Source organism: Mobula birostris, chromosome 2 (genome assembly GCF_030028105.1).
Source record: "Mobula birostris isolate sMobBir1 chromosome 2, sMobBir1.hap1, whole genome shotgun sequence".
NCBI classification, from domain to species: domain Eukaryota; kingdom Metazoa; phylum Chordata; class Chondrichthyes; order Myliobatiformes; family Myliobatidae; genus Mobula; species Mobula birostris.
This window is the reverse complement of record NC_092371.1, coordinates 95,019,465-95,150,046: the sequence shown is the minus strand read 5'-3', so window position 1 is coordinate 95,150,046 and position 130,582 is coordinate 95,019,465. Positions and strand designations below refer to the sequence as shown.

At 42.8% G+C, this 130,582-nt stretch overlaps 1 protein-coding gene across 2 annotated transcripts; it reads right to left on the bottom strand.

Moving 5' to 3' along the window:
* Positions 1-55,086: 55,086 nt before the first annotated feature.
* ppm1f (protein phosphatase, Mg2+/Mn2+ dependent, 1F) lies at positions 55,087-130,119 on the bottom strand. Of its 2 annotated transcripts, XM_072245280.1 has the most exons (7): positions 129,819-130,119; positions 96,689-96,810; positions 80,757-80,956; positions 70,116-70,304; positions 66,715-66,858; positions 63,500-63,593; positions 55,087-61,535 (listed from the first exon to the last, which is right to left on the bottom strand). In XM_072245280.1, the coding sequence occupies exons 1-7, from the start codon at positions 130,100-130,102 to the stop codon at positions 61,123-61,125; spliced, it is 1,446 nt and encodes a 481-aa protein (XP_072101381.1). In that variant the 5' UTR covers positions 130,103-130,119; the 3' UTR covers positions 55,087-61,122. The 2 variants fall into 2 exon arrangements, with proteins under 2 accessions (XP_072101381.1, XP_072101390.1); XM_072245289.1 differs by lacking the exon at positions 70,116-70,304.
* Positions 130,120-130,582: the final 463 nt, after the last annotated feature.

Genomic DNA, 130,582 nt, shown 5'->3' with positions numbered 1-130,582 from the left:
GGTGGAAGCATCATGAACTCTCACGGCCCCTGATGAACCTGTGATTTCAGTCTCTGAGGCTGTTGTGCAAGCAGACCTCAGGGTGAACCCACAAAAAGTATCCAGCCCACCTGGGCAGGTACTAAAGACCTGTGCTGATCAACTGGTTGGACTATTCACTGAGATCCTTATTCTCTCACTTCAGCAAAGGTAGTCATAGCTGAAGGGTGATAGTGGGGATGAGCTCCCACTGCTAAACAAATGCTCTTCATGGCGTGCATGTCAAACAGCGTCCGACAGCCAAGTCCAACTCCTGGCCTTCACGTGTGGCATAGTTCTTGTGCCCGGCGGAGCTGTTCTCACTGACAGGAGAAGGGGCAAAGGTGGGCCACAGGCGCCTTAAAACCAGTTGCTCTGGGCAGATGGAGCTCATTAACCACAGATGGTAGCTCACCTAGGAGAGGGAAAACTCCGATTTCAAATCTCCGCTGCTTTGAGGCTATACCTGCTCACGGGAAAGGCTTTGGGAGTAAACCCTGAAGAAAAATCCGGAGTCGGAGTCCCGAAGGTGGCTGACTGTTGCACCCAGCACCAGCACGGTAACTCCTGCGATGCTGCTGGCACCAAACTGTACCGACTTTCGTCGTTCCTTTGCACCCGTCATCAGCATGGAGAGGGGGGCCCCACTGCATGGGCAACTGACGGATCTCCATATCAACTCTGCCCTGGCTTGCGCTCTGGAGAGGCCACTCCAGCTTCGCTTCAGTGACTACCAGAGGCACAGTACCCATGGTTGACTATGACCGACGGAGGCCATACACACACACACACACACACTTCAGCAGTCTGAGGTACTCAACGTGGTGATCTGCCTCGGTGACGATCGTCCAGTAGCACTTAGGTCCACTGTGATGAAGTGTTTTGAGAGGTTGATGATGAAACGTATCAACTCCTACCTGAGAAGCAACTTGGACCTGCATCAATTTGTCTGCTGGAGCAACAGGTCCACAGCAGATGCCATCTTTTTGGCTCTTCAATCAACCCTGGAAAATATGGACAGCCAAGGTAGCTACATCAGAAGTTGATGAAATCTTTCACTGACTTTATTATGGATATTTTGAGTATACTCACAAGATACTGAATCTCGGGGTTGTATATGGTGACGTATATGTACTCTGATAATAAATTTACTTTGAACTTTGATCTCTACTGATTTAATCGACAACTATGTCTCCACAATCCTCCAAAGATCCGCCAGTGAAAAAACTTTTCCTGTCTTGAATCATCTGATATAAGACTATTGGCCAAGAGAAGTACACTCCACAAATATAATTTGTGGAGCCTCAAACTTTGTACATTTTAATGAGATCATCTGTAAATGTTCTAAACTTAAAACAGTTGAAGTTTAGCCTCTCAATTTCCATAGAAATCCAGCTAATGAATCTGTTGCATGTCCTCCAGAGTATTTTGTTTTAGGTATGGCGATAATAATTGTATGCAAAACTTAAGGTGTGATCCAAATCAGAATTAGGTTTATTATCACTAATATAGAAACATAGAAAACCTACAGCACAGTACAGGCCCTTTGGCCCACAAAGCTGTGCTAAACATGTCCTTACCTTAGAAATTAATTAGGGTTACCCATAGCCCTCTATTTTTCTAAGCTCCATATACCTATCCAGGAGTCTCTTAAAAGACCCTATCGTATCCACCTCCACCACCGTTGCTAGCAGCCCATTCCACACACTCACCACTCTCCGCGTAAAGAGTTACCCTTGACATCTCCTCTGTACCTACTATATAGGTACATTTTCTTGACCTACCATATAGGTCATAAAAATTGTTTTGTGGCAGCAGTACAGTGCAGGACAGAAAAATTATAAATTACAAAAAAATTGCAAAACAGAAATAGTAAGGTAGTGTTCATGGGTTCACAAACAGTCAGAAATATGATGGTGGAGAAGGAGAAGCTGTTTCTAAAATATTGAATGTGCTTCATCAGGCCCTGTCCCTTCTCCCCAATGATAATGAGAAGTGAGCATGGCCCCAATGGTGAGTAAACTTAATGAAAGATGCTTCCTTCTTGTGGCTCCAACTCTTTGAAGATATTCTCAATGGTGACATAATGGAGCTGACTTGAGTCTACAACCCTAGGTAGCTTATTTTCAATCCTGCACATTACAGCCACCAAACCAAGTGGTGATAAAACCAGTCAAGATGTTCTCCACTGTACATCCAGAAATTTGCTAGAGTCACAGTAAATCTCAAATTCCTAATGAAGTATAGCCGCAAGAATGCCTTTTTCATGATTACATTAATGTGTTGGGTGTCTTAAGGATTATTAAGGATAAAGTAGTTATAGTAAGACATCTGACATCTTTGTTGTTGTTGTTGTTGTTGTTTGTTCTTCGTAGTCGAAGATGACCGTGGCTTCAAAGTCAAATGGGAGATTGGTGGCTGTGGGTCCAGAGGTGACTGATGAGGCCAATCCGGGCCCTGAAGGCTCGCCCACATGTGGGACACAAGTGGGTGGGTGCTGTCGTGGCAGTGGATGCTGCTCGGGCCTTGCCCACAGCACGCTTTCGTTGCTCCTCGATGATGTGCCTGACTTCAGCTGCACGGGCTCCTGTGGTGATCTTGCTGCGCCAAGCTGGACGGTCGAGGGCAAGCGTCTCCCACGTGTTGATGTCGACACCCAGACCTTTGAGGGACGCTTTCAGGCAGTCTTTGTAACGTTTCTTCTGCCCCCCGACTGAGCGCTTGCCCTGACACAGTTCCCTGTACAGCAGCTGCTTAGGCAATCGGCTGTCTGGCATTCTGACCACATGTCCAGCCCACCTGGCTTGAGCTTTCAGCAGGAGGGTGTAGACACTGCGGAGCCCAGCTCGTTCCAGGATTTCTGTGTCGGGGACTTTGTCCTGCCACCTGATGTGGAGGAGTCTGCGGAGACAGCTCAGGTGAAAGTGGTTGAGCTGTTTGGCGTGACTGCTGTAGACAGTCCAGGTCTCGCTGGCATAAAGGAGGGTGGTAAGGACCACTGCACAGTAGACCTTCAGCTTGGTGGTAAGGCTGAGTCCTCTCCGCTCCCAGATGTTCTCACGGAGTCTCCCAAAGGCGGCGCTAGCTTTGGCAATCCTGTTGTTGACCTCAGCGTCTACGTTCACTACGCGAGAGAGTATGCTGCCCAGGTAGGTGAAGTTGTCAACTGCCTGGAGGTTCTGACCCTTCACCGTGATGAGCGGCTCCTGGTATGGCTTTTCTGGGGCAGGCCGGTACATAACTTCGGTTTTTTTGGTGCTGATAGTGAGACCGAAGTTGTCGCAGGCTTGTGAGAAGCAGTCCATTTCACGCTGCATCTCCTGCTCTGTGCTGGCGTTGAGTGCGCAGTCATCAGCAAACAAGAAGTCTCTGATGACAGTCTCTTGCACCTTTGTAACTGCCTGCAGGCGCCTAAGGTTGAACAACCTGCCGTCAGTCCTGTACCTGACGTAGATTCCTTCTTCGTAGTTACGGAAGGCATCTGTCAGCATGGCAGAGAATACCATACTAAACAGAGTCAGGGCAAGAACGCAGCCTTGTTTGACGCCATTTGTCACTGGGAAGGCCTCCGACTCGTCGCCGTCATCCAGAACTTTCACCATCATACCGTTGTGGAACTGCCGGACGATTATGATGAACTTGTTGGGGCAGCCAAACTCCTCCATGATCTTCCACAAGCCTTCTCTGCTGACTGTATTGAAAGCCTTGGTTAGATTGACAAAGGTCACGAAGAGGTCGCTGTGTTGCTCCTGGCATTTTTCCTGGAGTTGGTGCGCAGCAAAAATTATGTCCGCGGTCCCACGTTCAGCACGGAAGCCGCACTGGCTTTCTGGGAGCAGACCTTGCTCAAGATGTTGGAGAAGGCGGTTGAGCAGGACGCGGGCCAGAATCTTCCCCGCAATGGACCAGAGGGAGATGCCTCGGTGGTTGTCGCAAGACTGGCGGTTGCCTTTCCTCTTGTAGATGTGGACTATGCTGGCATCTTTCAGCTGTTGCGGGACCTGTCCCTTTTTCCACATGGGCTGGAAGAGTACAGTCAGCTTTTGCATCATGACAGGGCCTCCTGCTTTGTATACCTCAGCAGGGATTGCATTGGGTCCTGGCGCTTTGCCACAGGAGAGTTGCTTCACTGCCTTCCTGACTTCATCTACTGTGGGGAGGGTGTCAAGGTTCTTGTTGATCTCTACCTGGGGCAGGCGGGCAATGGCCTCGTCATTGATGTCGGCAGGGTGGTTAAGGACGTTGTTAAAGTGCTCAGCCCACCAATCCAGAATTTGCTTCTTCTCTGTCAGCAGCTAAGTCTCATCTGCGTTGAGGAGGAGTGAGGAGCTGGAGGACTGGGGTCCGTATACAGCCTTAAGCGCATCGTAGAAGCGCTTTATGTCATGGCTGTCTGCATAGCCCTGGATTTCATCAGCCTTCTTGCTGAACCAGCTGTCCTGCATCTCGCGAAGTTTTTTCTGCACCTTTCTTCTTGCGTTAGTAAAGGCATCTTTCTTGGCTAGCAACGTGGGGTCATTCTGATGTGCTCTGTAATGTTGATGTTTCTCCGTTAGTAGTGCCTGTATTTCTTCATCATTCTCATCGAACCAGTCTTGGTTTCTTCGGGTTGCTGGTCTGAGATGTTCGAGGGCGGTAGTGTAGTCAGCATCTCTGAAGGCCGTCCACTGTTCCTCAACGCTGGTCCCGTCTTCCTGTGGTGTGTCTGGCAGTCTGCCTTCAAGGTCATCGACGAATTCTTCTGCAACCCTGCTGCTTTTCAGCTTGGAGACATTCAGCCTCTTTGCAGTCTTCTGCCCTTGGGGTCTTTTCATGGGCAGAATGCGAAGCCTGAGCTTGGACATAATGAGGCGGTGGTCGGTCCAGCAGTCGGTACCACACATGGCTCTCGTCACTCTGACATCCATCCTGTCCCTCTTCCTGGTGATGATGTAGTCAATCAGATGCCAGTGCTTCGAGCGTGGGTGCATCCATGACGTCTTCTTACAGGTGGGTAAGCGGAACAGGGTGTTGGTGATGACAAGGTCGTGTGTGGCACGTCTTGAGGAGCAGAAGGCTGTTGCTGTTACACTTGCCAGTGCCGTGTCTTCCAATGATCCCCTCTCAGGTTTGGTAGTCTGTCCCTACTCTGGCATTGAAGTCCCCGAGAACGATGAGCTTCTCTGACTGTGGGATTGCTGAGATGAGGGCGTCGAGTTCTTCATAGAACTTGTCTTTAATGTCATCTGGGTTGGTCATGGTGGGAGCGTAGGCACTAATCAGCGTAGCACTCTTCTTGTTTGCATGTGGGAGCTGAAGTGTCATCAGGCGGTCGTTGATGCTCTCTGGGTGCTTGGTGAGTTTACGGGCGAGGTTAGAATTGATGGCAAATCCCACGCCTGCTTCTCGTCGTTCAGCGCTGCTGTGACTGCTCCAGAAGAAAGTGTATCCACCACTACGTTCTGTCAGCTGGCCCTTGTCTGCTAGGCGCGTTTCGCTGAGAGCTGCTATGTCCACGTTGAAGCGAGCTAGCTCTTTTGCAACCAGTTTCTTCTCTCTGGTCTGTCTGCCTTGATGTTATCTCGCAGAGTTCTTACGTTCCATGTGCCAAGGTTGAGCACCATCACTTTCTTCTTCACCGTTGTAGGTCAACCGCTATGAGGGATCCCCACCAGCCGCGGTAAGCTGGCCAGGGTGAAGTGAAGCAGACTATGTTTGAGGCACCTTTTCCAGCCCCTTCCTCCATGGAAGTGAGCAGAGCGATCCTAAAGAGGGCTGCTCAGACACCCAGGGGGCTGCCGAACTCAACTGCTGCTTCGGTCCAGTAGAGAGCAACCCTATGCCCTGGGCCGCCTGTGTGCAGGTTTGTGACTACAGTTTCCAGTGTATCCGTACCTGCTGCTTCGCCACTCCCCCATTGCCACAGGACTTTAGGCTGCGCGTTGGGTTTGAAGTCATGACTTGCGCTTGACTTGGATTAAAGTGAGGGAGAGTTGCGCAGGTCGTCAGCCTCACTCTCTCGTCCCGGCCCATCTGGACCCAGTGGCAAGACATAGTCGCCACGGCTGGAGATAGGTCAGGATGCAGTGGATGGCCAGCAGTGTTCTGGGTGTATCACTGTGCCCTCTTAGCGCTCCACAACGCATTGCTGAGAATCGCCTTTCTGCCCGTTGAACCAGTGATGGTTTCTTCCGCGCAGTCCACCAAATCCGGGCTTCACACGCTAGGTAGACAAGCCCTGAGTGTTGTGGGTCTACGGCAGTTCTTGCGGCGTGCTTGCAAGCCTCCCTACCCATTGTTGGGCATCCTCATCTGCCTTTGCAGCCGTTGGGAGATGTCTCCTCTTCCACCTGCTCCGCCGTTGGGATGATTGGGATGAACTTGCAGGCAGGGGGAGGCCGCGGGGCTCAGGGTGGTGGTGGTGGTGCCGGTGATGGTGCAGTTGGTGCAGCAGGCTGGGCCGGTGCATTTTCCGGCCGCCGCGGTGCAGGGAGGCGCGATGCCGCCTCTTGGTGAGGCCGAGGCCCGGCCCCGGGCCGCCCACCGCCACCGCACCGTCGGCAGCCTGCAGGCGGTGGAAGGCGGCGGCGGGCGGAGGGACGAGGCCCGAGGCCTGGAGCTGGCCTGCCACTCGTCGCGACCGCCACCTGGTACGGTCAGGAGCAGCTGCAGGACCCGGCCAAGGTGGAGCAGCTAGCGGGCGAAAACAAGTGAGGGGGTGGTGTCATTACTACAGCACTAGGTGGTCATCTGACATCTTACTCTTGTGCTCAAGTTCTTTAATAATAAAGACCAATATACTAATTGGTTTCGGTACTTGCATATTAGCTTTCATTGACTTGTGTATAAGGATATCTGGGTCCCTTGAGTTGCAGTATTTCCCTGTCTCTCTCTTATAATGAAAAAAACTCAGCATTTTTTCTCCATTTTTTCGGCTCAAATTTTTCTGTGCTGTTCTCTATCTGCTGTGTTATTACCCACTCAGTTTGTCTATAGTCTCATTAAAACCTTTTACCTCCTCATCAAAGATTCAAAATGCATTTATTATCAAGGCACGTATGCAATATATGTACAACCCTAAGGTTTGTCTTCCTACAGACAGAGACAAAACAACGAAAGAAAACCATGGAACCCATTCAAAGAAAAACATCAACCCCCCCAACACGCAAAAAAAAGTACAAATTGCACAAACAGCAAAAAAAAACAAGGGAAAAACACTGAATATAATACACCAAACCAAAAATTATCAACTCATTTACACAGTTTCCCATTATCAGCAAATTTGGAGATATTACATTTGGTCTCCTCAGCCAAATCATGGAGATTGCGAACTAAGGGACAATAGCATAGGTCTCTGCAATAGCCCAGTAATCGAACTCTGTCAAACTGAGAAGGGCCCATTATTTCTATTCTGTGTTTTATATCTGTTAACTGACTCTCAACCCTCTCAACCTTCACCAGTCCATTACTCCCCTTCCCCTCCCCCCATTCCATCTTGTTCGCCGACCTCTTAAGTCTTTATTGAAAAAGTCTTCTGACAACCCGAATATACCACATCCCTTCTGCTCTACTAGATGCATCCCAAATAACTAATAGATTAGTTAATCATAATTTCTGTTTCATAGATTAGTAGAGACTCTGTTCACTCACATTATTTTCTCAGCACTTGATATCCCATTCGTTATTATAGTATACAGAATTTTTAATAATAGTTTTGTCCTCTTCCTTTTGTTAAATAGTGGAGTCACATTTATCACCATTCTAAATTCTCTAGAATGTTGGAAGGGATTATTCATCATATTTACAGTAATCACTTTCAAAATGCTTGTATGTACCTCACCAGATCCTTGTTTCTTACCAATTTTCAGCTGTATTAACTTATCTTCAATTTTTTTTTTTAAGCAATGCAATTTTTCCTCATGTCCTCTTGATATGATTTTCTCCAGTTTTCCTGAATGGCTTTATTGTGGCTTGTGTGAGAACAGGTGCAAAATATTTATTTAATTCATCTGTCATTTTTAAATTATCTTTTATAAATTCCTTTATTGCTTGATTATATTTTTTAATACACATAGAAGCTATCTCAGTTTTTTTTGTTTCTCACTATTCTATTTCTTTATCAATTTCTGGGTTATCCTTCACTGAATTCTAAAATACTCCTTTATAGGCTGACAGGTGAAATTTATGGTTGAGCAATGTAAGGTATTATATTTGGGTGGGAGAGCGCGGTTCTAAAAGGGGTACATAAATAATGAGCTCTAAGACTGTAACAGTGAAGAGGAATATAAAGTGAGGAGCACGGTTCTAAAAGGGGTGCATAAATAATGAGATCTAAGACTGTAACAGTGAAGAGGAATATAAAGTGAGGAGCACGGTTCTAAAAGGGGAACATAAATAATGAGATCTAAGACTGTAACAGTGAAGAGGAATATAGAGGAGCACAGTTCTAAAAGGTGTGCATAAATAATGAGATCTAAGACTAAGTGAATATAAAGTGAGGAGCGCGGTTCTAAAAGGGGCGCATAAGTAATGAAATCTAAGACTATAACAGTGAAGAGGAATATAAAGTGAGGAGCACGGTTCTAAAAGGGGCGCATAGTTAATGAGATCTAAGACTAACAGTGAAGAGGATACAAAGTGAGGAGCACGGTTCTAAAAGGGGTGCATAAGTAATGAGATCTAAGACGGTAACAGTGAAGAGGAATATAAAGTGAGGAGCACGGTTCTAAAAGGGGTGCTTAAATAATGAGATCTAAGACTGTAACAGTGAAGAGGAATATAAAGTGAGGAGCACGGTTCTAAAAGGGGTGCATAAATTATGAGATCTAAGACTGTAACAGTGAAGAATATAAAGTGAGGAGCACGGTTCTAAAAGGGGTGCATAAATAATGAGATCTAAGACTGTAACAGTGAAGAATATAAAGTGAGGAGCACGGTTCTAAAAGGGGTGCATAAATAATGAGATCTAAGACTGTAAGTGAAGAGGAATATAAAGTGAGGAGCACAGTTCTAAAAGGGGTGCATAAATAATGAGATCTAAGACTGTAACAGTGAAGAGGAATATAAAGTGAGGAGCACGGTTCTAAAAGGGGTGCATAAATAATGAGATCTAAGACTGTAACAGTGAAGAATATAAAGTGAGGAGCACGGTTCTAAAAGGGGTGCATAAATAATGAGATCTAAGACTGTAAGTGAAGAGGAATATAAAGTGAGGAGCACGGTTCTAAAAGGGGTGCATAAATAATGAGATCTAAGTGTAACAGTGAAGAGGAATATAAAGTGAGGAGCACGGTTCTAAAAGGGGTGCATAAGTAATGAGATCTAGGTGTAACAGTGAAGAGGAATATAAAGTGAGGAGCACGGTTCTAAAAGGGGTGCATAAATAATGAGATCTAAGTGTAACAGTGAAGAGGAATATAAAGTGAGGAGCACGGTTCTAAAAGGGGTACATAAATAATGAGATCTAAGTGTAACAGTGAAGAGGAATATAAAGTGAGGAGCACGGTTCTAAAAGGGGTACATAAATAATGAGATCTAAGACTGTAAGTGAAGAGGAATATAAAGTGAGGAGCACGGTTCTAAAAGGGGAACATAAATAATGAGATCTAAGACTAACAGTGAAGAGGATATAAAGTGAGGAGCACGGTTCTAAAAGGGGTGCATAAATAATGAGATCTAAGACTAACAGTGAAGAGGAATATAAAGTGAGGAGCACGGTTCTAAAAGGGGTGCATAAGTAATGAGATCTAAGACTGTAAGTGAAGAGGAATATAAACTGAGGAGCACGGTTCTAAAAGGGGTGCATAAGTAATGAGATCTAAGTGTAACAGTGAAGAGGAATATAAACTGAGGAGCACGGTTCTAAAAGGGGTGCATAAATAATGAGATCTAAGTGTAACAGTGAAGAGGAATATAAAGTGAGGAGCACGTTTCTAAAAGGGGTACATAAATAATGAGATCTAAGTGTAACAGTGAAGAGGAATATAAACTGAGGAGCACGGTTCTAAAAGGGGTACATAAGTAATGAGATCTAAGTGTAACAGTGAAGAGGAATATAAACTGAGGAGCACGGTTCTAAAAGGGGTGCATAAATAATGAGATCTAAGTGTAACAGTGAAGAGGAATATAAAGTGAGGAGCACGTTTCTAAAAGGGGTACATAAATAATGAGATCTAGGTGTAACAGTGAAGAGGATATAAAGTGAGGAGCACGGTTCTAAAAGGGGAACATAAATAATGAGATCTAAGACTGTAAGTGAAGAGGAATATAAAGTGAGGAGCACGTTTCTAAAAGGGGTACATAAGTAATGAGATCTAAGACTAACAGTGAAGAGGATATAAAGTGAGGAGCACGGTTCTAAAAGGGGTACATAAATAATGAGATCTAAGACTGTAAGTGAAGAGGAATATAAAGTGAGGAGCACGGTTCTAAAAGGCGTACATAAGTAATGAGATCTAAGACTGTAACAGTGAAGAGGAATATAAAGTGAGGAGCACGGTTCTAAAAGGGGAACATAAATAATGAGATCTAAGACTGTAACAGTGAAGAGGAATACAAAGTGAGGAGCACGGTTCTAAAAGGGGAACATAAATAATGAGATCTAAGACTGTAACAGTGAAGAGGAATATAAAGTGAGGAGCACGGTTCTAAAAGGGGTGCATAAGTAATGAGATCTAAGACGGTAACAGTGAAGAGGAATATAAAGTGAGGAGCACGGTTCTAAAAGGGGTGCATAAGTAATGAGATCTAAGACTGTAAGTGAAGAGGAATATAAAGTGAGGAGCACGGTTCTAAAAGGGGTGCATAAATAATGAGATCTAAGACTGTAACAGTGAAGAGGAATATAAAGTGAGGAGCACGGTTCTAAAAGGGGTGCATAAATAATGAGATCTAAGACTGTAACAGTGAAGAGGAATATAAAGTGAGGAGCACGGTTCTAAAAGGGGTGCATAAATAATGAGATCTAAGTGTAACAGTGAAGAGGAATATAAAGTGAGGAGCACGGTTCTAAAAGGGGTACATAAATAATGAGATCTAAGTGTAACAGTGAAGAGGAATATAAAGTGAGGAGCACGGTTCTAAAAGGGGTGAAAGTTGTAGGACTGCTTGAGGCAACATTGTTTTATTTATTTATTCAGCGATACGGCGTGGAGAAGGCCCTCTGGCCCTTCGAACCATGCAGCCCCAGTAACCCCACCATCCTAATTAACCCCAATCTAATCACGGGACAATTTACAATGACCAATTAACCTACCCAGTACGTCTTTGGACTGTGTGAGGAAACCAGAACACTGGGTGAAAACTCATGCATTCCACAGGGAGGATGTACAGAGGCTCCTTACAGAACTGCGCTGGAATTGAACTCCAAACTCCGGAACACCCAAAGCTGTAACAGCATTGCACTGACTGCTTGGCTACCCTTGTGTGGTTAAAAGCAAGTAGGATCCTGATCTTTGTAATAGGGACATAGAGTACAAGATAAAAAAATCATAATATAAAATTTTGAGCACAACCTGAAATAAACTACTGTGTTCAATTTTAAGAAAAATATGAAAGCTTTGGAGAAAATTTACTAAAATGATACCAGTGATGAGTGACTTTAAATACTGTAAGTGGATAGTCTATAGAGAATTTTTTTTGTTGGCACAGAGTCGATACCAATCGTTTCTCATAGAACTATTTAAGTTCGTGGCCAGTATAGACAGCGTACACAGAAGGCAATTGTTCCCATTGGCAGAACCAGGGATATGGAATGAAAGTAATTCGCAAAAGAATCCAAATTGACAAGAGGGGAAACATTTTTATGCAGGTGGTGATTAAGATCTGCAAGCACTGCGCTAATGGGGAGTCCGCTTTAAATAATCACAGTACACAGAAAACCTGTGCGGTCAAAATAAATTCGATAAGGACTTAATGTCTCTAGATAGCCAACATTTAACAAATACAGCTACAGGCCCACAGTTGCAGCTCTATAAAACCCTGATTAGACTGTACTTGGAATATTATGTTCATTTCTGGTCACGTCATTATAGGACAGATGTGGACGTTTTAGAAAAGTTGGAGAGGAGATTTACTAGTGTACGGCCTGGATTAGATTTCATGTCTTTTGAGGAAAGATTGCGCAAGATAGGGCTAATTACAGAATGAAGGAAGCAAGTATAGTTTGTTTCCCTCAAGATTCAAGTTTATTTATCACATTTACATTGAAATATACAGTGAAAGGCATCGTTTGTGTTAGCAACCAACATGCCTACTGATTTCACAAAAAAAAGTGAGACGAAGTTTTCCAGGGAGACACGTGTTTAAGCAAGTGGGCAGAGATGGCAAATGGAAAACAAAGGAGGAAAATGTTATATTTTCCACTTTTGGATAGGAAATATAATTTAGAGCCTCAGAGAGAAACAGCAGGGACAAGCTCTTTGGCCCACAATGTGCACACCAGTCATCAAACACCCATTTGCACCAATCCCGTATTAATCTTACTTTCCCTACATTCTCATCAATTCCGCAGATTCTGCCATTCACCAGCACACCAGAGGCAATTCAAAACAGCCAATTAACCAACTAGCCTGTATTTCTACAATGGGTAGGAAACTAAAGCACCGCACCATTCTGGAGAGAATGCGCAAACTATACAGATAGCATTGGAGATCAGGATTGAACCCGCGTCTCTGGTGTCGTGAGATAGTGGCTCTACTTGCTCCATCACAATCCCATTAAAGAGTGTCAAAACTAAATATTGCCGCTATTGATTCTTGTACAAAAACTCAAAATTTAGCATTCATGTAAAAGTAAGTAATTTAGAAAACAAAAAAAAAGTACAGAACTGAAGTAGTTTTACTTCCAGTGTCAGAGTGTTGGTGAGATCTTACCTGGAATACTGTGTGCACTTTTGGTTTCTTTATTTACTTGAGAATATACATGGAAGCATTTCAGAAAAGATTCACTGGATTGCTTCCTGAAATATAGGGGGAATCTTATGAGAAGCGTTTGTCAAAAAAAATGAACCTAACTTTGGAGTTTGAATGAGAAGAGATTTCACTGAAATATAATAATGAGGGGGCTTGATCAAACTTGTTGTAAGGAAGTTTTCCCCAGAGAACATAACCTTAACATTAGGCACAATCTTTTAAGACTGAGCTGAGGTGGAATTCCTTCTCTCAGGTAAATTTCAGTCTTTGTACTTCTCTACTCTCGAATGCTGTGGATTTGGAATCATTAAGTCTATGAAATGGATTTATTTTTCAACTCCAAAGTATTCAAGGATTGTGGGGAGTAAGCCCAAACATCAGGTGTATGGATACAACTCTTATTATTACTCAGTTTCAGTGCCCAGGGTTCAGTGCTTTTTGAGTGGGGTTTACATGTTCCCTCTGTGATTTTGTGGGCTTCTCCAGACGCTTTGGTTTCCTCCCACGTCCACAAGGCATGTACATTGGTAGTTTACTTGGCCACTGCCCGCAGCATGCCTAAATAGCTAAGGGACACGTGAGAAGATAATTTGCAAGGTTAGAGGGAAGGTGCAGGTGAATGGGAAATAACACAGTATGAGGAGAGTGAAAGCATGCCAGATTGGTGTAAATGGACTTCTGATAGACTTAAGCAAAGGCTTAAGGATCAATCTCCATTCTCCTTGGCTGTTCCAGAGGCTTCTGGTTCAGAACAAAGAATACAAAATTAAGTTTAGCATCTAATTCATGTAGTTTGAATTACATACAGCCTGCAGATTCATGCCATATGGGCCAACTGTTGCAGACTGTTTTTATTCATTATGAAACTTCTTTCACGGTAATGGTCTCACCCCACACTGCTCCTATATTAGTCTTAATTTTTTTCCTCTCATATAAACATCAAGTTTCCCCCAAGTGCATTTGATGTGAATTGCTTCACCCAATTTCAGGGTGAGAAAGACTAGATTCTCACCACAGAATCTTCCTGAGTTACTTATTTGTTCTGTTCCTGACAGTCTTATGATGATGCTCCTGCATTTTAAGCTTCCTGACAATAAATATAAGCAGTTTATACTTGTTCATACACGTGCTCATACTTTTGTAGCCCTGCCTAGTTTTAAAGACTGTAGTCAGTGTTGTCTAATTCCTTCCCTTTTGGAGAAAAGCAGAAACCTACTGAATGTTACCTGTAGTTACATCCCTCACAGCTGCTAACATCCTTGTAAGGCTCTTACATTTTTTTCTTGTCTGTGCTTCAATAATGTTTCTTTAGTACAAGATCAGTTCTTTGTATAACACTCCAAGCATGACCTAACTAAAATGTTGTAACTCTAAAATTACCTTCAGGAAAGGATGAAACAAACAACATAAATATTAATGGCTTTTTAATTTTTTTTTGTCTCCATATATTATAGCACAGAAAGCAATTATTTGTCATAGTAACTGTATGCCAATAAAAGAATATGTTGTTGGAGTTAAATGAAGGGCAGGATTTCATTCAACCCAACTGATAAAATTTAAAAACTGCCTGCTATTATTCCTGCCTCCCTTTACATTAAATAACTTTCTATTAGTTGCATCTATGTAATTCATAGATTTACCATCCGCAATATTTTGCTTTTGCTTTATTATTTAATTCAACGTTGCTTTTGTTCCACGATTGCCACAGGATTTCCATTGTTTCTTTGAACTTTTTTTTACTTTTGTGACTTTCTGCTTATTTTCTTGTCTTTGATCCAGCATCATTTCGGGCTCACCCAACATCTGTCTGCAGCTCCAACTTAATCCATGTCGATTCCCTTTAAATTTCTTTCCTTGTCATTTATGGGCATCTTCTAGATATTAACTATGCCTTGAGATATGAGCTTTACCACATTCTAAAGCCTGATTTATACTTCTGTGTCAACGCATTGCCGTAAGTACTGCATTGCCGCAAACCCTACACAAAGCTGACGCGGAACCCTACGCGAGAGCCTGCGTTGCTGCGACGCACACCTCTCCCAAAATGTAACCGCGCGTTGCGGCAATGCAGAACGCAACAACTGTGATTGGTCCGCTTGGTAGCATCGCATGTCATCCTATGCTGCAGTAGCTTCCCATTGGGTGACTGAAGGGCAGGGAAGGAACTCTGGCTGCAATCCTTTCCATAAAGCTTTAAAGACCTCCGAGATTATGGAGGACACATTTCACTTTTACGAAAAAAGACACTCGCTTCTTGTTTACCCTGAGAAAGACTACCATGACCATGAAGCCTTGCGCGGGCAGGTGAGTGCGTATGTGTGACGTGTGCGAATTGCAGAGCGACGCAGACACACCAACACACAAGTATAAATGCTAACAACGCGCGTAGGCCACTTGTGTAGGTTATGGCGTCCAGGTAGCGCAGAAGTATAAACCAGGCTTAAGATTCACCTGTGCATGAGCTTGTCACCTCTTCAGCAGCACCAAAGATCTCCTTGTCTACTGTGGATTTCATCCTAACCTTTTCCAGAGCATTAAACAATGAGTTCTTTTTCTTTCTTGAGTGAGGATTTCAACAGATCTTGGATTAAAACTTGTTCTTCCCCAATATGTTCTTCTGGATCTATATCTATTAAAAATGTAACATCTTGATAAGTTTTTACTATCCTTTATGACCTTGTACTCCCTAAACTTAAATGATCCCTTAAATTTTGAAGAAAACTCATCAAACACCATCCTTGAATTCACTGATGACACCACGGTTGCCGGCAGAATCTCAGTTGGTGACAAAGAAGCACACAGGAGTGAGGTAGATCAGTTGGTTAAGTGGTATCGCAGCAACAACCATGCCCTCAATGTCAGAAAGACCAAGGAATTGATTGTAGACTTCAGGAAGGGTAAGTTGTGAGAACACACACCAATCATTCTTGAGAAGTCAGGAGGGAGGGAGGGAGGGGGGGGAGAGGGAGGGAGAGAGAGAAGCTTCTCGTTCCTGGGTGTCAACATCTCAGGGTATCTATCCTGGGGCATTGTTGCAATCATGAAAAAGATACAGCAGAGGCTGTACTTCAGTAAGAGTTTGAGGAGATTCGATATGTCACCATAGACTCCAGCAAATTTCTACAGACATACAATGGAGAGCATTCTGAATTGTTGCCTCCCCACCTGGTATTGAGGTTCCAATGCACAGGATCAAAAGAGGCTGCAGAGCTCCCTCAAGGCACAACCCTCCCCACCACTGAGGACATCGTTCACGGGTGGTACCTCAAGAAGGCAGCATCCATCATCATTAAGGACTCTTACCATCCGAGACATATTCTCTTCTCATTACTACCATCAGGGAGGAGGTACAGGAGCTGGAAGACCCACACCTGTTGTTTTAAGAACAGCTTCCCCTCTGTCGTCAGATTTCTGAACAGTCCATAACTCATGAACACTACCTCCTTATTCAGCTTTTGTGCTATTTACAGTATTTATTTGGGGCTTATGATACTTTTTGTATTACACTGTACTGACGCCACAAGACAACAAATTTCACAACATATGTCTGTGATAATGAAGCTGACTGTTTTCCACCAAAATATCTTTATCAATGTCTAGTCAATCAGTTGATATCAACTAATGATTTACAGATTATACTATGTGATTTCCTGTGTATTAGCTCATAATAGTTATTGACAGAGGAAGTAATCTAGTGTACACTACCATGCCTAGGCAGGGGTTGCAGTTCTGGTGAGGGGACTTGACGTGTCCATTCCGAGCAGTTCACTCACTTTTGGTCCCCATCTACATCAGCTCTCACCTGTGGCTCCAAGTAGCTGTTTGCATGCAACAGCAGCCACACCCCAGTACACTGCTTCGAAAGGGGGGCTAAACCAGGGGAGGAAAGCTGGTGGCCCCATAACCTGGTGAAATAGGGACATGCCAATCCTAGCATGAGAAGTCAGCTCCAGTGGACTGAGCAGATGAGATCAACAGTGAGAGCTGTGACGGTAACTCATGGCACTGTATCCGGACCCCTGAGGTGAAGAGGCTGGAACTGTCTCAGTGCGACGGTTTTACCACTTTAAAAACTCTCCTGCACAAGTTTCACTGTCATCGCTGGATATGACCGACAACCAACATGCTGCCGTGTCCTTTTGAGTGACTGTGAATGCACAAAATTAGCACAGACACCTTGTGCAGAAAATGGACTGCATCTTCCAAATCTTATAACACTCAAGATGATTTTTGATATCTTCTAATTCTTTGTAGTTTCTAACTTGTTGAAGTAATGAGATTGTTTCATTTTCACTTCTGGATGCTTGAAACTGCAAAACAATTCTAAATTGTCTTACTGCTTATTTCTCGCCAACTATCAGTGAAAAAAATCACTGCTTTTTGAACACAAACACACATAACTGATGCAATTTAAAAACTGTTCACTTTAAGCACAATATAGTGACCAATGGCCACCCAAGTTCACCCAGATGGCACTAGTTAGAAAATAGCATCTGTCTCCTGACCCAATTAAGATGCCAAGTGTCCCAAATAAATGAAGGGAACCATAGCTATTTTTTCAATTAGTTTTTGTTCTTTAAGAGTTCTCCCAAATAAATGGCTGCCCGATTAACCAATGGACCAGTTAAGCAGAATCCACAGTATTTGCTGACATAGATGTACTTTGATAATAAATTTACTTTGAACTTTTTTTCATCCAACATTATTCTTTGAAAATTTTGATGGCATGATTGGATTGTTTCCCGTAAAATGTTCCATTGTGCTTTGTACATCAGTGGTTTAATATAACAAAACTGCAATTAATTCTCACTTGGCCCTCTTTCCATTGTTTAAAAGGTTAAATTAACTTTCTTGTCAACCTTTTTTAAAATGAGCCAATTTGTAATGCACCAAACTACATTTCATCTCTAGACTAAGATGCATTATTTTATCTAAATAATTCAATAGTATTGGTGCTTTTGGGCTACCTAAGAATCCCGCTTTAGTCAACTTAGAATAATGTTAGAATGGAGACACAAAATCTTCTTTAATCTAGACTTCAAGGTGGAAGGTTGATCTATTGAAGTAAACACACGAGAGGGAAGGGAATGGAAGATGTATAATGGGCTAAAATATAGAGAAAGGAGAGATCCAATCACAAATAAGAGAAAATCTGCAGCTGCTGGAAATCTGAGCAACACATACAAACTGCTGGAGGAACTCAGCAAGCCAGACTCAGTCCTGCTGAAGGTTTTCGGCCCGAAACATTGACTATACTCTTTTCCTTGATGCTGCCTGCCCCGCTGAGCTCCTCCAGCATTTTGTGTATGCTATAGAGAAATGAGAATTTTTTTAGGCCAATCCGGATGCTGTGATACTTAATCATTAATGATTTTGATAACCAAAATGGAGATACTGTAATTAGATAACTCCTTATCTTCAGTCCCTTTGCTTTACACTCCATTATCTGCAGTAGATGTTTTTGCTGACGTGTTCTGTTCCATTGTGGGGATGGTACAAGCAATCTTCCTTATAATCTGTTGATCGATCAATGTATGTTGATCAACAAGCTGACTAGATGTATTACTGGTGAAAGAGTTCACCTTTAATAATCTGAACGTTTGAAGTAGTGCATACAGTGAGTGTTAAGGGGTGCAAGGGTGAAGTGAAGTACTTCTGACAGTTGGAGAACAAATAGTGACCTTATTTTGCTGCTGATATTAATATTTGTATTGCAATCCACTCACAACTGTAGGTTGCTGGAGGGTTACTTGTGATGTTTCCTGCATCTTATATAACGCCTGTTCGGTTTTAAAATATTTTTTAGTGAATTGTGTTTGTACTGATGATGTAATTGCTGGGAAGTGAAGTGCTGCTGTCATTTAGTGTTCCAAAGGAGCAATTTTAGTTTGATCTATGCCATCCATCAGTGTGAGGTTGGAATATGTGTAAAATATTTTGCAGCATTTGTACAGGGCTTTGGAGAAAGCAAGTCTGCGACGTGATGATCATATGCAAAAGTGCAGCAAAGATTCAGTAGACTGTGAAATTCTGGTACAAAACAAGATTTAGTCTTTGGCTGAAGCACAGAACAATGAGTATTGATATGCATGATTCTGATAAAGGTTGATATCGTTAGATGAGGGGCTGCTCCCTTTGACTAGTGAGTCTGGAATCCTATTATTTATTACTGAAGTTTCTTTAGCAAGAGGTATTCAAAACTATGCGTTGTCTTTAATACAAGTGGATGTAGGATAGTGGGGATCAAGCAAAAAGACTTGAAATGGAGGCTCCAATGCCCAGGATTGAAAGAGGCTTCAGAGTTTTACAGACTCAGCCAGCTTCATCACGGGCACAACTCTGCCCACCATCAAGGACCTCTTTTAAAGGCTTTACCTTAAGAAGGCCTCATTAAGGACCCTCACCATCTGGGACAATATTAGCATCGGGGAAGAGGAACAGGAGCTTGAGGACCCACACTCAGCATTTTAGGAACAGCTTCTTCCCTCCACCGTCAGATTACTGATCAGTCCATAAACTCTACCTCACCTTTCTTCTTTCTCGCTATTTATACAGTATCTGTATGTGATTTATGGTAAGTTGTATGTCTTGCACAGTACTGCCACCACAAAACAACAAACCTGATTCAGAATATTACATTACATCCAGGCAACATCCTGGTGAGTCTCCTGATTGACCTCTCCATGTGCAGTCACATCATCCCTTAAGTGTGGCTACAGGAATGAATACACAATACTGCAGCTGTGAACCTAGCTCATGTTTTATGAAGTTGTACCATATGTGTATGTGTGGGCACATGGCCAAGTGGTTAAGGCATTGGACTAGTGACCTGAAGGTCATGAGTTCGAGCCCCAGCCCAGGGAACAGTTGTGTCCTTGAGCAAGGCACTTAATCACACATTGCTCTGCAACGACAAGCTGTATGGGTCCTAATGCCCTTCCCTTGGACAACATTGGTGTCGTGGAGAGGGGAGACTTGCAGCATGGGCAACTGCTGGTCTTCCATACAACCTTGCCCAGACCTGTGCCCTGGAGAGTGAAGACTTTCCAGGTGCAGATTCATGGTCTCGCAAGACTAGCGGATGCCTTTACTTTACCATAAACCTCTTTGCTCTTATATTCTGAGACCTGCTGAGTGCATACAGCATTGATTGTTCTTAATTCAAATCTTTGAGGATAGCAGAACAAATTCATGAAGTTGTTTCATGTTTAAAAGGAAAAAGCGGCCAGTATAGGATGCTATATAAATCAATGTGTTTAATTGTGTGTGCTACATATCAAGGTTTTGGGGAAGGTAGAGCAAACATTTACCATTTGTTTGCCATAGATGAGTGAGAGGGTTTCAATTATCTGCAAAAGATGAGATCATCTACTTAGTGAAGCAAAAGGGGGAAATTTAATAGAACGGTTCAAAATTGCAAGTGATTTTGCTAGAGTAAATAGGCTGAGACTGTTTCCATTGGCAACAACCTACACAACCAGAGAAGGGAGACTTAAAATAGTTCGCAAGCGGGTGAGAGTGGATTGTTTCGCAACTATATTGAGCAACCAAGTAAAGCAACTAACAAAAGCTGCAAGCTTGTGGAAAAAGAGCAAGGGAGTCCGGCTCAGACATAACAGGTCATGTGAGTTTTTTGTTTGAAGTGACTATCCTTCAATTTCCTTGACAGTAGGTACTTACTGCATGCCTGCTCTGTCAATGGGGAGAATCATCTCTGAATGAGGAAACATTTGAAAAAATGTGGCCTTACTATTTGATCAGCAACACATATCTGCTGGCAATCTTGTGTACTGACAGTTTTGATCATAGCAATGATAAAGAAATGCATAAGAAATCTCTCATGAAAAGTGGTTACAACACAAACTAACATCAAGATTATCTGGTAATTGGTGACGGGGAGCAAGGCAGACTATCAGTGCTGCCTCTGGGACACAAACTGAACTCAAAGATTCATCAGACAGAAAATGCTGTGGATACTCATGTTGTAAGTGAGGAAACAGATTCGGTAGGTCTCAAAGGTGAGGACTCCAGACACACAGTCTTGGTAGTGAAGTATTTTATTTACAGAAGGCAAACATGGGAAAGTGGCAACAGAAGCAACACACGCACAATTTACAGCAGTCGTGGGAAAAGTTGCATTGGCAATAAAACACACGGACAATTAATAAAATTACATGGGAACAAAGTACACGCACGCACACGTATACAACCAAGGGAAAAGTCAATATGATACCCGCCACCCCTTTACTCTGTGCAGGCATGGCTCTCTGCTGTTAGGAACAATAACCAACGCTCCCAACCCTATTCAATGCATAACTCACCAATAATTTCTCCAGTGCTGTTCCACGGTTCTCATCCTAGAGTAAAGCAGGGTGATCCCTCAGATGGCAAAGAGAGGGAGGGTCCAGCACACGTGGCACCCTTTATAGTGTAGCAGGGCTGGAGGATCCCATCCAGGTAATTCACAGGAAGGCCAATGGCTCGGTGCCAGCAGAGTTAAGCTGATTCAAAAGGCCAATTCCCCTAGGCCAGGTACAAGGCTAATTAAAGGGGCCAACGGTTAGGTGTGCATTGATGGGCGAGGAGGGGTCAAACCTTGATTGGCAGGTGGTGTGTCTTTCAACCAAGTAATAGGCAGTGCTGTCACATGACAGTCACGACCCCTCCAGTACAACTGAGCAGGTCAGACAGCATGTCTGGAAAGAGAAACAGTTAATGTTTCAGGCTGAGAGAGAGCATTTGTCAACAGTCTTCCAGCATTTTCTGTTTTCATTTCTTTTTTCAATTTTTGTTTGATTTCTGAAGTGTCATCAGTTTTACTGACTATTTCCAAACAGCTCTCACTTTCTCCAACTCTTTCCTTCCCTTTCTTGATCTCTTGATCTTCATTTTGGAGGCACCTTTGTTCTGGTGGCACCACTTGTCACATCGGTGTGTCCTCTTTCCTCACACATCACCACATGGTTGACTGAGACTCCTCCATTTCCCATACTTACCTTGCATAATTGATCCCCATTTCCTTTGTCTAACCTATCAGTCTCCACATTTAATAGATCACCCTCCATAATTTCCAACACCTCCAATGTGTGAAGTTACTACCAGGCCCATCTCAACAACCCCCCCCCCCCGACACACACAGACACACTCACTCTATTTCAACATCCTAAAGGAGATCTTCACATGGAGTGCAAAATCTGCCCTTTTAGCTCCCTTCCCCCCCCCCCACACTTTTAGGTACTCAAATAGTTCCACAAATTAATGTAGCAATTACCTTATGCATCTTCCAGTCAACCGCACTAAATGTTCAATGTAGGGATAACTGAATGCAGATTGACTTCATTAGCTTGTACCTTGCATTTCCAGCGTTCACATTTTCTCATCTTATATTGCAGGTTTCATTACTTACCTACAGTATACGAGGGGTGATTGATAAGTTCATGGCCTAAGGTAGAAGGAGTCAATTTTAGAAAACCTAGCACATTTATTTTTCAACATAGTCCCCTCCTACATTTACACACTTAGTCCAGCGGTCGTGGAGCATACAGATCTCTTCTTTGTAGAAGTCGGTGTCTTGGACCTCCAGATAGTGGTCCACAGCAGGGGTAATTGATAAGTTTGTAGCCTAACGTAGGAGGAGATGAGTTATACAGCTCTCATTACATGCACATGCAGTTCAACTCTGAGTGAAAATGCAGAAAGTTTGAAGTTAATAACTCATCTCCTTCTGCCACACCCTCACCTTCTAGTTTGGTTGTCCACCCAGTTTGATTCTTTCTACACCCATTTCTGTTTGTTAATTAGTTTAGTTCATTCAACTCATTATATCATTAGCACCTGTGTGTTTTCACTGGGCTAGATAGCTACAAAAGAATCAAGTTTTTATTTGCAAAGCATTCCCAAACTATGCTGCTTCTTCCACCATACTTCACAGTTAGGATGTAGTTTTGGTGTTGGTGTACAGTGCCCATTTTTCTCCAAACACAGTAGTGTGCATTTCTGCCAAAAAGTTCAGCTTTGGTCTCATCTGTCCGCAGAGCATAGTGGAACACACAGGTGTTTTTTTTGCAAACTTGAGACATGCAGCAATGTTTTTTTGGAGAGTAGCAGTTTCCTCTATGGTGTCCTTCCATGAACACAACTCTTGTTCAGTGTTTTTCTTATAGTGGACACATGAAAAGCGATTTTAGCAAGTTCTAGAGATTTCTGCATGTCTCTTACTGTTACCTTTTTTCACCTCCTTCAGTATCGCACATTGTGCTCTTGGTGTGATGTTTGCAGAATACCCACTCCTAGGGAGAGTAGCAACAATACTCAGTTTCCTCCTTTCATAGCCAATTTCTCTTACTGTGGACTGATGAACACTCAGGTCTTTAGAAATGCTTTTTTAGCCTCTTCCAGCTTCATGCATCTTTACAATTCTTTTTCTAAGGTCCTCTGAAAGTTATTTTGATTGAGACATAGTGCACATAAACATCTTTCTTGAGAAGAGCAGGCTCTACCAGTAACCTGGCTGTGTGTGTCTTTTTTTTAAATGGGTGGGGCACCTCTACAACCAACATCTCCAATCTCATATCATTGATTGGAACATCTGACCCCAAATAGCTTTTTGTAGCAGGCATTACCCCAGAGGTTCACATATTTTTTTGAACCTAGACTGTGATTGGTTAAATGGTGTACTCAGTATTGATGAGAAGTAGTACAATTGTTTGTGTGTTATTAGTTTAGGCGGATTGTGTTTGTCTATTATTATGACTTAGTTGAAAGTTGCTGCAGCAGAAAAGAAGTTAATTTTACTCCTTCCTTCCTCCTTGTGTTAACCATGTCCTCGTTGTGGAAATGCTGCCAAATTGCCTTGGAAATTTGACTCATACTTTGTCAACTTTATCAGAAGGAATGAGTTTACTTTCAATGCCTTAATAGCCTTATCTGCCTTCCCAACTTTTCCACCTATTTTGGACTCCCTCTACAGCAAACCAACAAGAAAAGAGAGGCCAACAGCATTGGCAAACCTTTGGTTTAAAAAGGACAATAGTCAGATGTTTATTCACTCTAAAAGTGCAAGTAGAATTTATTTACAAGTAAATAAATTGTACTGAAACGTGCAAAAAGAAAACAATGCAACACTTGCTCCTGCAGAGTAATCAGTCTTCAGCAGTTAACATTAATAACTATTACACAGAATGTCTGACAAGAAACTAATCCCGTGCATTCTTTCCTCCACCTTTAATGAAAGAGTTGCCCTGAAATTTGCATTGGTTTTCCCCGCCCTATCTTTGGATAGGAATAATTGGTTGATTTTCTATCTGTTTAAGTAGCTCTTATTGGGGGTTTATGCTGTCCTCAGCCAATTAGGTGGAGTAACTGTCCCCCAATCTTACAATAAGTGGGGGCGGGAGGCTATTTGTCTCCCTCCATAATTCCCCCAAGATCATACGCATTGATAATTTTCCGTACCTCTGTCAAATCTCCTCCGATTGTCCTATGCTCTAGGGTATAATGTCCTACACCATTCAACCTTCCCCATAACTCTAGTTCTCAAGTCCCATTAAAATCCTTGTAAATTTTTTTCAGTACTCTTTTCAAACTTATTGATATCTTTCCTGTAGGTAGGTGACCAGAACTGCATGTGATAATCCAAATTAGGCTTTACCAATATCTTAGACAATGAGACCATGAGACAAAGAAGCAGAATTGGGCCATTCGGTGAATTGAGTTTTCTCCGCTATTCAATCATGGGTGACTTATTACTCCTCAACACAATTTTCCTGCCTTCTCCCTGTAACCGTTGGCATCCTTTCTAATTAAGAACTTATCAACCTTCACTTTAAATATACCTAATGGCTTGGCCTCCACGGCTATCTGTGGCAATGAATTCCACAGTGACGGGGCATATCACCAACAATGATGAAGTGGTCTACAGAGAGGAGGTGGAATACCTTGAGGTCTGATGCCAGGCAAATAACCTCTTCCTTAATGTCAACAAAATAAAGGAGATGGTTATTGACTTCAGGAGAACTCACACCACTCATGCCCCTCTATACATTGGTGTAAAGGGGAACTGTAAGCAGTTTCAAACTCCTGGAAGTGCACATCACACACAACCTCTCATGGTCCCAGAACACATCCTACATGGTCAAGAAAGCTCACCAATGCCTCTTCTTTCTGAGGAGGCTGAAGAGGGCTGGACTTCACACTCATGTCATTCTATGCACACTAGAGAGCATTCTAACAAGCTGCATCACTGCTTTGTACAAAAACTGAACTGCAGGGGATGGAAGAAAGGTTCTACAACAGATAGTCAAAATTGCCCAATGTATCACTGGAACCAGCCAACCCACCATCGTGGACAAAAAAGGCCAGTAACATCATGAAGGATCCTGCCCACCCTGCTCATGGACTGTTTGCCCCAGTCCCATCAAGGAGGAGGCTGCATAGCATCTACACCAGGACCACCAGACTCAAATACAGTTACTTTCCCCAAGCAGTAAGACAGTTTCAAGTTCCTGCTGTCAAGATCTCTGAGGATCTAACCTGGTCCCAACCTATTAGTGCAGTTATAAAGAAGGCAAGACAGTGGCTATACTTAATTAGGAGTTTGAAGAGATTTGTCATGTCAACAAATACACTCGAAAACATCTATAGATGTACCATGGAGAGCATTCTGACAGGCTGCATCACTGTCTGATATGGGGGAGGGGGGGGGTCACTTCTGCACAGGACCAAAATAAGCTGCAAAAGGTTTTAAATCTAGTCGGCTCCATCTTGGGTACTAGCCTACAAAGTACCCAAGACATCTTCAAGGAGAGGTGTTTCAAAAAGGCAGCATCCATTATTAAGGACCTCCAGCACCTAGGGCTTGCCCTTTTCTCACTATTACCATCAGGTAGGAGGTACAGAAGCCTGAAGGCATACACTCAGCGACTCAGGAACAGCTTCTTCCCCTCTGCCATCCGATTCCTAAATAGACATTGAACCCTTGGACGCTACCTCACTTTTTAAAAAATATAGTATTTCTGTTTTTTTGCACAATTTTTAATCTATTCAATATACTTATACTGAATAAGATGTATTTACTTCTTCATCTATTTATTCTAGATTATTTATTGCATTGAACTGCTGCTGATAAGTTAACAAATTTCACATCACATGCCGGTGATAATAAACCTAATTCCAAGATCAACGCCTCCGCCCACCAACTCTGCCACTACTTTATTATTTCCTGTCAGTCACCTCATGTATAGCCTAGCATCTAAAGAGGCATCCTTCTAGTCTGAGGTTGTGCCCTCTGGCCCTCCACTATAGGAAACATCTTCTCCATATCCACTCTATGGCCTTTCAATATTCATTAGGTTTCAATGAGTTCTTCCTTCATTCTTCAAAACTTATACAACTTCAGGACCAGAGCCATCAAACAATCCTCATACATTAATTCTGCCATTCCTGGGATCATTCTGGTGAATCTATTCCAGACACTCTCCAATGCAAGCCTATCCTTTTTTAGATAAGGAGCCAAAGCTTCCTAGAATACTTCAAGTGCAGTCCAACTTCTGTACTCAATATCTTGATTTATTAATGCCAACATGCCAAATATTCTCCTTACAACCCCATCCACCTGTGATAAACTTTCAAGGAATTATGGATAAATATATATTTCCTGAACCCTCTGTTCTACTTTCCCTTCTGTTCACTGTGTAAGTCCTAGCCTGGTTTGTCCTCCCAAAGTGCAACACCTCACACTTAGAACCATAGAACATTACAGCACAGAAACAGGCCTTTTGGCCCTTCTTGGCTGTGCCAAACCATTTTTCTGCCTAGTCCCACTGACCTGCACCTGGACCATATCCTTCCATACACCTCTCATCCATGTACCTGTCCAAGTTTTTCTTAAATGTTAAAAATGAGCCCGCATTTACCACTTCATCTGGCAGCTCATTCCACACTCCCACCACTCTCTGTGTGAAGAAGTCCCCCCTAATGTCTCCTATAAACTTTTCCCCCTTCACCCTTAACCCATGTCCTCTGGTTTTTTTCTCCCCTAGCCTCAATGGAAAAAGCCTGCTTGCTTACCCGTCATAATTTTATATACCTCTATCAAATCTCCCCTCATTCTTCTACACTCCAGGGAATAAAGTCCTAACCTATTCAACCTTTCTCTGTAACTCAGTTTCTCAAATCCTGGCAACATCTTTGTAAACCTTCTCTGCTCTCTTTCAACCTTATTAATATCCTTCCTGTAATTTGGTGACCAAACCTGAACACAATACTCCAAATTCGGCCTCACCAATGCTTTATACAACCTCACCATATCATTCCAACTCTTATACTCAATACTTCGATTAAAAAGGCCAATGTACCAAAAGCTCTCTTTACAACCTTATCTACCTGTGACACCACTTTTAGGGAATTTTGTATCTGTATTCTCAGATCCCTCTGTTCTACTGCACTCCTCAGTGCCCTACCATTTACTCTGTATGTTCTACCTTGGTTTGTTCTTCCAAAGTGCTATACCTCACACTTGTCTGTATTAAACTCCATTTGCCATTTTTCAGCCCATTTTTCCAGCTGGTCCAAATCTCTCTGCAAGCTTTGAAAACCTTCCTCACTGTCCACTACACCTCCAATCTTTGTATCATCAGCAGATTTGCTGATCCAACTTCTCACATTATCATCCAGATCATTGATATAGATGACAAATAACAATGGACCCAGCACTGATCCCTGTGGCACACCACTAGTCACAGGCCTCCACTCAGACAAGCAATTCTCTACCACCACTCTCTGGCTTCTTCCATTGAGCCAACATCTAATCCAATTTACCACCTCTCCATGTATACCTAGCAAATGAATCTTCCTAACTAACCTCCCATGCGGGACCTTGTCAAAGCCCGTACTGAAGTCCATGTAGACAACATCCACTGCCTTCCCTTCATCCACTTTCCTGGTAACCTCCTCGAAAAACTCTAAAAACTTGTCTGCATTAAATTCTATCTGCCATTTTTCAGCCCATTTTCAAGCTGGTACACATCCCGCTACAAGCTTTGGTCACTTTTTCTCGCTGTCCACTATGCTCCCAATCTTGGTGTCATCCAGAAATTTAGTCTCCCAAATTGAACTTCTTGGACATCAGACTAAATCTCACAAGTAAATTCAGATGCAAAAAATCTATTTAAGATGTCCCCCATCTCCATGCATAGATCACCACTGTGATCTTCAAAAGGGCCATTTTTGTCCTTTATCTTTCTGCTCTTAATATACAGTGCCTATAACAAGTATTCACCCCCTTTGGAAGTTCTCAAGTTTTATTGTTTTACAACATTGAATCAGAATGGATTTAATTTGGCTTTTTTGACACTCGCCAACAGAAAAAAAAACTCTTTCGTGTCAAAGTGAAAACAAATTTCTACAAGTTGCTCTAAATTTATTAGAATTGTTAACACAAAATAATTGATAGCAGCATTACTCACTCCATTCACGTCAGTATTTAGTAGATGCACCTTTGGTAGCAATTACAGCCTTGAGTCTGTGTGGATAGGTCTCTATCAGCTTTGCACATCTGGACACTGCAATTTTTCCCATTCTTCATTACAAAACTGCTCAAACTCTGTCAGATTGCATGAGGGTCATGAGTGAACAGCCCTTTTCAAGACCAGCCACAAATTCTCAATTGGATTGAGTTCTGGACTCTGACTTGGCCACTCTAGGACATTAACTTCGTTGCTTTTAAGCCATTCCTGTGCAGCTTTGTCTTTATGCTTGGTGTCATTGTCTTGCTGGAAAACAAATCTCCCAAGTCACAGTTCTCTTACAGACTGCATTAGGTTTTCCTCCAGGATATCCCTGTCTTTTGCTGCATTCATTTTACCCCCTACCTTCACAAGCCTTCCAGAGCCTGCTGCAGTGAAGCATCCCCACAGCACGATGCAGCCACCACCATGCTTCGCGGTAGAGTCAGTGTGCTTTTGATGATGTGTGGTGTTTGGCTTATACCAAACATAACATTCAGTCTGATGTCCAAGAAGTTCAATTTGGATTTCATCAGACCTTCTTCCAGCTGACTTCCGTCTCCTACATGCCTTCTGGCAAACTCTAGCCAAGAATTCATGAGAGATTTTTTTTCCCCCAACAGTGGCTTTCTCTTTGCCACTCTCCCATAAAGCTGTGACTGGTGAAGCACCCAGGCAACAGTTGCTGCATGCACAGTCTCTCCCATCTCAGCCGTGAAGCTTGTAACTATTCCAGAGTTGTCATAGGTCTCTTGGTGACCTCTTGTTAGTCCCCTTCTTGCACAGTCACTCAGTTTTTGAGGACTGCCTGCTCTGTGCTGATTTACAGCTATGCCATATTCTTTCCTTTTCTTGATGATTGACATAACTGTACTCCAAAGAATATTCAGTGACTTGGAAATTTTCTTGAATCCATCTCCTGACATCTTATCTTGGAGTTGCTCCGAGTGCTCTCCTGTCTTTGTGGTGTAGCTTATGCCAGGATACTAACTCATCAGCAGTTGGATATTCCAGATACAGGTGTATATTTACTACAATCAATTGAAACACCCTGACTGCACATAGTGATCATAGTGATTATGTGACTTTTAAAGCCAATTGGCTGCACAAGTGATGATTTGGTGTGTCATATTAAAGGGGGTGAATACTTATGCAATCAATTATTTTGTGTTTTATATTTGTAATTAATTTAGATCACTTTGTAGAGATCTGTTTTCACTTTGACACGAAATAGTCTTTTTCTGTTGATCAGTGTCAAAAAAGCCAAATTAAATCCACTGTGATTTAATGTTGTAAAACAACAAAACATGAAAACTTCCAAGGGGAGGGTGAATACTTTTTATAGGCACAGTATCTGTAGAAGCTCCTGGGATTCTCCTTCATTCAGCTTATCTGCTAGAGTAACCTCATGCCATCTTTTAGGGGAGAGGGAGAGATATGTAGTTAAGGGTTAAAGTCTTAAGGTACATATGTCTGGATTTAGGGGTTAAGGTATGCCTTGTAAGGAGTGAGAGGCATGTGTGGTCGGCATGTTCATTTCTATTTGAAGTTACCTTGGGTTAGAGGAAAAAGTAATCCAGTGGATTCTGTTTAATCAGGGCAACCACTCATTTGGGACAACTCTGAAAGAAGAAAATCCAATCAAGAAAATAGCCGGCATTCCCTTTGCCTATTTGGGACATCATGCTGCTTAATTTAGGGCAGGTGACGATTACTGAATAGGTTCTAACTAGTGTCAGTCACGCGCACTTGTGTGGCTGTTAGACACTACAGCATGCTTACTGCAAACAGTTTTAAATAGCATCAGTTGCATGTGTTTGCATTTAAAAAGCATTGATTTTTCTCACTGATAGTTGGATAGAAATAAACAGTAAGGCAATTCAGAACTATTTGGCTCACTGCGGTTTCAAGCAATTGGGCTTGGAGATGCCAGAAATAGCCAGGAGTGAAAATGAAACAATTTCACTGCTTCAGCAAGCAAGGGACTACAAAAAAATTTGAAGATCTCAACAATCATCTCAAACAATGCAATGAAAATGAAGATTTGGAGAATGCAATTATCTATAGCATTGTATGAAGGCAGTCCATTATCAGCACCAGGTGTCTACAATGATTTTGTTCATTGCGTACACTGAATACATTCCTCCAGCGATAACTGTTAGGAACTAACAGAGTTTTGTAGTACTATTAGGAGTGTTCTAATTTGTTCGGTATTTCATTTAAATACATAATTGATTCTCAGTAAGTCTCTTTTGTAACTTTTTAATGATTTCATTGAAACTTTAGCTAATTGGGGCAAGCACTTCATTTGGCCAAAATGTAGTGGTCGCAATGTGTCCCAATTAAGCAGAATGCACTTTAATTACAGTAAGAGGATAGCTAGGAAGGCAACTGCTACAGGGCTGACTGTCTGTATGGAGGGAGAATGAGATTAGAAGCTGCATGCAAGGGTTAATGCATGTCAGGTACAGCACGAAGATCCTCTTGGTGAATCAGAATCATTAACAATGATCTTTCAAGAATCGATAGATTCTGGCATTGTACCAGATGACTGGAAAATTGCAAATGTTACTCTGCTATTTAAGAAGGGTGGGAGGCAGCAGAAAGAAAACTATAGACCTGTTAGCCTGACATCAGTGGTTGGGAAGTTGTTGGAATCAATTGTTAGGGATGAGATTACGGAGTACCTGGAGGCACATGACAAGTTAAGACAAAGTCAGCATGTTTTCCTGAAAGAAAAATCCTGTCTGACAAACATACTGCAATTTTTCGAGGAAATTACAAGCAGGGTAGACAAAGGAGATGCAGTAGATGTGGTGTACTTGGATTTTCAGAAGGCTTTTGACAAGGTGCCGCACGTGAGGCTGCTTAGCAAGATGAGGGCCCATGGAATTGCAGAGAAGTTGCTAGCATGGGTGGAGCATTGGCTGGTCGGCAGAAGACAGCGAGAGGGAACATAGAACATAGTATAGTACAGCACAGTACAGGCCCTTCGGCCCACAATGTTGCACTGACCCTCAGACCCTGCCTCCCATATAACCCCCCACCTTAAATTCCTCCATATACCTGTCTAGTAGTCTCTTCAACTTCACGAGTGTATCTGCCTCCACCGCTGACTCAGGCAGTGCATTCCACGCACCAACCACTCTCTGAGTAAAAAACCTTCCTCTAATATGCCCCTTGAACTTCCCACCCCTTAACTTAAAGCCATGTCCTCTTGTATTGAGCAGTGGTGCTCTGGGGAAGACGCGCTGGCTATCCACTCTATCTATTCCTCTTATTATCTTGTACACCCCTATCATGCCTCCTCTCATCCTCCTTCTCTCCAAAGAGTAAAGCCCGAGCTCCCTTAATCTCTGATCATAATGCATACTCTCTAAACCAGGCAGCATCCTGGTAAATCTCCTCTGTACCCTTTCCAACGCTTCCACATCCTTCCTATAGTGAGGCGACCAGAACTGGACACAATACTCCAAGTGTGGCCTAACCAGAGTTTTATACAGCTGCATCATTACATTGTGACTCTTAAACTCTATCCCTCGACTTATGAAAGCTAACACCCCATAAGCTTTCTTAACTATCCTATCTACCTGTGAGACCACTTTCAGGATCTGTGGACATGTACCCCCAGATCCCTTTGCTCCTCCACTCTACCAAGTATCCTGCCATTTACTTTGTACTCTGCCTTGGAGTTTGTCCTTCCAAAGTGTACCACCTCACACTTCTCCGGGTTGAACTCCATCTGCCACTTCTCAGCCTACTTCTGCATCCTATCAATGTCTCTCTGCAATCTTCGACAATCCTCTACACTATCTACAACACCACCAACCTTTGAGTCGTCTGCAAACTTGCCAACCCACCCTTCTACCCCCACATCCAGGTCGTTAATAAAAATCATGAGAAGTAGAGGTCCCAGAACAGATCCTTGTGGGACACCACTAGTCACAATCCTCCAATCTGAATGTAATCCCTCCACTATGACCCTCTGCCTTCTGCAGGCAAGCCAATTCTGAATCCACCTGGCCAAACTTCCCTGGATCCCATGCCTTCTGACTTTCTGAATAAGCCTACCGTGTGGAACCTTGTCAAATGCCTTAGTAAAATCCATATAGATCACATCCACTGCACTACCCTCATCTATATGCCTGGTCACCTCCTCAAAGAACTCTATCAGGCTTGTTAGACACGATCTGCCCTTCACAAAGCCATGCTGACTGTCCCTGAGCAGACCATGATTCTCTAAATGCCCAGAGATCCTATCTCTAAGAATCTTTTCCAACAGCTTTCCCACCACAGACGTAAGGCTCACTGGTCTATAATTACCCGAACTATCCCTACTACCTTTTTTGAACAAGGGGACAACATTCACCTCCCTCCAATCCTCCGGTACCATTCCCGTGGACAACAAGGACATAAAGATCCTAGCCAGAGGCTCAGCAATCCCTTCCCTTGCCTCATGGAGCAGCCTGGGGAATATTCCGTCAGGCCCCGGGGACTTGTCCATCCTAATGTATTTTAATAACTCCAACACCTCCTCTCCCTTAATATCAACATGCTCCAGAACATCAACCTCACTCATACTGTCCTCACCATCATCAAGTTCCCTCGCATTGGTGAATATCGAAGAGAAGTATTCATTGAGGACCTGGCTCACTTCCACAGCATCCAGGCACATCTTCCAACCTTTATCTCTAATCGGTCCTACCTTCACTCCTGTCATCCTTTTGTTCTTCACATAAGTGAAGAATGCCTTGGGGTTTTCCTTTACCCTACTCTCCAAGGCCTTCTCATGCCCCCTTCTTGCTCTTCTCAGCCCTTTCTTAAGCTCCTTTCTTGCTTCCTTATACTCCTCAATAGACCCATCTGATCCTTGCTTCCTAAACCTCATGTATGCTGCCTTCTTCCACCTGACTAGATTTTCCACCTCACTTGTCACCCATGGTTCCTTCACCCTACCATTCACCGGGACAAATTTATCCCTAACATCCTGCAAGAGATCTCTAAATATCGACCACATGCCCATAGTACATTTCCCTGCAAAAACATCATCCCAATTCACACCTGCAAGTTCTAGCCTTATAGCCTCATAATTTCCTCTTCCCCAACTAAAAATTCTCCTGTCCTCTGATTCTATCCCTTTCCATGATAATTATAAAGGCCAGGGAGCGATGGTCACTGTCCTCCAGATGCTCATCCACTGAGAGATCTGTGACCTGACCCGGTTCATTACCTAGTACTAGATCTAGTATGGCATTCCCCCTACTCAGCCTGTCCACATACTGTGACAGGAATCCATCCTGGACACACTTAACAAACTCTACTCCATCTAAACCCTTGGAATTAATCAGGTGCCAAACAATATTAGGGAAGTTAAAGTCACCCATGATAACAACCCTATTATTTTTGCACCTTTCCAAAATCTGCCTCCCAATCTGCTCCTCTGTATCTCTGCTGCTACCAGGGGGCCTATAGAATACCCCCAATAGAGTAACTGCTCCCTTCCTGTTCCTGACTTCTACCCATACTGACTCAAAAAAGGATCCTGCTACATTACCCACCCTTTCTGTAGCTGTAATAGTATCCCTGACCAGTAATGCCAACCTTCCTCCCCTTTTCCCCCCTCTCTATCCCTTTTAAAGCACTGAAATCCAGGAATATTGAGAATCCATTCCTGCCCTAGTGCCAGCCATGTCTCTGTAATGGCCACTATATCATAATTCCATGTATGTATCCAAGCTCTCAGTTCATCACCTTGGTTCCTGATGCTTCTTGCATTGAGGTAAACACACTTCAGCCCTTCTACCTTACTGTCTTTACACCGTTTATTCTGCTTCTCTTTCCTCAAAGCCTCTCTATATGTTAGATCTGGCTTTACTCCATGCACTTCTTTCACTGCTCTATCGCTCCGGGTCCCATCCCCCTTGCAAATTAGCTTAAACCCTCCTGAACCATGCTAGCAAACCTACCTGCAAGGATATTGCTCCCCCTCCAGTTCAGGTCCCACCTTCCCCAGAAGAGATCCCAATGATCCAAAAATCTAAAACCCTGCTCCTTGTACCAACTCCTCAGCCACGCATTCAACTGCCATCTCCTCCAATTCTTACCATCGCTGTCACGAAGCATCGGCAGCAATCCTGAGAACACCACCCTTGAAGTCCTGTTCTTCAGCCTTCTGCCTAGTTCCCGAAACTCACACTTCAGGACCTCATCCCTCTTCCTGCCTATGTTGTTGGTACCAACATGTATCACAACTTCTGGCTGCGTTCCCTCTCATACCAGGATGTCATGCACCCGGTCAGAGACATCCCGGAATAAAGGGATCCTATTCTGTCTGGCTGCCGATTACCAGTGGAGTTCCACAGGGGTCAGTGTTGGGACCGCTGCCTTTTACGATGTACATCAATGATTTGGACTATGGGATTAATGGATTTGTGGCTAAATTTGCCGATGATACAAAGATAGGTGGAGGAGCAGGTAGTGTTGAGGAAACAGAGAGCCTGCAGAGAGACTTAGATAGTTTAGGGGAATGAGCAAAGAAATGGCAAATGAAATACAATGTTGGAAAGTGTATGGTCATGCACTTTGGTGGAAGAAATAAACGGGCAGAACATTATTTAGTGGGGAGAGAATTTAAAATGCAGAGATGCAAAGGGACTTGGGAGTCCTCGTGCAGGATACCCTAAAGGTTAACATCTGGGTTGAGTCGGTGGTGCTGAAGGCAAATGCCTTCATTTCTAGAGGTATAGAATATAAGAGCAGGGATGTGATGTTGAGGCTCATAAGGCGCTCATGAGACCACATTTGGAGTACTGTGTACAGTTTTGGGCTCATTTTAGAAAGGATATACTGACATTGGAGAGGGTGCAGAAAAGATTCACGAGAATGATTCCAGGAATGAAAGAGTGACTGTATGAGGAATGTCTGGCAGCACAGTACATACATTAAAGTCTACAAATTACCAAAAGATTGTAACAAAAAAGGAACAACAAAGTAATATGCATCAACTGCTCAGAAATCTGATGGTGGAGAATTCCGAAATTGTTGTGTGGGGCTGGTAGTAAGATGAAAAGAGCTTGTCCTGGGCAGAGAGGGCACTGAGTGATGGATGCTGCCTTCTTGTGTGCAATAATTGCAATATTTTCTATAACATTTGATAATCTCAGGTAACAATGGGTGTAATATAATTGGTATGATTACTATTAATTTATTTGTGGCATGTACCTGTTGTCTATAGGCTTTAATAAAGTATTTAAAGGCTGTGTGATCTTTGTCTGATTTTCACCACCCCTTCAGATTCAGACCAAATTCAGAGAGAAAAAAATGGCTGTTGGAGAAATTACGCCCCACTACTGATGTCAGGCTTACTAATCAACAGTTTCCTGTTTTGTCAGCTTCCTTTGTTAAAATAGTAGGATTAGACACCCTCTAATCTTGGGTTTCCCAACCTTTTTTATGCCATGGATCAATACTATTAAGTAGGGGTTCTGTGGACCCCAGGGTGGGAACTCTTTCTCTAATCCTGAGTCTGGAGATGTCAGAAAATGACCAGCTGAGCATCCACTATTCTCAGGGCCACTTCAGGCCCAGGAGCTTCATTGCCCTCCTTGCTAATTAAAATACATTGTGGTTCCTATCTCCTCATTGACCTTGGGTTCATGAGTATTTTGGGGAGTTATTTATATGTTATTTGTTGAGATAGACCCAAAACCTCTTTGCATTTGGACAGTTGGTCATTCTCTCTACCCTGTTATAGGTTTTCATGATTCTATCTGCAATGAGACTACATTAGTCTTTGCTGCTGTTGTAATGTCACATACCTTTGAGATCTTTTACAATAATTTAATGATCCATGCAGGATTACTTTTACACTCTACAGTTGCTGTCTTAATTAATCCCACAGAAACCCTACAGCACAATACAGGCCCTTCAGCCCACAATGCTGTGCCAAACATTTACTTACTTTACAAATTACCTAGGGTTACCCATAGCCCTCTATTTTTCCAAGCTACATATACCTATCCAGGAGTCTCTTAAAAGACTCTATTGTATCTGCTTCTACCACAGTCACCAGCAGCCCATTCCACACACTCACCATTCTCTGTGTAAAAAACTTACCCCTGACATCCCCTCTGTACCTACTTCCAAGCACCTTAAAACTATACCCGCTCGTGTTAGCCATTTCAGCTCTGGGAAAAAGCCTCTGACTATCCACACAATCAATGCCTCTCATTATCTTATACACCTCTACCAGGTCACCTCTCATCCTCCATCACTCCAAGGAGAAACGGCCAAGTTCACTCAACCTATTCTCATAAGATATGCTTCCTAATCCAGGCAACATCATTGTAAATCTCCTCTGCACCCTTTCTGTAGTTTCCATACCCTTCCTGTAGTGAGGTGACCAGAACTGAGCACAGTACTCCAAGTGGGGTCTGACCAGGGTTCTATATAGCTGTAAAATTACCTCTCAGCTCTTGAACTCAATCCCACAGTTGATGAAGGCCAATGTACCGTATGCCTTCTTATCCACACAGTCAACCTGCGCAGCAGCTTTGAGTGTCTGATGGACTTGGACCCCAAGACCCCTCTGATCCTCCACACTGCCAAGAGTCTTACCATTAATGCTATATTCTGTCATCATATTTGACCTACCGAAATGAACCACCTCACACTAATCTGGTTTGAACTTTATCTGCCACTTCTCAGCCCAGTTTTGAATCCAATCAATGTCCTGCTGTAACTGCTCACAGCCCTCCACACTATCCACACACCTCCAACCTTTTGTGTCATCAGCAAATTTTTACTCATTAAGTGTCTACACTTGCAACCAATCCCTCCACTTCCTCATCCAGGTCATTTATTAAAAAAATCACAAAGAGAAGAGGTTCCAGAACAGATCTCTGAGGCACACCACTGGTCACCAACCTCCATGCAAAATATGATCTATCTACAACCACTCTTTGCCTTCTGTGGGCAAGACAATTCTGAATCCACAAGGCAAAGTCCCCTTAGATCCCATGCCTCCTTACTTTCTCAATAAGCCTTGCGTGGGGTATCTTATCAAATCCTTTGCTGAAATCCATATATACTATATCTACTGCTCTACCTTCATCAATGTGTTTAGTCACATCCTCAAAAAATTCAGTCAGGCTCGTAAGGCACGACCTGCCCTTGACAAAGCTATGCTGACTGTTCCTAATCATATTATACCTCTCCAAATGTTCATAAATCCTGCCTCTCAGGATCTTCTCCATCAACTTACTAACCCCTGAAGTAAGACTCATTGGTCTATAATTTCCTGGGCTAGCCTACTCCCTTCCTTGAATAAGGGAACAACATCTGCAACTCTCCAGTCCTCCAGGACCTCTGCTGTCCCCATTGATGATGCAAAGATCATTGCCAGAGGCTTAGCAATCTCCTCCCTCGCCTACCACAGTAGCCTTGGGTATATCTCGTCCGGTCCCGGTGACTTATCCAACTTGATGCTTTCCAAAAGCTCCAGTATAACCTCTCTCAATGTCTGTATGCTCAAGCTTTTCAGTCTGCTATAAGGCATCCCTACAATCACCAAGGTTCTTTTCCATAGTGAATACTGAAACCATGATCCTCCATTCCTGAGTTCTTGGATTTGCTTCTATTTTTTGGACTACTTTATATGTCTCCTTCTTAGCAACAGTTGAACCATCCTTTGTTTTATTCATGTGCCACAATATTTGTCTTAGTTCAACTTTTTACTCATTAAGTGTCTACATTTGCAAATTCACCATCAATGTCATCTCATAGTCATAGTCATACTTTATTGATCCAGGGGGAAATTGGTTTTTGTTACCGTTGCACCATAAATAATAAATAGTAATAAAACCATAAATAGTTAAATAGTAATATGTAAATTATGCCAGGAAATAAGTCCAGGACCAGCCTATTGGCTCAGGGTGTCTGACCCTCCAAGGGAGGAGTTGTAAAGTTTGATGGCCACAGGCAGGAATGACTTCCTATGACGCTCTGTGTTGCATCTCGGTGGAATGAGTCTCTGGCTGAATGTACTCCTGTGTCCAACCAGTAGACAATAGACAATAGGTAATGGGTGCAGGAGTAGGCCATTTGGCCCTTCGAGCCAGCACTGCCATTCACTGTGATCATGGCTGATCATCCACTATCAGTATAGTGGATAGTGGAATCAAAGGTTATCCCCATAACCTTTGATTCCACTATCTTTAAGAGCTCTATCCATCTCTTTTTTGAAAGCATCCAGAGACTTGGCCTCCACAGCCTTCTGGGGCAGAGCATTCCATATATCCACCACTCTCTGGGTGAAAAAGTTTTTCCTCAACTCCGTTCTAAATGGCCTACCCCTAATTCTTAAACTGTGGCCTCTGGTTCTGGACTCACCCATCAGCGGGAACATGCTTCCTGCCTGCAGCGTGTCCAATCCCCTAATAATCTTATATGTTTCAATAAGATCCCCTCTCAGCCTTCTAAATTCCAGAGTATACACTCTAGTACATTATGTAGTGCATTATGTAATCCAGTACATTATGTAGTGGATGGGAGACATTGTCCAAGATGGCATGCAACTTGGACGGCATCCTCTTTTCAGACACCACCGTGAGAGAGTCCAGTTCCATCCCCACAACATCACTGGCCTTACGAACGAGTTTGTTGATTCTGTTGGTGTCTGCTACCCTCAGCCTGCTGCCCCAGCCCACAACAGCAAACATGATAGCACTGGCCACCACCGACTCGTAGAACATCTTCAGCATCGTCCGGCAGATGTTAAAGGACCTCAGTCTCCTCGGAAAATAGATACGGCTCTGACCCTTCTTGTAGACAGCCTCAGTGTTCTTTGACCAGTCCAGTTTATTGTCAATTCGTATCCCCAGGTATTTGTAATCCTCCACTATGTCCACATTGACCCCCTGGATGGAAACAGGGGTCACCGGTACCTTAGCTCTCCTCAGGTCTACCACCAGCTCCTTAGTCTTTTTCACATTAAGCTACAGATAATTCTGCTCACACCATATGACAAAGTTTCCTACCGTAGCCCTGTACTCAGGCTCATCTCCCTTGCTGATGCATCCAACTATGGCAGACTCATCAGAAAACTTATGAAGATGATAAGACTCTGTGCAGTAGTTGAAGTCCAAGGTGTAAATGGTGAAGAGAAAGGGAGACAAGAGCCCCAGTGCTGCTGATCACTCTGTCGGACACACAGTGTTGCAAGCACACGTACTGTGGTCTGCCAGTCAGGTAATCAAGAATCCATGACACCAGGAAAGCATCCACCTGCATCGCTGTCAGCTTCTCCCCCAGCAGAGCAGGGCGGATGGTGTTGAACGCACTGGAGAAGTCAAAAAACATGACCCTCACAGTGCTCGCTGGCTTCAAGCTCCACTCAAGCTTCCTCCTGTACCTGTCTTTAGCCTCTCTGATCCTGGCTTTCAGGTTCCTCTGTATTGCCCTCAGCTCCTCCTTATTTCCATCTCTAAACACCCTCTTTTTAGCGTTCAGGATGTCCTTAATGTCCTTTGTTACCCATGGCTTGTTATTTGAATAACAAAGGACAGTTCTTGTCGGAACATTGCAGTCCACACAGAAGTTGATGTAATCAGTGATGCACTCTGTGAGCCCATCAATATCCTCTCCATGTGACTCATAGAGTGGATCTATGTCCAATGACAATTTTATTAGGTCTTCCTGTTCCTAATAATGTGGCCACTGAGTATATTGTTCATGGTCTTCTGCAGCTGTAGCCCATCCACTTCAAGGTTCAATGTGTTGTCCATCCAGAGATGCTCTTCTGCACACCAGTGTTATAACTGAGGTTATTTGAATTACTGTTGCCTTCCTGTCAGGTTGAACCAGTCTGACTATTCTCCTCTGACCTCCCTCATTAACAAGGCATTTTCACTCACAGATCTGCTGCTCACAGAATGTTGTGTTTTTTTTTAATTGCATGATTGTCTGTAAGCTCTAGAGTGTATTGTATGTGAAAATCCCAAGAGATCAGCAATTTCTGAGATACTCAAACTACCCTGTCTGGCACCAACAATCATGCCATGATTAAAGTCACTTAGATCACATTTCTTCCCCATTCTGATATTTGATCTGTACAGCAACTGAACCTCTTGACTATGTCTGCATGCTTTTATGCATCAAGTTGCTGCTGCTTAATTGGCTGATTATGTATTTGCATTAACAAGTAAGTGTACAGGTGTACCTAAAAAAAAAGTGGCCACTGAGTGTATCTTAGCCGGTCATCACCTCATGCCAACGAGCTTCCTTTATCTAGATTCAGGACTCTAATTTTAGAATCAATTCAGTCACTTTCCATCTTAGGAAGAACTCTATCATGTTGTGATCATATCATATTATGATCACTCTTCCCAAGCAGCCTCATCCCATAATGAATCAGAATCAGATTTAATATCACCAGCGTATGCCATGAAATTTGTTAACTTAATGGCAGTAGTACAATGAATTATATGATAAAGAAATATAGAAAAAAATACTAAGTTACATTAAATATATATGTGTCTATTAAACAGTTAGGTTAACCTATCACTCAACATCAGCAAAACTAAAGAGCTGATTATTGACTGCAAGAGGAAGAAATTGGAGGTCCATGAGCTAGTGGAAATTAGGGGATTGGCAGTGGAGAGGGTCAATATTTTAAATTCCTGGGTGTCACTACATCAGAGATTCTATCCTGGGACCAGCATGTAAGTGCCATTTCAAAAAACACAGCAGCGCCTCTACTTTCTTAGAAGTTTGTGTAGATTCGCCATGACCTCTAAAACTTTGACAAATGTCTATAGATGCACAGTGGAGAGTATTCTGACTGGTTGCATCATGGTCTGGTATGGAAACACCAATGCCCAAGAACATAAAAGCCTGCAAAAAGTAGTGGATATGGCCCAGTCCATCATGGGTAAAGCCCTCCCCACCATTAAGCACATCTGCATGGAACACTGTTGCAAGAAAGCTGTATCCATCATCAAGGACCCCCACCACCCAGGTCATGCTCTCTTCTTGCTACTGCTATCAGGAAGAAGGTACAGGACCCTTAGGTCCCACATCACCAGATTCAGGAACAGTTATTACCCCTCAACCATTAGGCTCCTGAACCAGTGTGGACATTTTCACTCACCTCACCACTGAACTGATCAGTAAACACAATCTTTGGACTTACTTTCAAAGACTCTACAACTTGTGTTCTCAGCTTTATCGATCTATCTATTATTACATGTTTCTTTTTGTATTTGCAATTTATCAATCTTTGTGTGTAGTTTTTCATTGATTCTATTGTACTTCTTTGTTCTACAGTGAATGCCTGCAAGAAAATGAATCTCAGGTTGGTATTTGGTGAAGCACATGTACTTTGATAATAATATTTACTTAAAATTCACTTTAGAGACAATTGAGACTGGGATTAGAGTCAGAATTTCAAGACATTGGGGAGGAAGCCAGAAATATTGGGGAAGTGGAAGTAAACAGATGTTACAACATGAACCAGAGCTTGATGCATTGTCTAACAAGAACAGTCTGGTTCGGGCAAATAGACTTGCCAGTAAGATCTGTGGCAAAGTAAACGCTGGAACGCAGGCAAAAGTATAACAAAAACAGTGTCAATGAGAAGTGAGCATTTGTTTTTCTTTGTATGTTTTGAAGTAGTAGCATGTGTTGTGGATAAAAGGAAACAGATTACTATGCTTAGACTTCCAGATGGCATCTGATAAGATACCATCTCAAAGGTTATTGCAGAAAAATAAATCTCATGGTATAGGCAGCAATGCATTGACGTGCATCTTAGACTTACAGGAAACAGAGCACAGACATAAATGAGCCTTTCTCTGGTTGGCTAGATGCAATGAGCGACGTGCAACAGGGATTGGTGCTGGGGCCTCAGCTATTTATGGTTGCTATAAATGGATTGAACTATCTTGTTAAGGTTGATGGTGACTCATAGAAAAATATTCAAGTAAGTTGTGAAGACAACACTGTAAAGGGCTAGGGATAGGTCAGAAGAGTGGGCAAACATTTGTCAAATGATTTATAATGTGGGAAAATATGAAATTGCCCTTTTAGACAAGAATAATAGGAAAAAAAGAAGCATATTGTGTCAATAATGAAGAGACTGCAGAGCCCGGAGAATGGGAAGGGATCTGGGAGCCCAAGCACATGATTTGCATAAGGGTAAGACATTAATTAATTAGGAAACTCAACAGAATGTTATTGCCCATTGCAGAGGTTAGATTTCATAGTATATTACATCGTACATTATATTACATATCATACGGATGAGACTACATCTGGAGTAGGGCATACAGTATTGCTCAACTTATTTAAAGAAAGATGTGAATACATTCCAAATAAGTCACTATGGGACATCAGACTGGGATCTGGAATGGGCAGCTTGGCTGAAGAAGAAAGATTAAAATTAGCTCACCTTTAATCTACTAAAAGTCAGAAGAATGAGAGGGGGCTTCATTGAAACATATAAGATTTTGAGAGTTTTGACTGGATGGATGTGAGGAGGAAGTTTCCTCTTATGGGAGAATCTGGAACAAAGAGTCACTGTTTAAAAATAAGTAGTTGCCTACTTCCAACACAGAAAAGACTTTTTTTTAAATTTCAGAGTGTGTTGAGTCTTTAGAACTCTTTCCTTGAAAGGGTAGCAGAAACAGAGCTGAAGTTTATCTTTCCTTTTGAGACAGATGGATAGATGATAGATGATGTGCAGGGGGTAGAGTTGTGAAAGTTACATGAGGTGAACAGAACGGCTTTAAAATTTACAATGAGATTAAACACTATCTGATTGAATAGGTCTGAGATGCTCTGTGTCCTACCCCTAATCTGAATTTGTTTGTGTGTATACATACATTTCCCTATTTTTATTATCACAAACAAGTGGAAATCAGACAGGGAGAAGCACATAACTGACCTCCCTAACTGACGTTTGAATAGATGTCACCCACTACATGGTTATTCAAAGTCAAAGTGATTCACACTGATTACAGACTCTCCTGTGTTTAAATGAAGGAAACCCAAGATTAGATGTGTGTCAAATAATCTGGCAGCAGAGAGTGGGGAGAGGAATACATGGAAGAATTGGGAAAAGCGGTGGAGATAAGGGTAGACACTATGTGGAAGTTGTGGGGATGCCACCATGGAGATTCACGGCTGGGTCTATAGCGCTCCCCAGCTATGATCTTCGGAAGAGCAGTTTGGTAATGGGGTGAAGGTCTCTGGTGGCTCAATCCAGATAACAACTATCCTTTGTGTGAAAAGTTTACCCCAACGATCTCCTTTAAACCTAACCCCTCTAGTTTCAGACACCCCTACTGTGGGAAGCAGACAATGACTAGGTGCCCTCTCTTTGCCTCTCATAATTGTATGCCAGGATAAATAGGTACAAGAACAGTTTCTTTCCGTATGCCATCAGTCTTATGAACACTTGAATTTTAGTCCATTATAAACCAAGTCCACCTGTACATACACAGGTATACCTCATTGTATATAGTTCACGATTATTTGCACTATTGTTTTGTTTGCTTTTTGATTCTGTACAGCGAGAGCTCAGGGAAACCAGCATCAAATTCCCTGTATGTGTCCACATACTTGGCGATAATAAAGGATTCGGATTCTGATGTACTTCCATCGCGCCATCTTCCTGCCTTCTTCACTCCAGGAAAAAAGACCTACCTGCTGAAGTTAATTCTGTAATATTAATTTAATGTATAGTAAAACACTGATTTTGTGGCATGCTCACTAATTTAGCTTTGTCAGTCTGGCGGATTTTCTTGTCCCACTAGTGCAATCACTCGAGTTGAGTGCGATGTTTTCCTGAGGGAATGTCTGTTGGTGGGTCCTCATTTGGTTGCTGAGGCCAATTGGGGATCCACAAATTCTGGTGCAGAGTGGATGGTGGCTGTGGTTAGTGGTTGAGTCTTTTGGTTGTTCAGTCTCTCCTTCGCAGCTGCCACTTGCTCTCTGCAGCACAGCAGGGATCGCAGCTCCCTCTCGTTCAGATTTTCTCCAGATGAATCTGCTGAGTACAATGCCTTCCCACCAGGCACGGCTTCTCCTTCCTTCTCCTTTCAGCACTCCCAAGAATTGCTCCCTTTACGACTCGCTGGTCCACTCTTCCATCCTCACGGACCTGATCCTGTCTTATGGCATTTCTCCATGCAGCTGCAGGAGTTGCTGCTTCTGTCCTTTCACTTCTTCCCTTTCCACTCTGAGGGACTGAAACATCCTTCCCAGGTGACACAGTGATTCACTTACATTTCCTCCAATCATTCTATGTTCATCGTGTGGCCTTTTCTACATTGGAGAGAATAAATGCAGATCTGTTGATGACTCTGTGGAAAACCTGTGTTGAGTCTACTGAGGGGGGAGATACTGAACTTCTGATTATCTGCTCCTTAAAATTACCATCCCACCAACACTGCCTGTGGTCTCCTGCAATGCTATAATAACCTAGGATGAAAAACATCACCTTGCCTTCTGCCTTGGCACCTTGCAACTCACTTGACATCTTCAGATAATCCTCACTCTGTCTGTAAGTCCCCCATGTGTTTCTTTTCTTCCCCCCTCTGCCCCCATTTCATAGCTGTGTAAATAAAGAACGGTGTTATCTCACTAAATGCCCCCATCAACCCATCAAACAGACAACCTCATTTGTAGTTTATCACTGTTGGATGTTAATGCATTTTCCATCCAATGGCTCTTTGGAAGTCAAGAATGAGGCACAAAACCTTCTCCTTATGATTGCTGTATTGTTACATGTTCAAAGAACGAACAAGAAAAGGAGGAGGAGCCAAGAGGACACAGGAAAGGCAAAGGGAAAAGCCGTAGTCTTCTCGTACTCAGACCAGGGATAACAAACATTCCACCGATAACAATTAACCTGTAAAGTAGCAGGATTCAGGTACTACTGAAAACTAAGGAGTTTCTAGAACAATATAGAAGCAACTGTACTGTAATTGCCGGAAAGTTCACTGAACAATTACATGATCATAAAATACAAGAAAGCAAAGTTAAATTACAAGGGAAGTAACAATTCTACACCCTAATCCAACAAGCCCTAGCCATACTCCATCACAGAACCATCCCTCCCTTACCATCACTTTAACTTGTTTTCTCTTTCCCAGTTCTGATGAAAGGTCCTCCACCTAACTGAGCTTAATTCTCATTCTCATATATATTCTCTCTCTCCCCCCTTCCCCTTCCCTCTCTCCCCCCTCCCCCACCCACCTGACTGGAGTATTTCTGGCATTTCATTTTCAAGTTTTATTTCAGATTTCCAGCGTGTGCAATATTCTTCTTCTGAATGTTATGAAGCCTTCCAATTACATTAACGTCCATTATAGTCCTCAGTCACATCGCTCTGATACTGCAGACACAAGTATGGGCTCGAAGTGCATTAGTAATATAAAAGCATTCCTACTGAAACCTCATTGCATTTTGTTTCTGCCCAAATCAATACTCTTTTCACTTTTGTACCTATATTGCTGTTTCTTATAGTCCATAGACCCATGTCCTCACATTTTTGTTACAATTACTTCCACTTCACGATACTCTTATATGTTTATACTTTGCTATGAACAGGGCTTAACAAAGCTTTCAAGAGCATGAAATAAATTCTCCCCCGCCATCTATAACAGTGTACAGTATTTTAATCTGCTCTTTCCTTTTGTGCACTTGAACCCATCCAGATGCAATACTTAGTAGTGTTACTGAAGGTTATCCTCTTAACTGTTAGTTCTACCAACCTTCTGGTCGTAGACTACAACGTTTTCCTCTTCAATGCTACAAGCATCCCTGAGAAATATCAGAAGTGTCAAGAATTCAAAACACCAAAGTAGGGGTAGGTCACTTGTGGCTGATCTGCCTCAGGCCTCATCTCCCTTTCTGTGTCGGTTCTCCATAGTCTGCAGTCCCATTCTTTCAACAACTTATCTACCACCTCTTTAAATATCCCATTTATCTTGCTTCTACAATCCTTAAAGATATAGAGAAAGATTAATGTTATTTATCAGATATACTGTGAAATGCATTGCTTGCTTCACATCAGATCAGCAAGGGATGAGCTGAGCAGCCCACTCGTATTGCTGTGCTTTCAGTGTCTACATAACTTCCTAACCTTAACACTACATCTTTGGACAGTGGGAGGAAACCCACACAGTCACGTGGAGAAAATACAAGCTCCTTACAGGCAGCAGTGGGAATCATAGAGACATAGAAAACCTGCAGCACAATACAGGCCCTTCGGCCCACAATGCTGTGCTGAACATGTCCTTACCTTAGAAATTACCTAGAGTTACCCATAGCCCTCTATTTTTCTGAACTGCATGTACCTATACAAGTCTCTTAAAAGATCCTACTGTATCCGCCTCCACCACCGTCACTAGCAGCCCATTCCACGCATTCACCATCTCTGCGTAAAAAACTTACCCCTGACATCTCCTCTGTACCTGCTCCCCAGCACCTTAAACTTGTGTCCTCTTATGGCAACCATTTCAGCCCTGGGAAAAAGCCTCTGACTATCCACACGATCAATCGAATCACCATCTTAAAGCTGTTGGACTGTAAAGCATTGCGTTATTTGCTACACTACAGCGATTAACTACCCTGTGAAAAAATTCACCCATGCCTCAATTTTAAATGACTGACTATAATGTCGCTTGAAACTCTCCTGCTAGTGGAAACACTACCGTCAAGCCCCTTTGGGATTGGCATTTCAATAAAATGACCCCCATTCATCTGAACTTGGGAAAATATAAAGTTCTTTAGCCATTTGGGATAGGACATTAATAACTTAAGGGAAAGAAGGAAAAGTATACGAGAGAGAAAGTTGGGTGATAGTGATAAAAATCAGAACTGCAGTCATTGGAAATCTGAAATTAAAAATAAAAAAACTGGAAACATTCAGTTCAGGCAGCATCTGTAGTAAAAACACAAAACATTAACTACATGGAGGGGAGGAGGACAAGGAGAGGATGAGAGAAAGGGGGAGGGGAGAGAAAGGGGGAGGGGAGGGGACGGGAGGGGGAAGGGCGAGAGATGTAAACAACTAGCAGCGAGTGTAGAGGAGGTACTATAAAAAAGAAAGAAAACTGAATCTTGGAAATGTGAAATTTATAAGCTGGAATTACTGATCACCTGAAATTCTTGAGCTCACCATTGATACTGAAAGGCTGTATCAAATCAGAAGACAAGATGCTGTTGCTTAATTTAAAGTCCAGCTTCACTAGAACAATTAAGGAATCTAAAGACAGATGTCAGAATGACAGTGTGAAGGCAACTGGAAGTTCAGGGTCACCCGGTCAAATTGATAGTGATGTCACCAAATCTACTTCTCTCTCCATGGGGGCTGCCTGACTTGCTGAACATTTCCTGAATTTTGTTTCATTTGTGACCTACTAAACTTTGGACAGTGCTTTCTATCTTCAAAAAATAGAATTACAACTCCGGAACAGTCCTAGAGTCAGAGGACAGTCACAGGAAATGTAGCAAGCAGACATTGGCAAGTCTGGGAATAATGCGTAGCAAAAGACAATATTTATGGGATATATTCTTGCAATGACAGGAAAATTGTACCATGTCATTTTTATAACACCAATTTAGATTTTAAAACAATAACAGCAATTACACAGTATTATTTTAGCTGCCTGGCTAGAGAGGTTTAGTATTGAATGTGTTTAATGTATTTCTGAGTGAGGCCTTTGACTTTGGATAGTGCAGGCGGTGAGCCCAATAGTGGTGGATAACAGGGAGTGCTCCTTCGAGCCCAATAGTGGTGGATAACAGGGAGTTCTCCTTCGAGCCCAGTAGTGGTGGATAACAGGGAGTGCTCCTTCGAGCCCAATAGTGGTGGATAACAGGGAGTTCTCCTTCGAGCCCAATAGTGGTGGATAACAGGGGGTGCTCCTTCGAGCCCAGTAGTGGTGGATAACAGGGAGTTCTCCTTCGAGCCCAATAGTGGTGGATAACAGGGAGTGCTCCTTCGAGCCCAGTAGTGGTGGATAACAGGGAGTGCTCCTTCGAGCCCAATAGTGATGGATAACAGGGAGTGCTCCTTCGAGCCCAATAGTGGTGGATAACAGGGAGTGCTCCTTCGGGCATCACTCTTGGAGAGAATGAGTCCTTGGTAACTGGGGTGCTGAGGAGACCAGTGTGGAGTGGAAGGAGGAAATGTGGGAGGGCAGGGAATGTGAGGGAAGAGAATGTGCAGCACAGCCTGGTCTCCAACTATTTCAACCTGCTTGCCGTTGGACCAGGTTTGTGGGGTAGCTGGCGTTCAATGGGCATATCACACTGGCAGCTGCCTCACAGCACCAGACCCAGGTTAAATCCTGTCCTTGGGCACTGTCTGCGTGGTGAATGCACATTCAGAACCAGAACCTGCTTTCTTATCATTGTCATATATGTAATGAAATGTGTTGTTTTGTTGCAGTAGTACAGTGTAAAAACATAAAATTACTTGGTTGAAAAATAAATAAATTTTTAAAAAGGGAATAATAACTGTTCAATGACTGTTTAGAAATCTGACAGCAGAGGGGAAGAAGCTGTTTCTGAATTGGAATTAGAATGGGGTTATTATTGTCACATGGACAAAGATACAGTGAAAATCTTGTCTTGCATACTGTTCATACCAATCAAATCATTACACAGTGCATTGAGGTAGAACAAGGTAAAACAAAATCATAATGCAGAATAAAGTGCAATTCAGCAATAAGGTACAAGATCATAACAAGGTAGACTGTGAGGTCAAGAGTCCATCATATCTTACTAGTCATATAATCCAAAGATCATAATAGTCTAATAACATAGAAGCTATCCTTGCACTTGGTGGTAGATGCCTTCATGCCTTCTTCCCGATGAGAGAAGGGAAAGAGAAAGCGTTTGGGACGGATGGTGTCTGATTGTGCTGGCTGCTTACTGAGCTGGTGAGAAGTGAAGATAGAATCCATGAGGGGAGGCTGGTCTCCATGATGTGCTGAGCTACATCTGCAACTCTGAGTTGTTGAGTGTGGGTCTTCAGGATTGTGTACCTCCTCCCTGGTAGTAATAATGAGGACATGTCCTGTATGGCGAGGGGCCGTAGTGATTAATGCTGCCTTCTTGAGACACCTTTTAAAAATGTCCTTGGTAGGAAGGAATATGCCTGCGAAGGAGCAGGCCGAGTATACAACCCTCAGCAGTCTCTTGTGGTCTGTGCACTGGAGTCTCATTACCAGGTGGTGATGCAGCCAGTGAGAATTCTCTCCACGATACACCTGTAGAAATGTGCAAACCTTTGGTGACATACCAATTCTCCTCAAACTTTGTGGCTGCATGGGTTTCCTTCCAGCCCTAGAACATAGAACAGTACAGCACAGTACAGGCCCTTCAGCCCACAATGTTGTGTCAACCCTTAAACCTTTCCTCCCATATAACCGCCCCCAACTTAAATTCCTCCATATACCTGTCTAGTAGTCTCTTAACTTTCACTAATGTACCTGTCTCCACCACTGACTCAGGCAGTGCATTCCACACACCAACCACTCTCTGAGTAAAAAAACCTTCCTCTAATATCCCCCTTGAACTTCCCACCCCTTACCTTAAAGCCATGTCCTCTTGTATTGAGCAGTGGTGCCCTGGGGAAGAGGCGCTGGCTATCCACTATTTATTCCTCTTAATATCTTGTACACCTCTATCATGTCTCCTCTCATCCTCCTTCTCTCCAAAGAGTAAAGCCCTAGCTCCCTTAATCTCTGATCATAATCCATACTCTTTAAACCGGGCAGCATCCAGGTAAATCTCCCTTTCCAATGCTTCCACGTCCTCTGCATAGGTGCGTGGAAGAACCTGGTGGAGGTGAGGGAAGGAAAAGGGGTGAAATGTAAAACAACGGGAGAAAAAAAAATTGTGTTTAATTTATTAGTTTAACTGATCAGTGTGGACCAGATGGGCCAAAGGGCCTGATTCCGTGCTGTTTTTCTCTGAAAGAATGGGAGAGGAAGTTATGCTCAGTCTGGAGGGACTGTTTCAGAAAACATAACATTCTCGGAAAGTTCACCAGCCTCTGCTACTGAATTCCTTCACTCGGAAGCAGTAACCAGGACTCTTGAATATTGCTGATCACTGCCCCAGTCACAATGGTGGCGCAGCTACAGGTATCCTGCCCTTGACTGTGCTATTCCAGATTGATTGCAGTACAAATATTCACCCAATAATCATGCCTTGAGGTGCAGGCCCTCTGTGATATTAGGATTATATGGGAACATAGATAAAATTCATCTTGTTCAATTATCAACTTATGCGGTGCTAGAGAACTGTCATTGTTTTTGATATGTCAAGTAAATTAATAACATTTAATACTGGATTAACAGAGATATCTTGACTGTGGAGTCACTAGGCAAGTAACAGTGGGCAACAAACAATGGATAGCAAAGCAGAACAGAGTTAAGGGTTAGACTACTGGAAGGTGGCAGGTGGTGTTGCCCTGAGAATGAGGCTGTTGGGGTGGAGTGGGGGCTAAGGAACTAGTGCTTTGGGCAGTGTGCCAAATACTGAGTGCAACAAAAAGAATAATTATGCCCATACTGGAAATTTGCTAAGTGCATAATTGTCAATGTAGTTTAAGTGCAGGACTACGGCACAGAAACAGACTCTCCAGCGATTATGTCCATGCCAACCTTTCCGCCCATCTGCACGATCCCATTGTCTGCATTAGGACCATATCCTTCAAATGCATGCTTATTTGAGTGTCTACAAATGCCTCGTAAATGTGGTAATTGAATCCTATTCCACCATATCTTTTGGCATCGTATTCTGGATATGAACTACACTGTGTAAAAGATGTACTACTGAGGTTCGCTTTAAAACTCCTTCCTCTCACTTATCACCCTGAAAAGCAGAGCAATGTGCATTGACGCCTACCACCCAGTGGCTCTGATATCCACCATCATGAAGTGCTTTGAGAGGCTGGTCATGGCACATGCTAACTCCAGCCTCGGAAACAACCTCGACTCACTGCAATTCATCTATAGCAAGCAGTTAGTTGCCATCTCCCTGGATCCACACTCATCCCTGCAGCATCTGTGCAGTAAAGACACTTGGATTAGATTTGGTTAGTGACTACAACTCCACTCTCAATACTATGATTCCAAGAACAATCATCTCCAAACTCTGAGATCTGGGACTCAACACTCCCCTTTGCAGCTGGATCCTTATTTTCTTGACCAATATACAGGCAGCAACACCTTCACCACAATTATGAGCTCTGATGTCTCACAAGGCTGTATCCTCTGCCCACTATTCTACTCCCTGTACACTCACAACTGAGGCTGGATTCTTCAATGCCATCTACAAGTTTGAGATGACACCTCCATAGTATGGGCCATATGTCCTAGAACATAGCACATAGAAATCTACAGCACAATACAGGTCCTTCGGCCCACAATGTTGTCCCAACATTGTAACCTACTCTAGAAACTGCCTAGAATTACCCTACTGCATAGCGCTCTATTTTTCTAAGCACTATGTACATATCTATTACTCTCTTAAAAGACCCTATTGTATTCGCCTCTACCACCTTCGCTGGCAGTGCATTCCACGCACGCACCACTCTCTGTGTCAAAAACTTAACTCTGACATCCCCCTTGTACCTGCTCCCAAGAGCCTTAAAATTATGTCCCCCTCATGTTAGCCGTTTCAGCCCTGGGAAAAAACCTCTGGCTATCCACATGATCAATGCCTCTCATAATCTTATACACCTGTATCAGGTCACCTGTTATCCTCCATCACTCCAATAGGAAAGGCCAAGTTCACTCAACCTATTCGCATGAGGCACGCTTTCCAATCTAGGCAACATCCTTGTAAATCTCCTCTGCACTCTCTCTATAGTATCCACATCCTTCCTGTAGTGAGGTGACCAGAACTGAGCACAGTGCTCCAAGTGGGGTCTGACCAAGGTCTTATATAGCTGTAACATTACCTCTTGAACTCAATCCCACGACCGATGGATGACAGCACACCGCATGACTTCATCAAGTAATGAGTGGGAGTACAGGAAGGAAATGGAGAGCTTAGGTGACATGCTGTCATGTCAACAATCTTTACCTCAATCTCAGCAAAATACTATAACTTGTTTTAGATCTCAAAGGGTGGCTCCTGTCTATGTCATCAGCGCTGAGGTCGAGAGGGTCAAGAGCTTCAAGTTCCTAGGAGTGAACATCACCAATATAACCTGCCTCCGTCCAACCACATTGACATCATATGAAATAAAGCTCACCTGTGTCTCTATTTCCTCTGGAAGCTAATGAAATTTGGTGTGCCCCTCAACAATTTTTAAGCAATTCATCACAGAAATCATCGTGGCTCGGTATGGCAACTGACCACATGAAACTACATAAAGCTATGGACTCAGCTCAGCACATCACAGAAACGAGTGTCCACCCCCATGTACTATCTACACTTCTCACTGCTATGGTAAAGAAGCCAGCATAATCAAAGACCTAACCCACCCTTGACATTCTCTCTTCTCCCCCTTTCCATCTGGCAGAAAATTCAAAGTCCAAAAAAAAATGTACTGTCAGGTTCAAGGACAGCTTGTCTCACTGTTATGAGTACTGAATGGTTCCGTAGTACAAAGAGATGAATTCATCTCTCAATCTGCCTCACTATGACCAGACATCAGTCTACCTGCACTGCAGGCAATAGTTCCAAATATTCTTTTAAATATACCTCTTTCAAATTATTCTCACTGCAATCTGCAGCATGCAACTTCCTTCTAATGAAAGTACAAGAGCCTCAGGACTCATACCACCAGGTTCAGGAACAGTTATTACCCCTTGAACCAAAGGGGATAACTTCACCTGCCCATTATTGAAATGTTCCCACAACCAATGGACTCATTTTCAAGGATTCATCTCATGTTCTCGATATTTATTGCTTATTTATGTACCATTTCTTCTTCGTATTTGCAGTTTGTTGTCTTCTGCACTCTGGCTGAACACCCTATTTTTTCCTTGGTCTTTCACTGATTCTGTTATGGTTATTATTCTATAGATTTAGAGTATGCCCATAGGAATATATGTGGTGACATATATGTACTTAGAGAAATTACAGCTCAAAGGAAACTTTATTATCAAACTGCAACACTATTCTGCACTCTTTTATCTTGTATTCCCTCAACGTACTGTTGTAATGAACTGTTCTGTTTGAATGATATGCAACTTTTTCACTGTACCTTTGTACATGTAATAACAACAAATAATTTACCCTTGTTTTTGATACTCCTGCAAATGGAATAACATTTTGACTATGTACCCCATCTCTCTTATACACCTCAATCAATTCATCACTCAGCCTCCTTTTCTCCAAGCCCAGCTTAACCAATTTAAGTACCGTAACTGATCTCATTCAATCCAGGTAACAAGTTGGTTAATGTTCTGCACTCTCCACAGCACAATTACATCCTTCATTGTATAGCAACCCCAACTGCACACAATACTCTCACCAGTGTTTCGTAAAATTGCAACATAACTTCTCAGCTCTTACATCCTGCAGCCTGCCCTTCGAAGACAAGTATGCTAAATAGCTTTTTCCACTGTCCTAAGCATCTGTGTTGCCACTTTCAGGGAACTATAAACTTGGATTCTTAGTGCTTGATATGAAGAGTGAGGAGACCATAAGCTAACTAAAGGTTTCAACTGGCCAGTTATACAAAGCAATTTTAACAGTTTATATATTCAATCAGTGAAAGCAGCAATATTGATTAATAGACACTCTGAGAAAGGTCAAGCACAGATGTTAAATTCCAGACACAATTTAAATGCTAATAGGTTAAATATTATCTTGATTAGACAACACATGGGACATAAAGCATAGTTCCGATCTCCATGAAATAAAAGGTTGCAGGAAAATTAAAACGAACAACACTGCACTGCAGATGTGGAAATCTGAAAAACAGAAAACTCTGAAATTTCAACAGGTCAAGTTGTATTCTGCGCCCCCCCCCCCATTCAATGACCTCAAAATTTTCCTGATGTGACACTGGCTATAATTTACCACCATAATCTCAAGATGTGATGAAATACTAGTTCTACCCAGCATTTCCAGACTCTGGAAAGGATATACTTCATGCAGTCTGTGGCAAGTAAGCGTTCACCATTTCATTCCTGAGATGACAGAGATTGAGTCATCTAGGCCTGTATAGTACAGAATTCTCACAGGACTGTCCACCTTTGGTGGGGTCTTATCCACTACTGCAACAGTGAGGTGGCCCAAAAAACATCGTCAGGGATGTTAATCAGTTGCAATCACATTTCATATGTCCAGAATCAGCCATCAGTAGATTGCATTAAAAATATGGGATTAAGTTGATGAGAAACTTCTTCACCTATTGAATTCTGGATCACCGAAAGTGACGGAGGCCAAATTACTGTATTTGAGGGGGAGAAGGTTTTTTTTTTAAAACACCAACAAGTAGAGAATGATAGGGATAGATCAGCCAGGATCATATTAAATGTGCTTCATTTGCTATTTTCAATGTCCTGAATACAAGCCTGTCTCTTAGGCTTGCTCAGCTAAATGTGCCCTTAATTTTCAATGCTGGGTGGAAAATATGCTGTATGCTTTGCCACTTTTCTTGACAGTTAAACAAAAAAATAGCCAGGTAATAAAGGTAACTTTGCATAAATTGCTTTATTATGAGATTAATACTGCATACATAAAAAGCAGTTCAGGAGAAACCCCAACCACAATAAGGCAAAGAAACATCTTGGTTTCAAACTGATAGCTTAGTAAGTTATTTACTGTTTTAGCATTGTCGAAGAATGATGTTTTAGTAGTCTTCAACACAAAATGTCACTTCCTGTTGGTTTTGTGCAGCTTTGATAAGATAAACAGCCTACTGGAGTCCTTGCTAGAGGCCCACATCAGGCTACTGAAATTAGCTTATTGAAGACAGGATGTAGATGTCATAAGTTAACATCATTAACATCATCCAGGGAGGTTGCACTGAGGTTTAATACACACCTGATTTTTCTTACAAATTAACATTAACCACAAGACAAGATTTGGCGGGGAAAAAACCTGTCTATGATGAATCTGCCTGTAATACCACAAATACCACCTGGCAATTTGAGCTTTTTTTTCCCTCCATTATTTTCTGCCACCTAATGTGATGCACTCAATCCAGTTTACAGTCAATCGTAATTATCTTATACTAACAGGATTCAACAGAGCAAAACCTGTACCATTGGTAGCTATGTCTGTGCTATTTTACAGCCTAGCTTTAAATTCCATTATCAGATAAACCATCACTGGCTTATTCCTGAAACAAAAACTGGCAGGATAAAAATGCTGCCATTTTTATTTTGTTTTACACAAGGTAAAAGTGCATCTGGCCATGACTTTTTTTTAGCAAGCCTATTTTGGAAGCTTTTGTCCTTGAGCCTGCTATCAGCAATTACTAATTTATATAGTGATTATGGGAATAGAAACATTTAGTTGGACATTATACCCATATTCATTATTAGAATTTAAAATGTATAGCTCCCTACAGAAACATTGAATGTGGTAGGACAAATGGATAATTGTCCATCCTGTTTCAAGGCTCATATATAGTTACACTTCACTGTCCTAAATACTTTTGACTAGCGATATCAGGGTGTGTTCTTCTTTGTAACTTCACCCTTATTCACCATTACCTGAAAGTGTTCTTCAAGCAAGGGCTTGTTTCTATCCTGTGCACGTCAAACTCAGAGGGTGTGCTGGCAAGCTTGAAATTTGAGATATAGCATTCAATTTAAGGGATAGTGGAGTCTTATCCAATACTCCAGGAGTGAGGTGGCCCAAAAATATTGGTCGGGGTGTCAGCCAACTTCACATTACCTTTCATATGTTCAGAATTAACCACACAAAGTATGAAATAAATGTTATTTTTTAAAAGATAAATTGAAAAATTAAGTGTAGTGAGCTAAAAGCTGTTGAGACAATTTTTTCATGAGGCTTCACCTGTTCACTTGTAAACATTTTTTGAGATACAGAAGTCATGTGGCATATAAGGTAAAATATACAGTTGTGGAATATATAAGGTTGTAAAGAACCTCAAAGAATACTTGGGTCAGATAAGCATAAAAAATGTTCTGATTATCTCCAAACCATTCTGGATAAAGCACTGAGTTTAATGAGCATCCCTGCCACAGAATTATTCACCCCAGCACTTAGAAGTGTGTTAACCTCAGGCTGTATTACAGCACCTCAATTAAACTTTCCTCAGTTCAAGAGTAGTGATAATTTAACACGTTGAATACCACAAGACATTTGGCTGGAGAGTGAAGAAAGCAATTCTCATGGTTATACACAAAGCGACATCCAGGGCTCCAGCAATAACTGCACAAAACCACATCAGGCATCATCTTTTCAGGCTTTCTTAAATCCATATGTGCATACCAAGCAATGTGAATAAATAATATACTCAGCTTATAGTTTTATGCAATAATGCAAATAAATGTGCAAGTAACGGTAAAATGAAAACAAGAATATATAGGCCACTCCAAATAACAGTGCAAAAACAACATTATGGGTTTAATAAGTGATCCTCACAAAAATAAGGGTGCACCAATACTGATTGCAAAAGTTAGTACTGAATTGAGAATAATGACCTTCTCTCAGAGAATGGGTCATCTGTAATTTAACTGACTGACACTAGGTATAATATTAAACAACGATGCTTTTTTTTCTTTTATACAAAATTTCTATGACAACATATTTGATGGATAAATGATTTGATACAATGCCACGTGATACAAGTACAGAGACAACTTCTTCATGAGTCTTTTGTTTATCGGAGCAAAAGGACAGCACACAAAAATTGTCCATAGTTAAAAGAGAATAGGCATCCAGAACCTGCTGTCATTGAAATGTAATGGTGGCCTGCTCTGGCCATTATACATAGTTGTGCACTGATTTCCACAGGATATTCTCAGATACACAGACAGCCTTCTGGCAAAGATAACTGGATGTGCTAGAGATATCTTGGAGAGAAAAGACTTTACAGGTCATTTAAGCATTTTTATTCAGTCCCTACAGTATTCTATTAATTGCCCAATATAACGGCCTGTATATAAACCAACAAGTCTCAGAACATACACAATCTAGACCAGTGAGATCCATTATTTCTTAATACACAAGACTTCAAACCAGCCCTGCCATTCAATTCTCTGTCCCCCATAACCCTCAATTCCTTGATCTTTCAAACAGTTCTACCCCAAACACATCTCATGATTCTGTGGCCACCACCATCTGGGGGACAAAACTCCAAAGGTTCATTGCCCTTTAAGAGAACCTGTTTCCATGCACCTCAGTCTTATATTCATACCTGTGACTCTCCCAATCGTGAAACCATCTGAAGGATTTCAACCCAAAACACCGACAATTCCTTTCCTCTCACAGATGCTGCCTGACCCATTGAATTCCTCCAGCAGGTTGTTGCTCAATTTCTACTGTTAAGCCCCCTTTGGACCATGTTTCTATAGAATTGCCCCTTGTTCTTCTACAGCAAGTAATACAATAATTCTTAAACTCTAATAAAGGTTAAACTGCTGTTTGCTTCAAAACTACATTGGACCCACCGGCTAACGTTGTGATTCATGTACTAGATCACCTAAATGTCTATGACCTTCATTTGAATTCTCCCTTCTTTTGATAATATGCCTTTGATTGCTCTGAGCAAAGCGCATGACCTCATATTAATCTCCAGTTACTGGATTTTTGCCCAGTCTTTCAATCTATATCCCACTGCAGAATCATAATGCCCTCTGCACAGCAATCCCTTCCACCTACTTTTGTATTGTCTGCAAACTTGGAAACCTCACATTTCATTTTCTCCTTCAGACATTAATAGCAAGCAACTGAGGGTCAAATATCAGTCTTTGGGATAATTCAATAGTTACAAGCCTCCATCTTGAAAAGGACCTGCTCATTGCAACTCTCTCCTCTATCATTCTCCTTTTCAGAATGTGGGGCCAATATTCAAACTACAACCTGTATGAGTGAGGAGAAATGGTGCTTAGAAGGGTACAGAGCTTCCTGATTCTCTATATTCTTCCCTACCCCCAACACAGAAAAGTAATCCAGAAACACAAAATGCCAAAATCATTAAAGGTAATAAAATAAGGAAAATTTAAAAAACTGTATTTGCAGGCAGTTAATGAGAAAAACAGATTGATGTATTTGACTTAATTCATATAACAACAAGACAAAAAATGTAAGAGCACAAGACATAGGAGCAGAATTGGATCATCTGCTTTGCAATTCCATCATGGCTGATTCATTTTCCCTCCCAACCCCATTCTCCTGTCTTTTTCCTGTGACATTTGACACCCTTACTAATCAAGGCCACCTTAACCTCTGCTTTAAATATACCCAATGAAGGTCCTGACGAAGGGTCTCGGCCCAAAACGTCGACTGTACCTCTTCCTATAGATGCTGCCTGGCCTGCTGCGTTCACCAGCAACTTTGATGTGTGTCGCTTGAATATACCCAATGACTTAGCTTCCGCAGCCGTCCTTGGCAATGAATTCCACAGACTAAAAAACAGATATGGACTGTTGAGAAGTAGCACTCAATGGTGGAATTAGCTACAAAGGGCCAAGTTAAATATAAGATTTCAAAATCTTTCTCAACACTTCAGCGAAAAAAAAAACAAGTTCAAGCAAGAACTTTTCGGGTTAAAAGACGAGGGGCTAAAATCTATAGTTGTATGAAAGATAAGAATACAAATTTATGTTGCCAAGCTCTGTGTAGGAGGCCTTTCTCCATCTAAGGGGGCGATGCAATAGACTGCTCTTCGCAAAAACATTTTTAACCATTACTGCTGATTGAAAATAAACTACCTTGGTAAACTTGGACTGATAAAGAGATCATGGTAACAGAAATTAACAAAGAGAAATGACAAAGGAAGCATTGCAGTGAGACAGCAGACCTGAGAGACTGAATGGCCCTCTCCTGCTCCTATCAAGAAAGAATTGTTGAGAATGCAGCGGTAGCTCCCGAAAGAAAGTGGGGCAAAGGACAGTGTTGGGGGGTTACTACCATCCCTACAAGTTTTTTTAAAAAGAATAATTAATGATTTACAGTCAAAAGGGCTCTTGTGGAATCCTGACTGAATTGCAGCCTATGCTATTAGCTTTACAGTTTCAAAATAAAACTTTATCATTCAGCTTTCTGGGAGTGCATTTGGGTTCTTTGCACATTGACTTTTTAATATTTTATTAAATAAACATACTTGAGGGTACAGGTCCTTTTGAGGTTAATGAGAATTACTTATTGTTTTATGCAAATTCAGAGTCAGTGGTTGTAGAATTTTACACAAGTAAATTCTTCAAAATGCACAGCATCCAAGACTTAGCATCCAGTTATTAGTAAACTATGCAGAAAATCCTAATATTTCTACACATATCAATTCCAGTTGCTAACTTTATTCAAAACCACAATACATTCATCTGTTCATATTCTTTGATATAAGCAACAGACTGAACACTCAAAATTAAGTAACAAATCAAATGCTTAAGGTTATTTGAGGATTTTCCCCTCTCCCGACAAATGGCAAAGTAATACTGCACTGCACAGCAAACATCATTACCATAGATGTTGAGAGATGTATAAGGCACTGAACAATTAGCCAGCAATGTATCCATAGAGCAGTAGACATTATTACATGGCTTGTACTGCACACACAGACCGAAATAAGGCACGAGATTGTCAACTGTACTTTTTGCTAGAAGAATCTCAGTACATAAAGGTGCTTAAGAAGTTCATATATTTGAGAAACAAATAATTTGGAAAAAATTATAATCTTGTGAGCTTGCAATTTTACCTCAGGTAATCTTGTCAGCATCATAAAAGTGGGACCAGCTGGACTTAGCCCAAGAATAAAACTCAGAATGGATCTTTCTAGTAATCACTGATGTTCATTTAGGCCAGTAGAAGTAGAATAAAATGTTTTATATTGCATACTGGCATTAATAAGTTCATTATTACAAAAATAATCTCACAATATCCCCTACGTTAGTCAAGCAAACTTTACGGTAATGCTACGTGCCTTCATTATTTCAGCACAAAATACCTCCATCTCAGAATGTTCAAGCAGATGAAACTCACGAAGCAGCTTGAACCAGAAGAGGTTGCAAAACAGGTATGGTGCAAACAGCGTAGTGTTGTTAATTTGGAGGAAGTCAAAAGTGGTATTTCAATTCCTGGCCATAGCTCATGTGAAATCAGAAGAAATACAGCCATGGAATATGATATCATCCATTCCAATGAACCAGGGTTAAGTAAAGTATTCTAGTTAAATATTCACCATTACAACACAATTTGGCACAAATCCATTGAGATGGCATCTGATTCTAGGAGCTATATCTTCAAACCTGGGATTTAAGGAAATGCACAATATCGTAACAGACTTCGATATGCTATTCTATTCTTCCTATTGAAGTTTCTTGCACCTTCAGTTACTGAGTTTTCACACATTTTATTAAAGATCTTACAGGAGATTTCAGATTCAAATGGATTGTTATAAATGATATAGGCATAGCTCTGCCAAGATGTAAAGGCATTTTAACACCAATCCCCTTATTTCTCCAATTCTTTGGTGCCACTAAGTAAAACATATTCCCTGAACTGAACACTATTAACTTGTTTCATGTATACAGCAGTCAGCAAGCCACATCCTTTGTCTGGTTATCTTTATCCTCACTTGACTGTGGTGGAATTGCTTCAGACCTTCCTTTGGCTTCAGAACATTTGTTGTCTAGGCCAGCATTCTCATTGCCTGCCTTCGATTGGCTGTCTTTTAGAATGATCTGTGGATCTCGCAGAAAGACCAGCACCACAGTGATGTTGTCACTAGATCCACCTTCTTTGGCAGCTGTGACCAGTGTCTCTGCAACAGAACTGCCATCACCTGCGTTCTTTTGTAAGTGCTCTTGTACAAGGTGCACAACCTTAGAAGGTTCAACTCCATCAAAAAAACCATCACAGGCTAGAATGATGTAGTCTTCCCTGCCATCCAGTTCAAACGTGCTGCAGTCTGCATCCCCCGAAATGTAAGGCTTTTGTTCAATGTCCCCTAGAAAATTCAAAATATCAAATAGTGGGCAAGAGAGTGGATCACACAATTACTGCAGAATGTCTGTGTTACACTGCCTTTTGGAACCTGGATTTATATGACTCACAAATCTGAAGTTTTCATCTTTATCACCAAAGCTCATTAATATAGACATGACCCAGAAGGGGTGGGTGAAGGGCACAACACAAAAAAAAGCTTTGTTTATAAATTGATAAGATATAAACAATTATTTTATTTAGAGATACAGCACAGAATAGGTCCTTCTGGCTCTTCAAGCTACACCACCTCAGCAACCCCAACAAATCTGACAACCCTAATCCAATCACGAACAATTTACAATGACCAACCAATCTACCCAGAACATCTTTGGACTGTGGGAGGAAACGAGAGCACCTGGAGAAAACCCCCACATTTCACGGGGAGGATGTACACACTTGTTAACAGAATGGCACCGGAACGGAACTCCAATAGGTCCGAGCTGTAATAGTATTGTGCTAACTGCTACACTACCATGGAATGGTAAGCAAAAATCATAACATGGCCTTCATAAAGTCTTAAACGAAATTTTAGAAACATTTTCAGTGAAAGTCCTGCAAAAAGATTACACTCCCTTACAAGCTACCCACCCATCTGATTCAATGTTGGCCTCATCAGATATTTAAAGATCAAGCAAGTTATCTTTGATCCTAATGGACTGATAGATGACAATCACTAGGTCTCTTTCATTCAGTACCCATCGTACTTACTGGGTTACATTAAATATCCCAATACCCCATATATTAAAAAAAATCTTTCCTTGTGCTCACCCTTCCTGTCTCTTACTTTACTTCAGTCGCACAATCCTCTCAAAATTTCTGCATTCTTCCAGTTTTAGCCTTTTATGCATCCCTAATCTTAATAGCTCTTCCACAGGCAGCTGTTAAGACTCTGAGCTCTGGAGTTCCCTTGCTAAAGTCCTCTGCAACTGTACCTTTGTTCCTTTAAGACACTACACAAATCTACTACTTTAATATAGTAGCTGCTCAATACAATCAATGTGTTAAATAATGCTGCTTGGGATATTTTGCTATATAAAAAGAGCGATACATATACCAGCTACAATTGTAATACAGTTGGAAAACCATGAAGATAGATTTTTATTAACTTGTGTTGTGAAGCGATATTTCTCTCAGCATTCTCAGTACAATTAAGGGGATAGTGTACTTTTCAACAAATATGTCCCCATCTTAAAAATGGATTTTAAAAATCTTGCAATAATTTGGAGCAAAACTTCACCAGGAAGCTGCTGTCTACCCCCCTCTGTTTGATTGTACAGCTCCACCTAGCCCAGATAGTCCTCCATTTTAACTAGGTCAGTGACTGTCGATGACCTTTGAGTTTGTGCAAGTAAACAATGAAGGTCAGACAGTAGCTTCCATCATATTAAAAAAAAAGAGGATTCTACAGCAACTTGCTAATGTGCAGTACATGCTAGACCGTGTACCAGCAAGGTGCAACCCTGAACCCTGTATCTCAGCACTGAGAGGCCATACTGCTCACCCCAGACTGCCCAATGCCTGTCACAGGATGCCTCTCCAAGTTGAGAAACTGCCAGCGAAGAGCAGGGACTCACACCCATTTCCCAGCGGGTTAAACGATACTTTAACAAAAAATGTACAGGGAGGTGGGGAAGGGGTGGGAGGAATAATACATCTGTGAGTGAGTATGTTCAAACTGAAGGATTAATTGTGCCTTAACAAAAAAGGTCATCTATGAGGCAATGTCAAGTTGAGTACTTGTGTTTGAAATATTAATCAAAGCTTTTGATGATTCTTGTAAAATGATTTTTTTATTTAAAGAGAAGACAAGGGGCAAGATTTTAATAGTGTTAGGTTTGTTACAGTTGGCGCATCTCATACACTGGTCTAAGATAGCCAGCCACTAGATGTAGCACATTCCTACTGATAAGAAAATTGGAAACTCACCGATCGCTCGAGAGACTGCGAGTGTTCCGTTTACACGCCAACATCCTAGAAATATCACACATCCACCAAGCTCTTCAATCCTTTGTTTTTCATCCTAAAGTAGAATATTCAATCAGGGATAGCCAATAATTTGTTTTAAAGCTAAGCTGAAACAAAATACTGTTGTGAAAATCTACCAAAGCAATTTACCAGCAATGCATGTTCTTTTGTAGGACAAGATAACAACCAGCTAAAGAGAAAACAATCCAAACATTATTCAAAACAATGAGATTCTGCAGCAATATCAGACTTGCTACAATGTAAAGGATTTAACTTTAAGAATAGGGGGAAAGAAAACTGGTTGAATTAACTCTGACCATCCTCCCTCAATTGATGAATTCCTATTTAACAATGATTGAAAGCAGCAGAATAGCAACTGCACAGGGTAATGTCCTTATAAATTAAGAGTCTAACTTGTTGCTCAGTACCTATTGCTGTATTCCACATTATTAACATTCATGGGGTTAGCTGTTGACCAGAGACCATTAGCTAGACCAACCACATGGCTAGTAGGTGAGTGGCAAGTCAGAGGTTCATCTGCTGTTCCAACATCTATAAGCGACAAGGCAAGAATATGATTGCGCACTCTCTTCTTCTCTGGATCACTCCAAAAACAAATCAAGGCTCAATAACATTCAGGGCATCCATAAAACTCTTGTGTTGTGAATAGCCAGGAAGGTTGCCTTGGGCTACAGCGCGATAAAGATCAGATAGAAAGTTGGTCAGACTTCTACTACACTTCCCAAAGCTACGACATCTGGGCATCCAAAGCAGGCTCTCATCCACGAGCTCCACTCCAAATTATGCACCATGCAGACCTAGAGATATATCATTGTTCCTTCACCATTGAATCCAAATCCTGGAGCACAGTGGCCAAAAGCGTAACAGTGAACAACAGGAATTCTGCAGATGCTGGAAATTAAGCAACACACATAAAAGTTGCTGGTGAACGCAGCAGGCCAGGCAGCATCTCTAGGAAAAGGTGCAGTTGACGTTTCAGGCCGAGACCCTTCATCAGGACTAACTGAAGGAAGAGTGAGTAAGGGATTTGAAAGTTGGAGGGGGAGGGGGAGATCCAACATGATAGGAGAAGACAGAAGGGGGAGGGATGGAGCCAAGAGCTGGACAGGTGTTGGCTTTGTGGAACAATCAATGTTCCGTGCCTATTCTGGGTATCTGTCCCCCACTTTTCCTTCGCTACATCGACAACTGCATCGGCGCGGCTTCCTGCACGCATGCAGAGCTCGTTGACTTTATTACCTTTGTCTCCAACTTTCACCCTGTCCTCAAGTTTACCTGGTCCATTTCCGACACCTCCCTCCCCTTTCTAGATCTTTCTGTCTCTGTCTCTGGAGACAGCTTATCCACTGATGTCTACTATAAGCCTACTGACTCTCACAGCTATCTGGACTATTCCTCTTCTCACCCTGTCTCTTGCAAAAATGCCACCCCCTTCACGCAATTCCTCCGTCTCCGCCGCATCTGCTCTCAGGATGAGGCTTTTCATTCTAGGACGAGGGAGATGTCTTCCTTTTTTAAAGAAAGGGGCTTCTCTTCTTTTTTTAAAGAAAGGGGTTTCACTTCCTCCACTATCAACTCTGCTCTAAAACGCATCTCCCCCATTTCACATACATCTGCTCTCACTCCATCCTCCCGCCACCTCACTAGGAATAGGGTTCCCCTGGTCATCACCTACCACCTCACTAGCCTCCGGGTCCAACATATTATTCTCCGTAACTTCCGCCACCTCCAACGGGATCCCACCACTAAGCACATATTTCCCTCCCCCGCTCTCTCTGCATTCCACAGGGATCGCTCCCTACGCAACTGCCTTGTCCATTCGTTCCCCCCCCATCCCTCCCCACTGATCTCCCTCCTGGCACTTATCCGTGTAAGCGGAACAAGTGCTACACATGCCCTTACACTTCCTCCCTTACCACCATTCAGGGCCCCAAACTGTCCTTCCAGGTGAGGCAACACTTCACCTGTGAGTCGGCTGGGGTGATATACTGCGTCCGGTGCTCCCAATGTGGCCTTTTATATATTGGCGAGACCCGACGCAGACTGGGAGACCGCTTTGCTGAACACCTACGCTCTGTCCGCCAGAGAAAGCAGGATCTCCCAGTGGCCACACATTTTAATTCCACATCCCATTCCCATTCTGACATGTCTATCCACGGCCTCCTCTACTGTAAAGATGAAGCCACACTCAGATTAACACTTAACAGTGGTACTTTCACAGATCTATAGATCAGTGAAACTTCTACAGATATGTGGTGGAGAATATATTAACTGGTTACATCATGGCTTGGTATGGAAACACCAATGACCCTGAACAGGAAATTCTACAAAATAGTTGATACAGCCCAGTCCATCACAGCCCTCCCCACCACTGAGTACACAGAGTGCTACTGCAGGAAATAGCATCTGTCATCAAGGACCCCCGCCACTTAGGCCATGCGCTCTTCTTGCTGCAGCCATCAGGAAGGTGGTACAGGAGCCTCAGAATCCACCAGGTTCAGGAACAGTTATTATCCCTCAGCCATCAGGCTCTTAAACCAGAAGGGAAAACTTCACTTGCCTGCCCTAACACTGAAATGTTCCCACTAGCTATGGATTCACTTTCAAGGACTCTTCATATCATATTCTTGATATTTATTGCTTTTTTCCCTCCCTTTTGTTCTGTTGCCTTTTGCAGATAGGTTGTTTGTCCATCCTGTAGGGTGCAATCTTTCATGGATTCTATTGTGTTTCTTGGATTTACAGTGTATGCCCACAAGAAAACAGATCTCATGGTTGTAAATGGTGACGTTCATGTACTTTGAACTTTGACAGACACTGCAGAGGTTCAAGGTGGCAGCTCTCCACACGTTCTCACGGGAAATCATCACTGACCTTGCCAGCAATTAAGAACTTGGCGACATTGGCTTGGCACTTCAATAAAAAAATTAAAACACTTATCCGTAACCTTAACACAGAACCACAGGACTCTGCAAGTGAAAATCTCTGATGAATACTAAGCAGTATTTTGTAGAACTTGTGCATATAAACATTTAGCCTAAGCTTCCATGTTGCTGGTAATGAATGTGTGTTATCATCCATGGTCTCGTCTACATAATAGTTGAGCCAGAAATCATTCAGCTGCACTTGGCCCCTTACCTTTATAAAATACCTACCTCTTTTTCAGGTTTGTGTGGGTCCATAAGGGTCACAACCTGGCCCTGCCGCACCATCATCACCTGTGAATCACCGAGCCAAGCCACATGTAGTGTATTGCCAGCAATTAACGCTGTCACTCCAGTGGTACCACTTCGCAGTTTCTGCAACAGATAATAATTTAAAGACATCTATGCCAGTCACATGCCTCAATTCTTGCTGAACCATTGTCAACAGAATCTGTTCTCTATTTTAGATCAAAGACTCTTCATCATTGTGCTCTGAATGTTTAACTGCTTCTCATTTCGTACATGATATCTGATCTCCAGTCATTTTTGTTTTGATTCTGATTTCAACATCTGGTTTTTCAGTTTTACACTCATTTTTACTCAATCCAGAACAAAATCTCTGGAAAACGCTTAAAACACACTTATCCTCTCATTTTTCCTGTTTTGAAGAAGGGTTCTTGACCCATATTGTCAGCTGTATCAGTGATACTGCACGACTGCTGAGCAGTACTGATATTTTGTGGTTCTGGTTTTCCAGTATTTGTAATTTTTTCTCCAGTTATCATCCAACCCAGGAATTGAAAAATCAAATAAATGGTCTGAGTATTTCCTGTATTCATTTTTATTATCTAATGGAGTACTGTTAATTGATTATCACAATACACAGTAAAAAGCAAATATTTTCAATACATTAACCACAGATCTAATTTCCTCAGAGCAAACTTCTGATTATTCTTGCGCACCTTATGTTTATAGCAATGAAATTGCAAATCTGAACAAATCTCTAAATGACACTGAATATGCTCCATTTTATTAATGCTTGCTGTAATAGATCTGGCTCCAGGCTTTACACAGCAATGACAATAAGTGAAATCACCAACTTAAATCCATTCTGCAGACCGTCTGAAGGTGCTTCACATTGACATAAGTAGTCCATACATAAAAGTTGCTGGTGAACGCAGCAGGCCAGGCAGCATCTCTAGGAAGAGGTGCAGTCGACGTTTCAGGCCGAGACCCTTCATCAGGACTAACTGAAGGAAGAGTGAGTAAGGGATTTGAAAGTTGGAGGGGGAGGGGGAGATTCAAAATGATAGGAGAAGACAGGAGGGGGAGGGATGGAGCCAAGAGCTGGACAGGTGATAGGCAAAAGGGATACGAGAGGATCATGGGACAGGAGGTCCGGGAAGAAAGACAAGGGGGGGGGGGAACCCAGAGGATGGGCAAGGGGTATATTCAGAGGGACAGAGGGAGAAAAAGGAGAGTGAGAGAAAGAATGTGTGTATAAAAATAAGTAACAGATGGGGTACGAGGGGGAGGTGGGGCATTAGCAGAAGTTAGAGAGGTCGATGTTCATGCCATCAGGTTGGAGGCTACCCAGACGGAATATAAGGTGTTGTTCCTCCAACCTGAGTGTGGCTTCATCTCTACAGTAGAGGAGGCCGTGGATAGACATGTCAGAATGGGAATGGGATGTGGAATTAAAATGTGTGGCCACTGGGAGATCCTACTTTCTCTGGCGGACAGAGCGTAGGTGTTCAGCAAAGCGGTCTCCCAGTCTGCGTCAGGTCTCGCCAATATATAGAAGGCCACATCAGGAGCACCGGACGCAGTATATCACCCCAGCCGACTCACAGGTGAAGTGTTGCCTCACCTGGAAGGACAGTTTGGGGCCCTGAATGGTGGTAAGGGAGGAAGTGTAAGAGCATGTGTAGCACTTGTTCCGCTTACACGGATAAGTGCCAGGAGGGAGATCAATAGGGAGGGATGGGGGGGGACGAATGGACAAGGGAGTCGCGTAGGGAGCGATCCCTGCGGAATGCGGGGGGGGGGGTGGGAGGGAAAGATGTGCTTAGTGGTGGGATCCCGTTGGAGGTGGCGGAAGTTACGGAGAATAATATGCTGGACCCGGAGGGTGGTGGGGTGGTAGGTGAGGACCAGGGGAACCCTATTCCTAGTGGGGTGGCGGGAGGATGGAGTGAGAGCAGATGTATGTGAAATGGGGGAGATACTGACTCTGGACTATTCCTCTTCTCACCCTGTCTCTTGCAAAAACGCCATCCCCTTCTCGCAATTCCTCCGTCTCTGCCGCATCTGCTCTCAGGATGAGGCTTTTCATTCTAGGATGAGGGAGATGTCTTCCTTTTTTAAAGAAAGGGGCTTCCCTTCCTCCACTATCAACTCTGCTCTTAAACGCATCTCTCCCATTTCACGTAAATCTGTTCTCACTCCATCCTCCCGCCACCCCACTAGGAATAGGGTTCCCCTGGTCCTCACCTACCACCCCACCACCCTCCGGGTCCAACATATTATTCTCCGTAACTTCCGCCACTTCCAACGGGATCCCACCACACCACTAAGCACATCTTTCCCTACCACCCCCCCCGCATTCCGCAGGGATCGCTCCCTACGCGACTCCCTTGTTCATTCGTCCCCCCAATCCCTCCCCACTGATCTCCCTCCTGGCACTTATCCTTGTAAGCAGAACAAGTGCTACACATGCCCTTACACTTCCTCCCTTACCACCATTCAGGGCCCCAAACAGTCCTTCCAGGTGAGGCAACACTTCACCTGTGAATCGGCTGGGGTGATATACTGCGTCCGGTGCTCCCGATGTGGCCTTTTATATATTGGCGAGACCCGACGCAGACTGGGAGACTGCTTTGCTGAACACCTACGCTCTGTCCGCCAGAGAAAGCAGGATCTCCCAGTGGCCACACATTTTAATTCCACATCCCATTCCCATTCTGACATGTCTATCCACGGCCTCCTCTACTGTAAAGATGAAGCCACACTCAGGTTGGAGGAACAACACCTTATATTTCGTCTGGGTAGCCTCCAACCTGATGGCATGAACATCGACTTCTCTAACTTCTGCTAATGCCCCACCTCCCCCTCGTACCCCATCTGTTACTTATTTTTCCCAGACCTCCTGTCCCATGATCCTCTTGTATCCCTTTTGCCTATCACTTGTCCAGCTCTTGGCTCCAACCCTCCCCCTCCTGTCTTCTCCTATCGTTTTGGATCTCCCCCTCCCCCTCCAACTTTCAAATTCCTTACTCACTCTTCCTTCAGTTAGTCCTGATGAAGGGTCTCAGCCTGAAACGTCAACTGTACCTCTTCCTAGAGATGCTGCCTGGCCTGCGGCGTTCACTAGCAACTTTTATGTGTGTTGCTTGAATTTCCAGCATCTGCAGAATTCCTGTTGTTTGCGACATAAGTAGTCAATTGTTTGTCAGGTCAGGTAAAAATGGGCCATCATTTCAATCGAAATTGAGGTGCTTATCGTTTCCCATTTTTGTGCTGTTACTGTAATGAGCACAAATTGCATTAAGGAAAAAATACTCTGAGAAATGTTGGTGATGAACCAGATGCTAACATGACCTCTGAACTATTCTCAGCCTTACTGCAGTTACCTTTCTCTCGGCTCTCTCAAGAAACATCTCATCAGTCTGCTTGAAGGCTCTCCTCAATGCTTCAGCTGGCTGTGCAGAAAACTCTTCCCGATGAGCAAGAATGACATGCAGGTGTGTTGCAGCATAGACAGCTGCATCTACTCCACCGTGTCCATCAAATACAGCAAAGTATGCCCTCTCTTTCTCATCCTAGAGTAGAAAACAACAGCACATCTCTTTTCTGTATTTTGCAGCTTTCACTGTTGGTACAGAGCAGGACTGTCTTACAGCTCAATCATCATTCCTCTTTAACTTAGGGGAAAAAAAACAAGCCATGAAGACAAAGTTTTAAGAAGATGTGTATGATCTGTTTAATCAATTTGTTTTGTACAGGTTCAAAACACTGCAATGAGAACCATTCAATACATTTTCAATAACCATTGTCCCCATTTTTTTTAAAAAAACAAACTACATGGATTTAAATAGTCTGGCAGACTTATTCTAGAAGAGGTAATTCTCAATTACAATGAATCACTTTATTAATACTATATTCCTCAATTCCATTAACACTGTCAGTCATGAGTAGCTTACCAAGGCATAAGGAGCAGTGACCTCTACTGCCACTTACTACAGTATTACAAGCTAATTTCAAGCCGTAACCAAATAATCTTTAAAAGATAATGTGAGGAATTTGTAAAAACAAAATTATGGAGATGCAACTCCTGTTTGAAGTAAATCAAGTCAGACTAATTCCAGATTTCTTATTTTCATTAGTGGCAGTTTAGCTCACTTGATAAAAACATTAACACAGCAGGAGAACTCCATAACTAAATCTAATTAAAAATAAGAACATAGAACATAGAAAACCTACAGCACAATACAGGCCCTTCGGCCTGTTGTGCTGAACATGTCCCTACCTTAGAAATTACTAGGCTTACCCATAGCCCTCTATTTTTCTAAGCTCCATGTACCTATCCAAAAGTCTCTTAAAAGACCCTATCGTATCCGACCCCACCACCGTTGCCAGCAGCCCATTCCATGCACTCACCACTCCCTGTGTAAAAAACTTACCCCTGACATCTCCTCTGTACCTACTCCCCAGCACCTTAAAACTGTGTCATCTTGTGGCAACCATTTCAGCCCTGGGAAAAAGCCTCTGACTATCCACATGATCAATGCCTCTCATTATCTTATACTCCTCTATCAGGTCACCTCTCATCCTCCATTGCTCCAAGGAGAAAAGGCTGAGTTCACTCAACCTGTTTTCATAAGGCATGCTCCCCAATCCAGGCAACATCCTGTAAATCTCCTCTGCACCTTTTCTATGGTTTTTTCCACAAGGTACAGGTTCAAAACACTTCCTGTAGTGAGGCGACCAGAACTGAGCACAGTACTCTAAGTGGGGTCTGACCAGGGTCCTATATAGTTGCAACATTATCTCTCAGCTCCTAATTTCAATTCCACGATTAATAAAAGGCCAATACACTGTATGCCTTCTTAACTACAGAGTAAACCTGCGCAGCTGTTTTCAGCGTCCTATGGTCTCAGACCCCAACATCCCTCTGATTCTCCATGCTGCCAAAACCATTAATACTATATTCTGCCATCATTTTTGACCTACCAAAATGAGCCACTTCACGCTTACCAGGGTTGAACTCCATCTGCCACTTCTCAGCCTAGTTTTGCATCCTATCAATGTCCCGCTGTAACCTCTGACAGCCCCCCACACTATCCACAACACCTCCAACCTTTGGGTCATCAGCAAACTTACTAACCCATCCCTCCACTTCCTCATCCAGGTCATTTATAAAAATCACAAAGAGTAAGGGTCCCAGAACAGATCCCTGATGCATACCACTGGTCACTGACCTCCATGCAGAATATGACCCGTCTACAACTGCTCTTTTCCTTCTGTGGGCAAGCCAGTTCAGGATCCACAAAGCAATGTCTCCTTGGATCCCATGCCTCCTTACTTTCTCAATAAGTCCTGCCTGGGGTACCTTATCAAATGCCTTGCTGAAATCCATATACACTACATCTACTGCTCTTCCTTCATCAGACAGAACTAAAAAAAAGGTGGAGTTTTGTAGAGCAGCAGCAAATTCACAGTAGTGACAGCAATCTAACATGACCACAGCACCAGCTATATTTTCCCCCACTCTTTCCCTTTCTGCAGGGACCACTCCCTTCCACCCACCCCTAGCATCTCCTCCTGTAACTGTAGGAGGTGTAGCACTTCTCTTTCACCTCCTCCTTCATCAGTTTAGGAACCTAAATAGTCCTTCCAAGTTGAGCAGAGATTCACCTGTACTTCCTCAAACCTGATCTTCATTCAGTGATTACAAATATGGCCTTCTCTGCAGTGAAGAAATCAAGCGTAGACTAGGCAACCATTACTGCTCTCTTGTGGTTCCAGTAACATGTCATTTTAACTCTTTCCCCTCCCACAATGACCTGTCCTCAGTCCCCTCTGTTGCTACTGCAAGGCAAGAATCGGCCCCACATTCTTCTAAATGAGCCTAGTGCAGCCAACATTTCAACATGAGAGACAACGCCCATCAACGCATTTCTTTAAATAACGTAACAGTACTATACACAACACATCAGGTAAGGTCCCACCATTGCCCGTTAAGTAACACAATTTGCCTAGCAATAAGCAATCACTTTCCTAATTATTTGTAGTCCCTTCAGCCTAGTCTTCATGTACCAGGATATCCATTGTGTGAGAGAATCTCCATTCTCTCTTCTGGCATCATTTGCTGAGGCACTTATGCAGTTATGTACAATTTTATTTTGGGACATGCAGATTTACAACTTGAAGGTTGCATTTTACTTTACCTTTAGGTAACCACATGCACTGTTTTTAAATCAGGTTTATTTGACCCGGATCTAGACCGTACCCTCCAAATACCCACACCTGCCTCTTGTTTTTTTTTTTTTGCACTACCTTACTTTCCCTTTTCTATTTTCTATTTCTGATTTATAATTTAAATTTTTAATATTTACTATCAATTTGTACTCCAGGGAGCGGGAAGTGCAGAATCAAATATCGTTGTGATGATTGCACGCTCTAGTATCAATTGTTTGGCGACAATAAAGTATAAAGTACACAGATGCAAAAGCCTTGCTCCTTAGGTAACTACATGTCTGGTGCATTTTTTTTTAAGCTTGTCAGATCCATGTCTATCAGTGACAGACCTGCTCAAAATAACTGAGTCTAGGGTTAACAATCAACATGAATCTGAACATGGGTACAGAGAAAAAGACTTGGCATTAAATAGTCCTTGGGCCTCTATCCTGGGGTGGACTGATAGTCAGCTAAAAATGGGGGTAAACTACCATGGCAAATGGCCACAGGACAGTGCAGACAGCATGGATGATGAGTATGGACTGAAAGGACCCATCCTGTGGGTCAAGTGTTTTACACTATGGCTCTACTCTATAGATCCAGTGATAATCTATTTCAAATACTAGATTGAGATGAAGGGTCAATACTAGATTGAGTCAGAATTGCATAGCATAGAAATGGGCCCTTTGGCCAAACTTGTCCATGGCGATTGTGATGCCCATTATCTGGTAATTTCATTTGCCCACATTAGGTCCACATCCTGTGACTTCCTTCCTACTAATTATCTGTGCAAATGTCCTTTGTAGAGCCATATAGTGCTAAAATAGGCCCTTCAGCCCCACTTGGCCATGTTGGGCAGGGGAAAGGCTGGAGGTGGGATTTAGACACTGTAATCATATATGCCCCTATTACTTGCTATTATGCAACATTAGTCTCCCAACTACAGCAGAACTGTACAAATAAATTCATTTAGTGTTTAGATATATCTGTAGCTAGGTGTAAACACCTGAAAACCATGCAACAGCATCATCCAAGTCTAATTAGACCACCAGCAGAGATTTCACTGACACACATGTAATGTAATGTAACACCCTAGGAAAGATTTCACTAACATAATGATCTTTCTGGAGAAGCAGTGTTTGGGTTATGGTTAGAGATAATGGGTGCTTTGGAATGTGAGCCATCCAATGAAGGGAGTGTGCTTTGGTGTTGTGTGCCTGACACTGGGGTGAGTTGGGTTTTCTGTTCGGTAGGAGATGAAGGGAGAAGATATTGGAGAGAAGAGGCTGTAGGACTCGACCGGAGCAGGGCTATTATTCGACGAAGCCCTGGGAGATTGAAGGTGGATCAGCAAAGGGAAAACCATAAGCTCCAAATCCTGGATATTAGACTGCTTAATTAAAATGAGCCCCTTTCTTATTTTTTGCTTTTTCTTTACTAACCTTTTAGTCAAATTAAGAATTATAAAGCTAAATTGTTTAATTGTATGCAGTGTACTGTCTGTTATTTCGTGGTACCTATCTGTAACAGGGTAACAAATCCTGCAGCATCCACTCAAACGGGGGTTTCGGGGTAGGCTCGCACCTCAAGCTCACAGAGATTATCTTCAGCCAACAGAACCAGAGTGTTTCAATTGTGGGGGCTTGTCTGGGATTGATTTTGATGGATGCCGTGTGATTACCCTGAGTTGTGATCCAGTGGGTTGTGATTAAGTCTGTGCTAAACTATTGTCTGGCAAAGTGATTACAGTACATGGGTGAGCGGTAGTGCGAATCCTTGGGGAATGTATGCATGTTGAGTGGGGTAGGCATTTGTATCCCTGATGAATTGTTAATCGAATTTTAGGTACTATTAAAGCCATAGGAAAAGTTATGATTGGGGGGCAGAGGTTTGATAAATTAGTGGGCAAGAGCTTTGTTTTAGTTCAGAGGAGCGCTGACATAACGGCAGTGGAACTGCCTGGTACTATTGGGCCTCCAGGAGAGGAGAGGGGGCCGTGGGCTATCCATACTTTCCAGGAGGAGAAGATTGTAGGAGAGCAGGCCAAATCGCACGTCAAGTCCCCTGTAGCTGGGGGCAGAGACTTCAAAGACAGGGTGCTCTCATTTCTGCGGAGCGAGGAGAAGGAGTGGTCTGATTTGGAATGTCTAATGTCCTGCTAAGAGTGAGAATTCTGAGTTGATAGCAGCCTTTATCTCCCTGGCAAATAAATGGAAAAATGTCCAGGTTCAAAGTCCCAGCTACCATAGGCTCTGCCCGTTCTCAGGAACAAAGCCCACCCCTAAAGGGTAAGAGGAGTATGAGACTTGGGCGGAGCAGACCTCTCAGCTGTTAGATGAGTAGCACTGCTCTAATGACATAAAACGACAGCGAATGGTTGAAAGTTTGAGAGGGTGGGCTGCTGACGCAGTGAGAGCTGTAAAGGCACAGAACTCCTTTGCCACTTCTGCGGCCTACATGCAAGCACTAGAGAAGGTGTTTAGTGCGACAGGAAGCCCAATGGAGCTCATGATGGGGTTTCAAAACATGTGGTACATATGGACTGCAGAAGCCCTCGGTTGTACAGACGAACAGGATGGCAGTGATTGTCAGGAACACTACGAAGAGGGAGGTCACCTTCAAGTGGTGGGGGGGGTGCCCTGACGAATCTCTTCTCAGTGACAGTAATGTCCAGTGTTCCTGTGAGACAGGCTGGGGAGAAACTATCTGCAAGAGGGGGAAAGCTGACTGCTGTGTCATTCAACTTTGGGGAGAGGAGGTTGATAGAAAAGATTTTGAAAGTAGGTGTCTTTTCTACTGATGAGTTTGATATGGCTTGTTCCAAGAGCACTTGCCACACTATCTGAGTGACTGAAGACACCCCATTCAGAGAAAGGTCGCAGTGACTGGCCCTGCAGAAGTGGAAGACAGTCGGCGGCATGTGTGTAAGTTGAAGGAAGCTAGAATCATCACCACTGAGTCCAGAAGCCCCTATGTGTCTCCAATAGTAGTGGACAGAAAGAAGAATGGCAAGGTACAGATGTGTGTGGACTATAGGACTCTGAACAGGCACACCATCCCTGACCAGTATACAGTCCCAAGGATCGAAGACGCACTGGCCTGTCTGAATGGTGCGAAGTGGTTCAGTGTGCTGGGCTTGAGGAGTGGATATTAGCAGATCCTCATGAGTGAGGCTAACAAAGCGAAGACAGCATTTATATGTCCACTGGGATTTTTCCAGTTCAAAAGGATGCCCCAGAGCATATCGGGAACCCCTGCGACCTTCCAATGTGTCATGGAGAAAATGTTGGGGGATATGAACTTGCTTGAGGTATTAGTATGAGGATGACCTTAGTGTTTTGGCCCACCTTGGAGGAACATGAAGTGAGGCTATGAAGGTGCTGGGCCGCCTGAAAGCTGAAGGGTTAAAACTTTCCCTGGACAAGTACCAGTTCTGCAAGACATCTGTCAGCAACGTTGGGCACATCGTCTCACTGGATTGAGTAGCTATTGATCCATCTAAGATAGAGGTGGTGACCACATGGCCAAGGCCCCAGACAGTGAGTGCTTTTCGCTCGTTCCTTGGATTCTGTGGATACCATCGGAGGTTTGTGCTACGTGCAAAAGTGAGTCACCCTTTAGAGCAGCTTCTGTGTGGTAACCCTCCCTTGGGAAGGAAAGGGAGGGACAACAGGAGAGGAGGATAAAGAGTATCTTAGCCCTTCGGAGCCTTTTGGAGCAAGGTGGGATGCGAAATGTGAAGAGGCCTTTCAGTTGCTGAAGGAACTGCTGACACAGGTGCCTGTGCTGGCTTTTGCGGACCCCCAATTGCCATATGTACTGCATATGGATGCCAGCAGAGAAGGGCTTAAGGAGTATCCTGTATTTGGATCAGGGCACCGGGCTGAGACCTGTTGTTTTTGTCGGTCAGAGTCTGTCACCCTCTGAGAAAAATATCCCATGCACAAGTTGGAGATACTGGCATTGAAATGGGCTGTGGTGGATAAGTTGAGTTGACTTGAACATCTGGAAAACTTTCTGAAACGCTTGTTTGCTGCTGTCGTTACTGCATGGTCGGGAACCTTTCGGAGGGAAGGCCTCAAGATCCCTGGCTTTGGCTGCTGTTGGCGACCGAGATGGAGGTCGAATCACTCGGATAGAGATGGCGCTCAGTACTCGGTGTCGGAGAGCTGATCAGAGCTCGAAGTTTTCAGATGACTCAGAGTCGGACCGTGGTCGGGTATAGCAGGGAGAGTTTTTCTTTCTTCTCCTGTCTGCTGAGATGTGGGACATTTGAGAGACTTTGAACTTTTACTGTGCTCATGGACTTCTTCATCGAGTTATGGTATTGTTGCACTGTTGTAACTACATGTTATAATTATGTGGTTTTGTTAGTATTTTTTCCAGTCTTGGTCTGTCCTGTGTTTTGTGATATCACACCAGAAGAAATATTGTATCATTTCTTAATGCATACATTACTAAATGACAATAAAAGAGGACTGCGTGTCTTCATAATCTAATCTAATCTACCTCTATGGGGCCAAGTTTGAGGTGAGGATTGATAACAATCCCCTAACTTATATCCTGACCTCAGCGAAATTGCATGTCAGAGGCCATCTGTGGTTGACAGTGTTGTCTGCCTATGATTTCAGCCTGAAGTACCAGCCGGGAAGTAGGAACGTTGATGCTGATGTGCACCTGAAGGACTGGGACTGGGACAGGGACTAGGAGTTGGAGAGTGTTCCAGCCCCAGGAGTGAAAGCCATGTGCCAGTTTTCCATCATGGTGAAGGCAAGAGCAGGGTTGAGCAGTAGATCAATTGGAAGCTTCTGATAACACCATTCCACAAGCTTACTGTAACCTGACTGCTCCGAAGGCAAACCAGTTGCCAGAATTGAGTCCTGGGGAAGTGGCAGCTGCTCAGCGAGATGACCCGGGCATCAGTACCATTTGGTCAGTGATCGAAAACGGAGACATGGCCCAAGCGGAGAAGACAAAACACGCTGCGGTGCCTCCATTACTGAGAGAATGGCCCAGATTAGAGTTAAGGAACCAGATCCCATATCAGGTCACGTCGCCTCTGGACCGGCCTCGGCGTTCCCAGCTGGTTCTGCCTGAGAAGTATTGGAGGATTGTGCTGAAATCACTTCATGATGGTTCTAGACATTTGGGGGTTGAAAAGACGTATGGATTGCTGAGATCGGTTCTACTGGCCCTGAATGAAGCCAGAGGTCAAAGAGTACTGCAAGTTGTGCATTCAATGCATACACAGGAAGATGCTGCCTATACAGGCTGCTCCACTGTCCCACTTGCAGAGTGCGGGCCCCTTGACCTGGTGTGTATGGATTTCCTGTCAATAGAGCCAGATGCCAGCAACATGGCGAATGTCTTAGTCATCAGTGACCACTACATCCGATATGCGCAAACTGCCCTACCAAGGATCAGAGGGTGCCCACGGTGGCCAAAGTGTTATGGGAGAAGTATTTCATTTATTATGGCCTCCCCGGATGGGTACATAGTGATCAGGGAGAGGATTTCGAGAGTACAGTAGGCTCATACATGAGTTACTGAGCATGCTTCGAGGACTATGCCTTATCACCCGCAGGGCGATTCCCAGCCCAAGAGATTTAATCGGACTTTGCTAAACATGCTCAGAACTTTGGAAATCAGCAAGACCAAGTGGAGTCAACATATTGGACATCTGGTCCACTGCTTCAACTGTACACGAAATGAAGCAACCAGGTACTCACCATATTATCTGATGTTTGGGTGTGAGGCGAGGTTGCCCTTCAACCTTTGTTTTGGGACTGGTGAGGAAGACCCACCACTGAAGACTTATCTGAAGTATGCGTCTGATATGAGAAGGGAGCTGAAAAATGCTTATAAATTAGCTGAGGTCGCAGCTGCCAAGCAGAAATAAGGAAATAAGAGGAGGTATGATCAAAAGGTTACGTTCTCCCAACTCATGCCGGAAGACCGAGTCTTCAAGGAATTTGGGGCTACATGGGAAGCATAAGTTGGCTGACTGATGGGCAGCTACGCCCTATATAGTGGAGAGTCAGATGCCAAACATACCAGTTTTCCAGGTGAGACCAGAGGGTGGGTATGGGCCAGTCAAGATTCTCCACTGGGACCACCTTCTGCCTCTGGGCCAAGAGGTGCAGGTTGACATAGAGCCCAACCTGGAGCCTACACCTAGTAAGAGGACTCTGCGGCAATGAGGAGTAATTGATGGACCAACAGCAGGAGAGATTAGACCGGCCCCACCTCTGAATGGGATATAGACTTGGAGGATGAGGAAATAGGGGTGTGGTATATGCTGCCTTTTGCTAACTCCCTACTGAATGAGGAAGATTCCCAACCCTCTCACACCGAGTCAAGTGAAATCGGGGGGGAGGAACTATCCGTGGACACTGGGTTTCAGCAGGACCATTAAACGGATGAAGTGAGGCTCAGCAAAGTGGCAGAGGGTCTGAGCTGCAGGAGGGCACGAGACCAGGGGGAGGCCTCGCCATGTAGACCAGAAGTATCCCAAGGAGTGTCTGAACCTAAAGTAGATGATGGGGTAAGGAGGTCTCAAAGAATCAAGAGAACACTAGATAGGCTGACCTATGTAGCACCGGGGAAACAGAGTGCAGCACTTATCACCTTGGTGAGCTATGTCACTGCCATTTACATCTCAGTTGGACCTTCTGCTTTGTATGAAGGGGTGGTAAATATCTCAATGTCATGAGGACATGATTAATTTTGGTGTGGGGGTGGTGGGGGAAGAGTGCAACACCCTGGGAAAAGTTTCACTGCTAACGTAATGGTCTTTCTGTAGAAGCAGTGTTTGGGTTATGGTTAGAGATAACAGGTGTTTTGGAATATGAGCCGTCCAGTGAAGAGAGTGCATTTTTATGTTGTGTGCCTGACAAAGGTGAGCTAGGTGTTTTGTTTGGCGGGAGATGAAGGGAGAAGACTCTGCAGAGGAAAGGTCAGAGAACTCAACCCAGGGCGGGGCCATTTTTCGACAAAGCCCGGGGAGATTGAAATTGAAATTGTGAAGGGGAAACCATAAGCTCCAACATGTGCACATTAGACTGTTTCATTAAAATAGGTCCTTTTCTTGTTTTTGCTTTTTCTTTACTAACCCTTTAGTCAAATTAAGAATTATAAAGCTAAATTGTTTAATTGTATCTGTTATTTCATGGTATTTATTTGTAACAGGGTAACAAATCTCACAGCATCCACGTAAACTGGGGGTTTTGGGTTGGGCTTGCACCTCGATCTCATGTTTGGCGGGGCCGGAGATTGTCTTCCCTAGACTTACGCAGCCGACGGAGTGTTTCAGTAATAAAAGCAGTAACTGGGTTTTAAGAAACAATACACATCATTTTCTTTTTTTCTGATATTGAGCAGTCAAATGAAAGGGCAAGCAGGCAAGCTATCCAAAATGTCCAAATACCCAACTCTGGGCCACTTCCAATGGCGAAAGAAAAAGAGAACACAGACATTTTGATCCCACTGATCCCTTCTCCTTATATGCCTGTGATCTTACACCCCTCTTTCAGTCCACCAATTACCTCAGGCTCCTATCTCACCACATCCCATTCCTCCCTTTATACAGGCCATAACTACTAATAACTACAGATTAAACACACTTATTGGCTGTAAAGCAGGTTAGGACATATCAGGGTTATGAAAATCACTCTATTCAAGTGAATAGTTTGTTCGCGCACCTCTTAAAATTTTTCATGGGCTAGATACTTATAGCCTATCAGTTTAGGTTGTATTCATTCAATTCTGGGGCCAAAGCATAACGATGTTTCTTTTTACAAAAAGAAACAACTTACCTCAATACCAAACAGAGCATTAAACTCAGGCAATGCTACATGTCTGTCCTCCATCTTTCGCCGTGTGTTCCGAATCGCATGACTGGAAACTTTTAAGTACCGCTTTGGTACTTGTAGCAATTGTGGTTCTTTTATCCAATCACAGCATACCTCCAGCAATTTGTTAAATACTGTTCGAGCCACCAGTTCTCCATCCAGCACTAAAGGAGCAAGAGAAAACAATAAAGTTAGATGGATCTAATCAATAAGCATACCAACTAAAGTGCAATGAAATTCAACAATGTTAAATTAGCTACAGGGATTAGAGGATGTTCCACGTAGTAAGGGATCTGAAAATACAAACCGACTTTAAATCTTCCCTTCAACGGGAGCTCAGTGAAACTCTCTCTCACTGCTCCCCCCCCCACCTCCGACTTATCACCCCAGTCCTAATGAAAGGTCTCAGCCCGAAACACCAACTGTTTTCTCTTTTCCATGGATGCTGCCTGGCCTGCTGAGTTCTTCCAGCAACCTGTGTGTGTTGCTCGGATAATGGCTGTTCTAGTTTCCCAGTAAAACTACAGAAGATTACTCTTGACACTTTGGGTGTTTATTACTTTATGCTATTGTGCGGACTAGTTAAGAGAAGAATCCTCCGCGAATTGGTTGTTTGGATTCAGAACTGGCTTGTGCATAGAAGACGGAAGGCAATGGTCAAAGGGATGTATTCAAGCTGGAGGTCTGTAATTAGTGGTGTTCTGCAGGGATCTGTGCTGGTACATCTGCTGTTTGTGATATATGTATAAATGACCTGGATGAAAATGTAGGTTGGCGGGGGGGGGGGGGGGGTGGTTAGTAAGTTTGCTGATGATACCAAGATTGGTGGAGCTGTTGACAGTGTAGAAGACTGGCAAAGAAGACAGCTTGATATAGATCAGTTGCAGATATGGGCAAAGAAATGGCAGATGGAGTTTAACCTAGATAAATGTGAGGTGTTGCACCTTGGTCAGGCAAATGCAAGGAGACAATACACTGTTAAGGGCACTGTTAATAGTGTTGCTGAGTAGAGAGGATGAGGTCTAAGTTCATTGCTCCTTGAAAGTGGCTACACAAGTCAAAAGGGTGGTTAAGGCGGCTTATGGAATACCTGCTTTTATTAGTCGAATCATTGAGTTCAAAAGTCAAAAGGTTATGTTGCAAGTTTATATAACTCTGGTTAGGCTACATCTATAGAGTATTGCATATAGTTTTGATCGCACTATTATAGGAAAAATGTCTAGGCTTTGGAGAGGGGTGCTGAAGAGGTTTACCAGGATGCTGCCCGGTTTAGAGGGCATGTGCTATCACAAGAGGCTGAACAATCTTTGGTTGTTTTCTCTGGAGCGGAAGAAGTTGAAGGGCTATCTGATAGAGGTTTATATCAGAGGTATAGCTAGAGTAGACAGGGAGCATCTTTTCCCCCAGGGTAAAACTGTCTAATGCCAGAGTGTATGCATTGTAGGTTCAAAAGGGATGTGAGGGGTAAGTTTTTTCTTAATTCAGAGAGTGGTGTATGCCTGGAATGCACTGCCTGGCATGCTGGTAGAGGCAAATATGATAGAGGCTTTTAAGAGATGCACATGAATATGAGGAAGATGGAGGGATATGGATGTTGTGTAATAGGAGGGATTAGCTTTTGGGTTTTTTTGATTTACTTTTCTGTTAGTTTGGCATGACATTTTGGGCCGAAGAGCCTGATCCTGTGCTGTACTGTTCTATGTTCTATGTCTTGAGGTCAGAGAAATGAGACTATTTACTCAATCGTCAAGTTGAGGATGGTGAATTGTGCATCAGGTCCTTTAGTGGTATACATCCAACTGAAAAGCTGTATTATACATAATCAGGCAACTAACTTCAATTGTGCCATAGTTCTTCCCAAAACTGAACACTACAGAGACCAAACATGATATCACTGTGGTATAGAAAGAACAGTTGAGCAACTTACAGGATAAAAACGGTAAAGTCTATATGAAGTTTAGCAAAATCTCTTGCTATTCATGACATCTCTCAGTAATTTAGATGTGATTTATAGATTCCATGATTAGGATTAGATTCTCTTCACCAATCACTCTGCCAATTCAGATATCCCCATTTTGAAGATAATATCAAAATTGACACGTTATTAGAAAAAAGGAAGAAAATTTTAGACTACACAAATACATCATTTGATGAAAACTGGCAAATAGAATTTAATCTTGAAAAATATGAGAAGGCATTTGAGAGAGTAAACAGAGGAATGCATAATAAATGTAGGATATTAAATTAGGTACATAAAGTGCAAGCTCATAATTCGTCTTGAGACCTTCAGGTTATGAATGCAAACAGGATGCTTGCCTTTATTTGCCAAAGCACTGAGTATGAATAGATCATACAGAAGCCATATTAAATACCACTTTGCCCATACCTACACACTCCTACAACAAAACAGACTGAGGGAGATGTGACTGACATGTTTTCAATTATGAAAGGCAGAGCCACTGTGAGCGGTACAATTTATTTCCTGGCTGTAGGATTAATAACCAGGTGACATAGATTAATCATGACTGGTTGAAGCATCAGCAAAATGAGAGAGCATTTATGCTCTTAAGAGCTACGGATGTCTGAAACACTGCCCACAATGATAAGGCAAACGATTATCAGGGATAAACGCTTTAGGGACTGTAACTGATAGGGCTAAGAACTGGAAAATAAGGTTTGCCAAAATAGTCCTTGGCTCACATAAATGATGGGAATCAATAAGTATACATTTAAAACTCTGCTCTTCCAAATGGGCAATTAAACAGAGGTTTTCCAGTTTTAGTTTTTGTTGTTTGTTACTGGTTACTGGTTTGTTACCAATAACAAACAACAAAAACTAATAAAATTGTTTGCTTTCCAACTAAAAATACATTCAGCTATCATCTTCATTCTTCGTTACTGATAAATCCAACCCGATTTAGGCAGCATATGACAATATGATTTCACATTTATGTTTTGAGAGCCTGATCTGACCATGAGACAACATTTCACTGTCCAGCACAGCTACTTAAACAATACCATAAATAGGACTTTAAACTTACAACTTTCTGACCTGGAAGTGAGTGTCCGTACACTTCTAGAAGCTGCAGCTTTCACAGAAAGATGCACGTGAATGCTACATAACAACTTACACCATAGGCTGGAAATTTGTTTATATAACTCCAAACAAAATCAGCATTGGGCTATGGAAAAGCAATTTTGCACACATTTCAGCATGGTTCAGAGCCCACTGAGAAATTCATCTTGCTTTTCAGTTGCATTTTATTTCCAGCAAAACATTTTCCAAAAATAGTTAACAAAGTTCAAAGTATGTTTATTATCAAAGTATGTGTACTTTATACAACCTTGAGATTTGTCCTCTTACAGGCAGCTACAAAGCAAGGAAAGTCAATAGAATCCATTAAAAAAAGACCAAACACCCAATGCGCAGACAGTAAAAAACAAACTGTGTAAGCAATAAAGGTAAGTAGATAGCATTCAGAACTGAAGTTCACAAAAGTGAGTCCACATACACAAAGCCAGCAGCCGATTCAGGAGCTGATTAGTGCAGGCCACAGCCTCAATTCAGCAGAGAGATGAGTAAGCCTCACAGAGCAGCAAGGTGAACTGGCCCGCACCTCGCCTCCAGCCAGCCCTCCGACACATTGACCTTTTCAATCTGGAACTGTACTTAAATTGTCCAAATCTCAGGACATACTTTGCTCTCAGACCCAGGCACTGCCACTTTGATAAGCTCTTGGGCCTGGGCCCTGCTGCCTCAATTTGGCCCATTCTCAACCTTTCCAATTGGGCCTGGTGCTTAAATTGATTAAACCCAGGTCTTTCATCACTCTCGGGCCTGGGCTCTGTTCGATTCTGCCTCACCTTGGTTTTACAGCATCGACTCGCCTCTAAGTCCTGTCCAGCAATGGCCAAACATTGGCTCATTCCCCACTCTCATGCCCAAGCCAATCTGTCTTGATTTGGTCTGCACACACCACAACTATCCTGCATCTTAGAGACTTCAGGTCACACTGCAAAAACACCAGGTTGTACAGGAGGTTCAAAAGCTCAACTCCAAAAGGGAAGTTACAGGCTACTGATTGCAGTGATCATTTACCAGAAAAAGTGTGATTAATAAAGTAGTTAGTAGTGTAACTTGCAAAATCCATCAGTAGTGGGATTCCCAAGTCTCAGTGGTCTGAAAAATTTATTTACATATTAACCATATTTCACAAATTCTGTTGCCTGTGTCTGAAACATCTTCCTCAAATGAAATCAATGACTTCCTCTGGCGTCACATAAAAACTATCACGCCTATTGAGATCAGACCTTTCCAGCCTCTGGATCATTCCAGGCTGCCGCTGATTTCTATTACATCACGTAATCTGTTGCTCACCGCAACATCAGGGAAATCATTCAAACTCCAAGCTCAAGGGAGCAAACACGGCTTCTATATCTTCTTTAAGGGTCTTTTAACAGACTCCTGGACAGGTATATGGAACTCAGAAAAATAGACGGCTATAGGTAACTCTAGGTAATTCCTCAGGTAAGGACATGTTCGGCACAGCTTTGGGGGCTGAAGGGCTTGTATTGTGCTGTAGGTTTTCTATGTTTCTAATCTAGAGTCAGCACAACTTGCACAGGCTTCCCCACAGTAAAAGCAATCACAAGGCAGCTGCTCTTTTATCCTGTCTTAATCCTTCTATCCTCTTGGGAGCCTTCTCACACCACTCTAGCATTCCATTCATTAAATACTATGCTCCTCTGATCAGGAAATGTAGATTGTATCATATCCCTTCAACATCTGGTTGCAAAGACTCCATAGATTACATCCAATACCAAGGGCTCTAAATCTTTTGACATTTTGGATGAAATGCTGTCAGATACTTTCTGGAAGTCCATATAACATTCACACATCCATTATCTGACCTGCCCAGCAAATAAAAAAAATAATCGTTAGTCAAACATTATGTACTGTTTACAAATGCAAACCAATTCTCTTTGACAAGTTCAGGCATTCCAGTATTACACTGTCCTTGATGACTGGAGATTTATTTTAACCCCAAAGCTCCTTTATTCTCTGCATAATACAGACATTAAGGCAGGCCAGTACACAGCTTCTTTAATTAATAAGCAGGAATTCAAATAGCACTATCGAATAACCCGATTTAACAAGCAATTGCACTTCTTAGCAACAAAGCAAGGCCTATATAATAATATGTTCGTGCTTTTTTTAATGCTGTCTATTCTCTTGATCAGTCTGCATTATATACAGAACTGCAAGAAAATTTAAATCCAGAACTCCCAAAAATTAAGCAAGTCTTGAGTTCGCTTTAAAAAAATGCAATTATTTAAATGCAAATAGCAGTGTACAACATTGAACCTACTTGATGATCACAATAACTAGAGAATGTGATTATATTTTGAAAGATTTGAGGTAAACCGTGGAGCAACGTTCTCTTTTTTTTTTACAGCTGCACAGACCAACCATTGCTCTGAGCAGGAAATTTTTATATGGCCTGAAAACTGCGTGGCACTTTAAGAAGACATTTTATAAAATAAAATTTCAGCTGCGTGGTAGTATTTTAGTTATTGCGCAGCTGCACACTTGTGGAGCTTAGATGCAACAGAGCTGTACCATTTTAGTTCATTCAATCAACATCTTTCAATTTAGTAGTTTTTGAAAACAATCTTCATTTTTACATCATAATCCTTTGTAGAGACATGTGCATTTTCACCAATATGCATATTGCACGCAGGAAGTAGAATGATCCATTAAGAACATAAGAGAACAGGAGCAGGAATAAACCAGTCAGCACCTCCTGCATGCCTTGCTATTCAATATTATAGTTGACAAGTCCCAGGCTTCATCTTATTTGATATGACAATTCAATTCCTTAAAACTTTCAAATACTTACCCACTTCCTCGTTAAAATACCCACAATGTCCTAACCTCCATAACCCTCTAGGGTAGAGAATTCCAGACAGTCATCTTACTTTTAAAGATTGAGCCTAATCTTATAACTGTGACCCTTTGCTTGATATACTCCCTTCAATGAAAACATCGATATCTACTGTATCATGCCCCCTTTGGATCTATGTTATATGATTATGATCAATAAGATCACCTGACTTATCTTAATTTGAAAGCACATGTCTTTAGTCACTAGTGAGAGAACAAACCTTTCATCCAAGGAATTACCTGAGTAAATAGTTTTTGGACTGCTCCCAATGTCAGTACAGGCTGTCCCTGGGTCACAAAACTAGTTTCCATTTTTATCATTCATCAACCAGAAGATACCCAAAATCATTTGATGCAGTGTTATACTGTACTGCAATGAATGGATCAATGAGGGCCATTAACATAAATACTTGTCTTCTGGCTTATTACAATGGTACAGAAAAAGGATGCTCCACCCACAATGGCTGGACAGAATCAGAGGCTTTTAAGAAGATAAGAAATGGGAGCAGGAGTAGGTCATATGCCCTATTGAGCCTGCTCTGCCATTCAATATGATCATGGCTGATCTGGCCAAGGACTCATCTCCACCTACTTGTCCTTTCCCCATAACCCTCAATTCCCCTACTATGCAAAAGTCTATCCAACCTTGTCTTAAATATATTTACTGAGATAGCTTCCACTGCTTCATTGGGGAGAGAATTACAGATTCACCACTCTCTGGGAAAAGCAGTTCCTCCTCATAACAGTGCATCATTGCATACGTATCAACCGAAACATCGACTGTACTTTTTTCCACATCAACATAACCAACCGATTGCCAATTTCCCAATCAACTCTCTCTCAAGTGTCTTGCCATACTGAAATTAGCAGCATGTGTTCTTGTGATAATAGTATCTGATTACTACGGGAGGCTACATGTTAATAGGAAAATTTTCACCTGAAGACAGGTTCACATTTGAATTTATTAATATCTATGGGTGCTTGTTGCGTATAAAAATCCCAGGAGATCAGCAGTTTGAGATACTCAAACCACTAGATCAAATTTCTTTCCCATTCTGATGTTTGGTATGAATAACAATTGAATCTCTTGACCATATCTGCATGCTTTTATGCATTGAGTTGTTACCATATGATTGGCTGACTGGATATTTACATTAATAAACAAGTGTACAAGTATACTTAATAAAGTGGCCACTAGTGTATATTGCTATTCCTTTGTCATTTGGTAATCCCTACCCATTGTGAGAGCACCTTTATCAGCTGGCTGCAATGGCTTATGGCGGCTCACCAGTACCACCTCTTTCTCAGGAATAATTAGGGATGAGCAATAAATGCTGGCCTTGCCAGCAATGTGTAGACCCTGAATAATAAATGAAAACAATGAGGACCCACAAAGTACTCAGACTCTCCACAGGTAAATGCCAGGCCATCTGCCAGAGAGGTCATCCAATTTACTGAGTTGATTATCACGTTTCCCACTACAGCACCCAGACTAAACCTTTCTAGTATCTCCCACTGCTAGAGCTGCAAAAGATCTTATAGTTTCTGGCAGAAGTTACCCATCAGTCAATGAAGGGGAAGATTTCTCAATCTCAGCAAGTGGCCCAAACTCATGTATTGCTTATGAGTAACATCATGATCACACCAGCTGGTAATTAATCTACCAACACAACAGATAATCCTTTGCTACATAAATAACTCTGACTGAGCATAAACTGAAGCAGAAATCACTGTGTAGTAATCTTTCTGATGTCATAATTAAGGCAAAATAAAGTTCTAGTAGAGGGTAGGATGAGAAGTTAGGAAGTTAGCTATAATATTTCACAAAATTATTGTTCACTAGCAAGAGAACAGATACTGTCAAAAGTAAAGTTAAAATCTGTTTTGTTTGCAAAGGCTGCTTGTTTTCTCCTATGTACACAGCAAAATGAGCTGATATACTTCATATTCTGGATCAAAACAGACCTATTTTATCTTCAGAAAGGAATCTGCCATTTATCAGAAGCAAATTGAGTAAGATATTTAAGGAACAGGCACTAAACTGCACAACAGGAAGTAACTCCAGCATGTCACATTGAACTGGTGTAACTGGGTTTTTGTTCATGTTACCAGTGCTGTTACAAGCTGTTTGATTGTTAATTTCACCTGAGTGAAGCTTTGTTCCAAAATAAATGAATGTCCATTAAAGATGGAAGAGAAAACAAGAATATTACGTATGCCAGCCAGTGAATACAGTTCAATAAAAAAATAAGTAGTGAAAGTCATAAACTGCAGATGCTTGAAATCTGAAAGGAAAATTGTAAATGCTGGAAGGATTCATCCGGTGAGGCATCAAATGGAAATAGAAACTGAGTTTAAAGTTCAGGTCAAAGACACTTTACTCTGATGAACACTGATTTATGTAGGTAGAAGTTTTCAAATGCATAAAAAGTCAGTAATACCCACTGTGCTGTTCATTTAAGTAAAAATGTCTGTCACCTTTCACCGGAATAGTAAGTATTCCAAGTTCCTAGTTCATACACCATTTCACTCTGCCATTAACATATTGCCTACTGGAGTCTACACTGCTCCAAATGGCTACAAAGATTTGTACAAATGGAGATAAAAATAGAAAATGTTCAGGTTAGGCAGCATATAGAAAAAGAGTTAATGTTTCAGAATTTAATCAAAACTGATGGAGTCTTCAGCCTGAGACTTTGATTTTGTTTCTTTTTGCAGATGCTACCTGTTTTAACCAGAAGTACTAAAGACTCTCACCAGACCAGGTGTCATTTTTAAAAGATGCTTTTTTAAAAATCTGGAAATTGTACCAATTTCTAAGTTCACGAAACTTTTTCAAATGCCTGTCAAACATTCTTCGCCATTAGTCTGACCTCTAACCTCCAGAGGAAAATAAATTATGCAAAATAGTTCAATAAAATAGATGTTGCACTTTTAATTCCAAGACACATTAAGAGCACTAAGAGTAAAATAAATCAATACAAATCAACAGTAAAACTCCAAAATAATAAAATATTATACACTTTCCTATTGCTGATTTGTTTCTAAGAATTTCTGAATTGTCTTAGGGCATACAATCAATTTCTGCCAAGTGTTCCTAGAGAAAACTGGATAAGACAGTATCAGGAGCCATTCCATATAGTGAGTAGCAGAAGATTTAAAAAGCAAGTGGGGCTTGTCAGGACCTTCTGCTCAGTTTGAAATCCATTGGGTTATTATTAGGCCATTGACAAGGGACAATAAAAAAAGAAGTTGGGTATAAGTGGAGCAGCCATTGTGAGTAGCCATAGAGTGAATGGACAGTCGGTGGGGAATTGTGGATCTGGCTCAAGAGACTTCAATGATAAGAGCAAGAGGCCAAGGCCCCAGATGCCATTTTTGAAGCATGCATTGTGTGAATGTATTTGTCTGAGGTCCAGAGCTGAGGCTTAGGCTGGAGCGGCTTTAGCAAAGAAGCACAGGTGAATAGCAGGTGAGAAGAGGTAAGGACTTTTTTTTAAAATGATATGGGAGCTTATGGATCCCATTGTTGTTTCTGGTGATCACATCTGCAGCAATTAGTTGCCGAGGAGCTGAAGCACAAAGTTGTTGACCTAGAATCTGAGCTTCAAGGAGTATCAAGGAGAGGGGAGAGAGTTATCTTAACACTGATTTAGGAGGCAATCACACTCATTAGATTAACTACGTCACATTCCTCCAGCACTTTGTATGTGTTACTCTATAACCTTCTACAGCCTCTCAATCTTCCATACTGGAGCGTCCATACCAGGCGGTGATGCAACCAGTCAGAATGCTCTCCAGTGTACATCTGTAGTCTACATGCTAGTCTTTGGTGACATATCAAATCTCCTCAAACTACTAAGTATAGCTATTAGCGTTGTGACGAGAATACACATAAATTAAGATGTTAGCTGGCCTGGGCTGGCACCAGTGGGATCAGCAGTTGGTCTGCCACCTGTCTTCAGGAGAGAGAGAGAGATAAGGAAAACAATGGAGCAACATTTGGAGATGTCAATGAAGGGGAAGGAGAGCTGTCAAGATCGGCTCCCCCTTTGAACCCTGAACTGTTTGAAGTGATGGACAGGCGATACCCCAGCAGGGGGATAAAAAGGGACAGGTTCACTAAGGCAGGACACACACGACACCCCGAGGTAACGAGACCCTGGAAGCAGTGCATCTCCCACAAGCCAGGGGCAAGTTCTTGGACGGCTGATCGCGGGATCAAGCCATAGACACTCAGGGTGCAAAGGCACGATTGGCGGGAACCTGGTGTGTGTCCACCCTTGCCTGGATGCCAGGTTCACCGCAGAGAAACGATCGTATCGGGAAACGGAGGGGTCACGGTCGGTGACCTCAGATGACATCACAAAGGACTCGCCCGAAAGCTGACTGCGAAGGTCTGTGTGGAAGCCGTTTTGAATATTCATTCGTTTTGCTCTCTCTCTCCTTCCCCCCACTGTCCATTGCCACTGCAGCGATTACTGCGAACTGAACTGAACTAGATTGAACTGAACTTTGCGTCACTTTGAAACTGGTCATTTACCCCTAGACAATGATAGAGTTTGATTGATCCTGTTATCTTAATTCTGTGTACATGTATGTTTATCATTGCTGAACTGTTGCATGCATTATCCTTTTGATTAGAGTACTGTGTTGCTTGTTTCTTTAATAAAACTTTCTTAGTTCTAGTAATCCAGACTCCAACTGAGTGATCCATTACTGCTGGTTTGGCAACCCAGTTACGGGGTATGTAACATAAGTGGGGTTCTCGTCCGCGATTTTGAACGCTAAATTTGGGATGGAGTAAATTGATTGGGTCAAAATTCCCAAAAGAAAGAAAAGGCAAACAGCAGAAATGGAGGCTGAGAAAATTATAAAGGCGCCGACCTTGGAGGCATTAGAGGATGCCAGGAAATCGGAATTGGTAGCTGTGGCCAAACGGTTGAATCTTGCTAAGGGGAAGTCGACAATGAGGAGAGAGGAGATACACAGAGCTATCGTAGAGCACTATGTATCTAAAGGTGTTTCCCCAAGGCGAGCTGGGGGTGGTGTCTATTGAAAAACCTGCTGGAGACGCGGTACAGGTGCAGCTTGAAAAGCTGAGACTCGAGCACGAGTTCCGGGTACGGCAGTTGGAGTGAGAAGAGAAAGAGAGGGACAAGCAGTTGGAGCGAGAAGAGAAAGAGAGGGACAGACAGTTGGAGAGAGAAGAGAAAGAGAGGCAATGGGAGCGAGAAGAGAGAGAGAGGCAGAGGGAAAGGGAATTCGAGCTGGAGAAGTTAAAGATAAGGGCAGAGCAGGGGCCTGTGCCGAACCAAGGTGGCGGGTTCCGGGCGACCCAGGAGGTTAAGCTGGTTCCCCCATTTGACGATACCGACGTGGATCGGTACTTTCTCCATTTCGAAAAAGTTGCTACAAGTCAGGACTGGGCGAGGGATAAGTGGGCTGTCTTGCTTCAGAGTGTACTGAAAGGGAAAGCCCAAGAAGCTTACTCAGCTTTGTCCGCGGAAGATGCCCAGAGGTATGAGGTGGTGAAAGAGGCCATCCTCAGGATTTATGAGTTGGTCCCGGAGGCATACCGGTAGAGGTTCCGGAATGCGAGGAAGCAGTGGGACCGCACGTATTTAGAGTTTGCCCGTGAGATGCAGACATATTGTGAGCGTTGGTGCGCCTCGAAGGGGGTAGAGGGGGATTATGACAGACTGCTACAGCTGATCCTGATTGAGCAGTTTAAAGGTTGTGTCCCTGAGGGTATGAGACCCTACCTAGATGAGAAAGAGGCAGCCACGTTAGCCGCAACTGCTAAGTTAGCGGATGAGTACGCGTTGACGCATAAAATGAAGTTTGCCCCGAGTAAAGGCTACCAGAAGGGTAGTCAGGACGGCGGGGAGAGTTCGCCAGAAAAGTCAGAAAGTAAGCCGGGGACTAGTGAGAAGGATAAGGTAGACCGGGAGCAGTCTGGTAGGAAGTCTCCTGGGGTCGTCTGTTATAATTGCGGGAAAGTCGGACACTTTGCGTCCAGGTGCTTTGCCCCAAAGAAGGAGACGGGAAAAGGAAAAACGGCGATTTTGACTGGCTGTATCGAGCTGGTAAACGAACCGCTGGGGGAGGACAGGTCTGCCAAAGTTCAGGAAGGGCGCGAGAAGTGTATCCCAGCCGGATTGGTGTCAGTGAAGGAGGGGTTAAAACCAGTTCCAGTGCGGATCTGGAGAGACACGGGAGCGTGTCAGTCACTAATACTGAAGAGTGTATTAGAGTTTAGCTCAGAGACCCAGACTGGGGAGGTTAAGGTCAAAGGTATTGGGGAAGGGACAGAGGCCGTCCCTTTGCACCAGATACACTTACAAAGCAACCCGGTCTCTGGACTAGTCACGATCGGGGTGAGGTCTGAATTACCGATGAAAGGCGTGGAAGTCTTGCTCGGTAATGACCTCGCCGGGGGAATCGTGTTCTCAGCCATGAGATTGACAGGTCAGCCTGCCAGCATTGAGGCCCCGCCCATGGACTCACAGGTTCATCACGGGACTGCGGTAGTAAATTTAGCTGAGACGTTTCTGCCAGCCTTGTACGAGAAGGGGGTAGAAAGTGAAAAGAAGGAGTGTAGTGAAACAAGAGGTTGTGAGGGAGCTGAGACAGACTTAGCATTAGCCAGGAAAGAATTTGTGCAGGTGCAGCAGCGAGACGAGGGGCTGATGGTTTTGGCAGAGACAGCTCTCTCTGACACAGAATTAACAAGGGAACCAGTAAGCTATTGTGTGGAGGAGGAAGTGCTAAGGAAGAAAGGGAAACTAAGTACAGTACCCGCAGATGAGGACTGGGGGGTGGTGCAAAAGAGTTATGGGGATGAGATTTTTAACCTGGCCCACAAGGTACCCCCCCGGTGGACATTTTGCGGTACTGGAGGGAACAGTTGGCGGAATCATGAAAGAGGTTTACCGGCTGCACCGGAGGAAGGATGTTATTAATTATGGCCGACGCGAACTGAGACGGTCACAGGCTTTTGATATGCTAACAAACCTAGACGGTGTTAGCGCAGAAGTCAATGAAGCTAGGGTCCCCCTGATAAGAGAAAAAAACCATTTTGAAAAGATGAGTATGGTATCGACCAGATGGGAGAAGGCTACTGTTTTGGCCAGCGCTGCTAATAAGGTCTCTCCCTTAATCCCCGAACAAAGCGACTCTTTAGGAGAAGTAATTAAACGACTCGCACACGTGTGCTTGATTGTCCCGAGGCGATGCAAAGAACTGGGACGTTGGGTGGTGTTTGTTACCCTAGGCCAGCCTAGCGAGCAACATCCATATAGAATGAGTAATTCAGTGACAAAAGGGCTGACGAACACAGGGGTGTGTATTGGCAATGTAATACAGCTGTCTGAAGCCAGCTTGATAGTGAACCTTGAAAAAAATGAGTTCAGCCACACGAAGGTCACTTACCTGGGAATTGGGGTGACACAGGGGCAGCTGACAGCGATGCAAGCTAAAATGCAGGCTATCTCTGGCATTCCAACCCCGACAGACAAGAGGGCCCTCAGAGGGCTCTTGGAGATGGTGGGGTACTGTAGGAAGTTTTGCAATAACTCTGTGGTTACTACCCCTCCTCCTCCTACTAAGCCCTTGCGAGAGAAAACTAAGTCGGAATGGGGCGACCCTTGTTATCGTGGTCTGGGACGAAACCCAATGAGAGGTTACATTGATCGCAATTCATCAGTGTTTTTGGCCACTATGAAGTTTGCTAAGTTGCAGCCTGGTCTAAGGGATTATTAATAACACACATAAAAGGAACAGAAAATGTGATGGCCGACTGTCTGCCAGGTGTTGACAACTTCAAATTCGCTGTACTAGCCAAATAGCTGATAAAGATGTGTATTTGTGTGTATCAAATAATGTATTCATGTTTGTAATTTTTACCCCGGTAAAAATCCTTAAAGTAGGGAAGTGTGACAAGAATACACATAAATTAAGATGTTAGCTGGCCTGGGCTGGCACCAGTGAGATCAGCAGTTGGTCTGCCACCTGTCTTCAGGAGAGAGAGAGAGATAAGGAAAACAATGGAGCAGCATTTGGAGATGTTAATGAAGGAAGGAGAGCTGTCAAGATCGGCTCCCCCTTTGAACCCTGAACTGTTTGAAGTGATGGACAGGCGATACCCCAGCAGGGGGATAAAAAGGGACAGGTTCGCTAAGGCAGGACACACACGGCACCCCGAGGTAACGAGTCCCTGGAAGTGGTGCGTCTCCCACAAGTCAGTGGGAAGTTCTTGGACGGCCGATCGCGGGATCAAGCCATAGACACTCAGGGTGGAAAGGCACGATCAGCGGGAACCTGGTGTGTGTCCACCCTTGCCTGGGTGCCAGGTTCACCACAGAGAAACGATCGTATCGGGAAACGGAGGGGTCACGGTCGGTGACCTCAGATGACATCACAAAGGACTCGCCTGAAAGCTGACTGCGAAGGTCTGTGTGGAAGCCATTTTGAATATTCATTCGTTTTGCTCTCTCTCTCCTTCCCCCCACTGTCCATCGCCACTGCAGCGATTACTGCGAACTGAACTGAGTTGAACTGAACTTTGCGTCACTTTGAAACTGGTCATTTACCCCAAACAACGATAGAGTTTGATTGATCCTGTTATCTTAATTCTGTGTACATGTATGTTTATCATTGCTGAACTGTTGCATTCATTATCCTTTTGATTAGAGTACTGTGTTGCTTGTTTCTTTAATAAAACTTTCTTAGTTCTAGTAATCCAGACTCCAATTGAGTGATCCATTTCTGCTGGTTTGTCAACCCAGATACAGGGTACGTAACAGTATGCTTTCCTTGTGACTACATCTATGTGTTGGGCCCAGGGCATGTCCTGAGATTCTGATGCACAGGAATTTGAAGCTGCTCACCCTTTCCACACTGACCCCTCAAAGAGGACTGTTGTGTGCTCTCTCAACTTCCCAAATTCCACAATCAATTCCTTGGTCTTGATAAGGTTGAGTGTAAGCGTGTTGTTGTCACATCACTCAACCAGCCAATCTGTCTCACTTGTGAACTCCTCCTCGTTGCCATCTGAGATTGTGGCAACAGCAGTAGTGTCATCAGCGAATTTATATGTGTTTGAACTGTCATGAACAGTCATGAATGGGGAGAGAGTAGAGCAGTGGCTAAGCATCCTTTTTGTGCATCTGTTTGATAATCAGTGAGGAGGAAATGCTAATTTCTGTAAATAAGGCAGTTAAACATTAAATTAATGAAAATACTTAAAATAAAACAAAAAAGTGAAGTAGTGTTTGGTGCTGGAAGACAGAAAAGATCAATTGGTACTGAAGAAACTAGGTGCCTGCACAAATATTGTAGGTACTTGCCCAGAGGAGATTACAGTTAGTGAAAGTGACCATCAGGTCACAAAGGATTTAAAGGAAAACTCAAGAACTCCAGTATGATTGTGAAATGGAAACCTGGCAAAGACAAACATAATGAAGATACGGACCTTTATACCAATAAAAACTTACAACTTTAGTTTCATTCATCGTGATAATATCCTGTTGATTTAAGCTGGAGAAAACTAATACTATTAAAAATCACATATTTTGTCTTACCTGTACAGGTATTGCGTATTTTGAACAGATGCACCTGTATTAAGAAAGGTCTTAAGCTGCATGATTACACAAGTCAAGCACTATTCAAGTTGTTTTAAACTGTTTTTCAGGTAGTGTGATACCCAACTCAATCATACCAAAGATGGCATCTAATCAATATTGTTATTGAGTTGGCCAAAATGATTAGCTATAGCACATTTGAAATTTTACGTCTTTCCCTTTCCTTTCCAGTCCTGAAGTGTCTCAGTTCGAATCATCAGCTGTTCATTCATTTCCATTGATGCTATCTGCCCTGCTGAGTTCCTCCAGTGTATTGTGAGTGCTGCTTTGAAATTTTAATTACTATTAAAGAAAATCCAAATACCTACAGACAAGCTGTTCTTCATTCTCATCAGGTTCCTTTTTGTTTGTAAGAACAGAGATATCCAGCTGTTGCATGTGGGTAATGGCAGTATGCATCAGGGCAGCAGCAAAGACGGGGGGCAGATTTCTGTAAGAGAGATTAAAAACTAAGTAAGATCAAAGCTTTTCAACATGTTTAAACAGACATGCAGAGAAATTCCTCCTTCAATCATACTGGCAAAGAAATGCCCAAATATGTCTGCTCCTTCACAACCTCTACAAGTTACTTCTTCCAGTTCCCCTTTAATAACTTTTCCTGTATAACTCACTAAATCAATAGAATTTCTTGTCACTTATCCCACACCCACCTTTAACATACATAGGGCTAGATATTTGGTGTCCTTCCATTTATATCCCATGTGTGTTCATCAGTCATATTATGCCAAAATTACTAATTATTATTAATTCACAATTAATTTCTATATGCATGCAGCAGAGGAACTAGCCTCTAAGCAAATGATATCATTGTCTACCTCCTCTTTGTCCTCGCTGTTTGAACCAATTGTTAATGTACTGTTTAACAGACATTATATAAATGGATATCTTGCAGCTCCTGCATTCACAAATGGTAACAATGAGGACAGTCGTTTAGCTCTTGATATTATTTTTCCCTAGCAATGACTCATCAATCTATATAACCCAGATGATTCACAATCACGTGCTATTTATTTAAGCCAATATTAAGTCTAAAATCCTTTCTAGGTTTGCAACCACTCATGTATATCAATTTTAGTATTTTTAAAATGCTTAATCAGTAAACATTCTCCATCCAGGAGTTTCCACTAATCTGTATCTCTGCACCCTGATTATGCCCACTGCTATCCTTACCCAACTCCTTTAACTCCCATTGTTCAACTAAATTAGCTCAAAAGAACATTAATATCAAAATTCATGTTCCTGTCACTTTGGTTTACTCTTTATCCTCTAGTCTCTTCCACTTCCTTTGCAGGATTTCAGTAAGGGCAGAGAGCACTACAATTAAGCCTTGAAAACTGGGTTCAACAGATCATGCCCCAGTATTGTGAAATCTATTACCAGCTGTTCAATTTCAAAACACATTTATAATTATATTCATAGTACTAACTTACAAAAATACCATGAAGGTATATAGCTTTAATATAATATTAATTTCCCAATCAGGAAGTCTTTAAAGCAGATACAATAACAGCTTTAATGTCATTGCTGGACTGGTTAAAACCTTGTGGGGGTGCAACTGGTCTCTGATTTCAGGCCGTTAGGACTGATAGCAAAATGATACGAGGCACTTAACCAAATCTTTGGTGCATCAAGCCCACAGAACATAATTTCTGTACTTACAGACTCTCAAGAGACTAAAGACAAGACAGATGCGTAACAAAAATGTAGTTCTGGACTTGTATTTTAACAGAACTAGTTTACTGTTACTGTCTATTTCCCACCACAGATACTGCCTACAGAGTTCCTCCAGCATCTTGTTTGTGGCTCCACATTAGGACATCTGAAGTCTCTAATGTCTATAATACACTGGAATCCCAACAGTGTTTGCACCCAGTCATCTCTATCATCAATCTTAATATTCTTTTTTTAAATCTAGAGACATTAAAAAGTTAAAATTAAAATAACTGTAATCATGAAACCAGAATGCTGCAGAGTACTGATGAAAATCCTTCAGAGGAGGAAACGGACCCGGTCTGGTCCAAGTGCCAGCTCATCATGGGCAAAAACTTCCCCGCCATAGAGGACAATTTCAAAAAGGTGTTGTTTGAAGGCGGTGGCGTCCATCATCCAAGACGTGCCCTCTTCTTATTATTACCATCATGAAGGAACACACATTATTCTAGGAACAGCTTCATCCCACCACTGTTAGATTTCTGAACAGTCCACGTCAACAGTTTAGTCATTTCCATGGATGCTGCTTGACTTGCTGAGTTCCTTCAGCATTTTGCATGTTGTTCTGGATTTCCAGTATCTGCAGAGTCTGTGTTTACTGTTGTGGGCTGTATTAAAGATGGTGAAGCATCAGCATACAGGAGGGAGATTAAAAGTTTCACTGAGTGGTGTAATAACAGCCTCTCGCTCAATGTCAGCAAGACCAAGGAAATGATTGTAGACTTCAGAGGGATATCAGAGGTCCATGAGCCAGTAAGCATCGGAGAATCAGATGAAGGCAATCAGTACCTTTAAATTCCTGGGTATTACTGGGTGTCATTGCAAAGAAAACAATGACAACGCCTCTACTTCCTCAGGAAACTGCAGAGATTTGGCATGTTATCAAAAACCTTGACAAACTTCTATAGATGTGTGGTGGAAACTCAGTATATTGACTGGCTGTGTTATGGTCTGGTATTGAAATACCAATACCTTTGAGTGGAAAATCCTACAAAACGCTGTGGATTCGGCCCAGTACATCACAGGTAAAACCCTCCAACCACTGAGCACATCTACATGAAACGTTGCTGTAGAAAAGCAGCATCCAAAAAACCACACCATCCACGCCATGCTCTTTTTTCCCTGCTGCCATTAGGTAGAAGTTACAAGTGCCTCAGGACTCGCACCACCAGATTCAAGAACAGTTACCATCCCTCAACCATCAGGCTCTTGAACAAAAGGGGATAGCTACACTCATTCTATTTTTGGTGTTCCCACAACCAATGGTCTCACTTTAAGGACTCCAACTTGTTTTTTTCATGATCTCATTATTTATTGCTATTTATTTATACTTACATTTGCACAGCTTGTTTTTTTATTGATGTTCTACAGATTTGCTGAGTATGCCCTGGGGGGGGGGGGGGAATCATAGCATTTTATGTGGTGATGTGTATGTACTCTGATAATAAATTTTACTTTGACTTTTTCCATTACTCCTTTTATGCACTACAGGTATCCCCTGCCATCCGAAGGTAGAGCGTTCCTATGAAATGGTTCGTAAGCCAGAGTGTCGTAAAGCGAAGAAGCAATTACCATTTATTTATACGGGAAAAATTTGTGAGCGTTCACAGACCCAAAAATAACCTACCAAATCATGCCAAATGACACGTAAAAATACACAGCCTATGTAAAGTAGAAATAATATATGTACAGTATAGTATCACTTACTGGAATTGGGAAGACAGCGCCAAGCACACTGATGATGGTGTGTTAGGCTGAGTCATCGAAGGCTGGGGTGGTACAGTGGCCCCCACCTTCCAGGCCGCCAACCGATACTGATCCGCGAAGCATGCAGCGGTCCAGCGGTGGCCAGGACGCACCCAGCACATCTTTAAGAAAAAAGTCAAAATAAACAAGCTAATTAATTACATGCCACATGGCACGTAATTAATTAGCTTGTTTATTTCGGCTTTTTCCTTAAAGATGTGCTGGGTGCATCCCGGCTACCGCTGCAATGTATTGGTCCGCGGCCCGGGGGTTAGGGTGGTGAGACACTGGGGTGTCACCTCATCGTCGTCTGTTTCCATCAGGGCAGGCAGGTCATCTTCTTCTCTGTCTGCCTGCCTCGATGTCGTAGGCCGAGGTTCGTCGCCTGCTGTGGAAGGCTTGTTTGACTGATTAGCCTCGCGCATTTTTCTATCATACAGTTCTTTGTAAGCACTCAAACCATCTTGCAAATTTGCCCTAAACCGACGTACCCTTTCAAAATTAAAGTCATACTTTATCATTGCAGCGAAAATCTCACACAGTTGCTTCACGTTCAGTTCCTGGACAACTTCACTTTCGGTCCGTTCACTACTGCATTCGGTTTCAATTGTTCAGCTCTTCATCTATCAGTTCTTGGTCATGGGATGCCAAAACCTCTTCAACATCATCTTCGTCAACTTCCACAAGCCAAACTCACTTTGCCCTTACTTTGTTCACCACGATCGAAACGCTTAATTATGTCTAGTTTTACTTTAAGCGTCACACCCTTACGAGCTCTTTTAGGCTTTTCCGATACCTTAGAACTCACCTTGCTAACAGCTGCTCACAGGCACGTGATTAAGCAATGCCAGCTAGAATGCAGTTCCGGGGGAGGAGCTTGGCTGCTCGGGGCGCGCGCTGCCTTTTTTTCGTAACAGTGAAAACTCCTTCTGTTAGCGAAAACAGGTAACTAATGTAGGTCTTTCGAAACAGTGAGGTTTCGTAAAGCGAATGTTCGAAAAGCGGGGAACACTTGTATTTATTTTTATTGTAAGTTATAATTTTATGTCTTGCACTGTACTGCTGCACAAAACAACAACTTTCACAACTAGGAACTTAATGGCTCAACTGCTACAGTACAAAGGACAAAGAATAAAACAATGTGGATCTTCAGCATCAACCTTACCGCTGGATAGTCACTTCAGAGACATGCTTAACCCAATCAACTTTGCAAAATAATTCTCATCAATATTTGGGGATTGATACATAAACAGAATTATCCTGAAAGTGAATTAAGCAACATCCTGGTAAACTCATATGTTGGGCAATACGCCTGATGTCATCACTATGACTAGGCATCTCCTGTCTCAGCACTCGGATTTGACAGCATGTAGGAAGGGGTTCCAAACATGCATTAGGAGTAGATTACTTAGTCCCTCAAGCCTGCTCTACTACTTAATTAGATCACAACTGATCCATTTGCCACCTCAACTTGGCATCCCTAACTTCCCATGGTAACCTTTCTCCTTGATTATAAAGCATCACGTACTCCTTCCTCAAAAGTATTCAAAGACTTAAAAGATTCAGCTCCATCTGATTTGATAAAGAGTTAGAAATCCCAATATAAACCAAAGAAATGAATTGCAGGAGTGATTGCTTTTGAGATCAGAGCACCACTTGATGGCACAACCAATGACACCTTTAAGAGAAGTTGGCATCCATTACCAAGGACCCTCACTATCCAGACATGCCCCCTTCTCACTCTGCTAGCAGGGAGATGGTACAGGAGCCTGAATACCCACTGTCAATTTTTTAAGGAACAGCTTCTTTCTCACTTCCATCCATCAGATTTTTGAACAGTTCATGACCCCATGAACACTAGCTCATTTTGTTCAGATGATCACTTCCTCTTTGGTACTATTTGCTTTTTTAACTTATAGTAATGTTTATGTCTTGAACTGTAATGCTGCTGTAAAACCCACACAGGTCTGTGATAATAAATCTGATTCTGACTCCGACCGGCCCACGTGTAGCATCAAGGAGACATGGTTTTAAAAACAAAGTCAAGGAGTATCAGGGAGGAAAATGTCCAATGGCTGGGATTTCCATCTCACACAAATGAACACAGCTATAGAAGTTAGGAGGTTAATCATGGTAACCTGGATCAGACCATCTTCTATTGCTTCACCAATGAGCTTTTTCCTATCAAAAGGTCATATCAGGAATATTTGTTCTGTGTTGCATAATGTTCAATTTTATTTGCCACTTCTCAGAAAATGAAGCCATCTACATACAGCAAGGCCCCCCAAAAACAAGGGTTGATAATTGGAAAGCAATACTTCCGTCACAAAAAAAAAGGCAGGCAATAACTATCTCCAACAAAAGTGAAACCACCCTCCATTCCATACTTGACAGTATTAGCTCTACTAAATCTCTCAGCATCAACAACCCAGAAAACACCAGCAGACCACAAATTCAATCTGACATCCAGCAGGCATCTTTTTTTATGCTTTATTTTACTTTCTCCACTTATCAACAAGAGCACGTTCAGTTTAATTACCCTACTTTGTTTCTGCACAGGAACTGGCATTACTACTGAAATCATACAGTTCAGTTGCAATGAATGAATGTAGCCCTGAATGTTGCAGATAATCTGATTGCTTTTCCTGAATATCATTAATTTGGCAGGCTGTCTGCTTAGCTACTGCCAATTATTAATTTCATTCTGTCAAAGCAGGACATTATGCATTATTCGAATTGGAAAGCTCAAAAGGAATTAAGCTTTATTCAAACAGAATAATTGACAAACTCTCAACAGACAGCAAAACAAATGCCAAAAAGCTGAAGTGACAATAAAAACACCACTTTTCTCATGGTCAGTTTCATCGTCATGCTGGGTACACACAAAGGGAATACTTATGGCTCTGATACATCCCATCAAAGGAGCCAACACTAAATAAACATTAATCTGGATATCAGAGAGACATAAAATTATGTAGCACAGAAACTGGGCCTTCAGCCCAATTCACCCATGCCAACTAAGTTGCCTTTCAGAGCCTGATCAGACTGCCTGCATTTGGCCAATAACTCAAAAAACCTTTCCCAACTGCAACTGTATCTACCTCTACCACTTCCTATAGCAGTTGTTCCACCTACCCACCAATCCTGTGCATGGAAAAAGTTAAAGGACCCACACCATCTGGGACATAACCTTTTTTCATCACTATCATCAGGGAGGAGACGCAGGAACAATCGATCTCCTCCATTGACACGAGCACAATCTCATTATTCAACTTTTGCATTATTTTTGTCATTTGCAGCAATTTTCACTTTACTGCTGCCACAAAACACATTTCATAATATACATCAGTGATAACAAATCTGATCAAGATTATTTCTAAATATTCCCCACACACTTAAATCTTATAGAGTACTCTACCCTGAGGAAGAAAAGACTGTCACCATTAATCTCATCATTCCCCTTAAAATTTTAGGGAAGGTCACCCTCAGCTTACTATATACGGGGGGGGGGGGGGAGAGAGAGGCCTCAGCCTATCCAACCTCTCAACTCAACCCCTCCAGTCTTGTGAACAAATGGTTACTGCACCCCCTCCAGCTTCATGACATTCTTTCTTCAGGTTCAGCAACCAGAACACAGATTGTCAAATTATCTATTTTTCCCAGATCTACATCCACCCATATTTTGAAGACAAAACAGACTTTTGTTTAAAACCATCAGCCAGCATGAAACACTTGTGCCATCAAACTCTCTGCATCAGTTGGAGAAACAAATTCCCTGTTTCAAGGCACTAGTAGAAAAACACGCCACAATGTATGCCATGCAAAGAGGTATTTCTTCTCAAACCATAAAGGTATACAGAGTGGTATCAAGTGTTGCGATACTCTGTTGAATAATTCTACCATTCAGGACTCCAAACAGTCCTTCCAGGTGAGGCAACACTTCACTTGCCAGTCTATTGGAGTCATCTATTGCATCAGGTGCTCCCAGTATGGCCTCTTATGTATCAGTGAGACCAGACATAGATTGGGAGAGCACTTCATCGAGCACCTTCAAGTCTACTTACCATTCCAACATATCAGTTCATGGCTTCTCTACTGCACAATGAGACTACACTCAGGTTGGAGGGGCAACAACTTATTATTTTGTCTAGGTAGCCCCCAACCTGATGGCACAAACATCGATTTCTCAAACTTCCAATAATTGCCCCCCTTTCACCATTCCCCATTCTTGTTTCCCTCTCAGTTTCTCATCTCACCTCCCTTTAGTGCTCCTCTCCCTTCTTTCTTCCATGGTCTTCTGTCTCTATCAGAGTCCTCCTTCTCCAGCCCTTCATCTCTTTCATCAATCAACTTCCCAGCTCTTTACTTCATTCCCCATCCCTCTCCCAGTTTCAGCTATCATCTGCCACCTTGTACTTCTCCTTCCCCTCCCCCACCTTCTTACTCTGACTTCTCCCTTTCCTTCCCAGTCCTGATGAAGAGTCTCAGCCTAAAAGGTCAACCTTTTACTCTTTTCCACAGATTCTGCCTGACCTGCTGAGTTCCTCCAGCACTGTATATGTGTTGCTTTAGATTTCCAGTATCTGCAGATTTTCTAGTGTTTGTGAATAATTTTTGATTTGTACAAAATGTGAAAACTAAAAAGTGGTAATGCTGACTCAGTAGATCCGACAGTACATGTGGGAGAAGAAACCAAATTAACATATCAGGTTGAAGACTTTTGATCAGTTCTGAAGAGTATGATGTGAAACACACACACACTCACAAGATTACTTTAATAGTACCCCTCAACTTATAAACTGTATCAGGTGACATACAGGAACATCATCCACTTGCATATCATACAGCATTCTGATCTATCAGTGGGTTGACAGCCTTCAACATCTAAATCCTGGTACATCCTAACCAATTGTGTTAGAGAACATTTTCACCACAGTTACAGCAACAGTTCAAGAATTTGGCTCCCACCATGTCACGACACAAATTCTGGTTTTGCCAGCAATCCCACATCCACAGAAAGGAAAAAGAAACATCACATCCTGATGCTGGGCTTCAGGAACATTATTAAGAATATAAAGATGATTGCTCTTCATCTTTATACATTAACTTAGTCAGCTTAATGTTTAAACTAGATGCAAAATTCAAAATAAAACATTTTATGCAAGTACTGACAATGCCTATAATAAACTGAACATTCCAAGTGACTTGCCAGCTTCCTGTCATCTTTTCCACTTCATGCTGTCAGTCCTTGACATGTCATTATTCAAACATACACAATTAACTTTGATACATCATGCCCAGTTAAACATTTAACAGCTGCTAAATTGCAACCAGATCTTTCTATGTACCAAACAATATTCAGATATACACACAAACTGCTGGAGGAACTCAGCAGGCCAGGCAGCATTGATGGAAAAGAGTATAGTCGATGTTTTGGGTCAAGACCCTTCAGCAGGCTGCAGATTTTCTCTTGTTTGTGATTGAATATTCAGATATATTCATGAATATCCAGTCAGCAGTTACTCAGATTGGTCTAAAATGGCAGCAGAGCTATGCTCCCAAAAATACTACCAGCTTCTACTTTCTCAAAATAATCACTTATTTTCATTTCCATCCTACTCCCACCTTAACATGGTCCACCCCAGACTCTTGTCTTCATGTGATAGCAACAAATATCCACGACACAGACCCCAACACACAGATCTCAACTATAATTTCTTCCACCTTATCTCCCACAAGGACTTTTATTCTCCTACATTCTGCTATACAGTTGCCTCGGAGATATTCTCCTCCTTTCTGAACCACTGTTGCTCCTCTGCCATAGTTGACTTCACAGCTGCATCACACCTATTTTTTGGATCTCTAATATCATTCCATTTCCTCCTGACAGCCCAAGAATAGAGTTCTCTAGTCCTCATTTTCCACACTACTAGCCTTTTTTTTCCCCCTATTTCCATCCTGCTCAAAAAGATTCCACTGCCAGAAACCTTCTCTCCCCTCTCAGCATTTCAAAGAGATTACAGTTCCCTGGCCCACAATTCCATCCCCACTATCCACTACCTTTCTTACAGCATTTTCTTGTGCAACTATAGGTGATGCAACACCTGCTTTTCAACCTCTTCCCTTCCTATCTTCCAGGCCCTAAACATTATTTCCAGCAATTCACTTATATTCAGTGTTCAAGACATGGTTGGAGAAACCAAATTCAAATTGAGCAAATGCTTTGCAGATCCGTAAGACCATTAAGTAGTAGCAGCAGAATTTGTCCCATTGAGTCTGCTCTGCCACATCTGGGTTCAGTCCACAGGGGTGACTCTGGGCTCTATTGACTGCCACATCAATTTGCCACCACAGCCCCACTCATAAGTGTCTGTGTCCACCTGCATTCGAAAAACATCTCATTTTTCTTCTGGGCATGTTGTAGCCTTCCAGACTCAAATTCTACAACTTCAATAACTTAGCTTCTCCATCTGTATCAAAGCTGCTCATTTATTGTAGAGCTTACATCTGTGATATTAAGTAAGATTTCCCTTCTCCATTAGCACAGCCTGATCTGCCGGGATGACCCACAGCCCTCCATATTGGACCTTTGTTTTCTCTTTACAAATCCTTTCCTTCCATACCTTTTGGTCAATTTTTTCAATCAATCAAATCTGATTCAGCAGACTTTTGACGTTCTTCGCAGTTAGCTCTCGGGCGGACCCTTTGTTATGTCCTCTGTGGTCACCGACTGTGACCCCTCCGCTCTGGATATGACCGTTCTTCCGCGGTGAACCCTGCACCCAGGCAAGGGCGGACACACACACCAGGTTCCCGCCGATCGTGCCCTTTCACCCTGTGCGTCTATGGTCGGTTCCCGCGATGAAACCTCCAAACTTCCACCAACTTGTGGGGGCACACCACTCTTCCAGGGTCTCGTTGTCTTGTGATCTCGTGGTGCGTGTTGTGCCTTAGTGAACCTGTCTTTTTTATCCCCCTGCTGGGGTATCGCCTGTCCATCAAACTTCAAACAGTTCAGGTTCAAAGCAACCGGTCTATCAATACTCGGACTGGTGTCTCTTTTCGTTATCTCTCTCTCCTCTCTCATTAACATTTTGAACGTTTCTTCATTTGTCTCCCTTATCTCTCTCATCAGCATCAATCTTCTGATAACTTGGTTTGTCGTCACACCCCTATCCTTCAAAGGATTTTTACCGGGGTAAAAATTATAGGCATGAATACATTATTAAATACACACTAATATACAGGGTCAAACAACAGGAATTCTGCAGATGCTGGAAATTCAAGCAACACACATCAAAGTTGCTGGTGAACGCAGCAGGCCAGGCAGCATCTGTAGGAAGAGGTGCAGTCGACGTTTCAGGCCGAGACCCTTCGTCAGGACTAACCTGACGAAGGGTCTTGGCCTGAAACGTCGACTGCACCTCTTCCTACAGATGCTGCCTGGCCTGCTGAATATACAGGGTCATCAGCTATTTGGCTAATACAGAGAACTTTAAGTTGTCAACACCTTGACAGACAGTCAGCAATCACCTTTCTGTTCCTTTTATATGTGTTATTTTAATATCCTCTACGACCAGGCTCCAACTTAGCAAACTTCATAGTGGCCAAAAACACTAATGGGTTGTGATCAGTGTAACTTCTCAGTGGTTTCCGTCCCGGACAAATATAACAAGTATAACAAATATAACAAGCACACACTTCACATTCTTTTGCAGGAGCTCAGTAAGAGGGAGGTTAATATCCGCAAAGTTTTTGCAAAACTTCCGATAGTACCCCACCATCTCCAAGAACCTTCTCAAGGCTCTCTTGTCTGTCGGGGTGGGGACTTCAGAGATAGCCCACACCTTAGCCTGCATCGGAGCCAGCTGCTCCTGTCCTACCACAAATCCCATATAAGTGACCTTCGCATGGCCGAATTCACTTTTTGCGAGGTTCACTGTCAGGCTGGGTTCAAACAGCTCCTCTACTGCCACAATGTGCCCCTCCCACGTGTCACTCCAGACCACTAAATCGCCAATATACGCTTCTGCGTTCTTTAGCCCTTTTGTCACTGAATTAATCATCCTATAGGAGCTCACTAGGCTGAGCTGATGTGACAACAACACCATGTCCCGGCTCTTTGCATTGCCTCAGGACATCCGGACATACGTGTGCATGCCGGTTAATTAGCTTTCTTAGCGGCTCGCTCTGTTCGGGGGTTAAGGGAGAGACCTTATCAGCAAAGCTGGCCAAGACAATAGAGTTCTCCCATCTGGTCTGCACCATACTTATCTTTTCAAAATGGGTTTTCCCCTTATCAGGTGACACCCTAGCCTCATTAATTTTTGTGATAACACCGACTAGGTCTGCTCACTTATTGTGGCAAGCTGTTAGCATATCAATAGCCTGTAACTGTGTTAGCTCACGTCTACAATGGTCAATAGCATCCTTCCTCCTGTGCGGCCAGTAAAACTCTTTCATGATTCTATCGATTGTCTTCCTCACCCCAAAATGTCCAAAAGGTACCCCAAAAGGTATCTTGTGGGCCAGGTTAAAAATCTCATCCCCATAAATTTTGGGCACTATCACCACCCCATTCCTCATCTGCGGGCACGGTACGTGGTCTCCATTTCCCCATTAGTACTCCCTCCTTCACATAATAGCCCACTGGCTCCCTTTTCAATTCTGCTTCAGAGAGAGCTGCCTCCATCAAAACCATCAGCTCCTCGTCTCGTTCCTGTGCCTGTATAAATTCCTTCCTCGCTATTGATAAATCTACCTCAACTCCTTTACTTCCTTCTGTTTCACTACGCCCCTTCTTCTCACTTTCTAACCCCCTCCCCCCCCACCCCGGTACAAGGCTGGTAAAAACATCTCAGTTAAATCTATGCAACACACATCAAAGTTGCTGGTGAACGCAGCAGGCCAGGCAGCATCTGTAGGAAGAGGTGCAGTCGACGTTTCAGGCCAAGACCCTTCGTCAGGACTAACTGAAGGAAGAGTGAGTAAGGGATTTGAAAGTTGGAGGGGGAGGGGGAGATCCAAAATGATAGGAGAAGACAGGAGGGGGAGGGATGGAGCCAAGAGCTGGACAGGTGATAGGCAAAAGGGGATACGAGAGGATCATGGGACAGGAGGTCCGGGAAGAAAGACAAGGGGGGGGGGGGACCCAGAGGATGGGCAAGAGGTATATTCAGAGGGACAGAGGGAGAAAAAGGAGAGTGAGAGAAAGAGTGTGTGCATAAAAATGAGTAACAGATGGGGTACGAGGGGGAGGTGGGGCCTTAGCGGAAGTTAGAGAAGTCGATGTTCATGCCATCAGGTTGGAGGCTACCCAGACGGAATATAAGGTGTTGTTCCTCCAACCTGAGTGTGGCTTCATCTTTACAGTAGAGGAGGCTGTGGATAGACATGTCAGAATGGGAATGGGATGTGGAATTAAAATGTGTGGCCACTGGGAGATCCTGCTTTCTCTGGCGGACAGAGCGTAGATGTTCAGCAAAGCGGTCTCCCAGTCTGCGTCGGGTCTCAGCAATATATGAAAGGCCACATCGGGAGCACCGGACGCAGTATATCACCCCAGTCGACTCACAGGTGAAGTGTTGCCTCAACTGGAAGGACTGTTTGGGGCCCTGAATGGTGGTAAGGGAGGAAGTGTAAGGGCATGTGTAGCACTTGTTCCGCTTACACGGATAAGTGCCAGGAGGGAGATCAGTGGGGAGGGATGGGGGGGACGAATGGACAAGGGAGTTGTGTACGGAGCGATCCCTGCGGAATGCAGAGAAGGGGGGGGAGGGAAAGATGTGCTTAGTGGTGGGATCCCGTTGGAGGTGGCAGAAGTTACGGAGAATAATATGTTGGACCCGGAGGCTGGTGGGGTGGTAGGTGAGGACCAGGGGAACCCTATTCCTAGTGGGGTGGCGGGAGGATGGAGTGAGAGCAGATGTACCTTTTGCCTATCACCTGTCCAGCTCTTGGCTCTATCCCTCCCCCTCCTGTCTTCTCCTATCATTTTGGATCTCCCCCTCCAACTTTAAAATCCCTTACTCACTCTTCCTTCAGTTAGTCCTGACGAAGGGTCTCGGCCTGAAACGTCGACTGCACCTCTTCCTACAGATGCTGCCTGGCCTGCTGCGTTCACCAGCAACTTTGATGTGTGTTGCTTGAATTTCCAGCATCTGCAGAATTCCTGTTGTTGTTCAGCTAAATCTATATTCGCTTCGGCAGCCTTTCTGGACATGCGCCGAGTCACTGCGCACACGGGATAAACCTGTGAGTCCATGGACGGGGCTTCAATGCTGGCAGGCTGGCTTGTCAGTTTTACTACTGAGTACACATTTCTGCCGGCAAGGTCATTACAGAGTAAGACCTCCACGTCTTTCATCGGTAATTTGGGCCTCACCCCTATCGTGACCGATCCGGAGACCAAGTCGCTTTTTAGGTGCATCAGGTGCAAAGGTACTGCTTCAGTCCCTTTCCCAATGCCTTTTATCACCCTGACCTTCCCAGTCTGGGTCTCTGAACTAAAGTCTAACACACTCTTTAAGATCAATGACTGACAAGCTCCAGTGTCTCTCCAGATCCGTACTGGAACCGGGTTTAACTCCTTCACTGACACCAATCCGGCCGAGATAAACTTCTCGCGCCCTTCCTGAACTTTATCAGACCTCTCCTCCCCTAGCGGTTTGCTTACCAGATCAATACAGTCAGTCGGAACCGTCGTTTTTCCTTTCCCCGTCTCCTTCTTTGGGGCAAAGCACCTGGATGCAAAGTGTCCGGCTTTCCCACAATTATAGCATACCGACCCCAGGAGACTTCCTACCAAACTGCTCCCTGCCTTCCTTATCCTTCTCACTAGTCCCCGGCTTACTTTCTGACTTTTCTGGCGGACTCTCTCCGCCCTCTTGACTACCCTTCTGGTAGCTTTTACTCGGGGTAAACTTCGCTTTGTGCGTTAACGCGTATTCATCCACTTAGCAGTTGCGGCTAAGGTTTCTGCCTCTCTCTCATCTAGGTAGGGCCTCATACCTTCAGGGACACAACCTTTAAACTGCTCAATCAGGATTAGCTGTAGAAGTCTGTCATGATCCCCATTGACCCCTTTCGAGGCGTACCAACGCTCACAATACATCTGCATCTCACGGGCAAACTCTAAATACGTGCGGCCCCACTGTTTCCTCGCATTCCGGAACTTCTGCCGGTATGCCTCCGGGACCAACTCATAAATCCTGAGTATCGCCTCTTTCACCACATCTTCTGCGGACAATGCCGAGTAAGATTGTTGAGCTTTTCCTTTAAGTAGGCTCTGAAGCAAAACAGCCCACTTATCCCTCGGCCAGTCCTGACTTGCAGCAACTTTTTCAAAATGGAGAAAGTACCGATTAACATCGGCCTCCTCAAATGGGGGAACCAGCCTAACCTCCTGGGTCGCCCTGAACCCTCCACCTTGGTTCGGCATGAGCCCCTGCGCTAGCGTCATCCTTAACTTCTCCAGCTCAAATTCCCTTTCCCTCTGTTTCTCCCTCTCTTGTCATTCTAACTGCCTCTCTTCTTGTTCCAGCTGCCTTACCCAGAACTCGTGCTCGAGTCTCAATTTTCTATCTGCAGCTGCACCAACTCTCCACCAGGTTTGCCCATAGATACCACCTCCAGCTCCCCTTGGGGAAACACACCTTCAGATACATAATGCTCTATGATAGCTCTGTGCATCTCCGCTCTCCTCATTGTCGACTTCCCCTTAAAAAGATTCAACCGTTTGGCCACAGTTGCCAATTCTGATTTCCTGGCATCCTCTAATGCCTCTAAGGTTGGCGCCTTTAGAAATTCCTCAATATCCATTTCTGCTGTTTGCCCTTTCTTTCTTTCAGGAATTTTAACCCAATCAATTTACTCAGTCCCAAATTTAGCATTCAAAATCCCGGACGAGCCTCCACTTATGTTATGTACCCCGTAACTGGGTTGCCAAATCAGCAGAAATGGACCACTTAGTTGGAGCCTGGTTTAAAGCTAATAAAGTTTTATTAAAGAAATAAGTAACACAGTACTCTAATCGTGAGGATATAAATGCAAACAGGTTAGCAATGATAAAACACACATGTACACAGAACTAGGGTAATAGGAATCAACCAAGCTCTGTCGCAGTCTAGGGGTAAAATGATCAGTCTCAAGTGACGCAGATTTCAGTTCAGCTTAGTACAGTTCGCAGTAATCGCTGTTGTGCCGTTGGAGAGATAGAGATAAAGATATTCAAATCTGATTCAGCAGACCTTTGATGTTCTTCGCAGTTAGCTCTCGGGCGGACCCTTTGTTATGTCTTCTGTGGTCACCGACTGTGACCCCTCCGCTCCGGATACGACCATTCTTCCGCAGTGAACCCGGCACCCAGGCAAGGGCGAACACACACACCAGGTTCCAGCCGATCGTACCCTTTCACCCTGTGCGTCTATGGTCGGTTCCCGCGATCAGACCTCCAAACTCTCACCAACTTGTGGGGGCACACCGCTCTTCCAGGGTCTCGTCATCTGGTGATCTCGTGGTGTGTGTCGTGCCTTAGCAAACCTATTCTTTTTATCCCCCTGCTGGGGTATCGCCTGTCCATCAAACTTCAAACAGTTCAGGTTCAAAGCAACCGGTCTATCAATACTCGGACTGGTGTCTCTTTTCGTTATCTCTCCCTCCTCTCTCATTAACATTTTGAACGTTTCTCCATTTGTCTCCCTTATCTCTCTCATCAGCATCAATCTTCTGATAATTTGGTTTGTCGTCACAAGAGAAACAGCTAATGTTTCAGATCTGGGATGTTTTTATCAAAATGAAGAAGTAAGGAAGAGAAACAAGTTAGTCTAAATAGCAAAGGTGCAGGGGGAGGATAATACATGAAATGAGGGAAATTTCTCTGGAAGTGTGGAAATGATTATGAGAATCAAGCTCCTTTGCTTATGTAATGATGTACATACAGTCTGGCTTATTGGACATGTATACCCTGGCCAGAGTATACATGTGGAAAATGAAAATGGTGGATGACAGGCAAAAATCAATACAAAAGAAAGAGAAAGTTATCTGAAGCTGGAGAACTGCAGGTTACAACATGCTCAAAAAAAATGTGACGTTCTTAATATAGTGGCTACAGATTGGTCTGAGTGGGAATGGAATGCTGAACTACCATAGCAGGCAACTGCAAGCTTAGGGTCACTCTTCTTGTCTGAATGTAGGAGCACTGCAAAGTAACCTTTCAATCTTCATCGATTTCTTCAATGTAAAGGTAACTGCATAGTGAGCACGAAACCCAGTACACTAAAATGGAAGAGGTTTCTCATTCCACAGATGCTGCCTGACCTGGGGTTTAATGAGAATACTTAATCAAGAACACTCAATCAGGAATCAACCCACAGCAGAGTCAAACAGGTCCTAATCATTTCAATTTATAGACAAATGATTGACTGCCACAAATCTGCAGATGCAGAGAAAATCTGTAGATGCTGGAAATCTAAAATGCTGAAGGAACACAGCAGGCTAGACAGAATCTATGGAAAAGAGTAAACAGTTGACATTATGGGCTGAGACCCTTCATCCAGTCCCGATGAAGGGTCTCTGCCTGAAACATTAACCATTTACTCTTTTCCATAGATCCTACAAGGCCTGCTGAATTCCTCCAGCGTTTCATGTGTTAAATGACAGACTGTACAATTCATATTTTTTTAAATAGTTTGTTTTTATGGTCACATTTACAACTCGTTTGGAGTTCATGTCTTCTCTCAGCAAGTTTCACTCCTGGATCACTAAATACATTCTGCAGAAATTTTTTAAAAATCTGCCAGAATGAAAGGCTTAGATTTAACTAAGTGCCACATTCTTTAGATTCTTGATTGTTTCCCACCCATGCCGACTACGTTTGTCACTAATCAACCCCACCTATGTCTCCACACATTTTCCAGATTGTTTGCTTTGCTGATTTTCTCCCCCCAATCTTCAGAAATTCTTCACGCGCTCATGATCGTTATGTCAGCGATATGCTTTATTTCTTATTCCACTAAATAACTCAATACTATCAACTTTAGAAATAATGTGCATGACTATGCTCATAAGAGTCAGGGTAATAATGGAAATTACACAAGTACATTTTTGATAAATTTAATAATTGAAGTATAGAGGGAGACCATTTAACCCAAAGAATCACAGGGTTGTGGAGACACAGACAGACACAAACACACCCACACACGAAACTACAGGTGTTAGACTCTGAAGCAACACACAAAGTCCAGTAGGAAATCAGCCAATCAGGCAACATATACGGAGGGAAATTTACAGTCAACACTGGGGGTAGTAGTAGTATTACAGTGGCCCTCTGGCCAACCATGTCCATGCTCATCATTGTGTACCCATCTATACTAGTCCCATTTACCCACATTAGGCCCATAGTCTTCTATGCCTTAGTGATTCAAGTGCTTGTCTACAAGCTTAAATATCAGTTTCCACCCTGGCAAAATATGATCAAATTAGTGAGGAAGGATTAAAAAAAACTATGCTGACCATCATCTATACTTGAAAAAGCAGTGATATATGCCTCCTAATTAATTTCCACAATTTTTCCAGCACTCATTTGCTTTGTATATTACTGCTGTTTCTCTTGAACTAAAGAATATTTGCCATCCTCTTAATTTCTGGCACCTCACCTGTAACTAATGGAAGATGCAAAAAATCTCATCAGGGCCCCAGCAATTTCCTCGATTGACATAAGATTCTACAGATGCTGGAAATCTTGAGCAGGACACACAAATGTTGGAGGAACTCAGCAGGTCAGGCCTGGGATACACTGCATCATACCCTGGGGAACATAATCTGCACTTGTATTCTCCAAGATATCTAGTTCTTGCCAGTTCTAAGAATAACTCAACTCACTTCAATCCACAGCTCTCTTTATCTTAGACCTGCCTCCCCCCCGCACGTCTCTGTCTGCCACCAATTCTCTTACTAATACACCATTCCTTCCCCTCAAGATAATGTAATCCTGATCCTAAAACCAAATCTGTTTAAAAATGATTTTAATCACTTTTCAATTGCCTTTATTTCATGTCCTCTGGTTCCTGGCCCATTCATCAAAGGGAACAGTTTCTCTCTAATCTGCCTACAACATTCATAATTTTAAACTCCTTTCAGATTTCCTAGCAACCTTCTGCTCCAAGGAACTAACACACACTTTTCCATCTCGCTCCCGGATGAGTTAAATGTTTTTATACTCTATTCGAGGTTGATAAGACTGAGCCCCCAAGGAGAGCTGCCGATGAGACCTGCTCCTTGGTCATCTCCAAGGCTGAGGTATGTAAAACATTCCAATGTGTCAACAGCCATACGGCAGTGGGGCCAGACGGCAACCCAGGATGGGTCCTCAAAGTGTGCACGGAACAGATGGCTGGTGTGTTTATGGACATTTTTAATCTCTCCCTCTCCCAATGTGTCGAGCCCTCCTGTATCAAATTGTCCATCACTGTCCCTGTACCTAAGAAAACTAAGGGAGCATGCCTGAACGATTGGCACCCTGTCACACACACCTCAATTATAAGCAAATGCTTTGAAAAGTTGGTTAAGGATTACATCTGCAGCATGCTACCACCCACGCTGGACCCACTACAATTCACCTACCAACAGAACTGGTCTACCAATAACACCATAGCCACAGCAGTATACACCATCCTCACTCGCCTGGAGAAGAGGGATGCATATGTTAGAATGCTGTTCCTGGACTACAGTTCAGCATTCAATTCCCTCCACACTTAACAGGAAGCTCAGAGACCCTGGCCTGCCCCGCCTTGTGCAGCTGGATTCTAGACTTCCTAATAGATTGCCGACAAGTGGTAAAGATGGGCTCCCTCACCTCTGCCCCTCTACATAGGTGCCCCAAAAGTTGTGTTGAGTCCCCTCCTCTATTCCATCTACACCTACGACTGTGCTGCCACACACAGCTCCAATATGCTGATCAAATTTACAGATGACACGACACTGATTGGCGTATTTCTAGTGGCGACAACGCAGCCCACAGAGGAGAGGTTAACACCCTGAAACAGTTGTGCCAAGATAACAACCTCTCCCTGAATGTCCAAAAAACAAAAGAGCTGGTCGTGGATTAAAGGAGGAACGGAAACAAGCTCGCCCCCTTCAACATCAATGGGACTGCAGTTGAGAGGGTGAGTAGTTTCAAGTTCCTTGGTATACACATCATCCAAGATCTCACCCGGAGTGAACACACTAGCTCTGTGGCAAAAAAAGAACAACAGCGTCTCTTCCACCTCAGGCCCCCAGATCTTCAAGACCTTCTACAAGGGCACCATTGAGAGCATCCGGACTAGCTGTATCATGGCCTGGTACAGGAACTGCACCAACCTCAATCACTGGGCAATGCAGAGAGTGGTATGGACAGCCCAGAGCATCTGTGGATGTGAACTTCCCTCCACTGAGGACATTTACAGCAGCAGATGCATAAAGAAGGCTTGGAAGATCATTGGAGACACCAGTCACTCCAACCATAAACTGCTTCAGCTGCTTCTCTCTGGCAAATGGTACCGCAGCATTAAAGCCAGGACCATCAGGCTACAGGACAACTTCTTTCTACGAGCCATTTGACTTACAAATTCACGTATGTACATTGCGGCGGAGTCATAATGCAACGATTTTCACTCCCATGTTGTGGGATGGCTGTAAAATTTAAATAGACTCATTTCATTTATTTCAGTTTATTCACATAACTGGAGCCCCTTATCGCCGGAATCTAATTTTTTTTTCCTGTACAAGTAAAATATGCCAAACACAATCCTTTCGCAGTGGCTGAAACACTATTATGCTCTTATCCCACCACTTATACAAGACAGACTCTTGACTTCACAATCTAACTTATAATGACTTTGCACCTTATTGGCTACCTGCCCTGCACTTTCTCTGTAATTATAACCATTATTCTGAATTCTATTACTGCTTTTTCCTGTACTATCTCAATGTACTGTAAGATGAAACTATCTGTATGGATGGCATGCAAAACAAAGTTTTTCAATGTACTTCAGTAAATGTACAAAGTTCAAGGTAAATTCATCAAAGTATGCATGTTACCACATACTATCCTGAGATCCATTTTTTATTTTTTAATTTTTATATTGCGATACAGTGCAGAATAGGCCCTTCAAGACATGCTGCCCAGCAATCCCTGAGTTTAATCCTAGCCTAATCACAGGACGATTTACGACGACAAGTTAACCCACCAATTGGTATATCTTTGGGAGGGAACCCACGCGGTCACGAGGAGAATGTACAAACTCCTCACAGGCAGTGATGGGAACTGAACCTGGGTTGTTTTTCTCATAAAGCATTGTTCTAACCACTAAACTAATGTGCTGCCACAGGCATTCACAGTAGATACAAAGATATGTAACAAAATAAATTAAAAAAAGCTGCACACAAAGATGGAAAAACAAACAAATGTGCAAAAGACAAACTGCAAATTCGAAAAATAACACTAATAAGTAACGAGTAATTTTGAGAACATGAGTTGTAGAGTCCTTGAAAGCAAGTCCATAGGTTGTGGAATCAGTTCAGTGTTGAGGTGAGTGAAGTTATTCCCCACTGGTTCAGGTTGAAGGGTAATAATTGCTCCTGAACTGTGACATGGGATCTAAGGTTCCTGTACCTCCTTCCAGATGGCAGCAGCAAGAAGAAAGCATGGCCTGGATGGGCGGGTGTTTGATGGTGGATACTACTTTCTTGTGGCAGAGCTCCTTTAGATGTGCTCAATGGTGGGGAGGGCTTTGCCTCTGATAAACTGGTCTGGGTTGTGATAGTTAATGTGTTAACCCTATGCCATTCAGTTAGCCTCTCCCACATGGGAGAAGTTCACATATTGTACAAGCAGCATATTCAATAAAGTTCCGTTGAAGATCCTGCATGTTGCTTCCTGTTGTCTCTCTCTGCACTGTCAGTCAATATCGAACATAATGTGGTATCAGAGGTGGTTGATCGCTGATGAATTTGGGTTACAAACCAAAGGAGATCCTTAACAAGAAAGAATTTATTGTTCTTGTTTGTATATATTTATAAAAAATATCCGCAGTCTTATAAACCTACACTGCCTATGCTAGTTGCTAACTGTAAGTGCAGGAGCTAAGACCTGGCCAGGGTTATATAACATATAACAATTACAGCATGGAAACAGGCCATCTCGGCCCTTCTAGTCCGTGCCGAACTCTTACCCTCACCTAGTCCCACTGACCTGCATTCAGCCCATAACCTTCCTGTCCATATATCTATCCAATTTAACTTTACACGACAACATTGAACTGCTAGGCAATGTCTTCAAGCTGCACCCAAAATTGGATACATTGTAATAACCTGTAGAGTACTAGCCTGGGGAAGTGCACAGAGACACAGACACAGCAGAGAATTCAGTCTAACTCTCAGGGAGAGAAAAGACTTTCGTAGTCCAAATAAATGAAGATAATAAACAAACAAGAAAATAGAGGAAATACCCACAGTACCTACATCTAATTACCTGATAAAGCCACGCCCCTCAGCCCCCCCACCAAGAAACATTTGATTTTTCTAAATCAGGAGACTGAGTGATGGTTCAGACTCTGAGTGCTTTAGGGTTTCAAGCAATCTCACTCAGGCTTCAGAAAAGCATCAAGCACACTGATATAATGCATGGATGACAAAGCAGATGACAAAGGGTGGATTAGGACTGACAGATACTCAGAAAAAGGAGTACAAAACAGTACAAGGGCAAATTCAAGAAATATTTCATAGGAAATGTTTTATATGAGCGGGCAAAGTTCAACTTCAGAAAACAGGAGCCAGGTGAAAGTGTAAATGACTCCACCACAGTATTGTCTGCCCTGTCAAATAATTGCATATGTAAATCTGAGAGATGAGCTCATAGAAAACAGGATTATTGTTAGGTTAGTAGACACCAAATTGTCAGACTTAAATTGCAGGCAAATCTCACACTACAGAAAGCTATTACTATGGTCAGGCAGAATGAGAATGTTCATCAGAAACAGGCAGACCTCAGGTGCGAAAATGATGCTGAGGTAAAGCTAGAAGCTGTACAAAAAAAAAGGTACAGACAAGATGCAGTCAAAAAGACTACAGAAAGAGGGAGAATAATCCTGTCACTTTGCAGGAGTGTTCAAGTAGTCTACCCTAACCTCCATTAGTTTTAGTGATTTTTTTTTAAAAAGTTCTAATGCTGAAAGCACTTCACAATTTTTTTTAAAAAATGGTGAAAAAGGAGGAAAACAAAGACAACTGTTGGCAATTGTTTTTATGTTGATGTAAGGGGCATAACTTACGTGCTATGGGCAAAGTGAACTGAATTACTGAATCTCAATGACTATAATTTCAATGAAGTTCAACAGGCAAATATATAACTAGTTTTTTCCAAGAAAGGGAGATGTTGTGGTAGTTATTGGGTTAGTGCCATTCAGTTAGCCGCTCCCATATGGGAGGAGTTCACATATTGTAGAAGCAGCATTATCAATAAAGATCAGTTGAACATCCTGAACGATTGCCTCCTGGTGTGGCAATATCCAACACAACAGGCTGCAGGCTTCAGTCCTGCCGAAGGGTTTTGGCCTGAAACATCGAGTGTATTCTTTCCTATAAATGCTGCCTGGCCTGCTGCATTCACCAGCAACTTTTATGTGCGTTGCTTGAAATTCCAGCATCTGCAAATTTCCTCGTGTGTGTGATCATACAGTTACATTGGTTGAAATGCGCTCAGCACTCTCCCCATCAATAATTTCTTAAAGAAGTGATACCTCAAGAAGATGGCATCCATTATTAAAGACTCACCATCTGAGATGTGCCCTGTTCACATTACTACCATCGGGGAGAAGGCACAGAAGCCTGAGAGCGTTTGAATGTTCTTTAGTGTTTTAAAGAACAGCTTCTTCCATTCTATCATCAGATTAATGAAAAGTCCCTGAATCACCATTTTGCACCATTTACTTTTGTAACTTATACTAATTTTTACATCTTGCACTGCACTGCTGTCACTATACAACAAATTTCATGACATACACTCAATGGTTACTTTATTAGATACCTCCTGTACCTAATAAAGTGACCACCGAGTTTATTTCTATATGGTCGTGGCCTTCAGCTGCTGTAGCCCATCCCTTCAAGGTTTTTTATGTTGTGCATTCAGAGATGCTCTTCTGCATACCACTGTTGTAATGCATGCTTATTTGAGTTACTGCCACCTTCCTGTCAACTTGAACCAGTCAGAATCAGATTTATTATCACTGGCATGTGTCGTGAAATTTGTTAACTTAGCCATTAACTTAGTCTAGCCATTCTCCTCTGACCTCTCTCATTAACAAGGTGGTTTCATTCACAGAAATGCCACTTACTGGATTTTTCTGTTTTTCCACACCATATTCTATAAACTATAGAGACCTCTTGTCTAGAGATCAGTTGTTTCTGAGATACTCAAAACACCCTTACACCATCACTTGGATCCTCTTTCTGATATTTGGTCTGAACAACTGAACCTCTTGACCATGTCTACATGCTTTTAAGCATTGAGTTTTTGTTACATAATTGGCTAATTAGATATTTGTATTAACAAGTAGGTGTACCTAATAAAATGGACACTGAGTGCATGTCAGTGATAATAAACCTCATACTGATTAACTGCTCACACAGGCTCTGAATTAAACAGAAAGATGATTCTGAACTTAACAGTTCAAGCTAAGCTCTTTTCCCATCAGGGTGCTATAGATCCTGAACCTAATTTCTTAGTTATGATTCTCTAGGACCAGAAGGCATAGCCTCAGAACACAAGGACATCCCTTTAGAATAGAGATGAGCAAGAATTTCTTTAATCAGAGGGTGGTGAGTCCGTGGATTTCAGTGCCAGAGATAGCTGTGGAGGTTGACAGGTTCTTGATTAGTCAGATTATGGGGAGAGGCAAGAAAATGGGGTTGAGAGGGATAACAAATCAGCCATGATTGAAAGGCAGAGCAGACTTGATGGGCTGAATGGCCTAATTCTGCTCCTATGTCTTTATGGACTTATGGTCTTACATAAGACACGCATTTATGCTCACTACACGCAAAGAAAGTACAAAACCCAAAGACGTACATGTTTAGGAACCTATAAAGGCTGGCTCTCTAGCTCAGCAGAATCTTAAATTAACCATGATTGTATTAATCCACCAGAGTAGTACTGAAGCCAAACCTGAATCAGGAATGCATTCAACACTGCAGGATCTTAAAAAGAAAATGTTAAAAGAGAATGAAAGCTGAAGAATCAGCAAAATGGGAACCTTTACAAACTAACAGGTCTAATCAAGGATACACACAGACAAAATGCTGGAGGAAATCTACAAGTCAGGCAGTATCTATGGAAAAAAGTCAATGTTTCAGGGCCTGAAGAAGGATCTCAGCCCAAAATATCAACTGTTTACTTTTTCCATCAGATGCTGTCTGACCTGTTGAATTCCTCCAGCATTCATGTGTGTGCTGCTTTGGATATCCAGCATCTGCAGATTTTCTTGTGTTCCTAATCAAGGATAGATCACTTATCTGTTATGACTGCCCACAGAATTTTCAAGTTATAAGTGTTCATTAGAACAACAACTCTTCAAGGTACTGATTAGGTCACAGTTCTTCCACAGCAAAACAAGCTGAGAAAACAATAAAACACACAAACTAATTACTAATGCTCGACGACTAATTAAATCAATCAAAATATGAACGTATTTAACCTTGGCAAATACAGCACACTCCAGCGGTTACCAATCAATTGCTATGGAAGTGTAGGGGAACCCGCAAAGGGCATTGGGTAGAATCAAATCACTTGTATATAAAGAAACAAATCACTTGTATATAAAGAAACAAGTTCCTACTTCTGATCATTGGAATTAATTTGCATTCAGAATTACAGTTGGAGAGGGAGAATACAAAATGAAGTTACAGTTAAGAGAAGGCTACATTAGCACTATACCAGTGTAAAATAAGTACAGTAGTATATCTTATAATTTTATGTAACAAAAGTCTTAAGACAAAAATACAAAATGATATTATTTGTGGTGTTTCAAACTGGTTGCAGTGATTATTCAGTTTTAATATACATACAAAATATTACATGTAAGTTTATATTTATATAAAATTCTTACTTGAGCTGCTTTGTGAGTCTTGACTAGTTTTACCCTGTCAAATAGGTGCAGGTAGCATTCATAATAGGTATAGTTGCCTACAGGATAATCCAACTCCACGTCAAAGCACATGTTCTAGAACATCAATCTCAACTGTGCAGCTACACAGTTAATATTGCTGACATTTGTGTAAGAAATGCGGGTGCTTTGAATGTGTAGTTTTCATTGTCAATAAATAAGTGGGTTCTGGTGGCTTTGCTTAGCTAATCCACTCCAGTATCAGTTGAGCCAATATCTCTTTTGTACACAAGGCCAAACATTGAATGAGAAGCACTTACAAAGTAAAAATTCCTGGAATGTGCACCAATAACTGGCAATTCGGTTCAGATTCTGTCTGTGGTTTATCAGCCAGACAACATCACCATCAAATTCATGAAGTTGCAAGTTACATAAATCCTTTCCACTGTAGCCAAATTTTATTCATACATTACCCTAACTCCTGTTTACAAAGAACAAAAGAATAATTTGGCACTCAGCACATCACAGACAAGGGAGTAACAACCTATGCTGCACAGTTCAGAAAAGGAAATAGCAAAATAAGCTGTAGCCTTTGAGACAAAAAGCCACCTGACCTAAAGGAAGTAAATTCCTTTATCTTGTGTAACAAAAGAACAAACAATATATAAAGGAAGCAGCAGGGCCCCAACCCTAGCAAAACGTGTAAGGGTGATGGAAATGGTTATTTAGTTGAACATTGGCTACCTACTGTTTATCCATTTGAATAAGACTGAGGAAAGTAGATGAGTGCAATATTTAACACAAACCCAAGAGAAACTTAACTGCAATATACAAGTCAGATTGACAGTAAATTTATTAAACAGTTTTTAATTGCTTCATACTTTGAAAGTAACTGTCCATTCAATGATTTTGGAGTGGTCATAACAAGCCATTTAGACAAATTCATCCCCAATAATTATTTCCTGAAAATCTTGTTAAATACATTCCTAACAGGAAAGCGAAGTGCAAAAGCATCACCAGGCCCAGAGTGAACAAGATCTGGGTAAAGGATCAAATACATGGACCCACATCCTAGCCTTTTTAAATGGCTGATCTCAATCTTAGGGCTGTATTAAGAGTTCTCAGTGCCCAGCACTATCACTCCAATGATGCTTTTATTAAAATAGAAAAGTGGTCTCTAAATGATCCTTGTTCCAAAGTTACAGTACATTGCTCTTCTTTCCTGACTAGAGCACGTTAAAATTTAGATTTTAAAAAGGTATAAGTTATACATTTCTCCTTGATATATTGTCAGTCAAGATGAATATCTTGACTGACGGTAGATTAGGGAAGAATGTGTGATTAGAGAAGAATATAAAATAATATTTTTATTTGTATATCTTAGTACATTCCTAACAATAGTGAATGAGAATTGAGGAGCACAATACGCCGACCTGAACATAAGTGACTGAAACATGGCCTTCAAATGCCATAGTTACCTATTTGACCCAAAATATGTCAGGATAGATGGCTATTAAAAGAAATTAGAGATGACACAAGTTCCCAAAGAGGGATAAAACAAGGCTGATAAATGGGACCAGTTCAGAAGTCAACAAAGGAGGATGCAAAGATTCAGAGTGAGGAGACAGAGTATGACAACAAACTTGCAAGGAACAAAAAAAAACTGACTATAAAAGCTTTTATATATCTGAAGAGAAACGAGCAAATGTAGGCCGCAACAGTAAAGAAATTGGGACACTTGCAATAGGGAACAAAGTTAATGACAGCACGATTAAACTTACGCAACACACATAAAAGTTGCTGGTGAACGCAGCAGGCCAGGCAGCATCTCTAGGAAGAGGTACAGTCGACATTTCAGGCCAAGACCCTTCATCAGGACTAACTGAAGGAAGAGTTAGTAAGAGATTTGAAAGTTGGAGGGGGAGGGGGAGATCCAAAATGATAGGAGAAGACAGGAGGGGGAGGGATGGAGCCAAGAGCTGGACAGGTGATAGGCAAAAGGGATACGAGAGGATCATGGGACAGGAGGTCCGGGAAGAAAGACGGGGGGTGGGGGGGGAGACCCAGAGGATGGGCAAGGGGTATATTCAGAAGGACAAAGGGAGAAAAAGGAGAGTGTGTATAAAAATAAGTAACAGATGGGGTACGAGGGGGAGGTGGGGCATTAGCAGAAGTTAGAGAAGTCGATGTTCATGCCATCAGGTTGGAGGCTACCCAGACAGAATATAAGGTGTTGTTCCTCCAATCTGAGTGTGGCTTCATCTTTACAGTAGAGGAGGCCGTGGATAGACATGTCAGAATGGGAATGGGATGTGGAATTAAAATGTGTGGCCACTGGGAGATCCTGCTTTCTCTGGCGGACAGAGCGTAGGTGTTCAGCAAAGCAGTCTCCCAGTCTGCGTCGGGTCTCGCCAATATATAAAAGGCCACATTGGGAGCACCGGACGCAGTATATCACCCCAGCCGACTCACAGGTGAAGTGTTGCCTCACCTGGAAGGACTGTTTGGGGCCCTGAATGGTGGTAAGGGAGGAAGTGTAAGGGCATGTGTAGCACTTGTTCCACTTACAAGGATAAGTGCCAGGAGGGAGTCAGTGGGGAGGGATGGGGGGGGACGAATGGACAAGGGAGTCGCGTAGGGAGCGATCCCTGCGGAATGCGGGGGGGGGGGGAGGGAAAGATGTGCTTAGTGGTGGGATCCCATTGGAGGTGGCGGAAGTTACGGAGAATAATATGTTGGACCCGGAGGGTGGTGGGGTGGTAGGTGAGGACCAGGGGAACCCTATTCCTAGTGGGGTGGCAGGAGGATGGAGTGAGAGCAGATGTACGTGAAATGGGGGAGATGCGTTTGAGAGCAGAGTTGATGGTGAAGGAAGGGAAGCCCCTTTCTTTAAAAAAGGAAGACATCTCCCTCGTCCTAGAATGAAAAGCCTCATCCTGAGAGCAGATGCGGCGGAGACGGAGGAATTGCGAGAAGTGGATGGCGTTTTTGCAAGAGACAGGGTGAGAAGAGGAATAGTCCAGATAGCTGTGAGAGTCAGTAGGCTTATAGTAGACATCAGTGGATAAGCTGTCTCCACAGACAGAAAGATCCTGAAAGGGGAGGGAGGTGTCGGAAATGGACCAGGTAAACTTGAGGGCAGGGTGAAAGTTGGAGGCAAAGTTAATAAAGTCAACGAGTTCTGCATGCGTGCAGGAAGCAGTGCCAATGCAGTCGTCGATGTAGCGAAGGAAAAGTGGGGGACAGATACCAGAATAGGCACGGAACATAGATTGTTCCACAAAGCCCGTTGGAGGTGGCGGAAGTTACGGAGAATAATATGTTGGACCCGGAGGCTGGTGGGTGGTAGCTGAGGACCAGGGGAACCCTATTCCTAGTGGGGTGGCGGGAGGATGGAGTGAGAGCAGATGTACGTGAAATGGGGGAGATGCATTTGAGAGCAGAGTTGATAGTGGAGGAAGTGAAGCCCCTTTCTTTAAAAAAGGAAGACATCTCCCTCATCCTAGAATGAAAAGCCTCATCCTGAGAGCAGATTAAACAATTAAACTTACATTTGCTTTTGTTCTCATAAAAGAGAACAGAAATAAACTCCTAGATATGTTAGGCAAATAAAGATCTGGTGAGAGGCAGGAACTGAAACAAATCAGTATGGCTAAATCAATAATGATAGGGAAATTAATATTGCTAAAGGTTGACACACTACAAGTCTGGTAATCCACATCTCAGAGTACCAAAGGAAATACACTGGAAATAGTGGATAGATTGTGGTCATTTTCCAAAATTCTTTAAACTCTAGGGTAGTTCCTACTGCTTGGAAGAGAGCTGCACTGTTTAAATATAAGAACAGAATTACAGATCTGTAAATCTTACGTAACAATGAAATGCTAGAGTCTATTGTAAAAGATGTAATAGCAGAACACTTAGAAAGCATTAACAGAATTGTTAAAAGTCTATTGCATTTATGAAAGGGAAATCCTGCTTCACAAATATAATGGAGTTTTTGGGCATGCCACTGGAATCATTAGTCAGACATCTGATGCGGGTATTTACGGAGGCTTAAAAGGCTTCCGATGAGGTACCAGATGTTGGAGCATGAAACTGAAGCGCATCGAATTGGCAAAAGCTGAAATTTAGATGCCAGCAGGAAACAGTAGGAATGAATGGGAATGAATGGGACTTTTTTCTAGGTGGCAAACAATGGCTAATGGCATGCCAGCTATTCACAGTATATATCAACTACTTTGATGAAAGAACTATATGAAATAACTATAAGTTTGCAGATGACACAGGACATAGAATGTGAGTTGTGGAGGATTCAGAAGCAATAGGCCAGTCAGTCTGACCTCAATGGTTGGGAAGATGTTGGAGTCGATTATTAAGGATGAGGTCTTAGTGAACTTGGAGGCACATGATAAAATAGGCCATAGTCAGCATAGTTTCCTCTAGGGAAAACCTTGCCTCACAAATCCTTTGAAATTCTTTGAAGAATTAACAAGCAGGATAGACAAAGAACAATCAGTTAATGTTGTGTATTTGGATTTTCAGAAAGTCTTTGACAAGGTGCCATACCTGAGACTGCTTAACAAGCTACGAGCCCATGGTATTACAGGGAAGATTCTAGCATGGATAAAGCAGTAGCTGATTGGCAGGAGGCAAAGAGTGGGAATAAAGGGAGCCTTTTCTGGTTGCTGCCGGTGACTAGTGGTGTTCCAAAGGGATCTGTGTTGGGACCGATTCTTTTTATGTTATGTGTCAATGATTTGGATGATGGAATTGACGGCTTTGTTGCAAAGGTTGCAGAAAAGATAAGTGGAGGGCAGATAGTCTTGAGGAAGTACAGAGGCTACAGAAAGACATTAGGAGAATGGGCAAAGTGGCAGATGGAATAGTGTCGGGAAGTGTATGGCCACGCACTTTGGTAGAAGAAATGCAACGAAGACTCTTTCATTGAACATAAAATCAATTCACCTAGTTGAACTTATTCCTTAACTGGGATGGCACAGTAACACAGCGGTTAGCGTAACACTATTACACAGAAGCGATTAGGAAGGCTAAAAGAATGTTGGGGTATATAATACCCTCAGTGGAGTTCAAGTCTAGAGACATTCTCCTTAAGCTGTATAATGTGTTTGAGGCCACACGTTGAGTACTGTCTACAATTTTCCTCTCCATATTTTGTGAGGGATGTGAAAGCACTGGAGAGAATTCAGAGAAAGGTGAAGAGACTCATTCCGGGTCTACAGGGTATGAGCTATGAAGAAAGACCGAAAGAATTTAATCTTTCTAGCTTAAGTAGATGCAGAATGAGAGGAGACATGATAGAAGTGTTCAAAATCACTATGGGTACAAGTAAAGTGGATGCCAGCTGCTACTTCGAAATTAATCCATCAATGAGGACACGGGGCCATAGGTGGAGACTGGTTGAAGGAATGTGTCAGACTAACATCAGGAAGCATTTCTTTACATAGCAAGTTGTGGACACATGAAACAAACTACCTGGTTGTGTGTTTGAGAGTAGTACCTTAGAGACTTTCAAATCTAAACTTGATAGTTATTTCAACACACTATGTGAATTGGAATTTGGCAAGCATTGTTGGGCCAAATGGCCTGTTCTTGTCAAAAACTTTCCAATGTTCTAATTACAGCACCGGCTACTGGGAATTATTTCTTGCTGCTCTCTGTAAGGAGTATGTACATTCTCCCTGTGACATAGTGTGTTTCCTCCAGGTACTCTGGTTTCCTCCCACATTCCAAAACCATACAGGTTAGTAGGTTAATTGGTCACATGGGTTTAGTTGGGTAGTATGGGCTCATTAGGCCGGAAGGGCTATATCTCTAAATAAACTAAAATAGAACTCTATTTATTTTCAAGTTCAATGTATAACTGTAGAAACTTGCATGAGTCCAAGCCACAAGTCTCCTTGTCAAATACATAATACGCCCTTATCCCAACTTGCTTTCTCAAAGACTGATGAGTGTTTTTGCTGCTCAGTTCTCAATAGAGTTCAAGTTTCACTTTTGCTGGTAATTTCCATTCTGCTCCCTTTTCAAATGATCTACCCCTCACCTTTCCTTTTCTTAACCTCTAGTTCCATCTCAGGTGACAGATCGGCATCCAATATCCATTACTCGTCCACAGATTCCCAAATCCATCTCGATTAAACCTTCTCCCATGCTGCTTCCCAAAAGGACTCCATTCCTTCCATTCTCTTAGATTCTCCAGCCGATTCTGATGGCACAGCTTTCAACAGCAGTACCTCCAAGAGACCTTTCTTTCTCCTTCATGATGGCTTGTCCTCCAACACTAATAGAGCTCCTGAAAGTCTTCCATTTCCTGCACCCCTGCTCTTAACCTCTCTTCTCAGAGGATGGACAGGGTTCACTTCTTTCTATTAACCTCTAAATTCAACGGATCATTCTCTGCAATTTCCATTATTCAAAATGCGATGCCAACATCAGACCTTCTCTTCCCATATTCCAGAGACATATTTCCCTCTTTGTTTCCATTTGTTCTTCTCCTCTAACACCCTCTATACCATTCTCATACAACCACAGAAGATGCAATTTTACTTCAAGGACCAAGCATTTCCATAAAGCAGATATTTACTTGTGCTTCTTTTCAATTTGGTACTCATAAAGTGACCTCCATTCACACTGTAAGGTTGGCCTCTAGCTTTCATTTCCAGTTCATTAATTTGCCAACCACTTCTGCTTATGACCTTTCTGCCTCTGGTTTCTTCTGTTCTAATTAAAACTCAAGGAAAAGAATTGCATTGCTCATATTTGGACATTACATCCTTCAAACTTAACAATGAACCAAACAACCGCAATTTTTTTTCTTGCAGAACTCCTTGTTCTGATGCTGCCTGACCAGCTGAATATTTGCTGCATTTTTGCTTCAGATTTTCAGCAAATATTATGGTTTAAATCATATTGTTTCAGAAACAATTATTTTCTCTCATTTTCATTCATCTCCCCAAGAAGTTCAAATATAACAATTTATCACCCTTTAACTATAACTATTACAATTCACATTATTTACTTTCCCTATCATTGATTCCACCTTTTGCTGAAATGAAAAGAATATTTGTTTTCTAACTTTCCTCAGTTGTAATGAAAGATCAATCAGAAGTGTTTCCCTCTACACAGACGATTCCTGGCCTGCGGAGTCAGCATTTTCGTGTTTATTTCAGAATCCCGCTCACTTGCTATTTTTTAAAATAATTTATTCTAGTCCCTTTAGAAAATTTACACTACCCCTCGAGCAGGGCACTTCAGATCACAAAACTATGTAAAATAGGTGCCCTCGGACCATGTGTTTTTCTGCCTTGTCACTTTAAATCTCTCTTTGGGGTGAAAACTTTTTTTGAAAAACTGCAACTGTCAGAAATCTGGGGGAAAAATCCACTATGTTGCCTGACTTGCCGAGTACTTTGCCTCTTCTGGTTATTGCTCTTTTTTATGATAATCCTTCCATCAAAATAGTGCGCGAATTCGAACACTTTTTTGCAAACTGAAGTCTCGTGTCGTATTTTAGTTCCGCATCCTCTGCATTGCTTTATATGATTTTTGCGGCATTTTCACTTCGCTTCTTTTTATCTAAGTTTAACTTAAAGTTATAGTTTAACCGAGCTGTCGTTTGCAAATGCAATGAAGTGGTTGGAAATGACATTTATTAACAGAGGGCCCTCTGCCCCGTTCACCTCAGGCGAACACACACACCTACTTAGCGGACCGTGTCCATAAATCTAATAGTTACAGCTCACATGTAGCCTTCTGACTGCTGTTTCTTCTCAGGGGACGGGGCCAGAGGCAACCGTGCACCCGGAGGCTGCGCCCTTACCTGTCCTGCAGCAGCTTCAGCCCCATGTCGACGCTCTCTCCCTCCACTTCCTCCCAGCTCAACAACGCGCTCTCCAGCTGCATGGGTAACGGATCCTCGGGGCCTAGCGGGCTTGGAAACTCCCGCAGCAAGGAGTCCAAGACTTGCCGTATTTCGATTTCCATCCACGGCTCGCTCTTCCCCGCCGAAGCACTCATCCTCCCCTCATTCCCCGCGGCTACTAGCGCCGGACTAACCGCCAGCCCACGCGCTTCCGAACCGCGGGCACTGGCGGCGCCGCACATGCGCGCCTGGCGCGCTGGGGGGGTGGGGGGGGGTGGGGGGGTGGGGGGGGTGGGGGGGGGGGTCCCTTCGCACGCATGCGCACTCCTCGCTGAGGCGTTGTTGAGGCTTCGCAGGTCGTTCGCCCCTTCCTGAGGTATTCATCACTTTAAAACAGATATAAACGGTTGGAGAAAACGCAAATTGAGTTCTAATGCCGGCAGTCGCTGCCCCTTCAGCGCAGGTGTCTCGGCTCAGGTGGTGGAGAGATAAAGGTAGTCAAACACAAAATAATAAAAATAAACAACAGGAATTCTGCAGATGCTGGAAATTCAAGCAACACACATAAAAGTTGCTGGTGAACGTAGCAGGCCAAGCAGCATCTCTAGGAAGAGGTGCAGTCGACGTTTCAGGCTGCATTCTCTTCCTAGAGATGCTGCCTGGCCTGCTGCGCTCACCAGCAACTTTTATATAATAAAAATAAAGGTAGTCAAAATTAGGCA

Coding starts and splice junctions, on each gene's coding strand:
- ppm1f (XM_072245280.1), bottom strand. CDS start 130,102: ATGTGCGGCGCCGCCAGTGCCCGCGGTTCGGAAGCGCGTGGGCTGGCG. Junction 80,957..96,688: donor GAATGAAGAACAGCTTGTCT/GTAGGTATTTGG, acceptor TTGCTCCTTTAG/TGCTGGATGGAGAACTGGTG. Junction 70,305..80,756: donor ATGCTCTGTTTGGTATTGAG/GTAAGTTGTTTC, acceptor TTTCTACTCTAG/GATGAGAAAGAGAGGGCATA.